The sequence below is a fragment of the Vanessa tameamea genome, chromosome 22 (genome assembly GCF_037043105.1).
Source record: "Vanessa tameamea isolate UH-Manoa-2023 chromosome 22, ilVanTame1 primary haplotype, whole genome shotgun sequence".
In the NCBI taxonomy this organism is placed as follows: Eukaryota; Metazoa; Arthropoda; class Insecta; order Lepidoptera; family Nymphalidae; genus Vanessa; species Vanessa tameamea.
The window spans coordinates 3753141-3897319 of record NC_087330.1 but is presented as its reverse complement, the minus strand read 5'-3'; the positions used below and the strand labels follow the sequence as shown (position 1 = coordinate 3897319).

The 144179-nt window shown below is 31.7% G+C and overlaps 1 protein-coding gene across 1 annotated transcript; it reads left to right on the top strand.

The window, feature by feature from the left end:
* Positions 1-42767: 42767 nt before the first annotated feature.
* On the top strand, positions 42768-114780 carry LOC113401472 (head-specific guanylate cyclase). Its single transcript, XM_064218520.1, has 14 exons — positions 42768-43014; positions 72174-72247; positions 74291-74373; positions 77876-78036; positions 78389-78600; positions 78689-78873; positions 83713-83891; positions 103035-103214; positions 106391-106529; positions 108994-109160; positions 109665-109808; positions 110224-110378; positions 112298-112439; positions 114615-114780. The coding sequence occupies exons 1-14, from the start codon at positions 42826-42828 to the stop codon at positions 114696-114698; spliced, it is 2094 nt and encodes a 697-aa protein (XP_064074590.1). The 5' UTR covers positions 42768-42825; the 3' UTR covers positions 114699-114780.
* The last annotated feature ends 29399 nt before the right edge of the window (positions 114781-144179 follow it).

Genomic DNA, 144179 nt, shown 5'->3' with positions numbered 1-144179 from the left:
TTTCGTTCCGTTTAAAGGAGAAAGTTAAGAGCTAATTTCAACACACTCCTCCAATGTCGCTTGGTGGACGTACAGGTTCCTACAATGTTTACTACCGAGCAACAATTGAAGATCATGTTAGTGAAGTTGTGATATCTCAGACTGGAACCCACGATCTTCGGTAAGGATTAACGTGTTCTGAGCACTGAATCATTCCTATATATAAGATTTAATCGTATGATAATAATATACACATTTGTTGATTTTGATGCAGAATACATAAATTAAAATTATATTTACTTTAGATTTGCTATTCAACGGGAAAATGCTGTTAGCATTCGAGCATTCCACGCGGTCATGATTTGTATAATTATTATGATATTTTCGGTACCGACATAATCTACAAGTAAACTAAATTTTGTATACATGTAGCATTTTACAAAAGTTCTCGTTTAAAAGATATACCAATATGTTGTGCGGTGCCATATCTAAATAAGTAGAGATCTATTTTTTTTGCTTTTCTTTTCCCATTGCCTAATAGATCCGTGTTTAAAATAGATAAGGGTTGTCACATTTTTATATAATGTTTACGCTTACGAGGACAGTACACTAGACATAATAGCCGAGTAATGTCTCAGGAAATATCAATACATAATATACATGCTATTTTAAGATTATCGTGCCTGATTCCAATCGTTAAGGCATCAAACATGTACCTATAACTTCTGTTAACTACTACTAACATATTAGTATGGAAGTATGGATTTAAAAAAATAATAATTTTATATTTTGATTATGTGTTAATTAATATCTTATTAGAGTTACTCTATGTTTTAATGTAACAGTGGAAACTTTGCTTGCTTATGTAACACTTATTTTGGTATCAAATGTTTGTGTGTGTATAATATGCTGTATGTTTCCCGAAAATAAAATAAAATATTCGATATCGATTATATTAATTATAAAATTTTAGGATACGTGTATCAAAATAGCTTACCAATAAGTAAATCAACCAGATTTCACAAGTGAGATATCCAGTGAGATGTGAATTCTTAAGGAATCACACAGCAGAATGTATTCGACGATTTTACACAAGATGATAATTTGTTGATTGATTTTTGTGTAGTATATATTTTTTTTCTTATAATAACAAATATAGGAAGCTGTACCGAAGTGCAGTACAAAATAAGATATTAAATAAAACAAAACTATCAAACCAACACACAAAACAGATACAAAACTTTTATATGCAAGTTTCGTTCTGAACAGTTAAGTACTTGATGGACAAACAAAATACTTTTGGAATGTATACACGCGAAACTATACCCTATAATTATATAATAAGGTTGAATTTCTAACCACTTCTCGAAATTCTAGTCTAATGTGACAATACAAATTGTAACTTGCAAAACGTTACTTCATAATGTTGTTACCGCATTACGTTACAAGCGATATGAGATTTTATGTTAACGGAATAAAGTTCAGTTTTCAATTGGCGATATTAACCATTTTTCTAAAGTTATATTGAATTGCAGCTCTCAGTACAAAATATAAGGGGTATTTTCTTTAATACTATCTTCCTGTCTTACTTTATAATGATAAGAAAAATATCGTTTCAAACCCAAAGTAAATCATTGTATAATTTAGATGAGGAGATGTAATTATTTTTAAAATAAATATTATTACCCGACCCATGATGCTTAGCATTTGAGAATGCAAACCGACCAAAAAAAGAAATTCAACTTTTATGAAATAGTTGGTGGACTGGCAAATGAGCCACCTGGGGGTAAGTGGTCGTCACCGTCCATAGACAATGGCACTGAAAGAAATATCGATCATTTCTTACATTGCCAATGCGTTACCTAGCTTGGAACCTGAGGTTTAAGAGACACTGGCTCACTCACCCTTCAAAGTAACACAACAAGACTAGATATTGTAGCTTAGCGGTAGCATATAATGATAAGTGGGTGGTACCTACTAGCTTAGACAGTTTGCACAAAACCCTACATAGTTTAATTATTAAGTTAAAAAAAACTTATTAATATACTTTAATATAAAATGAATCCAGTCTCAAATCATAAATTTCAATAATATGCGAGTATCACACAGGGTCGGACCGTAAGTTTAGGGAGCTCTGGGCTAAAACTACTTAGGGGCACACCTGAGACATAATATCTGAACGTAGACTTGAATTAAATTAATTGAATGGGTTTGATTAATTGCAGGACTCGCAGGGCTGCAAACCATACGATCTGTTTAATTTAATAAATCTAGTCTAGTCTTTTTTTGACTTTGACTTGACTTAGCTAGGGCCCCATTGAATCCACGGGGCCCTGGACTGAAGCCCAATAAGCTATATGGTAGATCCGGCCCCGGTATCACATCAAACAGATCAATAGTTTTTACATAAGTCAGTATAAAACAAATTAACAAAACTTACATTTTTCTAATATTAGTATGAGTATATGAAAAATAAAGTGAAAATGTTTGCAAAATGTGTTTAAGTATATAAAAAATTGAACGAAAAGTTCATTGCTCACAGACCAAATATCTTGCTCACTGAGTGGAATAACAACAGGTTTTCCATCTCCAGCGATATTCGTGACTCGCTTAAACGGTCTCAATAATATATTGATCGATATTATCGCGATATAAGATCATATATATCACGCGCTGTTAATTATAATTTTTATATTAATAAATTGTATATAAGTTTCAGCAAGCTTTGAAGATAATAAATAAAGAATTTTGTGTAACAACCTGCGTATTACCAACGACTGGGCTAAGGGTTCCTATCCTTTGCACATGCAACGGATTTTATCTGATAAATGCAGGTTTCCTCAACATTTTTTTTTACTATGAATTAAGTACGTCGAGAGTGTATTAAGTATATAAATATATTATTGCGTGTATAAATAAATTTATTTTGAGATAAATTTTGATGTTAATTCGTTTATTACAAGTACTTAAAAAATAAGCTGTAATGTTTTACATAATCTTAACAAAAGAAAACTCGTCATCCTCCTGCCCTTATCCCAACTCTACTTGGGGTCGGCGCAGCATGTCTTCTTCTTCCATACTTCTCTGTCGGACGTCATCTCACTAGTAACATTCTTTCTAACCATATCGTCTTTCACACAATCCATCCATCGTTTCTTGGGTCTTCCCCTACCTCTATATCCATCCACATCCATTTTCAAAACCTTTCTCACAACATAACAAAAGAAAACTAAAATTAAAAAAAAATGAAACTTACTATACTTGAAATTAGCCATTTCCAAGCTCAGTCAACAAAGTCGGTGACAAAGTATTTTATTACGTTTTTTTTTTGAGAAGTTTGACGAATTGACCTACTGATGGTAAGTGACGTCACGTACGTGAAGCTTTTCGTCTAATTGTCTATTGTAGATGGATCAAAGAAACCCTGGTCTTTTGACTTTATTAAAATTGTCGCTCATCAAAAGTCAAGTGTTCTTAGAGAACTCACGTAGAAATGCTCCAGACTTTGAATAAAAAATAAAACTAAAGGAAATTGTTTTTTCTTACAAAAATATGATGCACATTTTTATAACAACAATCGCAGAAAGATAATAATCTAAGTAAATGTTTAATTGTACACGAATTTTTAAAGTTATATTTTGATATATAATTGAAACTACCATTTAATTCGGTAATAAAGCACTCTGATATCATATCAAAGTTTGTGTGCTTTAATACAAAATCATTATTTTGTATTAAAGCACACAAACTTAGAGAGATAATATATGTTTATAATAATCTTCTATTTAGTCATCAAAACAAAAGACCTCCATTCGTGCAATAAAAGCTGCTCCTGTGGCAGAATTTAGAAATTCTTAAACTCTTAAGCGGCATAGGTACCATATATTAATAATTCAACATCACTTAAATATTGTCAATCAAAACGGCTGAAGTAATCGAAGTAAAATTCTATCTGCATTTTATTCTACCACGAGCTATAAGTATATAGTATTAATATATGAAACAGGAGAAGTGCTATCAGACTATATTCATTCAAATTCAGATGCAGATTGTATGTTGATAGGTTGATGAATGATGAGATTGAAATGACAGAACACCTTGGATCACTCGTGCAACGTGATGGTGATACTGGCAGGCACGTTACAAATCGGATCAATTCAGGCTGCGTGAAATGGCGACATGTTACTGCAACAACGAATGAACCATGGATGCCGCTCAAATTGAAGGGCAAAATCTACAAATCCGCAATTAGACATGTTGTCATTCATGGATTGCAATGAAATGAAGAAGAAAGATGAAAATAAATAGCATGTAGCAGAAATGAGGATGTTGAGATAAATGTGAGCAGTAACGAGACTGGATAGAATAAGAAACACTATGAACACTTACCAACCGGCATCAGAATCAACTCGAAGTCATAACTTCATAGATAAATTCTCATGATAACAAAGAACTTTTTCCAATGATGATTGTGTTTAAATATTTGCCAAATAAAATACCCATTAAGGGCTACCGTTTCTTGTGGCTCATCAATAAGAGCCACTAGCGATAAAAGTTTTATGGAATAGTATTTTAAGGCAGACCAATAAATTTTATATTGAATCGATAATAGCCAAATAAATAAAATATTTATTATTTTGTTCCATTTTGTGGCGAAAAAGGAGAAAGTAGGTTTCCGAAGGAAAAATTTGTACTCGCTCAAATTACACAAATAGTGAATTATCAGTGAATATCCGCAATAAAAAATTCGTGAAAAATGACATTTGACGTTTCTAGAAATCTTATTCTATTAGCGGCTCTCACGGTGAATCAAGCGCGATAGCCATTTGGTATTACGTATAAAATAATGAAAATCCACTTTTAATCTGAATAAATGATTTCATAAATATTATTCATGATGACTATGAAATAAATGATGAAGTATAAGAATTTGTTATTACAAATGAATAATACATAGCATGCTCGTATTTCCTTTGTGATAAATAATCTAAAACGAAAATATAATTTGGCAATAATACCTGTAATATATGAATAAAATTCTCTTTTCTTTTCAATTTCTTTGTCTGTAGAGTTTACCTGTCTATGTGTGCGCCATTTTATTTATAATACATAAAAAAACAAATGCTTCCAATTCTACTGATTTTTGACAGAGGGCCGCAATGGCTCTATAAAAATATAATTAGATTTGACTTTAAATTATTCACCGTCTTATACTCATTCTTTGTTTTCATTTCGTTAACACCTTCGACGTAATATTCTACGTAGGCCCGCATGGTCCCAGGGGTAACTGGTCGGGGCGATGGCCCCTACAGTGGTGGCAACGCCATCTGCAACTGTAGACGGGTCACTGGTTGGATTATTATCTGTGATGACTGGACCGGGTGGGGTTCACGCCACAGAGCGATCGAGCCTCGGCGATCGGCGAGCTGCGGCGGATCGCGCTCTGGTGTGTCCGTGTGATGGCTTCACTCGTCGCGCAGCGAGATCGAGTTCGCCGGTGGATCCCGGCGAGCGCCCGTCAACCTGCGACGAGGAAGTGGTCATTGCTGGGTGAGGTCGCGTGGAACGCCGACTGGTAAATATTTGTGTTTTTAATTAAATTCATGCTCGACAAATAAACCCGCATAACTAGAAAAATGTTTCAACCCGTTATTTTATATGCTTATGAATAAAAATGGGAAAACGCTAGTTCAAGGGAAAATGAATATCACACACACACAAGTACTTATTTATAAATACCATAATATAATCAATGATTAATAGAGCAAGGAGCAGCTTCGCTGGCTTTTCAGTGGCACCTTAAATATGTTCTTTTGTCGATCTGTCATTAAATTCACAGTAACTTTTTCGTTACTAAGCTAGTAAAGATGTTGTCAGAATGTCGTTGCTTCGGACTGTAAGGGTAGGGAACTTATAAGTAAATTTCCATTTTCGTATACCCTTGTGTACAATAATTTCGCCTAGATCTGACCAGAGACGGTTAGCAAAATCAGTAAAAAGGTTATTATAAATAGAGCACGAATTAGGTTTTGCCTAGACTACAATCGAGGACCGAGAGTCCCGGTTCTCGATCATTGATGTTCTTTTATCCTCCTCGTTTCTTCTTTGGAGAAGTAAAAGTCTAGTAGTTGACTGCAAAAAGGTCGTTAATAGCTTGTTCTTATGCGCTAAATTTAACCTTTCGATGATTTTAAGATAATTTTGTAAAATGAATTTTTCCTTAAAGTTTTAAAGCAAAAATCAGGTGCTACGCGATAACGTAGACCAGATATCGTATATCATCGTATCGTATACGTGATAATATAAATATTTGAAGCCTTTCTGTCTACACGTGTATAACGCGAATATAATCAGAGCTGTTAAATCGAAATTTAAAATGTAACCTAATTTAAAATAATGGACCACTTTAATTCAGTGAAAGCGTTTCCAATAAAAATTTGAAAGAAAAAGATCAAAGACCCAATAATAAGATTTTGTAAAAATAATAAGTATTTAATTTTCTTAATAATAATAAGTAGTCATATTTTTTTTATTATTTCTATTTATCTCACAATGTTCACTAATAATAATGAAAACAGCCAACAAAGTTGAACCGCACAAGGTCTCATTTTAAGATCAAAGACTAATGTAAAGTACACTTCTTTAGATATTTTGCCAATTTTCTTACCCCGATTTCAGATAGTTCGTGAATCTATCAAATAATATTTGCGATATGTAATGAAATAATTCTTCTTTTTTCTTTCTTTTTTGGAATAACTATAGTTTTTTTTATAATATCGGTAGACGGACGACCAAATGGGCCACCTGATGGTAAGTGGTCACCACCGCCCATAGACAATGGCGTTGTAAGAAATATTAATCATTCCTTACATCACCAATGCGCCCCCAACCTTGGGAACTAATATGTTACGTCCCTTGTGCCTGTTACACTGGCTCATTCACCCTTCAAACCGGAACACAACAATAGTGGCGGTAGAATATCTGATGAGTGGGTGGTACCTACCCAGACGGGCTTGCACAAAGCCCTACCACCAAGTAAGTATTCAAAATATTACTGAAAATGTTTACTGAAATAGACAGTGCTTATGCGTAGCATAAGCCTGAACAAAATCAAACCTATGTTACAAAATTATCATTTTTAGGGTTTCGTACCCAAAGGGTAGGGTACACCACTGTCCGTCTGCCCGTCCGTCAGTCACCAGGGTGTATCTCAAGAACCGTGATAGTAAGACACTTGAAATTTTCACAGATGATGTATTTCTATTGCCGCTATAACAAGAAATACTAAAAAACAAAATAAAATAAATAAATGAGGGGGCTCCCATCCAACAGACATGATTTTTTTCCGTTTTTATAGATAACGGTACGAAACCCTTCGTGTACGAGTACTACTCGCATTTGGTCGGGTTTTTATTTATAAATGTTTTCCATAATTTATCATTTGATCGTGATTCTATGTTTGTTTTTTCCTGTATGAAAGGTAAATGAGCCGGGATCATAATCTTGACGCCAGAGACACGACACGAGTGTATTGTTTGTTTGCGGAACTCGGAAACTTTTCTTGTTCAGATTCTTCAATACTGTTCTATTTTTATAATTAGTTAACTACCTATTATGTATTAAACAGCCGAAGAGTTTGTTTGTTTGAATAAGCTAATATCAAGAACTACTGATCCGATTCAAATAATTATTTCAGGGTTAGATAGTACATTTATCGAGGAAGGTTTTAAGCTATATAACATAACGCTAGGACTAGGAGCGGAATATATATAAAAATGTTACAAAAACGGGGAGATATTATTCTTTTTGAGAGTTTCTGTTGCGTGTAACATATTAAGTAAGAAATAAATAAATAATTAGACGATTACAAACAAGGCTTACACTGTGTATTGTATGTTTTAATCGATTATGTAATAATAATAATTTAATTTATGTTATTTTTTAATTGTATTGATAACATTGATATTAAATAAGGGGGTACTTTGACTTTTCTGTTCAATATTGTGAGTCATGTGATTTGTAGTGAGGCTTATATAAGTGATGGAAACACCGTAAAGAATACTCTTTACTCTTCCTGGAGCAGCAAGGTGCTAACATTTAAGGTACGATATAATTTTGTGATATATTATAATTGTTATTGCTTGTTAAATTATTGATGAATATATGAATTGTATTTTTTGCCATTATCAAGATACAAAGTTAGTATTAAGGTTATTGTTGTTAATGTAAATATTAATTGATACAGTATTACGATTACTACAGCTATTGTAATGGTTAAATAAATATTTGTGTTTCTTATATATTTTATTGTCTTATATATATTTATCTTTTATTGTCTTAAAACCTTAATATAAAATATGATAAAGTAATAAAGAAATATAAATTATCTTAAAATATCTTAAATTCTATAAGAAATCTAACACGTGCGCTGAGTAAACGGTTAAAGTTTCGCAAAAATCATGTAAAATAGAATTGTTCCCATTAAAATCGATAAACATTATATTATGTATATATATATATATATATTATATATATATCATATATATTATAAGATGATATATATATATATAATATATATTTATATATTATATATATATCATATATATTATAAGATGATATATATATATTATATATATATATATATATATTCTTTAAAAATATGTAAGGATATGTTGATTTTACTTCTAAATTAAAATCACCTACATAATAAGACGATAAAACCTAGTACTTTTATGTAACCTTCTTAAATTCCAATCTTACTGATAATATTGTAATGTATTCCTTAATGTACTTAGACTTTACAAATATTTTCAACTTCTACACGAACGAAGTCGCAAGCAAAAAGTAGTTTGTTAAAAGTATTTACATACTTTACATTCAAGCAGACGATTTGTAGTATAAGAATCCGCGTCGCTCGAGTGCGGGAGCCGAAAATCACCTAACACTTTTCTTTAATTTAAAAACATAAAAGAAAACAGATAAGAGTTAAATTTTCTTTTTTATAATAATGGGTTAACTTTTTCTTTTTTTTTATGTTAGAGGTGGCAAACGAGCAGGAGGCTCACCTGATGGAAAGTGACTACCACCGCCCATGGACATCTGCAACACCGGGGGGCTTGCAGGTGCGTTGCCGGCCTTGCAGGAATTATAACTACTTACTAGTAGTAAGTAGTTACTAGCACTCATAACATTGGCTTTGTAAGAAATATTAACCATTCCTCACGACGCCAATTGTTCACTCTGGGGAACTAAGATGTTATCTCCCTATAATAACACCGGCTCATTAAACCATTCAAACCAGACTGATCTTTGTTGTGTACAAGCAGTAATGTATTTTATTTATGGATGTCTGTAAATATCAAATACATTTCAAAATAGACTCCCTGAATAACATTATTACATAATAGAAAATAAACCTAAATTGCTTTCGTCTGTTAATAAGTTACCGTTTTTATATATTTTTTCCTTAATTCTTTCATTCAATTCACGATAGATATTTTATATGAGAAAAGGAACATTCTTTATCATTTCATGATCAATTGTTATCTTCCTTGGAGACTTTCTGTGACACTGGTATCGTCATCTTTATCTCCGGTATTATATCGAAATGATCGAGCGTTTTCATATTGTAATTATTAAAAATTCACCCTCTGGAAATAGAAAATAATGATAATCGTACTTTTTTTTTTTAATATTAGAGGTGGCAAACGAGCAGGAGGCTCACCTGATGGAAAGTGACTACCCATGGACATCTGCAACACCGGGGGGCTTGCAGGTGCGTTGCCGGCCTTTCAGGAAGGAGTACTCTCTTTTCTTGAAGGTTCCCAAGTCGTATCGGTTCGGAAAAACCGCCGGCGAAGGCTGGTTCCACAGAGTGGTTGTGCGAGGCAGAAAATGTCTTAAAAATCGCGCTGTTGTGGATTTTTAAGACATATGCGTACAAGTTATTTATATCTCTTATTTGTATATAATTAAGGCTTTAATGTTAATAATTCTTAATAGATGCATGTATCTTATAAGCACCGAAATAGTCGTTTAATGCATTTAATTGACATAAAACTATATATATAACATAACTGAATTCTCGTTAGAAAAATATTTTGTTAAAATTTTTAAATTAAATTTTAACTATTATAGATTTTATAATTATAGATTTAGTGTACTGGCTAGCTTAGACTATTGATCTCAAGATACAATGTTTATATCCCGAATCGATTAAGAAAGGAATTCTCAGTAGTTCGAAGATACGGAATATGCATTGTTGCGCTCCCGTATGGTACGTGATAGTACGTAAAGCTGTTGGTTTTGCACATCCGTTTATATCGGATCGCGATCCCATTATAAACGTAAGAGAATTGAGCATATGAAGCTTCAACAGCGCAATGGTTTACCGACCGCCTAGCGATGTAAAAAGTCACAGGATCGATCCTGACCTCTTAGGCTATTGTCGTCTTCACTCCTTACACAAGTGATAAGCTCGTCTCAATTAATTTGGAGCATTACTGCAATTCTTTTTTTTTAATTAAAAAGAGTAGGTATTTTGTTGTCTGTACATATTTATACAATATAATTATTTCCACCGTTGGCTAATAACTAATATTTTAAATGTATAAAGTAGATGGATGTGCAAATTAGTCAACTGATGATTAGTGATCACCTTACTACTCTACTAATAGACATAATAACATAAAAATAATAGCTATTTTTTTTTTGTATGAAATCTGTATGCGTGCGATCAAATGGACCACCTGATAAGTGGTCACCACCGCCCATAGACAATGGCGTTGTGAAAAATATTAACCATTCCTCATATCACCAATGCGCCACCAACCTTGGGAACTAAGATGTTAGGTCCCTTGTGCCTGTAGTTACATTGGCTCACTCACCTTACAAACCGGAACACAACAATACTGAGTATTGCTGTTTGGCGGTAGAATATTTTTTTATATAAAATATTAACTATCATTGCAAATATGTCACCAAAGCTGAAAATTAAGATGTTACATCTGTAATGATACTGGCTTGATATATTATATATGTCAAACCACACACGAACACAATAATACGAAGTATTTCTGTTTGGCGGTAGAATATTTGATGTGTAGGTAGTAAGGTGAGCTTACACAAATCCTTAGAATTAAATTAAAGGAAAACTTCATTATAGCAGGTTTCCTCTATCAATAATCAAGCTTTTTATATTTTATATAAATAACATAATCAATAGGAATATTATTAAGCTATTAACCAATAACTAAAACGATATCCATAAATTAAATTATCTGGAAGCATAAGCTTATAACGCCAAGTTTCCGACTCCGCAAAGTGAATAAATCCTGCCTGGGGCAAGGTTTCTAAAAAAATCCGCATTTATTTTTAACTTTCCCGATTTATAAATTTAAATCGTTTGTTATAAAAACATTAATAAATAAGGCTTATATTTTTATCTTTCAAGGCGTTCACACACCTAGCTATAATATATATTAATATAAATTAATACAAGACATATAATCATAAACACAAATTAAGCACATGAAATTCAGTCGTGCTTGCCTGGGTTTGAATCCGAAATCATCGGTGAAGATGCACGCGTTCTAACCACTGGGCCATCTCGGCTAATAATATGTTATAATTCTTTGTGTTTATAATTCATCTCGTGCTCGGCGGTGAAGGAAAACATCGTGAGAAAACCTGCATGTGTCTAATTTCAACGAAATTCTGCCACATATGTATTTCACCAACCCGCATTGGAGCAGCGTGGTGGAATATGGTCCAAACCTTCTCCTCAAAGGGAGAGGAGGCCTTAGCCTAGCAGTGGGAAATTTACAGGCTGCTAATATATTTAGTGTAATATAATCATATATTTTGTACACTAATATACGAGCGACCACACATGTAGCTATTATGTATATATCTTTTACATCACCAGTCTATACCGTAATTTATATTATAAATATATAATGATCTAGCAAGATTTGTTAAATTCATAATAACAGTATTTTGAAATAAGAACACCTTTATAGCGTGCTAATTCTAGACCAACGATCCGTTAAATGAAGGCAAAATGTGTGGTAGTCTGATATAATAAATGTTATATAGTACGATATGTTTATATAATATAGGTAGGTGGGTGTGTGACAGGCTTTAGGCAGTATATAATATATAAATTTAACTATATTTAATTGTGATAACTTTGTATTACAAATGTTTGCTTTACATTGAATGTAATTCTTGTTGTTGAGTTGCTTGTAAAAGCCTTCTTGAATGTATTTCATTATTATAGTTTGATTAATTAATAAAAGGTAAAAAATAAAAAAAAATAAGTAAAATAAGAAACTGGTAAGGGAGAACAAAATGCCAGGAGTTGCTGTTACATAACATCACTAGCGGCCCGTCCTAAATTCGTACGGGTTAAATTCATACAAAGTTAAGTACAGTGCTTCCAAAACATCAAGTCTTTTGTACGTGATTACCAAGACAAAATACTAATCGACCAAGACAAAATATTGACCAACCTTGAGCTCCTCGATAGGGAATCATTAGACCAGATTCTCCTCTGACCCATATAGTGTATTTAAATATTTAAAAAAGTCTTTGATGAATAATACTACTACTACTACTACTACTACTACTACTACTACTACTACTACTACTACTACTAATATATATCTTTAATGGAAGATTTGTTTTTCAATTTTTAAACATATTCATATATATATATATTCTGTATTATTACAGCGAATCATTGAAATCTGTTTACAAGTGACAAAAATATAAAGCAACAAATATATTAACAATCTCCATTTTGAGGTGGATTGAAAATAATAAAAATACTGTTTATTTAAAAATACCATAATGCAATTCAACAAAAAAAATGCATCGAAAGAAAAAGGCATTTATTTAATCCTCTAAGAAGCTTTGCGTTGGAGAATTGATTATAATTGAATTGTATTCCAACATATTAATGTTAAAATAAATTATAAAGACCGGACAATCTTTTTAGAAACAATAGTCAAAATATAAATATAAATCAGTGCAAGACGGTATATTTTAGTGCAGTTAATCTAAACAAAGCTAATAATCATATAATCAAATTTAAAGCGCTTTAAATTGCTATGTTGCTGCATGAATATTTTTTATTAAAAATAGACAATTCTAGGCCGTAATGAATTGAGAATAAGATTAGTTGTACTTGCCTTGTCGGTTCAAGCGTGCGCATCGAGTTTTCGCGACGTAGCAGTACCGCGTAGACTCCACTACGAGCGCTACGTGTCGTTACGTGTCTGTTCCGATAGACGTGAATATTTTACGTGTATTTAATCGTGTTGTGCGTGTGTTTTTGTTTATTATTTATAATTAAATTGAGACTACTTAAAAGGTTAGTGAAAAATTATTTGATATATTTTTATGTATCGTTGTAGTAGAAATCACTATTTTATAGGAACATTATTATTAATTTGTTTATTTGTTTTATCATGGAAGAAAATATAATTAAATTGGACGATAAATATTCAAAATAGTAAATACAATTTTAATTTCTCAAAGGCATTATATATGATTTTTGCTATTGTAAAATCGAAAACAAAATAATTTTCGTACAAAAATACCCATCGAATACTTCATTTAAGTAATTTATTTATAATTAATTTAAATATTATCGTTTCAAACGACCGTCCCAGTTATTATATTAAAATTTTAATGTGTTTCCATTTGTTGCCGTTTTCCTTTCTAAATCCTTAATATCTTTTTAATATTCATTAAAAACAGATTTCAGCTTCGGATTCCAAATTTAGGGAACTCGAGAAGCGCGATACTGAAAAGTGCGTTTTAAATCTTAATCATTCCTGATTTTTTTGTCATTAGTAATTGAAATAGATTATTTATTAATTATTGTATAATAAGCCTGGATGTGTATGTTTTATAAACTTTATTGTAGTTTGAACTTTTACATCATCAATCATAATTATTTCGGTTTATTTTAGTTTCTTACCCTATTAATTAATGCCTTATTACTTTTTTGATGTTTCATCAAATCAGTTACATAATATTATTTAACTATAAACTGAGTCACAACCAACAAGATATTATATTTGAAACTTTACTTAATCAACGAGCTATGTAATATATAAAACATTTCTATAGTTACAGTATTTAGTTGCGTTTATTGTGTAATAATCTTTGGGCTATTATTATTTTATCCACAATATACGATACAGTCGTAAATAACAATTGAATAACATTCTATTAAACGCTTATTAAATAATACTGCAATGATTGGTTATATGGCTATAAAAAAATATTGTCAATGTTAGTTTTAATTTATTTCGCTTTTATTTACATAGCGGAATGTATCCTAATTGTTTTGTACAGTATTATTTTGTATTCGGTTTATACCTTCAATAAACAGATTATTATTATATGGAATAAGCCTATGAGAGGAAACAGTAATTTTGTTCATGTAATCATATTTTTTTCTGATCAGTTAATATTTTAATGTTGCTTTTATGATTTTTAATGTTGATTTTATGATGAATATCGTGTCCAGGCGTGTTCAAATAAAAAAAAAAACTATTTTCTAAACTTAAATTATAATTTATAAACAAAAGGTTTATATGAGAAATCCTCTCCTTTCAAAGGTTAACATTTTATATATATAGTTGAAAAAATAGTTAATAATTTCATTTAATTCGAAAGACCTGGTGATACGTACTATATATCTACGTATTCTCGTCTAATTATATTCGTCTTTGTTTAACTACCAAACGACGATGCTTATTTATTAACTAGTGTTACTAACTAACTAGTGTTCTTAACACTAGAAAGACGGGCAGGGGTCTTTTGACCCATTTTGAAGTTTATCGTTCGATAATTTCGAAACTATTATTTTTGGTGCTCCGTCCTCCCGTGACTTTTAATGAAATAGTTTATATTTCAATGTACTGTTGATGTTATTGTTATATATTTAATGCTCCTTCTTATTCCATTGCAGCAGAGTGCTACATCATTATACGCCCAGTTTTTTCGAATTTGTATTCAATAGGAAATGCTGCTGGTATTCTTATCACTTGCATCCCTGACGGTCTTATAAATATATATATATATATATATATATATATGAATATAATTAACATTATAAGTTACGTTAGGTAGCTTTACAATAATTTAACACTGCAACATGAAGATTCAAGTGTGCTTTTTCGAGCTTACTTGAATAAAGAATATTTTGATTTTGATTTATTAATTTCAATATGACTCAACCCTAGAAATTACTCATTATTATTTTAATTCCAGTGTAATTTTGCGTGCTTAAAAAATTAAAACTGTTATTTTTATAGAACAATAAAAATGAATATATTTACTCTTATAATTCAAAAATTTTCTTAACGTTATTTAAAAGCTACCTTAATTATAGTAGATTATCATGACATTAGATATAATCATAAAAGTGAGTTGAAATATAATGCCTTCTTGTATACCGTGACCTTGATTTGCAAATGAGCTACAAATCACGCTAACTACATGGCTCACTCAAACGTATATATTTAACCTAAACTCTTTAAATATACATAAATCTTTATTTATATAAGTACATTCACCGGAGTCAAATCTTTATATAAATTAGGAAAAATTACAGTTTTTTTTTTAATAAAAATATACAGTTATTCTATTAGAGTACTATATTATGAAGATATCGAGCAAATTAATCTTTGAATTGAATAAAAAAAGAATAATTGTTCAAGTTCGATTATCATTTACTAAATTTTTAGCATCTGTGGGTCAAATTTTACAATTGAATTTTATGTAAGTTAACACACAAATTAAACAGATTAATTTGATATTACTGGTACTAGTGACAATGCAATGTATTAGAAACAGCAATATTTTTTTTCTAAAAAAACGTGTTTCTTAGATCAATCTTATAACTATCATTCTCATATCCATCTATCATATATATAATTCTTAAAATATTTCATTCATTTTAGTAAATCAATTATTGGCTTTATCGTTTAATTTTTTTTTTTGTACTTTGTGTTTATGCATGTGGCATTTCTTAGAGTTTTATGACTATGCGAAATTCTGTATAAATAGTTGAAGTAAATTTTACGATAAACAGCATTTTCAATCTTCGATTCTCTGTTGTATTAAAAGCCCAAAATTAGTTTTATCATAAACAATATAATTATTAAAACAACTCCACAAAACAAAGTGTACTTTCCTAATTAAAAAACGAATGGCTTCTAAGCGTTAAACCTCTTTTCACATTAAAGCACAAAGCGATGACGGAAGCGATTTTTATACGAACAGGCAGTATTTCTTTTGTTTTAAAAATTTTAAAACGAAATATTATTTTAAATTTTTCGTGAGTTATTTAATTATAATTGTTAAACCTCTTATATAAAAAGATCATAAGTATATGAATGGTGTAAAATATTGTTAATTAATAATTTGGAATTAATTATTATTAAATAGTTTTTAATGTAATAGTTAGGCGGACGAGCAAACGGGCCACGTGATGGTAAGTGGTCACCACCGCCTGTAAAAACGGGCGCTGTAAGAAATATTAGCCATTCCTTATATCGTCAAAGCGCCACCTACCTTGGAAATTAAGTTATCACATTGCAATTGAGATGTTAATAATTACTAATCGGATTAATTCGTATCGAGTTTTAAGTTAAGAACATAATATAGTTCTTTGATAAGGTCCCCTAATAACTAAAATTAGACTAATAATAATATAAACAATTACTTTAAGGTTCATTTATACATCCAATCTTTTATTTTTCCAAGTAATAAATAGATCCGAAAAGTATTACGAACTTTTATTCAACATAACCTATTAGTAGAATCAAATCATGCAATTGCTTTTCAAGCACTTCCACGATCCAAAGCGATTGCACTTAAATTTATCTACACGCTCAAATTGTTAACTACTACAAATACTCGCAAAATTATTAATCCGATAGGATTCTGCACGAATTTAATTACGATTCAATTGATGAATGAGAACGTCTATTCATATTTAAAGGATCCTCATAGACGGATGTATCTAAGAACAGGCCATGATAAGACATATCTAGATGTTTCCATGCTCAGTTCGCAGATATTTCTTTGTGAAGGCCGTTCTATGTAGGTACTACCCATTCATCAGATATATTCTACTGCAATATTTAGTATCATTGTGTTCCGGTTTGAATTGCGAATGAGCCAATATAACAACAGCACAAGGAGCATTGACAATGTAAAGAATGGTTAATATTTGTTATAGAGACCTTGCTATGGTGGTAACCATTCATTGCCTATTTGCCAGTTTACCTATTTCTCTCTCTCTCTCTCAGCCGAAGGACGTCCACTGCTGGACATAGGCCTCCCCCAAATATCGGCACAACGACCGGTCTTGTGCGACCCAGCGGCTTCCCGCAACCTTCACCAGGTCGTCAGATCACCTTGTGGGGGGCCTACCCATAAAATTATACCCATACAAATATAAAATTTTATAAAATATATACCTACTACTACTACTACTAAAGTCTTATAAAATATATTGCGGTCCTCCTCCTTGCTTTTTTGCATATGAAATAATCGTTTTTGTGCAAAAATGTCACGCGGTAAATGTTCCTTTGTCATTCATCACACAGTCGTTACATAATCGCTTCCTCCTCCGCTCGCGCTCGTGCATAGCAAACTTTATAATTATTAACAGCGTGCGTGACCTAGTCGCATGTCCACACTGACGGCGCAATGTATGGTGTATTCAAATAAAATGCCATTATACCGCTCTTAATTACGGACTATTGTTCGTTCTTAGAAGTATAAAAAAAAATTCAGACAACTACGAAACTATTGTTAGTTTATTACGTATTGCGGCACAGTGCGGAATTTCTTTCTTAGAACTTGTATGAATTGTGTTAAAATAATTGCCTTTTGAGACTTTTGAAAATGGAATTGGAACAGTCGGGACTTTCTTTGTACGTCAAAATAGACCAAAATGTTTATAACGCTAACTCGCGTAAGCGGCTTCGTCTGTGTGTAATGATATCGCGATTATATTAATTGAACTCACCCACTCAAACACATGTAAGCTGTTTGTGTGTTTGCCCTCACACATTCTATCTCCTTTTCTCACGCAAACTTGATATTTATCTATTTATTTAGTACATCCAACAAAAATAACAATATTTACATATATAAAACTGATGAAAAAATGTTAAATATGTGACATTTTTTTGAATGAAGTTCTTTTACGCGGCTTAAAGTAGAGTGAACTGGCAGAAATCGTAATTTAAGGAAAAAGCGTTATGTCGCCAGGAATTTTCCCTCTTCTTCTGTTTCTCTCTGTCTTATTCTTTCATAAAAAAAATTATATAATATTATTAAAACATATTTTTTATTTCACATGGAGTTTTTAATAACAACTTAAAAAAATCTGTCAAAACTTACGATTGAAATCGGTCCTTCGTGACGCATCCATTAAAACTTAATCCGTCATATATTGGGAACAAGTAGAACGCTCTATTAATAATATATTTTAGTATTATGAAGATAATATCCTTCTGGCAGATTTGGGCTTCTGCGGCCGTTCTCAGGGGACCCATCTGTGAAGGCCATCTCATTGTGCATAAGCGTATACGCAGACATACGCGACCTCTGTTCACCTTAACTCTCATATGTAGAGGCTGACACCGTCAGGAAGAGTTTAGATACAGGATTAAAGACTTTACGTAATTTCCAGAACGTAGTTGTGAAAGCAAATAAAATTTGGAGCTATTTAAATCTATAGACAGAAATTTCCCATATTTTTTACGAATCGACGAAGCGGCCTTATCGAAGGACTAGAGATATGCAGCCTTATAATCTAGTTATAAAACTTATAAGTCAATTAATGCAAATTATATAAATTTTACTAAATAACACACAACAAAAGACACGTCCTGTAGTGTATTATTTTTTAATATAATAAATTGAAACACAGAATTATGTTTCATTATTCAATACATACTTATATAAGTTGTCGATATAATGACCCATAAGAGTAGCTTAACAATCAGTTAAAGATGTTACGTTGTTGTATTTTTATGTACGTGTCAACGTGTTTACAAAATTTCGTGACTATCGGCTGAGTAGGTTGAACGTGAAAGATAACAAGCAAACTTACATTCGAATTCATAATATTAGTGAGAATTTGTCGTTAGTAAAAATAATATTACAATTCCACGACAACCAATAAACAAGTTAATCAATTAAAATGAATCATTGACCGCCTTTAAGTTTAATAGACGAAAACACGATTGTAAATCATTTAAAATGTTGCCAGACCACTTTAACGTATTTCGATTTTTCTATAATAAATTATGAAAATTACAACCACTAACATAAATAAACATTATACTTCAATCTTACTAGTAACCTTGTTTGTGATATTCAGACGCACTGCGGTAATGTTGGAACGCTTAATGTACGTTAACGGTTGAATTTAACGACTAACATAAAAATCGAAGCGTCCATGATAGCGAGAATCTTATTTAATTATAAACTAGCTGTCTTTTTTTATTTTAAATAGGTAAACAGACAGGAATAGTCTATTCTGGAACTAAATATGCTATGTCCATCGTGCCTGTATATACACTGGCTCACTCAACGTTGAAACTAGAACACAACAATACCAAATATTGTTGTTTGATGTTAGAATTTGGAATGAAAAGTACTTATCAAGACGGGTTGCAAAAAGTCCTAACAAGATATTTTTTTTAGATATTCGGTACGTCTTCCCCTTGATTAATATTTATGTTTTGATAACATTTTGGAGACCTTCAAATCTTATATGCAAAGTTTTTCATACTTTTGCAACAGCTAAAACCATACTGACAAGTATCTCTCTGACTACGTCGATCTAATACATCTGTCTACTTAACGCTTTATAATATTGCAGCAACTCAAAAGTTTACGAGAAGTACACTTGGTAATGATGAAAATAGATACAAAAAATTGTGGATTTAACAATACTGAGGATATATTATAAAAATGTAATTATATTCGATTGAAAAGAGAAACTGAGTTGCCGGTCATTCTCGAGACAACCTGCGGTAGTAGCTTTACATGCAATATAATTTAGTTAAATAACGATTCAAGATGTTTGTAAAAGCCTACGCGCATGTGATATTACGCACATATTCATTTATTTAACTTGTAATATATTTAACATACGTAAAATATAAAAAATGTGGCCGTCACGAGACGCCCGGCAAATGGTAACATCTAAATTGATGGTTGTTAAAATAATTTGTAGTCGAAGAAAACCAATGAATAAATACGGAGAAAAATAATTTAAAAAAAAAACGAGTTTCCTTAATAAAATAGATATATTTTTCTTATTAATAAATATAGTATGCTAGTAGTATACGCGTCAATGACGCGAGAGGCATGATGGCATATTAAGAGAGTGTAATGCTGTTTGTCATCGCAACATACGATTCAGTCAGTTTAACTTAAAAATTACGTGTATAGGCATTTTATAAAACAGACTCGTCAATCTAAAGAATCCAATATGCTTCAATTATATTAAAAAACATTACTACAATGACAACAACTTAATATTTAACTGCCCTACTTACTCCCTTTTAGAATTCCGTTTTATCGAAATTTAAATAAAAATATATATATATATTAATAAACTTCAATGTAGGTTATTTTATATTTGCATGTTTATAAATTATCGAAACCAAGAAATTAATGATTGGAATGTAAAATGAGGGCAAACAAGTGTACTGGGAACGGGAAACGACGGCGCTCCGGAAATATTGCATAGTTGGTAAACTTTCATTACCTCTGTTGACTCGGCTGTATAACCATGCTGATTTTTACGTTCAATTCAAGCCTTATACAATTATTTTATTATATAGTTAACACGAAGTTCTTTTATGAATACTTTATTTCACTACTCATTAACCACTTGGTGTAATGGCTACAAGGTCCTGTTTATGCCATAAGTTTGGCCAGTGAAGTCATTAGATTTTTCTAAGAAAAGTCTTCAGGAGAGTTTGTCTTCATTTGAAAAGTATGTATAGCTAGCTGATCCAATTCATAACGGTCGTTATTTGCCGTTCAATTGAATTATGAGTGTTCTAGAATGGAGTATCTGCGATTACGTAGACACAGTTTTTTTTTTTGGATGTGTTACATCTTCCCTCTCGCTCGGCGTCGGTGTTGAGTTGTCAGATGTTATACATCAAATGCGACATTACGAGCAGTATTTTACTTCTATGAGCAAATTTATTCCGTGAAAAGGTTAGTGAAGTGTATCTTCCAATGAGGACAAGTGCTTTTATTTTATTTCAGAAATCTGATAATACTATGAATCATTGTGATGTTTTCAATATGTTGCTTCTTTTGAGCCGCCTTTGGTATGATTATCAATTTTCAAGCTTCTCTGAGGAGCTGAGGATGCTTCTCTGTTCTTTAGCTTCTCTGGATATTTAGCGTACACAAACTTATGCATTGTAATATTACTATCACACGTACTGTTGAATTTTAATATTTCTAGCGTAGTTGGCTAATTTCCATTGAAAACCAAAATCGATCAGGATGACTTCATAAATTTTACAGATAATTAATTTTTTTCATCGATCATTCGATATTGTACCTGAAGAAAAATATAAACGTAATCTATGTCACTCTCAGAATTGAAATGAATTTAAAACACAATGTCAAATTGTAAGGCCGCAATTCGATTGAGTGCTTTTAAAAATCGGATCGGATCAGAAAGTAAGTGATTTTTGCCTCATTGTTCCAGCCTTTGTTCATAATAGATTTAGAATTATTTGAATTTTACGCTTCATTGCCTTCTTATTGAATTATTTTACAAGTTTGTATTGCATGTTGGACGTTGGTGCTAAAACATAAATAGTGTCAACAATGTATAAAAACATCAATACTGATTGACTTTTGATTAACAATACAAATCACTAATGCATTAAATTTCGCAGTATTTTCATTGAAACTACATAATCTTCATAAGATTTTAAATTAACATGGTTATTTTTATTACTAACAGTATTTAAAACGGGATATTTACCATGTTTTTTATTTTTATTTGGTGGAGCTCGATATTTCGACATTATCTACGAATGTCTTGTTCACGTGTACATGGTAAATATCCCGTTTTAAATACTGTTAGTTACATAATCTTCTTCCTATAATCAACTGGTTTAAAAAAATATATTCGTACATGAAAACGCTGTGTGCGTTTTTAGAATTTGAAAAGCGTGTCGCTCATTCATCATTCAAACAAAATCCAAACTAATATATATTATGAATTCCACTGAGACACCGTAAATGGTAGTGCCAGTATAATCTCGTCAAGAAGTTTTTCGTGAAAAAATTTTAAGGTGACACGTGAAAATTCCGATAAGCCTTTTTGTATGGTAAATGTCAACTTATTGTTAATAGCTATACTATTTAATATAATATTAGAATGACTAACTGACATACAACGCACAGTCGAAACCAATAGATCTAACAGGATGATGAAATGTACAGGAACTCCTCATGGAATTAAAATTTATAAATATGGAATTCAGTATTTAGGCGTGTCTTTTAATTATAATAAATCATAAATCAGCGAGAGTTATTATATTTTATTTGGAAATTCATCTCATAAGTGTGTTAAATAGAGGATGAAGGTTCCAATAAAAGTTTGTCATTTTGAAGTGAGAAATACGAAGATAGGTATTTTTATTTCTGTTTCTTAGGATATCACTGATCTAACAGCCTTTTTGAAAATACATAATCTTAGAGGGCGAAATTGGTGATGCACCATCTCATAAGGAGGTAAAGTTTTGTATGGAAGTTACTACATACATATCTTTGAAATTAGAAATATAAATATCGGTGTTGGGCTTCAGCTTATGTTTAAAAGACAAATATTACAGCGTTTTTGAAAATGAATCCGATAAGAGGGTGAAATTTGGGATGAGAGAGAATGTTGTAGTTGTAGAAACAGTTCCTCATTATTGATGATATGTATATTTAAATTAATCATTATGATGATTAAAAAAGATTTAACAGTGTTTATTAACATTCATCCCTTAATAGAACTAGATGGTGGTTGAAATAATGTAAACAAGTTTGTCTATGACATTCAAAATATGAAAATTAATGTATAGCTGATGCAGATTACCAAAAATTTTTGATACAAAAGAAAAATCGATGAGATTCTATATATCGTTTTCAATTTGTATCACTTTGATTGAGGTAGTAATTTTTTTCTGTATAAATAATAATGAAAAAATATTTTTTTGTTAGGAAATATAAAAAAAGTAATTCAAAATATCAATTTATGGGCAAATGTGAGAAAATAAGTTATTATTCTATTTTGAATAAGCATGCAGTTATTTTATTTTTACAAATAAGTTCTCAGTCATGTCGGTTTGGAAAAACGTTGGTTCCACAAATTGGTTGTGCAAGGTAGAAAATATGTTAAAAAAGGCTCTGTTGTTGTGATATTGTTATGCATTAACACTGTACTATTTGCATCTTTGATGTAATCATGGATTTATATTGTTACACTTTCTTATGTCAGAGAAATTAGAATCATTTGTTTCGTTTGATCGGTCAACGTTCAAAGAAAGGGATTAGTCCAAACGTAATTAAGCGTAGCTACGAAATAGTTTTTACGATGTCATCGGTCTTAAGGAAAACGGTGACGTTTTCCCCGTCTCGTATTAGTTTTGACGACAATTGGGTTAGGCAAGTGAGGCAATTTATTCTAGATTGCTGTCTGATGGAATGAATGCAGATTCACGTAACGGGAAAGGTTCGATTTTAGAAATTTTGCTACTAAATTTAAAAGCTTGTAATTTATAGTGTTTTATAAGCATAGCCTTTTATGTATGAATCAATTCAAGCTTCAAAATGTTACAATCTTTGCCAAAGGTGTTTTTAGGGGGAAGTTTGGGTTTTACTACACAAATCCTGTGGTTTAAAGGAACTGAATATGCCAGAATTTGACAAGATTTAAGTTGTTGATTTAAGTTTCGGTTACGTTTTTCATCACCATCGAACATGATATTTATTACCGACACAAATAAAGAACTTGAAAAATCATATTTATTTGAACTGGACATTATTAATCAAAACAGCTACAATCATTTTTTCTTTAATTTTTTTAAGCAATCTAGGTGAACTTCCTTATATATGTATTAGGTAGATCTTCGAAAAAACTTACTAGAAGTGTTAGAAGTATAAATCATATCAAGTATTGCCAATACGCTGCCAACCTCGATCCAACTAACTCATCCTAGAAATCGGGACAAAGCAATACAAAGTATCACCATTTCGTGGTAGAATAATTAATTGGTGAGTGGGTGGTGATGTCTACCCAAACGGACTTTAATATCACCAAAATTTGGCATTTTCTTTATTTTTAATTGGATGGAAATAGGTATTTATGTATTTCTTAATTGTATTTACATACATACATTTAAATTAGGTCAGGGGCAGGTCGGGCAGGCCATTTATGAATAAAAATTGACAAATAAATATATATAAATGGAAATATCCTTACGACATTGGAAAGTTTTTTTTTTAATTAATGTTATATCTGAACTTGGACAAGGAACAAATCCTGCTCATTACACTCTGGACTTGAGTTTCTTAAAGTGTCATTACCAAGTTATCTTGTCGCGAATTAAAAATATCTCACTTCGTTATTCTGAGACTAATTTACAAGTAATTTGTTATTTTCAAGTGGGAAAAAAGTTTGCAATCTCTATGACCTAATTTTGTAGGGGAAAATATATTACTTAATTAACTGGAAAATATATATGACTGTTTTTGTTTTGTTGACATATTTGAGTGTAGTAAATTTTGACATATTTTTTTTACGACGACAAATTTTGTATCTACTGAATGCTTTTAATTTAATTACTAAAATACTCGCTAAGTATCTCGCTAAAAAAAAAAAACGTCATGTACTGCGTCTCATCTAACTGTTTTATGTTTATAAGTCCCTAATAAATATAGATTTTGGTATGATATAAGTAGGTGAACAAGTAAATGGGACACCTGATGGTAAGTAGTTACTACCGCCCATAGACAATGGCGGTGTAACAAATATTAACCATTCCTTACATCGTCAATGCACCACCAACCTTCACAGATACAGAATGCATACTCAGCATGCATAAGATGCCAAAGATTAAAAAGTAAACGAAAAAGTCTATTAAAGTCTCACAACTGGGCAAACAACTCTGCCTTTTGGGACGAAAGTTTGGAGCTTACTCCAGCAGATTTTCGCCCACCACGTGCAAGTCTCCTTACGATGTTTTCTTCACCGCTGATACAAGATAAATTTTTGATACAAATTAAGCACACGTATTCAATGTTGCTTGCCCCGGGTTTGAATTGAGAACTATCGATTAAGATTGACATTTTGTAATGTGCTGCTCAGCATATGTTGGATTTGAACTCACTTCGCCGCGATGAGTCGTAGTTCTTTAACACATATAAAAACGAATATTCGAGTTACGTAATGTTATACATCATGTTTCTGTCAACGGAAATGGATTAATGTCAGTTGTCAAGAAAACTTTGTTTCCAGAATATAAAATGAGGTTAGTTTTACGTGAATGTTGTTTTTCGTTTCACATGTTCACATAAATCAATTTGACAAATTCTTATTGGCTGTATTTTTTCTTCTTTTTATATTTTTTATAAAAGCTTGTAGCCTGAACGTTCATTATTATAATTATAATACACTCTTTATTTTTTAGCAATAATGTCATTAAGAAATATTATTTCAGCCAATCAGCAAGCTTTTCTTAGAACGAGGATGATGAATTTATTTAATTTCAACAATAGATTCTTAAGGCTTAATTATAAGTCGATCAAGGTCGATTTTTCAGTACAACGCTTCTATAATGTTACGTTTCTGATACAATTTTTTTTCATTCTGAGTTGCATATTTTTAATAGTTACAAGAAAAGCAATTGCATCAATAGTATTTTACACATTATTTATTTGATTTCATACTGTTTCGTAATGATAATACTTTTAATATTTACTCAAGTCAAACTGTCTTCTATCAGTCCATATTAAAAGTCAATATTTTGATTTAAGGTATGGAGTAAATACTTGATGGTAGTGCATTGTGGTAACCAGTCTGGCTAGGTACCATCCACTCATCAGATATTCTACCTACACACAGCTATACTTAGTATGGTTGTGTTCAGATTTAGAGGATGAGTAAGCCAATGTATATATGGAATCCGTTATAACGAATAGATATCAAAATATATTGTTCGCAAATATTTTCTACAAACAATGTTTGCTCGTGTACGATTCACGTGAAATTTTAGTGCGAGCTTTCGAATTCTCTAATATGTATGACAAAAACATGATTTTTCTCACGTTAATAATAAAAATTCAAAGCGTGTGAAACTGCGAATCGCATCTATTCATATAGTATTATTATATACTAAAACAGTCTCTAAAACGCGCTGCATTTTCAAGTACAAATATTATATTAATAGTCAGATGGTGTAAGATTATAAATTGAGTACTATTTACGTATGGAACATATAAATATCGAATACGATACTGTTATATCATCATGTTATGTCAATTATAAACATTTTGATACAATTCCAAGTTTAAATCTTTTTGTTCCTAAACAAGACCAATTTAATACATATCCTATTTACTCTTGCACAATAAAATAAAAAAAAAAACAAATGAAAATCAAACAGAATAGTTATGTCTCTCAATTTATTACACCAATAAACGTATCGACAGGTGATTGCGCCGATAATAGTTTTATTGTCACGGTTTTTTTTTATCGGCCATGTTCATGACGCCACATTCTTTTAGTGGGCCCGATCCAATTTATAAAGATGAAGTAATTCGTGAAATTAAATAATACAAATTTTGTATTATTGTTATTTAATAAAAATACAATCGAAATCCCGATGTAAAGAGATCTAATCGCAAGCTTAACTAAGGAACAGTAGCTATAAAATAATTATTATTTAGTAATTCATCGGTATAAGAAAGATTGGCATATCCACAAAATAAAAACAAGGACGATAGCGAACTAGTACAGTATAATAATACTCTGCAACGTCATCTAAGGAAAAAATCGTTATAATTCTGGACGCACAGTGGCCATTACTTCAAGGAAAAATAATAATGGAATTTCCAGTTATGTGCATTAAATATTAATATATATATATGTGGGATTATTGTGAGTGAAACGTTTTAAAAAAAAGTAATATTTCTTTATTAACTTCGAAATCAAAATTAACACGTCTTACATCGCGTTCCATTCTATGACAGCTGTCAAGTGTCATCATACTTATAAAAAATAAATCCTCTAGTAAGGAGGTGTAAAATTAAAATAATTAACCTAAATAACTTAGTATACCACATATATTTAATATATGCTATCTTCGAATAAGACTTGGCTACGTAGCGAAAACACTTGTTTTTCATTTTCAACGACTCCGACTTTATAGTTATCTGCAAGAAAATATTAAATATGAATAATGAACGGAAAGTAGCAATAATTAATTTAAAAATGTACGACAATAGTACTTTAATTACCTTATGACGATGTGTCTATGTAAAGACTTGTGAGAGGCGGCCATATTGATTATTAAGAAATTGGAATGTCACCAGCGCACCACGTCAACGACAATTTATCTGTTATTAAATTAATAGAATATTGTTTTTATTTGCTTGTGTAATATTTTTTATTGGAAGATTGTAATCATTTGTTGTGGAAAAAGCATTAGTGTAACAGTTTTAATTAATTGCGCACACGTATGTACAATAACCATGATGAATTTTGATGAAGGCCGTCCTGTGTTTCCATATTCAAATATCTGATAAAATTAATATTTTGATGCTCGCTAATTTGTTGTCCATTATGGACTCAACGAGCAATTTGTAAATGTGATCTACTGAACGCATTACATTGAAGCAAATATAAACATTTGCACGTACCATCGAATGAGTTTTACATCCAAATATAGTTTTTCGATTGCATCATGCGCAATCACGTGTCTTAAATCAGAACAATAGATGACCTTTGAATGTTATCGATATAACTTTATATCTTTAATTTTAGCAGAGCAACATTATTTGGCTAATACATCAGTCATTTTTTGATTGCTTCTTCTGCTTGAGGTCTTGAGTTCAAGCTTCGAGTGAGGTGATAAAAGTTACTTATTATAATTCTCAGATAAATGTAAAAGTATCCTTTGATGGGCTAAGACCGAGGTTTCTTTATTGAGGAAAAGATTAGGAACATATTCCTACGAGTTGCTCCAATACATTCGACAGGATATACATTTAGCACTTCCATCTGACACATATATATTTCTTCACAAATTTTTGTTAGTTCTGAAGCATGAGGTGAATTATAACCACAAATTAGGTATATTAAAATTGCTGCTTGTCGGCCTTGAAGTCGATTCTAATAGGATTTTCAATTTCTAACGCAGTAGTTAGAACATGTGAATCTTAATTGAAGATTTGGCCCAGTAGCCATTTCGGTTTTTTAATAGACTAGGATTTGGAAGTTGGTAGTCTAGTCTCATGTCTCAGAAAAAAGAAAGTCATTGGACTTGTGCTCTCTCTTTTCAGTCTGATTTGTAATGGCGATTAAACATGATGGTGGTGATTAGAATTCTAAATATGATAATGCTGATAATAATAATAATATGGCCCTGACCGATTTCGACCACGGCGCCCAATCTCGAAGGAGACCAGCCAACAAAGCAGGACCTATTATATTGCACAAGTATGTGCACTCTTTATTCCCTCACTCTCATAATACGACCGAAAAGAGTTTAGGCGTAGGATCAACGGCCTTACATGTTGTTAGAGTTCAACACTACTAACTTCCAGACTGATAATTTTAACCAAACCCAATAACTTTTTATCCTGGGATTTGAACCCAGAACCTCGATATCTGATTTATATCTAGCCACTACAACGAAACAATCAAAGTCCTGCTGTGTATGTTATAAATTAAAATGTCAGTATATTAGTCAGTCGGGAAATCTAAAACAGGATAGGTATAAGGAACAAGAAAAGGTCTTGCAGTGCGCGTTGGACCATTAAGTGCGCGATGGAAACTCATTAGGCGGTACCGTAATCTGTTTCTTTCAATAGGTATATATCACAGGAAAAAATCAACTATCAAGTGTTTTTATCTGCATTGTACAATACGCCGGGCGTTAACTTGACGAAATTAGAATTGATTACTTAAAGACATGAAATGACTGAAATAAAATAGATTTAAAAAAACTATTCTTCAACATAGTCAAACGTAATACACCTTTCATGGTTAAAACGGATTATTTTTAAAATACTAGGATACACGCATTTATTGAAGAAGTTTAATATTCACTAAATACTGTCAATGAAGTTCCGATGCCAATTCCTTGACACAAGGCCTTTGTCGAATACTGAGATATTTACGGGACCTGTCACTGATATTATTAGTTTATATATTTCCGAGCAAAGTTGGCGTCAGGAAGGCGGCTGGCAATAAAAGTCTTATAAATACTTATTTGTGCTATTATTGTACGAAATAAGCGTAAACGAATGATGACTGATTCTGATTTATATGTAGGTAACATGTAGGTTATTTTTTATGTCATTGGTGGACTGGCATATGTCCTACCTGATAAGTAAGTGGACTCTCGGACTCGGACCACTCTATTAAGTCGGTGGCTTTGTACAAGCCTGTTTGGGTAGGTAGCACCCACTCATCAGGTATTCTGCCACCAAAAAGCAATACCTAGTATTTTTGAGTTTCAGTTTGAAGTGTAAATGAGCCAGTGAAACTACAGGTACATGTCACATAACATCTTAGTTTCCAAGGATTGTGGTGCATTGGCGATGTAAGGAATGGTAAAAATTTTTACAGCACCATGTATATGCGAAGTGGTTATTATTTAATATGCCCCACGTGCATGTATACCTACCATTTACATAAAAAAAACCACTAGCCACAATAATTGGTGCTGCATGAAATTTTAAATATTTCTTATAGAACCGCTACTAACCTTGGGAACTGACATGTTATGTCCTCTGTGCATCTAGGCACAGTGAGTTATTTACCCTTAAAACCAGAGCACAACAAGCAATACTGTTTTGCGGTAGAATATAGGATAAGTGGGTGGTACCGTCTGAGTAGGTATTTTGAAATCACATATACATAGATCAATATTACTGATACGTAATTAAAATTATGTACGCCCTCTTCTCTTTCATTTACGTAATATATGTACATACACAGTGACCAAATAATAAGTTAGATAAAATAAAACATTCCTGAATTTACTTCAAATATTAGAATGAAAGATATTTGTTCGATTTTCCCAGAGTATATTAAATACGTGACATTGCTGTGCGTCACGTAAATATGGTTACATACGTTATTACTAATATACAAACATATATACATATACATAATTATATAAGTATACAATTATTATACGAAATGGAAATATTTATTTGGCGAGAATAAACACGTTAATAAACATGGAGTTTTAGTCATTAGAAAATTAATTAATTAAATGTACAGAAACGTATATCGAGGACACGACTGTGTAGAACACACGTGAATCCGTGAACATCTCGGCAAATATTATCTTTCGGCGTATTATATGTATGTCATGATCATTCACGACCTCCGTGATCGAGTAGTGTGTACACCAGTTTTCATGGGTACGCCACTCCGAGGTTCCGGGTACGATTTGGCCGAGTCGATATAGGAAAAAGTTCATCAGTTTTCTATGTTGTCTTGGGTCTGGGTGTCACAAGTGCTTTGGCTACCTACATTGGGATCAGAGTAATGTATGTGATGTTGTCCAATATTATATTTATTTCTAAACGTCAAGATTTAAAACGCAACACGCCTATCTGGTGTAAATGGACACCCCCCTAACTGTTTAGATCACGAATTGAACCCTACCAAAAGCTCCTATTTTCCAAGGTTTACTGTCAATAAAAAAGCGGGGAAAGGAGATTTTGACCACAGACTCAGTATTTGGTATCTATTTCGCAGACAATTCTTGAAGGACGGACAGACGGACAGATGGACAACTAATTTATATTGATTAGGTCCCTTTTTTCCTTAAAAAAATAATTACTGTGTTATAACTTTATTCTTCACAGGCCTGTGATACGATAAGTATGAAATCAACGGTATACAGGACACGTCAACATTCCTGGTAAACGTTGAATCAATACAGGTATCGCCTAGAATTGTTGGGAAAAAAATCGATGTAATACGAATTTCACCATCGTTGATCCATTTGGACGCCTTATATCATTTCCGTTCCTGGCAGAGTTTCTTCTAACATATGGTGTTTTTATGATACCCATATAATTTAATATAACTTGAGAAGCCCTTTTCAAAAGTATAAGATCTCTATATACATCTGTTGGTTTTTTGGCTACGCCGACATTGCATTATTTACTTTAACACCTTATATATTAACTATAAATTTTCCACACTAATGTTTTATATACATCTTTTGAATAGATCTTGACATGAGATAACGATTGAAACTCAAACGAAGTTCGTAGCTTTTCAAAGTCAAAATTTATACGAAAGGGAAATGTCAGTGCTTGCCTGCCTGAGCTATGTCAGTGCGTGACATACCTCACCCGATCTAACGAATAGATAGACAATGTGTAGCTGGAACATCACACCATATCTACCGATATTGTTATCATCAGCATGTTGAACTTCCTCTCGCTATGGAATAAAATTTAAAGACGTATTCACTTCAAAAACACTGTGATGTCATAGACTAGAAACCTCACTTGAATTCAATCAATTACACTTTTATACAATTTCTACGTATTGTACTCGAGATAAAATTAATTGTATAATAGCTGTTAAAGGCGAAAAGTTTACATTGACGTCTAGTGACGTAAAGTTTTCTAGTTTGGTCTCCAATTACGGAACTCTCGGACATTTGGACAGTATAGTTTCAAATACATCAGTAAACCATTGCACCTGCGACCTTGACGTTTCCGACGGGTTGTTAGACATTGCGAACAAACATATGCACATTCCAATTTCAAAATCAATATTCGAAGAGGAACTATGAAGGACTTTCGAATTGTCGATTATGGTGAATAAATTAATAAAATACAAAGCTACTAATGTAATTTAATTAACTTTTCAAATAAAACTTTAATGTGTTTATATATACAAATGTGCTTTATCAAATAGTCGAATGTTTTATCTAAAGAAAGATGTGATGACTTGAGTTTGAAATTTAATGTTGTTTAGTGTGTTAAATTTAACAAGTGATAGTTTAGTAATAAACAAATTGACAAAGAATACATTTTTTAAGTATTAAAAAAATGCAATTTACTGTTTTTAAGCATGCAAAAAAGTCAAGCTTTTGAACTAAGTTTGAAGCTGTTAAGTATAACAATTGTGTTACGATAAAATCTATGAATCATTTTCATTCGGAATGTGTTTCCTTAATGCTAAGATTTCTATACTACTCGTATCTTAAGATCTGTAAGATGAATATGTATTATCATGTGACATAATATGGCGATATTTTATCTCAAGATAAAATATGATTGTATCTTCATCTAATGTGACGCGCTTCATTCTTGAAATAAGTAATGAAATCACATCACCCATCACTGAATTAAGCAGTGTTCTCAAAATCAGTCATGCTCTTAACATGATTTGATAAATAAGATATTATATTATCATGAGGTATTTAATATATCAGCGTCGCTTTTAATTCTTAGAATTAATTAATTATTTGCAGAAATTATTTGGAGTCGGAAATTCAAGACAATAAATAATATGTCTATTCTATAAAATAAATAAAAGTCTATTTCATAACTAAAATATGCTTAGCATATTTATCGGATTATTAATATCTGTATAAACCTAAACAAAGTCTACTCGAAATCCTAATATTGTATGATCATTTACACGGTCAGTACTCCGTCAGTCAGATGGTACCATCCCTAGCCCTGTAATAACACTGACTCACATATCCTTCAATATAAAAAAAAAAACACAGTTTGACATCAAAATATTTTATTAGTTTTGATTATCCAGACGAGCAAACAGTCCTACAATTTAAACTAAAATATAAACTTGGAATGATAGCTAAAGAAAACAGAACATTAATATTTTTTTACTAATTACTAAACTTTATAGCTCGATACATGTATTCTATATCCCGTTTAATATTTATAAAGACAGAAACGAAATCAAGTCTTTCCTTTATTTTCTTTGCGACAAACGTATCACTTTGAACGTTACATAATTAGAACAACCGAATAAACGGAAAACACAAACATAATACAGCCTTAAATAAACTTTCACACTATTAATAGTGAGAGTCTCAACTCAGTTAGAAATTAAATTTTAAAGCCCTTTCGTCGTGCGTGTAATAACATTTGCAACGACCAGCTGTGCGACTATGTAAGAATTCACTTTGTACCTCACTCGCGAAGTGTAACAACCGCCTTATGATGATACGCGACTTTGATCCTTATAATTATTCAAGTCTATATCGTATAGCACATCTGACATTTCGAGTTTCTTGTCACAGAATATAAAAATAATAAAATTAAAATTATAAAATGTTCACACATATGTGTGAATGGTCACACTATAATAACTAAGACATCCTATTGCCGAGAACACGTGAGTTTAATGGACGGTCGGGAGTTCGAGTTTGAACAAGGACCACGGAATCGCTCAAGTGTGAAGGAGATCATCGTGAGGGAACTTGCTTCTGCTAAATCTAAATATGTCACGTATGTGTCCGCATTGGAATACAGGTAGAATAAGGTCCTAACTGCATCTAAGCTGTCACTTTATTAATGATTAATTATATTAGTGTATCCCTTTTAATTTTTCAATCCATAGAAATATGTATCTATACGTATCTAAACGTAAATTGTGTTTATAAAATAAGCGACCCGCGGATTTTTATTCGTATCACGTAATATTCCTTGAACTTGTTTTTGTCGTTCTTAATATTGTTTTCTTTCAACGGACAATGAAAAATGATGATCTCTATTTTTCGTGTATCAAATATATTCTAGTTTATTGAAACGTTATTTTATAAAACACTAGTGATCCGCTGCATCACACGGGTGGAATTTATTAACACAGATAATGACATTTGCATTAAGCAAGAAAATATTAAATAGGTATAAGTTAATTCTAGTATATACATTTCTTTAAATTTACATTAAAGACTTAATTGTATACAAATAAAAACAAGTTACGATACAAATCATGAATGTAAGAGTGATAGAATCCTCTGAATATAAATTACCAGCTCTCCTACCACCGATATAACCAATAATAATTTATTTAAAAACCATAAAAGTATAACACCTAGGTTATACTTTTATGGTTTTTAATATTTGCCAAAAGTCACAAATATGAATAATAACTTTCAGAAACAGATCAAAATGTGTCCACGGCAATATTTTAGCTGCCAAAGTCATCATTTTATTGTTACAGCCTAAATAGTTTATTCGAATGTGAATGTTCGAAAAAAAAAAAAATTATATTAAATTCCCAATGTAATTAACGTATTTATCTGAATAAAGATTAACAATAAATTGCATAATAACTTGGCAAATAATTTATAGTGTTTTTACTAATATTTGATATAAAAAAAAAGTTTATTTTGGGTGTACTTTGGAAGATACACAGATTCTATTTTCTACTTTTACGTATTTTACGAATTTTCAAGATCTACGATCTCTTAATACATCGTGTTGATATATTTTCTGAGGTTAAGCGTGTGTTAGATTCATTTATAGAGACTTAACACATTACGTTAGAATACTTTAAGAAGAATTTCTATTTCTTTATAATATTTTAAGTTTATAAGACAATAAAAGATTATATGAAGCAGAAATATTTATTTAACCATTACAATAGCATTAGTAATCGTAATATTGTATTAATTAATATTTACATTAACACCAATTACCTTAAGACTTACTTTATATCTTGCAAATTGCAAAAACACAATTCATATATTAATCAATAATTTAACAAGCAATAACAATTATACTTTATCACAAAATTATATCATACCTTAAATGTTAACGCCTTGTTGATCCACGAAAAAGTAACGCGTTTTTTGTACGGATCACTTATATAAGCCTCACTACAAATCACATGATTCACAATAATGAACAGAAAAGTCAAACTACCATCTTATTTAATATAAATTTTATAAATCCAATTGAAAAATAATTTAAATGGAATTATTATTATTACAGAATTCATTGAAACATACAATAAATAATGAAACCTTTTTTTGTAATCATCTAATTATTTAATAATTTCTTACTTAATCTGTAACGTGCATACGATACTTACAAGGCTAATAGTTTTTGGTTCTAAAACACCTTTTTAATTCAACAATGTTGTACAAATTAAACGTCAGACCTTCCTTTTATAACGTTCTTATTAGTGGAAACCGGAGATAACGACAGGGGCCAACAGGGACATTTTTTTTTCTATTTATAGATTAAGACATTTATTTGAGAATGATAAGCAAAATAGTTTCTTTTCATTTAAAAATTATTCTTTGTCTATTCATATAATGGGATGCTGTATTCGAGGTAGGTACTGAACGTTGTTTTTATAGGAAACAACAGATATTTACGAAATAACAATTTTAAAATCTTTTAACATTAAATCGAGATACTTGGCTCAGAATTTTAAGATTATCATATAAACAATCCAACGAGGTCGCCAGTGAATAAAATTGGCTTGGTAAACTTTTGAAGATAAATCTTCAGTAATATCTGTACATCCATAATTATTTTAAAATATTTGAAGGATAATGGTGTAGCGAAGAGAACTATATTGAAATGGTTTTCTATGTACGTCTTGTTTTTTTTCTTGCATCCTCCTGCAAATCGTTCATTATTCAGGAAGTCAGAAAAACTTTTTTTTTTTTATAGTTATAAGGTAAATAACAATTAATATTATTTAATTAATATAATATTGTTTTATTTTAAATGATTCTCTGTTTTCTTTATATTATATCGTATTTTGTTATAATTAATCACTACGTTTGTTTTTTAAATAAAATAACGAAATAAAAAAAAAAATGACTTAGAATCTAAAGAATAATACCATATCATTTTTAAATAAATTTTCATAAATTTTAAAATAATTAAATTATAAATTAGAATATGATTTCGAATATAACATATAAGAGAAATATAGTATATTTCGATTATAATAGATAGGAATATTTTTTAAATTTAATTATCCTCTATTTTATTTTATTCTTTCATTTTATGTAGCTTGTTAAAATCGGTAATACTTCATAGTCATTTCTTTCGAGAAAAATCCGCCCACTCGAGAATTATAATCCTATCTGTATATCTATATATATTACATCGAATATTATTTTTTCACTCATACTATATCAGTCTACGTCATTTATTCAATTAGAACGTTCGTATAAAATATAATATCTAATAACAGAATGCAAGCCAAAACTGCTTGTAAAGCGCATGAAACAGTAAAGTTTCTTTAAATAAATTCTTTGTTTTTTTTACTGTTCTATGACTTATAGGTAACAGCATACAGAAAGTATTTAAAGTCACTGTGCTTTTTTTATTTGAAACATGCGTGTTTACTTACGATGTTTTCCTTTTCCACCTAAAATCCACCATAACACCATTGTGTCATTCTTCAGTTCGTACAACCACACTGTGAATTCAGCTTTCGATGGCAGTTTTTTTTCCGAACGAATACGACTTGTGAACCTTTAAGAATAGAACGTACTCTTTTCGCAAAGGCAACGCAACAGACAGTTTGTCCACAATACCTTAAAAAAAAAACAAATTAATCATATAAAAACTGCATCGACTGTCAGGTTTGAACCTCTGACCTTCGGCTTCAACCCAATAGGCCATCTCGGCTCGTCGTTAAAAGTTGTAACCGATATACTATTATAGTAATATTTCGTCCGACATTATGTCAATGTAATCAAAATTAATTTTATTTCATCATATATATTTTATGTATATTATTGTTAATATTCAGGAGCTTATTAAAGACACTGTATCAAATTTCAATTCATAATTGATGAATTAATTTATTAATAACCACGAGATTATTATTTATGAAATGGAATGAGTGAATATATTAATAATTCAAAGGCTGGATAATTTTGAACATAATAAGGAAGGAAGTATTACCAACAACTTAAACAGTACCCAGTCAGTCTGTGAAGCGGAAAAGGTACCTTTAATGGAAACGTTTATTTACTTGGTGGTAGGGCTTTGTGCAAGCCCATCTGGGTAGGCACCACCCACTCACCAGATATTCTACCTACAAACAGCAGTACTCAGTATTGTTCTGTTTCGGTTTGAAGGGTGACTGAGCCAGTGTAACTACAGGCATAAGGGAGATAACATCTTAGTTTCCAAGGTTGGTGGCAAATTGGATATGTAAGGAATGGTTAATATTTCTTACAGCGCCAGGGTCTATGGTAACCACTTACCATCAGGTGGCCCATTTGCTCGTCCGCCAATCTATATCATAAAAAATAGATAGTTACTAATCGCCATAGAGACTGTGATTAGGAAGTGATAGTTGTTAGGAGTGGCACTCAAGCGGTCATGTGGGTATTGGTGGTATTAGTTATGGTCGTCACAATACAGAGTGAGTTCACATTCTGAATTGATATCATCACCATAAACATAAACATAATCAGCCTGTAAATTTCCCACTGCTGGGCTAAGGCCTCCTCTACCGTTGAGGAGAAGGTATGGAGCATATTCCACCACGCTGCTCCAATGCGGGTTGATAGAATACACATGTGGCAGAATTTCGTTGAAATTAGACACATGCAGGTTTCCTCACGATGTTTTCCTTCACCGCCGAGCACGAGATGAATTATAAACAAATTAAGCACATGTAAATACAGTGGTGCCTGCCTGGGTTTGAACCCGTAATCATCGGTTAAGATGCACGCGTTCTAACCACTGGGCCATCTCGGGCTCATCATCACCATAAGCATGTTTTTTCAAATTTACAAGGAGGTGTGTTGGTAGCATGACTAGCATGACTAGGGATGATAGGAATGTGTTTTTATTATTATAGCAGTCTACTTAACTATAATTCTGTTTTATTTACATAATATCCTATACCACGTATACGGCACAGAGCAAATTAATGTCCAAGGAGTTTTCACACTGTGTGATGAATTAAAAAATTAAAAGATCAAAGTTGTAATTAAACGTTTTCAGTTCAATCGGGGAACTGTAACTGTAGCTCTTAATGTTGTTAAAAGTAGCTAATTAGTATTTAGTCCTGAGATAATTTTTAATCGATAATAACTACCTATATTAGAAATAATTGGTATTATTCGAAGTACAAGACGCCCCACTTAACAAACAAACAAAGTTCATCTCTTTATGAAAACTATATGCTGACTTTTTCAGGGTTCTGCAGAACAACTCTGTCCCTAAACAAAAATACATTTTTCGTGTACTGGTGTAAAGAGTGAGTGAGCCAGTGAAGTCAGAAGCACGAATGACTTGTAATAATGCAATAATTTTGATTGCACTATACTTACATTCATGATTTTGTCTGATGACTGTTACATTAACATACATTAACAGCCTGTAAATTATTTTCTCCTCTCCCTTTGAGGAGAAGATTTTGGAGCATATTCCAATACGCTGCTCCAATGCGGGTTGATAGAATACACATGTGGCAGAATTTCGTTGATATTAGACACATGCAGGTTTCCTCACGATGTTTTCCTTCACCGTCGAGCACGAGATGAATTATAAACACAAATTAAGCACATGAAATTTCAGTGGTGCTTGCTTGGTTTGAGCCCGAAATCATCGGTTAAGAAGTACGCGTTCTAACCACTGGGCCATCTCGGCTCTGATAACTGTTGGTCATTATAAATACTCTTATACTAAGCCAGAAATTAATTTATTCTAGTACGCTTTTATCGTCAACTGTACACTTAGACACGCTCACTCATTAATATGCATAATCACTCACCGCTAATGAATGCACTCAGCGAAGGTTGAATCACAGACCACCATGACTGTGTATGCCACAATTTGCTGCTTCATGGCCGTATTTGGAATAAATTACACGAAGTACGAAATCGGATTCGAAATTTAAAAATAGCATTTTATGAAACATTTAGAGCAGATCTATTTTTTAAATGAAATATCAGTTGCAAGCGTCAACGAAGTCGAAGTTTTAAAAAAGTAATCACAGTAATCGTTATAAAGCGGCAGAAAAAATTTCCTACTAAAAAAAATACAGTGGAAATTGTAAAGTATACTGAAGCCAGTTAAATTAAATCATTAGGTTGATACCTATTCGATAATATAAAGTATCTTAACGTTCCGTTTTAAATCGTCGCGCCTTTTAACATGAGCACGATCACCTTACCGTTCCGTAAGTTAACCAAATTCATACATTAGTACTTTAAGGTCGCGGTGACGGTGCCCTGACCGAACGCATGTTAAAATGCGCCAGTCTTCAATTTGATCTTAGTGACCTGATTGAAAGTTCATAAGCAGCACACCTAGACAAATTATTTATGAATTATTTAAAGATTGATGTAACTTTTGAAAATAGAATTAATACGTACATATATTATATTTTTCAACCACGGCTTCTAATACTAGTCGTCTTATATTTTTGCCGTATCTGTTTTATTGATGTACTTTAGAAATATTGAAGTCGTAAATAATAAAAGCGTCTATCTGTTCGTTGGAACGGCTTTAGTGCTCTAAATTATTTACTACTTCTACGTGGGTAGGAATCCTGCATTCCTTTGTCAATACAATGTCGTAATAAGTTTTCTTTATGGAACCACAGTACTGCGTATTGGATATAAATTGAAATATCTATCTTTTGATTCCGATTTCTGTCCATTCGAAACCGTAAAGGTATGCACTATTTATATTTCTGTTACAGTTCTGACGTTATCGTGACGGTCATCAGTTTTAAAATGTCCTAGATATTGATACAATCCTAGTATTAACAATTTTTGATTAATCAATTATCGTTGTAAAAAAAAATGTTCTGTTTAATTTATTTACCTGATAACCAGTCTTATTTAACAATCACTATACCTTTGCCTTGCATACCGTGAAAAAAAGAAACTACGATTACATAACAAGTGTCACAAATCTTTGAGTAAATCGGAGTTGATAATAGATTTTTGAACTAAGTAAATCTTCTCGGGGTCAAATGGTATTTCGAATATTGAAGGTTACGTAAAAGTCTAATTATTAAGATTGCCGTCGCTGTTAGTTACTATAACTCCACGCATCCAGATCCCTGAATTCATATCTTAAAGTTAACACGAATCCAGATTTCTGTAAATTTAGAACAATAATAAACAAAATACGTACACTCCTGACGTGGCCTCTACTCTGATTCCAATAGTAGTGTTTTCAATACTACGTATATTATACGCAAAGGAACGTAAGAACTATAAATATACCGAGATATCCGAATGATTAGAAGCGTGCATCTTAAGCGATGATGTAGGTTCAAACCCAGGCAAGCACCACTGAATTTTCATATGCTGTATTTGTGTTTTTAATTCATCTTGTGTTTGGTGGTGAAGGAAAACATCACGAGGAAACCTGTATGTGTCTAATTACGATGGAACTCTTACTAATATCCATTGTGCATTGGAGCAGCGTGATTAACTATAATCCATTTCCTCAAAGGGAAAAGGGCCAAATCAAGGGGGTACTAAAATAACAAATGATATCTAACACCTCCTCCCCCCCTAATTTCACACGGATAAAGCCGCAGGCGGACACTATTTCATTACATAATAATTTACAATGCAAAGCGAAACATTAGTGTTCAGTTATAAAAGTTCAAATCCCAAGCAGGGAGGTATTTGACATTAATTATTAATATTACTCATTTCAAAAGTATGTTCCTAATAGACAAGATGTTATCAAGGCGTTTATTGATCTAATATATATTTAATATGTTATAAGCCGTTAGATCAATTGGCGTCTGACCTTCGTATCTAGAACGTACGATGAATTAATAAGCTCAATCATATCACCCTAGGTTGGGTTATAATTACTTTATAATCGTACTAGTATTAGAAATGCGAATGTTTGGATGGATGAATGTTTATTAATCACGTCAGAACGGCTGAATGAATCTGAATCAAATGAGGTAAAGAGATTGATTGTAGTCTGGAATAGTGCAATTAGTACAACATGTTTAATTTATTAACTTCTGTGTCTATAACTTACAATTCGACTTTTTACTTACAGAAAATGTATCGTCGAAAAGTTTTCATCGATTCGGATAACCAACGTTCTGAAATTCAATTCTTACTGTTAATAGCGTGATATATCTTTTTTTCCTGATCGCTTCACGTGAAATGCCAAAGACGTTAGATTTAAAGTTTTAGTAGACAAAAGTTTTTTTTATTGTTATACTAGTACTATTTATAATCTCGAAGCTCAAGATCGAAATGTTATCCGCATAGTTTAGTTATAGTTGTGTCATAATACGTTAACCATATATTTATAATGATATATATCATTTTCAAACTTATAACAAAGAGTTCCTGACTCCGCCGCAAAGTTAGTACATCCTTCCTGTGACAAGGATTTCGTTTCTCTACTAAAATTTCGTAAATATTTTTTCTAACGCAACGAACTATTTGATCCTTTTGTTATCGAGTAGTGTAATTTAATTTTGAATGTATCTGCAACACCAAACTGTATCCGCCGATTTTGTTATCATCAGCTTTTTGGATTGCCTCCCACTATGGAATAAATTTTAACGTGGCATTTACGTCAATTAAACAAAACATATCTCTTTACTTCGAGCCATTAGGTAAATTATTAATTTTAAAATATAAAAGAACCTATAGCGTTTGTCATTGCCTGCCCTGTGATTGGTTGAAACATCGCGGAGAAAATGTAGGATAAACAAACAAAAACAAATTTAATTAAATTCTATTAATATTTGCATAATAAATTTATCGTCATAATAAGGAAAAAAAAAAACATTATTTTTACGGAATTGAAATTGAAAATTTGAAATTCAATTTAATCGTTTAAGCATTTAATAAATTTCAATTTAAAAAGCATTAGCGTTAAGCAAATTATCTCAAAAGTGTTAATCCCATCACAATTTCCGTTAACTCGTTCGTGTAGCAAACATTTTATGTTTGTAACATGTAAATATTTACTCGCTTGCTTTTAACCCTATTAGAATTGATAATTCCGGGAATTAATACTACTATGTCGAAATGAAATTTATATAATTGAATTTCATAATTCACTAACATATTGTAGTTTTGTTTTGCTAAATAATAATGTTTTTGAACTCTTTTTTAATTTAGTTATGAATACGATTTAAAAAACTTTTTTGAAATATTGATAAATGTTATAATTGTTTAGTAACCATTCACAATAAACATATTTGTATAATATGACCAAATATTTTTTAATACTATGGAAGTTGAGGTATTTATATTAATTTTATTTTTAATAACTGATTGATGAACACGTCAAAATTAGGTTGGCGTTTATTTATGCTACTAAAAAAAAATTACCCGCGACTGATATAATAATGTATGTTTAGTGCTTTACCTAAATAAGCTATGATTGAAACCTGAACAAAATAAAAGTTCATACAAACATTAAATAGTGAAAAATAATTTAATTAATAATATATTTCTCTGTTTCAGAGTCAAACGCAAATCTACAGTGATACTATATACTATACTAAAACAGATACTATGACTTGATCATAAAATAAGGTTGATCATGTCGTGTCCATTCCGCCGAGCGTCCTCACAACACCAATTTGCAAATGGAGGCGGTTCCGGTAAAAAGGAGTTTCGGTCTCGGCAGTCGTCAGTTCACCTTCCTGGTCCGGAAGAGGAGGTGGGGGATAGTAATACCCTCACACTGAAACATCTGAGCGAGGCGTTGAAACTCTTGACAGCACCGTCGGTAAGTGCTCCGTTTGTTGAAATAATATTATTCGATACTTTCATAGGTTCGAGTTTGAAGATAGATAGACACTGTTGTGTGTGTCTATATATATATTAATAATGTATATTTTAACTATATTATTATCTAACCAGCTGAGGAAATTCAGTTGTAGTCTGTATATATAAGGAATCTGTTAATATTGCACTTTTGTTGTGGCATTTTCTCAGAAATAGTTTACTTGGTAATAGCGGTTTGTGCCTGGATAAGTACTTCCTATTCATCAGATATTCTATCGCCTAGTAGTCATATTCAATTGTGTTTTGTTCCGGTATGGAGGACGAGTAAGTCACTGTTACTACAGGCACAAGGGCCATAACATCTTACTACCAAAAGTTAGTGGCGCAATGGTGTAAATCACCCAATGATTAATATATTTAATATTTCTGACAGCGCCAATTTCTATGGGTGCTGGTGAGCACATACATTAGCGTACCTATATCATAAAAAGTAACAATTTGAGGAATAAAATATTTTATATTTAAAAATATATAATAATTAAAATTTATAAATATATAATATAAATAAAAAAGAAGCACTTTAATTCTCCGTTGAATAAATATCAAGGAAAATAAATAAATTAAATGTTTTAAATCTGTACGTACACCATGCCAATAAAATCTGCTTTTATTTCTTCTAAAAAAAATAATAATCTTTATCTAATGTTGCGGCCAACCATCCATTGCTCAACTTTAAACATTATGCAATAATGCCGAAATGGACGAATAAGGCTTCATTTAAAATTCTACTTTATTTTTCGTATTTACGGTTCATTTTTGTTTAACGAAATTATTCAGAACAAACTGCAGTACGAACTTTACCATTAAATCATTACACGTAATATCTTCAAATTCCGCTTTTCAGACAAGTTAAAGCAAAATTTAATACATTGTTTTTTAAAAATATTCACTTCGTAGGCAACTATGCTATGCAATATTACACAATATATTACATTTCTTAAAATATTTTCAAACATAGATGGTAGTGTATATTGTACGTGTTAAATTTAAATTTAGAACTACGCTCTAGCATTAAAGAAATTTTTTGTTAAAATAAAAAAAAAAATACATTTTAAACCCCAAAGATATTTATAAGTCTAGGATGTAGTCCAAAGAAGTTTAGTAAAATTCACAACTGTAGAAAAAAAGAATCACGTGCACCATCATTATATATCATTGTGCTGATAGAAGAATGTGTCAGCGAGTGTAGTCACAGATAATAACATCTTAGATCTTTTGTATTATAAAGTTTTTTCTTGCATTTTACAGAAGAGTGCAAGAAAAAACTTTATTTATAAAAATATCCATACCCATCCTTCCATAGATAGACGGAACCAAATTCAATCGAGTGTTTTATCAATTCATCTATCTACTTTCCTGTTCTAAATAAAATTTTACGAAGAATATTAAAAGTTGAATACAATATTTTTTTCATTTATCATATCTTATGAGGACTTACTTATTCGTAAGTTCGTATTGACTAGAAGCATTATATTTCAAAAGTAAATTTCTAATTATATTTCATAGCAATGGATAAATGGATCGATGATAAGTAAAAATCACCGGGCAGAGGGAACTCGTATTATTTTAAAAATATCGTTAAATTCTTCGGTCATCTATCTTTTATAGTGACTGACTATTAACAGTCGAAACTACCAAGTCTATAAAACTCAAATTTGGAACATGTTATGGATGATTTATTTTATATTATAAAAATCCATTCAAGAAGATTTTTTGTTTTTTTTTTCGATTGATTTGAATTTATGTCGATTATTTTTATACATACACTGGCTTACTCAAATATTCTACTGAAATACAGCAATACACCATCGATAACATTACTAATCTTATATGTTATATTCAGTCAATATTTACCTATATTATGTACAGAGATGAATATGCTCCATACCTTCTCCTCAACGGGAGAGGAGGCCTTAGCCCAGCAGTGGGAAATTTACAGGCTGATTATGTTTTTTTATGTTTATGTACAGAGTCAAATGTACAAATTTAGATTTGATTAGATCGTTACAGAATTCGCTACGGTGCAACTTTTACGACCAACCTTTTTTTTTATGATATTGGCACGCGGACGGACAAATGGGCCTCCGGGAAGTGGTCACCACCGCCCATAGACATTGGCGCTGTAAGAAATATCAACCTTTCCTTACATCGCCAATACGCCATCAACCTTGGGAACTAAACTGTTATATCCCTCATTCACCCTTCAAACCGAAATACAAATATATTAAGTATTGTTGTTTGGCGAAAGAATGTTTGATACCCTCCCAACAATTGATGATAAACTCGCAGAGAACAGCTAGTATTACCATAAAAAATTTAACCTTGACATCTTAACATAGTATTGGAGCTAGAAGCTATAAATATATATCTATAAATGGATTATATCTTACAGTCTTATGTTTACATAAACGTTATTACTTATTCATGACGACTTCTGAGGACGTGGAATACATTCCCATCGGCGACGAATGCGTAGTATTTATGTTTTCTTATAATTAAATAGTTGGCGATCTATGGGTGCATACATTTCTTTTTATTTTTAATAATAAGGTAGAGGCACTATTTTCATTGACATTGCATAATATGGGATCTAAGATGTTGCCCAATGTTTCTGTAACTATGCATAATAATCCACACTTCAAACTTAAACGGAGAGTCTACCATTTTGCGATAAAATAACTGAGCGGAAAGAACCTACATAGAGGAACTTATACAAGGCTCCGTAATAAGTATAAATCTTTTATGCATATAATAAAATTGGAGTGTCTGTTTGTAATATTAAAATAACCGCTTTTTAATAAATGCATATGTATGTATACACGGTACATATACCAAAATAACATTTTTAAATTTTCGTCTGTCTGTCTGTTTGTTCCGGCTAATCTCTGGAACGGCTGGACCTATTTTGACTACTTTCACTGGCAGTTAGCTGATGTAATAAGGAGTAACTTAGGCTACTTTTATTTTAGAATTATTTGTAAAATAATAATAAATTCACGCTTTTTTATTAAATTCAAACGCGCACGAAGTCGCGGGCACAGCTAGTCTACAAATAAAATAAGAATCATAATAAACCATTTATATTTCAATAATATAACAAAGCTTTATCAAACTTAAAAAAATACAACAGCGTCGACATCGCATTAAAGGAAAAATTTACGACGTCTATGTATAGGATTGTCTAAAAAACCTTTTGCAGAGTGAAGAGGCAATTTGAAGAGATTGCAAGATAAAGTGAAACAGAGGCAATGTTTTGCTTTTGGGATATGAACATTATTCTTTCAAACTGATCGGCTTAACAGTGGAAAATTCATGAAATCTGTATAGTTCAGGGATTAGCTGTAGTGGAGAAATACAATCTGCATCAGCCACGCAGATACAGTTCTGTTTTATTTATTTTATGTAGCAATTTAGTTTGAAATTATACTTATTTTGGCGTGTTTTGATGAGAGTTCACGCGCACAGTGTAGTTTTCAGGAAACATGATGAAATTGATCGGCTGAGCGTCTTCATACCTTATATTTTACAATACTTATAATAGTTGGTATTAATCCATACTTTCATACTAATATACTAATTTTTCTAATATATACTCATAACATTATAAATGCGAAAGTAACTCTGTCTGTCTGTCTGTCTCGCTTTCACGCAAAACTACTGGACCGATTTAATTTGGTTTAATTTGGTACACAAATAGTCTAGAGACTGAGAAAGGACATAAGTTACTTTTTATTTGGAAAAAAGTGCTGTAAAGGGTTGAAAAAGGGGATGAAAGGTTGTAAGTTGATGAAAGTATTGTCATTTTTAGAACTAGAAGCGTAAAACTTATATTCTAGTTTGTACACTTATAAAGTAACATATCATGACACCCACTAATGAGCGAATTTTGGAAATTCTACTTCTATTTTACCAATAGGGGTTGAACGTTTTTATGGAAGTCCGTAACTTTTTAAGTTAGAAACGTGAAGCTTTATTTTTGGGATACTGATTAAAAATGAGTAAATACGTACTTAAGTGTTCTAGATATTCTACCTCTAAGGGGTTTAATAGGGGTTGACATTTCTTATATAGATTAGTCTGGAAGTCAGTCATTTTTGAAGTTAGAAGCACTAAATTTTATTTTTGTGCCACTGATTAAAAATTAGTTGATACGTATTTAAGTGATTCTGGATATTATACGCCTTTGGGGAGAAATAGAGTTTGACATTTCGTATACAGGTAGTCTGGAAGTCCGTCATTTTGAAGTTAGAAGCTCGAAATTTTATTTTTGGGCTACCGATTAATAATGTGTTGATTCGCATTTTAGCGTTTCTGAATATTCTACCCTAAGGGCTGAAATACACATCAATGTGGTATACAAAGAGGTTTTACATTAACGTAATATTTTAAGTTAATTTGTAAACAAATTCATATTCTACGCGAGCGAAGCCGCGGGTAACAGCTAGTTATTATATAAGATAGGAAATCTGATAATTATGGTTAAGTTTAATTATTCATCTTTCAAGATAAACGTAAAATCTTTATTCAATAAAAAACGCGACGCTTGCCAAAAATTGACAATTGTCAAAAATCTGCGACCAGTTCGGAAAGAACTCTTCCTGGCAGACACCGGGATAGACATTCAACGAGGAAAAAAAACACTTAACAATTACGTTATGGTTATCTGAGTAACTTGGATTATAGTTACATGTTTTTTTTTATGAAACTGTCTATTTGCTTATTTCTCATTTTCAAGGAGTTACTATCAGCACATAACGTTCGTTAAAATGTTTAAGCCCTTGAATACAGAAAAGTGAATCAGGTATAAGTTTTTCTGTTGTCATAGTGACCTAACTTTATAACCAGTTTTTTTATGTTACACGCACGGGCCCTTGAATCACAAAATATCCTTAACGCATGATTCGCAACTTGTCTATAAAGACGAACAATATTTTCTAACATTAGTCATGTCAAGTCATGTCATGTCATTGTCAAAAATAACATACATTATTCTGTCACGATATAGTTTCTATTATAAATACAAACAGAAAAGGATATATTATTTGCTCCAGTGATGCTATAAAATAGGTATAACGTAAACGGATATACGCAACTTTTACGATGCTATAAAAATATAAGGAGCTACCAAATAACATTTCATTTTTTAATGTGTAGAACAATGAAAATATGGTATAAAAAATTATTTTATTTTCATAAAGGCATACATATGAGTCTAAAGAATGTTATTTGAATTGATTTGATTGGTTATTTTTAAAGCTTAGTGAACGTGTTGACGCAAATAGTAGACGGTTGTTACCAAACACGGTTTATGGAAATCTATGCATGGTTGATATACTGCATGTATGAAAGGCTGAAACAGCATATCATATCTATGTTTTTTTCGATAGCTCTCAATGGTATAAAAATGATCGTCATTGATAATTTTTATTTGATATCATTAGGATTCGGTAAATTATCACAGCTGGTTGAAGCATAACGGTTGATATTAACACTATTTAAAAATGATATATAAACAATTTTCTCGCACTGTTATAGTCATATTTAAATATAACACTTGAAACATTTTTAAAAGATACTAGTAGTTAAGGCTTATAACACAACATAGACTAATTATAAATGTATAAAGGCGTTGAGGAAGCGCGTAGTTCTTATTTCTTGATTTCATCTGAACAAAAGAGCGCCGATAAAGTGTTTTTTCAATTATTTTAAGCAGAACATACATTCCGAAGCATCAAAGCTTTACATACAATGATCCTATAATATAGAGATACAGAAGTGCTCATAAATAGTAATCGATTTTAAATAATGTAATGGTTAGAGAAACGAAAATCGTCACCTGGTTCTATTTTTTTAACAAACAACGGGTATCCATACTAAGATGACAAAGTTGTAAAACTCAGGATCTATTGCTTTTTTTATTGCGATTTCCGTTTAATGGCGATGGTTAAGGGGCATGCAACTTCATACTTTATGGCTTTTATTTATGCCAAATAGACACAGAAATCATTTCACCAATGTCATCTGGAAATAACTTCAGCTATAACTCTAAGGCATTCCTTAGAGTGTCGGAGCCGTCATAAGCGTTAACCGATCTGGAAACTTATGTACAATTACTTCCATGAAGTGAGAACAACGCGACACATTATACTACTATTATGTAAATAAGGTCAAAATTGTTACATACACATTATAAATAACAAGACTGCCGTTGGTTTAGTGGCTAGCTGACAAGCCAGCAGATTTCGAAGTCCTAGATTTAAACACTGGCGTCAAATCAAATGGTGTTCGGTTTCTGTATCAAAAATATCTGTAGCAGCACGAAGTTTTTTAAGCTGGCGGTCTAACCACTCTTGCGCCTTGAAAAGCAGGTAAAACTGTTAACCCTGCGCCAGAAATCTCCCCGGTCGTGTCATATTGCCGTCCCACCGGATTATGAGTCAAATTTACCAAATGTTGAAATCAAGAGGTATTTAATATTACATAATTAATATTCTCTTTTAACATCGCACTCAAATTACTTTCACACGATAATCCTTTAATATTCTATATATAGTGTCTTCCTGAAACATTTAAAATTATATATTTTAGGTAATATTATTATTGTTTTTGTTTATCTATTTAAAATAGGTAGCCTAACCAGCAAATGCACCTGATTTTAATTGCACCCCACCGCCATAGACATTGGATCTGTAAGAAATATTAAACATCCCATAGTAAATGTGTCACACTGATTCACTCACATCAAACTGGGACATAAAAAAACCAAGTATTGCTTCTTCGAGGTAGAAATATGTGATGAGGGGGTAGTATCTAAGAATTTATCTAAAAATATTTCATATGAAATATTTTTTTACTTAATGCAAGTATACTATAAAATTGGAATCTAAAATGTTTCCAATACTAAATATTTTTGATTTTCAACGAAAGCTAACTGGGATACTTAATAAGCTAACGGTAACACGAGGTGTACTTACTAACTTTTGATTGCTTCGAAACTTACATGACGCAATGTTTCAGTAAAATTCCTTTGTCGTTGTAATTGATTTAAGATGTGTTTAATAATTAGTATGGAAATATTTGTTAGTAATATAAACTATCGTGACAAAGCTAAATAAGCAAATGTGTACATTAATCGCGTGTGTTGAAATGGTTGATTTGTGTATATAAATAAAACATTATTTAAAAGATTGAAATACTAAAAATTGTAGTGGTAAATACTTTATGCCAGCCCGTCTAAGCATAGTCGCCTTGAGTGCACCGGCATTCCAGCCAAGTGAGCCTCAGGAAATGTATACTGGTTCATCGTGGTAAAACAGGGAAGAAAGGGGAAGAAAACTTTCCCCAGCTGCAGTACATGCTGCAGCAGCCCCAACGGTCACTTAGGTACCTCATGTACCTAAACCGAAGCTCACACACAGGCCACACCTCGCATGTTCACAGTGATCTCCGTTATGCAACTGGAGGTGAAAGAAAAGGGCGTCCCGTACGTCCATGTCCTGGAGCCTGCCATGAGGGGTGTAAAGTTTCAAGGCCTTGGAATCCTCGGTATACTTAAAGTCCGTCGCTATACGATGGGTTCCAGGGAGCTGGAACTTTCGAGGTCGCAGTCGGCCCAAGCAGAAAAGCTAGCCGACAATACCAGGGTGGGGAGAGTATCTAATTGAGGATAAATATTTCTCCAGCAAGATTTATCTTGGCTCTGTCACAGCTGTGGTACACAAACATTCGCTGTGACTGACAACTGACTTTGGTAATTTCAATGCCAAATTACTGCACATGGACAGGCAAATGGGCCACCTGATGGTAGACGGTCTCTATTATCCACAGCCGTAAGAAATTTTAACCATTCCTTATATCACAAATGCCCCTTCAACCGACCAACAGAGGTGTTATGTCCATTGTGCTTTTAGTTACATGACATCACTCTCCTGAAAGGACTGGATCGCAACAACGCTAATTGTGTAGTGGTACCCAGCCATAATATGGACTTGCACAAAAGCAAGTAAATATCATCCATTTTATTTTAAAAATTATTGTTCTTATTTGATTACTTAAAAATTGTAAAAGTAAGTACCTGTATTATATTGCAACTTGTTATAAACACGGTATAAAATTTCAATCAAAATATAAAACAAAATTGTGTACTGCTTCCTAGTATTTTTAGGGCGTGTGTGTAATTTTGTAACACCAAAGAGTAATCCCAACATTTGTTTAATATACGACCCTCTTTAACCGTCGCTAATGGCGCTTCCTGTACGTATGTACGTCAATCCATCATCCTTTCAACTCGAACACTTTAAACAATGTAGTTTACTTACAAAATACACCAAGGCTCTTTCTATAAATAACTGCTTTGAGGAAATACAAAGACTATCACAACAGCGATCTTGACTATGCATGCAAGACTTGTTAAAAGAATATTTTTTTTAATAATACAAATTAAATGATTATTTAATATATAAGAATTACTAGCTGTTACCCGCGGCTTTGCTCGCGTAGAATATGAATTTATTTACAAATTCACTTAAAATATTACGTTAATGTAAGACCTCTTTGTATACCATATTGGTGTGTATTTCAACCCTTAGGATAGAATATTCAGAAACGCTTAAATGCGAATCAACTCATTTTTAATCGGTAGCCCAAAAATAAAATTTCGAGCTTCTAGCTTGAAAATGACGGACGGACGGACTAACATGTATACGAAATATCAAACTCTATTTCTCCCCTTAGGCGTAAAATATCCAGAAACAATTAAATACGTATCAACTAATTTTTAATCAGTGGCACAAAAATAAAATTTCATGCTTCTAACTTCCAAAATGACGGACTTCCAGACTATGCTATATACGAAATGATTACCCAATTTCTCTCTTTAGGGTAGAATATCAAGAAACGCTTAAATACGTATCTACACATTTTTAATCAGTAGTCTAAAAATAAAATTTTAGGCATCTAACTTTAAAAATGACGAACTTCCATAAAAACTTTCATCCCTTATTTCACCCCCTCAGAGGTAGAATATCAAGAAACACTTATATACTACTCATTTTTAATCACTATCCCAATAAAAGCTTCATGTTTTTAAGTTAAAAATTGACGGACTTCCAGGCTAATCTATAGAAGAAATGTCAACCCCTATTAAACCCCTTAGAGGTAGAATATCTAGAACACTTAAATACGTATTTAATCATTTTTAATCAGTATCCCAAAAACAAAATTTCATATTTTTAACTTAAAAAAATGACGGACTTCCATATAAACTTTCATCCCTTATTTCACCCCTTTAGAGGTAGGATTTCCAAAATTTGCTCCTTTCGTGGGTGTCATGATATGTTAGTTTATAAGTGTACAGACTAAAATATAAGTTTTACGCTTCTAGTTCTAAAAATGACAATACTTTCAATAACTTACAACCTTTCATCCCCCTTTTCAACCCTTTACAGCATTTTTTTCCAAATAAAAACTCTAGACTTTTTGTGTACCAAATTTCGTTTAAATCGGTCCAGTAGTTTTGGCGTGAAAGCGAGACAGACAGACAGAGTTACTTTCGTCAAAGTTATTCCGAATTAATTAAAAGAAACAAAAATCATTTGTGGCTGATTCTCATAACAAAATAATGATTTTGCAGTATCAAGCAAAGATTCTGGAAAGTTATGAAATACACATAATTGGTCAGAAGTTTACTAAAATCGGCTAGCTGTACAAAACATTATCAAAAAGAGTTAAAATTACAAGAACGTCTATATCATAACAGCACCTGAATTTGATCGAACTACTTTCAAAGAGAATGCTTCGGTGCGGTTCGGTGTTATTAATTATATAAAAATCGAACCAATTGCTAAAAACTCAACGTTGACCGAAAACTGAACGAATTCACCGAAAATGCTTAGCACAAATATATATATTTATGGTTTTGCCCCTGTAAAATCATAATCTGTTCGGAATTTCGTCTAGACATTTTGAGCGTTCGTTGACATGACTAATTATCTTAGTCGATTTAACACTTTAATGTATTCGTAAAATTAATGTAATTACAGGCACGAATGACACCCTATATAGGATCGTAATAATAAATAAGCATTTTTAAAGGACTTTTAAAGAAATAAAATTTTGTATTTAGCATTTTTAATGTAGAACCATTTAAGCCTTTTCAGACATCGCTGGAATAAAAGGCTTTTATCTACGGTGAAAAAGCGCGAGTTGCTTTTAATATTTACACCTATCCTAACAAATACGTATGCAGTTTTTCGTTTCGAGGGTATTGTGTTACAAAATTCAATAGTCTTTCTATTGTGAACTATCTATACAGAGTTACAGAGAGGTGATATTTAATAGGATTTAAATCTTACAGATAGTACTGCTGGAATAGCAGAATATACATATGTAAAGTTTAATCTTTTGACATTCAATAATAGGTTTTATTGATACAAAGGACATAATATAATATGGTCATAATTATATTATGCGTATGTGGGAGGGATGTTTATTTATGAGGCGAAATAATTATTTTATATTATGTTTATTGGATAAGAATTTAAGGCTTATTTTTTTAAAATTAGATTTACTATTTTATATTCGACTTAGATATTTTAATTTAGTTTTAGTAAAATCCATACTTCCATACTTATATACTTATTATATTTAAAATTATAAATGCGAAAGTAACTCTGTCTGTCTGTCTGTCTGTCTAGCTTTCACGGCAAAACATCTGGACCGATTTAAATGAAATTTGGTACACAAATAGTTTAGAGCCTGAGAAAGGACATAGGCTACTTTTTATTTGGAAACAAGTGCTGTAAAGAGTTGAAAAGGGGGATGAAAGGTTGTAAGTTGTTGAAAGTATTGTCATTTTTAGAACTAGACGCATAAGACTTATATTTTAGGCTGTACATTTATAAACTAACATATCATGACACCAACTAAGGAGCGAATTTTGGAATTTCTACCCCTAAAAAGGTGAAATAGGGGTTGAACGTTCAAAGTTTTTATCGAAGTCGTCATTTTTTAAGCAAAAAATATGAAACGTTATTTTTGGGAAACTGATTAAAAATGACTAAATACGTACTTAAGTGTTTCTAGATATTCTACCTCTAAGGGATTTAATAGGGGTTGACATTTCTTATATAGGTTAGTCTGGAAGTCCGACATTTTTTTAAGTTAGAAGTTTGAAACTTTATTTATGGGCTACTGATTAAAAATGAGTAGATACGTATTTAAGCGTTTCTGGATATTTTACGCCTAAGGGGAGAAATAGGGGTTGACATTTCGTATAGAAGTTTGGAAGTCTGGAAGTCCGATAAAAATAACGGATAAGTTAGAAGCATGAAATTTTATTTTTGGGCTACCGATTAAAAATGAGTTGATTCGCATTTAAGCATTTCTGGATATTCTATCCAAAGGGCAAAAATACACACCAATGTAGTATACAAAGAGGTCTTACATTAACGTAATATTTTAAGTTAATTTGTATATATTCACATTCTACGCGAGCAAAGCCGCGGGTAACAGCTAGTATTGTAATATTTTTACATTCATACATTCGACTTTACAATGAAAGGAAAATTGTACAGGAAAGTAGGCGGATGGCCAAATTGACCACAACGTCTATAATCAATAGTAATTACTTTTGGTGGCCTATTGCCAATCTGCCTGACTCTATATGGCATAAAAAATAGCATAAAATTGAGCATATTAATGCCCCACTGCTGGGCTAAGGTCTCATCTCCTTTTGAGGAAAAGGTTTGATGATTATTCTACCGAGCAGCTCCGATACTGTTAGTATAATTTGGACATCAAAATGGCATATTCTCGTAAACAAACCCTCTAGTACTAACCAGAGGGTTTGTTTAGTTCAACTCTCAAATAATTACATTTTCAATTCACCGGGGAAACATAGAGCATTCTAGCCAAAATGATACGCGATCAAGATTTCTACATTATTTATCAAATACATTTTTTTATCATAAAAAATATATGTTAAAGTTTTCTTTTGGATGGATAATGAAAAATGATAATAAAATTAAAATATTTGTATCGAGTAAGATCTTGACTTTTTTTAAAGACACTTTATTAAATTGAAGGTAAAGGTACTATCAGTTTAGAATGTGGATTTATACCAAGATGAAGCAACTATATAATCAGCACTTTCTTTTTTACTCCAATTTACATAATCTATAATAATTTTGTACATGCGAAAATAACTCTATCTGTCTGTCCGTTCGTCCGTTCGTCTGTCTGTATGCCTGTATGTCTGTCTGATCGTCTGTCTGTTAGTTTGCTCTTTCACAATCAAATCAAACACTGAACCGAATTTGATGAAATTTGGTATAATGCAAGCTTGAACTCCAAGGAAGGACATAGGTTACTTTTTATGCCTAACCTGAAGACCAATCCCTACTAAGCAAACATAGCCGTGAACAATAAATAGCATATATTCATGGTATAATAAATGATATACCAATAAAATAACTCATCCAAAGACATTTTACAGACTGGTCTTACTAATTGCCTCATTCGTTTACTTTAAATCCAATAAAGTACCTACTTAGGCGAGGACGCTGAAGTGCAGTGTACTAGCACTTGCCGTTCGACGTGGCTAGTTCATTTATTATCGGCTAATGACTTTCTTCTGTCCACGAAGACGATCAGCGTCACTCGTGTCTCCCGATTAGCAATGCGCACCAAATAGATGTAGGTACTTTGGTATTGAAGAACTAGAGGCCAGATTACCGATTAAGAAATCAAAATACCCTGACCTAAGAAGGACTGGCGGGAGAACCTCTTTTTTTTGTTATTATTTACAAAACTCAAGTCATGTTATTTTTACATAATCAAACAAACTAATTTGATTTTTATATATACAAATCATTTTAAAATATATAATGATACGGAGAAATTTATGGGGATTAAAAGTGTTCTATCTGGTAATCAATATTACAAACGATCTCTGGTCCGAAATACGGTTCTGTGAAAACGCCATGTCGTGGACGGAGGTACAAAAGCATACCTTCAATCGTGCTACGGACATGTGCTTCCGAGTTGGCGCCGGTCTGAACGCGTCTTTTTTGGCAATCCTACTCATTAGGCTTCGTCTCGAACTCCTGGAAGACTGGTTTAGTGCATCCGATCCCTAAAATGGGCAACCGCTCAGACGGTGATCTTCTAATTTACCTTACTCATACATGAGCAGAAGCAGTTGAGTGTTACTTTCGAAGATTCCTTCCTATGGGATTCCCGAGAAATTATGCAATTGGATCACCAGCTTTTTGGGAGATCAGAGCATCAAGGTCGTTGTCGACGGTGCATGCTATGACTTAAAATTCGTCAATTCTGATGTTCCACAAGGCTGCGTTCTACCGCCTACTCTGTTTCTTCTGCATATCAATGACTTATTGCAAATCAGGAACGTTCACTGCTATGAAGACGACAGTACCGCACCTTATACACCGGCCGTGCTAATATTTCTCGGGAAAACTTCGTCGAAAACCGGAACAAACTTATGTCTTGGTAAAAAAAAATATCTTGGAATTTGACTTGGGTAAACAAAAGCTCGATGTGCTCAGCAAGGCAAGAACGAATTTCACGTTGGCCCATCGGCTAAGACTATACAAGGTGCAAATTCGGCCTCACATAGACTACTGCTCTCACCTCTGGGCGGGTGCTCACCAGTACTAGTTCCTTCTATTTGACGGTATCCAACGCAGAGCAGCTCAAATTATCGACGATCAAGCCCTTTCCGATCTGCTTGATCCTTTGGCTTTGCGTAGAGATGTTGGATCACTCTGCATCTTCAACCGATTTTTTCACGGGGAATGTTCCGAGGATTGTTTGGATTCATTCCGGCTGCTGAATTTCATCTTCGGACATCTCGTCAAAATTCCAAATATCACCCGCACCACTTAGATGTCCGAAAATCCACAACAGCGCGATTTTTAAAACATTTTCTGCCTCGCACAATCACTCTGTGAAAGCTTTCATCGGCGGTTTTTCCGAACCGATACGACTTGGGAACCTACAAGAAAAGAGCGTACTCATTCCTTAAAGGCCGGCAACGCACTTGGAAGCCCCCTGGTGTTGCAGATGTCCATGGGCGGTGGTATAAACTTGCCATTAGTTGAGCCTCCTGCTCGTTTGCATAAAATATCGTATATCATAAAAATGTCGCGGTGGTAGTGCCACATGTGGGGGAAAGGGGTAACGCAGCAAGATTAAATAAAATTAATATTAAAAACTATCTGAGTACCTTTTATCAATCAATCAATTAGTATTAACTCAAGTAAAAATTGATGAAAATACATATGTGTGTAGTATACAGATTTTCACATTTATGATATTAGTGGGATAAAACAAAATCCTACTAATAATGATAAAATCTCATGGGTATGAAACTTGATGTGTACTATTAAATAAAGGAACATAAAGCAAAATTTGATGATTCTGATCGTAATAAAAGTTTTACAGCTCTAGTTTCGCTAGCCTTTTCAGCCAGAGAATCCATTTCGAAGAAACTATTCATAACTGTAGAGCTATACTGTAATAATCTCGTAACTTACCTCCGAAAACGAGCGTACTACAACATGGGCTATCAACGTAAGTCGGTTGTTAACATTTCTCGAGTGTGGAAGTTCTTCTAGAATCGCAGTGCTGGTCTGTTTAAGCTAAGTAAAGACTACGCGTATCTTATTGGCTGAGTCAGAGCTTTTACAAAATTAGTTATTATCTTATGTAATTTTAATTTTATTTGCTGTCGAAACACTTGGCCCTTGTAGTAATGGTGCAAAAAGCTTCATCAAAAGTATAACACCTCGCCTTATTGCCGCCACTGGTGACAGGAGGGCTGAGATGCTGCTAGCATTCTTGCCACCATTCCACGCGGTCAAGATTTATATAGTAACTAATTTTAATTCATATTTGTATATGTAAGCCCTTAATGTTATCAATTCTTATTTTATATTATTTATATAAATATATTTCCTCATTAAAGATATATTTCTCATCGTATTAGATGACCTGGTCGATACCTGGATTGTAATAATCATTACATAGGATAAAACAAAGTCGATTACCGATGTCTGTCCCTATGTTAGTCCCTATGTTAGTATGCTTAGATCTTTAAAATTACACAACGGGTTGTAATGCGGTTTTTTTCAATAGATATATTGATATAAGATTTATTAGAAACACTGATAACTTTAGAGGTTTACAAAGTAATATCGTAAATAAAGACATTTTTTACGCTTACATTGCAAATGCTGGCTCATCCCTAGGAGATAGATCAAAATAAAGTACTACAGTATTGTATACCTTAAAATATTTTTCAAAAAGTCCGTGATGTGTCTATCTCTTAGGGATAGCTCACAACAACCATTTTTTATCCTTTACTTTTTACGAGAAATAATGGTTTATTTTCGAATATATCACAGATTTAAGAGGCAGAGTCATAGCGGTTTGTATTGTCTAACGACTGAAAAACTGTGAACGTTGTAAGACATTCTGTAGTATATTTAGTGTCAGCATTGCACCCGTGCGAAGCCAGGGCGGGTCGCTAGTTGTTATATAACTAAAAATATACTAATACTAATACGAGTATGCTTGTCAACCAAAACATTATTTAGTTACTTACACAATAGGGGTTTAAAATGGGCTTATTCGGAATTATTACTACTTATTATAAAACAAAGTCTGTCTGTCTATATGCTATCAGCTTAAAAATATCCTACGGATTTTCATACAGTTTTTAGTAACTGAGGAAATAATTAAGTATCAGTTTGAGTTTACTATCATTAAGGTTTTTTATGAATTGGATGATACTTTTTATAGATGTCGGAAAAAAACATTCCAACTTAAAGCTTTAGTGGCAAATCATATCTTAGCTCCCAAGGTTGGTGGCGCATTGGCGATAAAAGGCATAGTAAATATTCGTTACAGCGGCATTGTCTTCGGATGGTAGTGAACATTATAATAAAAAAAAAAAATTGTATATTTTATTCCTCCTTCATTCATCTGATTAACCTCTAAGACTGATAAAGTACTGACTGGTAAAGTATGCTTTTTGACATTAAGTCCCAAATTTTTTCCAACTTTTATATCGTACATCAATTATTATATAATTTTGCTTAGTAAATAGTAATCTACTTTATATTATAAAATCAATTAATATTGATAATTATGAAGTATAACTCATATTTACAAAGCATACAGAGAAATAATATTTGATACAGTGAAAATTTTCGTCAAAACTTTTCATTCTCCGTTGAAAGGAAAAAGTTTTAAGAACTAAAAAGACTGGTTCATGTAAGCCTTACGTAAAACGAATAAAAATCCGCATCATGTGTGACACTCTGATGGATTTTGCTGAAGCCTTTGTCGAAATACAATCGAACATTGACGAGAGCGAATCAATTGGGAATCGTAAATTGTGTGGATTTTTAGATATATTTTTAACGCTTTTACAATGAATCCCTTCAAGTAATAAAGATTGTATTATAACTTTTTTTTTTTAATTTTCTTTTGTCAATTATTATAAGTGTAAGTAATAATGTGAACGATCTTATTGTCTGTTTTTGTTTGAATTGTATTGGAGTTAAACTCTGCAGGGTTTCCCTAAGAAATATTAAAACGAACCATATTTACGAAAATCGAACGTCTTATAAAAATAAATTAATTTAACCACTAATATATTGTAATACTTAAACGAACACCAATGTCTATATTGATAATCAATGAACAAAAAGTATCAGCTTCTTGGAAGGTTATGCGGCTTTATGCACCACGCTTCTCCAATGCGGATTGGTGTATACAATTATGTTCAGAATGTTCCATTTTTTAACATTCAATAACATCACAAAACAGCGCCCCATCTAACATAAAACCCCAGTTATCAACAATTAATTCTAGAAACTATTAATCATCACTAATTGCTTCAGCGTTTAGCATATCTTCCTTGAGCAATATCGACTGGAATTAAATTGCTTACAAAATAAAGCAATAACGAATGATGACTGCTATAATTCTACTTCTGATAGTAGATTTGTTATCAAATATGAACTACTAAAAATTAACCTATTTTTATATCTAGCTTAATCTTGTAAAATGAAATGACTTGAATACAAATTATTTTTGATGCCAGTATAATACAAAGCCTTTTTATAATTCAATTAAGCTTAAAGCCTGTGCTAGGTGTGTGTATGACGGTGACCGGGGCCAGGGCTCTCGAGCTGCCGAAAGCCCAAGCGGAGCAGACCGATATATGGGGATGGCCCGCGTCACCTGCCCCCTCACGGCAGCGAAGAAGCTGGCCGCTGCCGGCCGCCTCCTTCTCGGGTGGAGTTCGGCCAAGGTGTCCGTCGTGGACCAGCGCCCTATGCGCTGCTACAAGTGTATGGGCCTTGGCCATACGAGGGCGCTCTGCCCGTCGAAGGCGGAGAGGTGTGGCCTGTGCCACCGCTGTGGCGCGGACGGTCACAAGTCGGCGGTATGCACGGCCAAAATGCGCTGCGCGGTCTGCGCGGAGGCCGGCAAGCCCTCCGGGCATCTGATGGGGGCGAGAGACTGCAACCCCCCCATCACGAAGGGTAAGGCGGTTCTAGAAGTCAAGGCCGCTCCGCGCGAGGAAATCCGCCAGGCTACGGAGGAAGCTCGATCGACACAAGAAGGCCAGAACAACTGAGCTTCCTCCAAACGAACGTCAACCACTCCGCCGGAGCGCAGGACCTTTTGCTGCAGTCCATGGCGGAGACCTGGCGGTGGCCTGTGAGCCCTGCTTCGTCCCTCCCCTACCTCACTGGCTGGGGGACTCGAACGGCACCGTGGCGGTCCTCACGAGGAGCGGAACGGGGTCCCCTTCTCCTCTTCGAGAAGGTCCTCGCAGCCCGTCTCATTCAGCCCCTCGAGGAGGTCGGTCTGGGTCTCTCAGAGGCTCAGTACGGGTTCAGGGCGGGCCGGTCAACGTTCGATGCCCTGGACGCCCTGAGGACTCGGACGACGGAAGCGGTGGCCCGGGGGCAAGTCGTCCTGGCGGTGTCGCTCGGCGTGGCGAACGCCTTCAACAGTCTCCCTTTCGAGACGATACGGGAGGCACTCCGATACCATGGGGTGCCGACCTATCTCAGGAGGCTGCGAGAGGCGTACCTCCAGGACAGGGAGGTCCTCTGGGCGGGGGTCAATGGGAGGTTGGTCCGGCGTCGGGTAGGCTGCGGCGTTCCACAGAACAGAACATGCGACTTTTTACATCGCCTAGGCAGCCCGTAAACCATTGCGCTATTGACGTAATATTGTTATTAATTGTCTACTAATTGATCATAATACTATAACTATAATACATCGTATCATAATAAATTTAATTGAAAATAAACAATAAAGTCAAAATTGTTCACTGGAAAGAATACTCAGATTTTAACTTAAAATCATGAATTCAAATCTGAGGAATACTACAGAGTTTTTAGGTGGTTAATTTGTGTATTAAATTTCCCTCGTATTTAAAACGAACTCAGAAACTTTTGTGCAAGTTCAGATGGATTTAGTCACGTGTGTATTCATAGTCGAACTGGTGTAGTATGTTGGAATGTTCTCCTTCAAAAATAGACTTTTCTTTCCAGTCCAATAAGAGATGAAATTGTATACACAATTTAAACACTTGTAAACTTAGTGGTGTTGCTTGGAAATATCAGCCTAGATGTGCAACCATTTCGTATTACTTCATTTTAGGGTCTTTTACCGTCTGTCCATCAGTCAGAGCCATATTTTTCGAAAACTATATAAAAACGTTTGAAATTAAGTACTTATATAATAATTCCTTGGTATCAAAGATGTAAAGCGTAAAAAATATATATTTTTAAGTTCTTGCTGCAACTTAAGAGATTAAAAAAATACATATATACATCTCAAGAGAATCACAATGATATTAAATTAAAGAGCTCGTTATGTTATACGTTACGTCGTACTTTGTATATTTATATTTTTTTATATTTGTACTATGCAGTATATTTTAGCATATTTATACAACCGCATAATTTTAACAATAACGTAAGACTTTACTTGCAATGCTTATAGAAAAACAAAAAAATAAGTGGGTCAACAAAAGAGAGACTGAGCCCTCAAAAGCAAAGATATATTGTAAGAAAAAAAATATAATATTTTTATAGGAGAACTTTTTCGTTCCGATCACCATACGGACATTGAAGGCTCTTGCGATTGTCAGATTCGCTTATTATTGGTTCCTATTGGATCTCACAACTAGAAGTTAAAACGTATCTACACAATTGCATTTTTCTATTCATGTTAAGCAACTACTAAGTAATATACATATTTATTTACAATAAGATATTCTCATCGGTGTGTACAACTTGCCTATTCTATGTTACGAATAATCACTATGCAATTGTATACTAATTGTCATTAACTATTTGCTTATATTAACAGCTTTGTCAACTATATTCTAGCATCAATTCTAATCAATGTGCTTGAACAGCCCCATTCCAATCAACGCTATTAACGTTGAATTACAATTAATTTGTCAAAGCTATCAATGTTGAGTGTCCCAAATTCTATTATATATCGAAATGGGTCGAGATGACCTATGACGTAAATTCAAATCCGGGGAAAAAATTGTGTCAAGCTTTAAAACTTGTACTTATAAAATCAAAATCATAAAAAAAAATCATGGTGGTAGGGCTTTGTACAAGCCCATCTTAGTAGGTACCATCCAATAATTAGATATTCTACCACAAAAAAGCAGTATTCAGTATTGTTGTGTTCCGGTTTGAAGGGTGAGTGAGTCAGTGTAACAACAGGCACAAGGGACACAACATATGAGGTCCCAAAGTAGGCAGTTCTTTTATTATTTGACGATTGGAACTATTGCAGTTACTTCTAATAAAAGAAAACATATTTGTCTACTTATGATAAAATCTTGACGTTCCGTATCCGAATTGGAATCTTAGATATATTTTTCACTATAAGTTCTACAAATGTTTATTTATTTATTACAATTAGGTAATATATAAAAACACAGTACTATTCGCTTTTTTTTTTTATACGAAACTTATTATGAACACCTTGAAATGGGTAGTTTGTGAAATTGAACGAAACGAGTGATTTTCACATCGGAGGTTTTACATTAATTATCTTCGTTAATCATATTGGAGGTAATAACTAGAATATAATGGATTACCGTGATTTTACCGTGATATTCATTGCCGCTATTCGAACAATAACAGCATATAGGCTTTAATTTGTCACGCAATCGTCAAATGCGTGACAATTATTTTTGATCAATGTAATCGTCATTCAATTGATCATTGTTGTTTAAAATGAAGAATATATTTTCACAATAATATAAATCTTAACTTGCGATGCATACGGAAAACAAATAAAAATCTAGTTAGTTCTTTCAAATACATATAAGTTTTCTAAAATTTAAATTTTGAATGTTACATATTATAACATTTGTTTAGATAATATCCTATATTCATTTTCAAGTCTATTGTTTCTGCATATTCTACCCCTAAAGGGGTGAAATAAGGGTTAAAAGTTAATATGGAAGTCCGATATTTTTTGAGGTAGAAACATAAAGCTTTACTTTTGAGATACTGATTAAAAATTAGTACATACATATTTAAGCGTTTCTAGATAATCTACCACTAAGGGGGTGAAATAAGAGATGAAAGTTTTTATGGAAGTCTGTCATTTTATTAAATCAATAACATGAAACTTTTTTTTGGGATACTGATTAAAAATTAGTAGATACGTATTTAAGCGTTTCTGGATATTTTACGCCTAAGTTGAGAAATAGGGGTTGACATTTCGTATACAGGTTAGTCTGGAAGTCCGTTATTTTTAAAGTTAGAAGCATGAAATTTTATTTTTTGGCGACTGATTAAAAATTATTTGATATGTATTTAAACGTTTCTGGATATTTTACGCCTAAGGAGGGAAATAGGTGTGACATTTCGTATATAAGATAGTCTGGGAGACCGTCATTTTTGAAGTTAGAAGCATGAAACATTATTTTTGGTCTATGCGAGCGAAGCCGCGGGTAACAGCTAGTAAAATATAATGCATTACAACCTGTAATTTATAATATAATATCATAAGTAGATACTGGACTCTTGAAATGCGTCGTAAATTGTCACAAAGTATATTTATTTAGCAGAGGAATCCCTTCTATTGAAATAGTTGAAGATCCAATTTCAGCCGTAAAATAAAATACTCAAGTCTTTTATGTTCCTGATAAAAGAAACAAGCATTTGTTTCAAAACTTTCACATTCCAAACATCTCCCTTTGAAAAGTTACCTTAACAACCAATAAACGTCGTGAAAACGATCAAAACCAGCTAACTATTCTATTCTGACCCAAAAAGACTCTCAGAATATATCACTGATTGCATACATTGTTAATTATAAAGCTGTTGTTATATCATGATCACTAATAAGTATAATAGTCATGTAAATTTTAAAGGTATTATAGAAATTATATTTTTAATAAGTTATGTTAAAAAAAAGAAAACGCAATGTGACACTGGACTAAGATTTACTTCCTGTAGAGCAGCTGTTCTATAAGATAACCCAGGCTCATCGCAAGACACGATCGAGGAATATCAATGACTAGTGAATTTATTACAATTTATTAACAATGAAAATGGTATGATATAAATGTATAATGTAATTAAAGTTAGTATTGTTATAGACATTGAATAATTATTATAAAAATTATACACACGTAATACGTATAATTATTTTCCAAAAGTGAAATACGAAGTGAGTTATTTCAGAATAATACTGCAGCTATAATTATAATTATATGAACCCAGTTGGCCCAGGGGTAGAACGGAACTTAACCAATTGCGGGTTCAAACCCAGGCAAGCATCACTGTATTTCCATGTGGTTAATTTTTGTTTATAATTCATCTCGTGCTCGGCATGTGTCTAATTTCAAGGAAATTCTGCCATATGTGTATCCACCAACGCATTGGAGCAGCATACGAAAGTGGGATAAGCTCCTAAACTTCTCGTCAAAGGGAGAGGAGAACTTAGCCCAGCTGAGGGAAATTTACAGGCTGTTACTGTACTGCAGTTATGAAAAAGAAGCAAGAAATCAACAACAAGTATAATATTGTAGTTTGGTATTATAATATTTGATAACTTTCTTTCAAAGTTGTGAATTTTCTCAAAATTGTAATTCACTTCATTCTTATAAACAAACTTTTATTTCAAATACGAAGTTTCAAATAAACAATATTACTCGAGCTTTTCGATTGTCTTTGTTCCGTTTCGCTTGTTCAATTATGAATAATTATCAAAACATCTTTTATTTCGTCTGTTATTTATATACTTAAATATTATATTATTATTACTACTGGCTTTTGCCTGTGACTTCGTTCGTGTTGAAGTTGAAAATATTTATAAATTGTAAGTACATCGAGAAGCTGTTTTATTGTGTTTGTACATCACACTATCATAAGCAAGAGTGGAACTCAGATAATACTACTGGGTCTTCTAATTTTACTATGTAGGTAACATTTATAGGTAATAATTAATGAATAATTTGTTAAGGGGTTATTTAAAAAAAAAGTTTATTTTCTTTTTTTTTTCGGTGCAAATACGGATTTTCGCGTTTTTCCCCACGTGAAAATAGGTATGTTTGACTCACCAGCAACCGACTCCCGGGATACCCTCTAAAAAACCACCAGTACCTTTCCCTGCAACGGGCATCACGGGATTACACGTGCATGACACCATTTGGGTTGGCCTGCCGGTGCGTTTTTCCAATCTAGAGGGTTTACACGGATTTATTACGGAATACAGAGAGCCTGCCTAAAAAGGGTGCACCGTACAGCTCGATTGTTGATACAGCTTCAAAGTTTGTTTAAAAAAATACATGGTTTTACTATAGTTCGCTTTTTTTTTAATTTTATTTAATATGTTTGTATTATTTAAATAAAAACTTCTATCGTAAATATACTTTGCGTATTAATTGGACTATGATAGTATTGGTTTGCATCTTTGATTGCGCAGCGCTTGTGCAGCAACTAGTATTTATGATTGGCCTATGTGGTAAAAATTTAGTTCTGAAGGTTGATGCTATGAATAACCTTTAAATTCATAGTTTTATGTGATAATACATAACACTATGAATACAGTGGGTATTAATAGTCTCTGGCTTAAAAAGATTAAACATGTCATAGTCATATAAAGTGGTTTTGTGTACATACAATTTTTATTCATAGAATAATTTTATGCGTTAACTAACGTAACGTCGTCCATAAAAAATTTAATATGCAAATTCTTTTGCACTTTATAACAAAACTTAATCGAGATAAAAATGAGTGTTTTGTATCAAAGTAAAATGTCGAAATTCCATCAGTATTTTCATAAAAGCCTTCGTCGGCTTAACGATATCGTCATTTCGTTTAATATTCACGAAAAATTTATTTTTTTTAATTTCGATACAGTGTGTGCTTAATTAAAGTGCCTATGGTAGAAGATTGACTTAAAATAATAATAATAATAAACAAAATACATACATTATAAACGCGACCAGTTACACTGTTTTGTTTCGGTGTTGTGACTGTATTAAGGAAGTATGAATTTTATGTGTTATGTGTTAAATGTATGAAACCTTTTTTCACGTAAAAATTCTAATTATAGACACAAAAGATCATTTTAAGAGCAGACGTATTCAAAATCACCTGAATCACCAATACAGCATTGCACCAATTAGTTATTTATTATGACAATGAACTCTATTGCGTTAAAAATTTGCAGATACGTATTATATTATGTTTATGACGATTTTATGTTACAAAACGCAGCTCGCTAAGCAGCGATCTCTGAATTAACGACTATTAAAATAGTCTAAGTCTGGTAGAGTCTAGTGACTCAAGTCTTATAGTCATATTCCTTCAAAAATCTTTTTTTTCTATTAGTTAATGTATCATTCAATTAAAATATCAGTAAAGAGTCGTAACTATATATATATTTTTAAGTATATTTAAATAAATATAATATAATAATTGTACTATATTTTCATAATATTGCGACCGGTATTTAATTATCCCTTGAGAATGATCGACGTGGGCGAAATCGTTTAGGAGGACATCATCATCATTGATCTTAATTTTGAGACTTATTTTATTGAAATATTACTTAATACAATACAGTCTATATTAAATTTTATCGTTATATATATTTTTCACCACTGCTCACTAAGATTGTCATCGTAAGAAATCTTGATGAATATATACATGGCCAATGCGCTACCAACTTCGGGAAAAAATATTAAAATAAATAATGAAACTAATAAATGGAAAAAATACATTTTCAGTAAAATCTATATGAAAACTTTAATTTTCCAAATGCCCCAGGAAACCGCGTCGCACTTGGCATTTCTCATTACGACATAAGACACATATTTGCCTACGTCGTGTAATCGTAGATCTTATTATATTCGTTTGTCGGTATATAAAAATATCCTTAATTTACAAAATATTATACTGCCCTCATCAAATTCTTATTTAATATTTTCCTTCCAATTATAACAAACGTACCAAAAAACATAAGCCGAGAAAGATAAAAGAACGCCCTTTATTTCATACATCATTGCTACCTAAAACATATTTTAATAAGCTTAAAATTCTAAAATATCCTTTGTAGAATGTAATGACATTGTTGGAAAGTAATACTGTGTAATTAAGGCTTTATATACTGTCATATTCCATAATATTTTATAAGAAATATTCTCGTCGTTGTAGCGGTGGAAATTGATCAAAAGCAGAATTTTTAATACGAAAATAATTTTTGAAGTAACCTGTATTCGAAGTCAATTTTTACTGGGTGAAAAGGTTTTGTGCAAGCGTGTCTGGGTAGATACTACACACTTTCACAAATTCTACCTCAAAACAATAATAGTCAATACTGTTGTGTTTCGGTCTGAAGGGTGAGTGAGCCAACTACGGGCACAAGAGACATAACATATGAGTTCTCAAGATTGGTGGCGTATTGGTGTTGTAAGAAATAGTTAATACTTCTTATGGCGCCTTTGTCCATAGGTAGATGCCGCCTACTTATTTTGTAATAAAAATGCCAATACTCCTTAAATGGACCACAGAGTTACAAAGTTTCTGATGAATTTTTGGAGCATATTTTATCACTGCTCCAATGTGGAATGTCTTGGTATTCCACCCAGCACACGCTGTTTCTTACGCCATCGAGCACGAGATGAATGAATTCTTTGAACTAAATAAAAATACCCCCCAGCCAAGGACTACAGGAAAACTGACGAAATAAAATATAATTTCTCCGAACATCATGATAAGACGTTTTGAAGATCCATATATGAAAAACTAGTACAATATTGTTGTATATACTATACTATCTACAATATGTATCAGCACGTGACGATGACATTAGTTTTATTTCAGTAGGATTATCGCTGGACATACGTAGAACACAGGTTATGTAGAAATACGAACATGGTACTTCCAAGACGACGCAATTTGTTGGAATTAGCATTCAATAAGACTGTCGTCAAATTTAAATAAATTGTTAAAGAACGCTTGTGTGCAAAAATGTATTAGACAATTAGTAAATTTATGGTTGATAACACATTGGAAATGAAACGATCGCCTACTAGTAATTTCTTTCTTGATATTGAATATTTCTAAATAATCACAAATTTACAAATAAAAAATAACCCGCTGGGTTTGTTCTTTTCCATGCCGGTGGTGGTAGTGAGCCACTAGTTTAATTTGACAATCGGTAAGTAAGAGGAATGCTTCGATATTTAATAAAAGAATTTGATTTGATTTGAGCCTGCGAATTCACAATGATACAAACACTATCAAACAAAAGTTCCTTATCTAGAGAGCATCTTAAATGTGATACCAGGCTATGGAAATTTTTTCTATGACTTTGTTAAAATAAAAATAATATTATTAATATAATCAATGCAAAAATTTAGATAGATTTATGTTTGTTACCCAATCTCACTAGAAAAGCTGAACGAAAATTAATGGAATTTAAATCTGTTAATTAAATGGTAAAAAGACATAAAAATAGGACTCAAACCAATTTTGATATTATTCGTATTTCTTACAACCTACTTATATTGACTAATAAATAAACGTTATAAAATAAATATATCGTATTAACACTTCGTTGTTAAGCGCACTCCTCATTTTCTTTAGCAATAAATTGCATCCTTGCGAAGCGGGTCGTTTATATTATTATACAAAAACCTCCGAAACACGCTGCATGTGGTATAAGTTTTATGAATGAGGTCGAAAGATTCTTCAGTAAGATATTACAAAGATCTGTCTCCTCGTTTATTAGAATAGATAGGTACATACTATATATGTACTTTACTGAGGAGACAAAAAAATCACTCCATTAGTCATTTGACACTCCGAAATGCGTATAGCAACGTTGTTCCGTCTTTCGCAATACGATCCGTTGGTTCGATCACTTAAGGTTTCCTATTACGCACAATATACTTCGACCTTAATAAATTAAACGTAACATGATTTGTCATTTAGTGGAAAACAAATATATAATAGGAGTTACGTCATTTTTCTTTCAAATTTCGAATTTCCCTCATCATATTTAGCTAACGTCAACGTTTCGCCCACACTTCACTGGCATCTGTCAAAACTACAAAAATAATATCAGCGTACGTGTTACCATTTCTTTTGATTGAAATCAGTAATCTTGTGTATTACAAGTTGGAACCAACTTTTCTACCAATCACTGTTTTACGTTGGTGTACTTTCGTACGAGCGATGGTCGATGTATTAATTCCCAATAATCACGAAGAATATGCTTCCATTAAATTTCATTTTTATATGATTTATATTTATATTCATAAATGAAGTTATATGTTCTAGTCCAAAGCATTTGATTTCAAAATTTGGATTATTTTTCAAAGTACTTTATTGCCGATAAAACTCTGAGCAAACCCATCTTTGTAACCATCACTATCAGATAAGTGAAAGGCTGAGTAAGCCAGTGTAATTATTTATAGGTAAACAAGGTCCTTAACGGCGTAAGGTATTGTTTATATTTAAAGTGCCAGTGATTATGGGCTGATGACCACTTACATGGTCCATATTTGCACGTTAACCTACTTCGATGATTTCGGGTTCAAACCCAGGCAGGCACCACTGAATTTTCATGTGCTTAATTTGTGTTTATAATTCATCTCGTGCTCGGCGGTGAAGGAAAACATCGTGAGGAAACCTGCATGTGTCTAATTTCAACGAAATTCTGCCACATGTGTATTCCACCAACCCGCATTGGAGCAGCGTGGTGGAATATGCTCCATACCTTCTCCTCAACGGGAGAGGAGGCCTTAGCCCAGCAGTGGGAAATTTACAGGCTGATTATGTTTTTATTTTATGTAACCTACTTCGTATCAATAAAAAATATGCGATAGATTTCGAACCTCCCAAAGATTCGACTTCAATATCAGTAATAATTTTATATCTTGCGTAAAATCTATATAAAGTTTGGCGAAGACGTTGCCTTTCCATAATTCAGTTTGAACTATCCACAGGCGTATGTCGTATCTGGGTCGAGCACTGTACGGCTTCCATGACCTTACTACATTCGTCATATATAATACTGTACATCGATATATAATCTATATATTTAAATATTTTATTTCTAGAGATGAATATATTATGTTATTCGTGTAATTCATCTTCCGAACTTTGTATTGAACGTTATTTATTCCGTATAACTGTTAAAAAAAAACATCTGTTCATGAATTCCATATAACATATGCTTAATTCTCAATATCATAATAACAGATCTGATTCTGATATGCAAGATATAATTACAATTTAAATACTATACTATATCCACTCAAGTAATTATTACATAAAATACATTAGCAATATTATTTTTATAATCTGATGATTATAACAATTCCAATGTCAAAAGGCCTATCTAGTGCTATTTACAAGTACGCCTTTCTTAATGAAAAAAATAATTTTATCTTAACTCAAAATATCTATTGCTCGATTACATTGAAAACCATTTAGTATTTGTGCAATATCACATTTCATTTATAAAAACGACACTAAAAAAAAATCCAAATTGATCATAAAATATAAACATTTTACCGCGCAATTACCTAATCGCGTTAACCAACTCATCTAAGCTTCATTTACGTTTTAAGTAAACATTTCTCTCAGTTATGCCCTTCAGACGTCAATTAAAATATAAATCAGACGAATCTATTTTCAAACCAATTTAGCTATCGGTCTCAAATTCGACGTCCCTCCGATAGCTGTCAATTTCACAAATATTTTCGGCCCAAAAAAAAACCTTTTTAAAAATAGATTATCTGTTTTGGCATGTCATGGTGATATATGTTGTTTTTATGGCGCCATTAAGAATCGGTTGGCGTTTTGCCCTTACGATATCAAAAAAAATATTTTTGATCATAAGAATTCTTAACTATTTTATTTTATTTTTCGATCTATATTTTACAACTATATCAAAATCTTACTAGAATGACACGCAGGTTTTAATGTTTTTAAAATTATTTTTGAAATTACTTACCAAAGAATCTATTTAGAAATTTGTAACATTATTTTTATTTTACCATAAGAATATAAAATTAAAAAGAAGATATAATAAATGTTCAAATAAAGCGTCAATAGGGTAATAGTTAACGACTTAGAAGTCACAGATATGATCCTGGCCTCTCAATTCCTAGCACAAGCTTAAGTCATATCTATACGATCCAAGCAGCGTCTCCGATCCGTGCCGAAGACGATCATCGCAGTGGTTTTATTGGTCCTACCCACTTCCATACATTATAAATCCCAATACATTATATAGTAGAAATCAAAGATAATTACACATTTATAATTTTAGTAGGTTTATTAGCACTAGTATTCAGCCAGTGGTCGAAATTCGATCACTAAAGCAAGTTTTGAGTCTATTTGTACACAGATGATGTGCGAAGCCTCTTATTGCAAAATAACTTTGTCATTTTCAAACTTAACGAACTAATTTCCAAACGAATTCTTCGATGTTAACAAATTAAAGTGAAGCGTTTATGTGCAATACATAAAACAAGTTCTTTTCTTACAGAATGATTGCCTCCACGCCGCAGTGACGTCATTAACGAAGAACCAGGCAGAACATTACGACAAATACGATTGCCTGTAAGTACTAATAAAATTGTAATTTCTTTTGCACCATTAACTTCGCCCTCGATTAACTTTTACCGTTCTGATTATATTGGATTAACAGAATAATTTAGGTCTGTTTTTTTTTAAAGGAATGTAATTTAGATGGTTGAATTTTTATTCATATTTTGTAACAATTTTTTATGAGTAATTTCTTTTGACAATTCTACTGTAACTGCCAATCTCGCTGATGGGTACTGCCTTATTGTTAGGACGGTTTTTTTTATAAAAAGTGAAACGGGGTACCTATGGTCAATTTCTTTAAAAAAAAACTTCATTGTTTTTTTTTTAAGAACAAACTCGAAAAACACGATTGTAATATGTCAGTGATTTTAAAACATTGACTTTAGTAATTTAATTAAGGGACCTGTTCAACAAAATATCGTATCGTCATATTTATGGGATCCGAACAGTTACAACATTTCAAGCGTAAGATACGAAGTGAGTTCTTAAAGTATGCAGATCATGGTCTTCGTTGTTCTTGATTTATTGATAGGCTTAATTTAATAAAATCGATGCATGCTCTTGTATTCGTTTTTGCTATTTATAAACAGAGACAATGGTTATTTGTTCTATTAACTTGTGTTTTTCTTTAAATATAATATTCTTTCAGATCTTTTTGAACCACAACTGTTTTAAAGTGTTTCATTTTTAATATAATATAAATGTCTTGATTCTTTATTTGGTTAGATTATATATATTGGATTTCTCGACTATAAATTATTAATAATATCATGTATGTCATAATAAATTAATAGCTTTTGGCTGACTTGACTGGCCTACCTGACGACAATGAGACGCCATGAGATCACCTATGCTGGCTTGGCTTCCTGCCACCAAAGGCGCTTACTTGCTCCAATAAAAGATGCGCTTAGCAATAATTCCTTTGAAAATTATGATTCATTCATTCATTTGGGCTGGGAATAAATCATACAAAACAAAATAATGAGATTATTAAAAGAGAAAAATTTAAAAATAAATATTTTCTCAAAACTATATTTGTTGCTTGCAACATCGAAAACAAAAGAATACTTACAAAGACAAAAGGAACTGTTTATATCTCCATTTGAGAACTTACGGAGCAGGCTTCGATATATTCACATGTCACTGAAATTAGGTAAATAGAAGTTCACATACTCGTCTTATAACTGGGTTTTATGAATACTAATGATGTATATATTTGTATTTATGCGACAGCTTGTTAATTTCATAAAAATATGCTCCAGTAAATTTATATGATGTTTTAAGTATTGTAAACACTGAATGTTGTGGCAATATATTTTTTTAAATTGAGGTAGCATTCGTTTTTAAATTTGCATTTGTAACTTATATCAAAAAGCTTTAGAATTATCTCTTTAATGAATGTAATTAGATGATGCTCATTGCAGTTTCGAATCTTTAATCCTTAACGAGATCAACAAAATTAGTTACCAGTTTATAACAAAAATGCATTAATGTGTTAATTAATTGAAGATAAGGCAAAAGCAAAAAATATTTTGTTAATATGAGTAATTAAATATTATATCTGAGTGAAATGATACCGGGTTTTATTTTAAATATCTCGTAAAAGAAATTGGCGAAATTATAATGGTTGCGAGTGCTATTCCACTCTTGCCATAATATTTTCGTATTTGTTATACATGGTGTTTGATATACAATCATTTTGTAAAATACAATACACTTCTTATGAGCCGAGATGGCCCAGTGATTAGAACGCGTGCATTTTAACAGATGATTGCAGGTTTAATCCCAGGCAAGCACTGAATTTTGATGTGCTTAATTTGTGTTTATAATTCATTTCGTGCTCGGCGGTGAAGGAAAACATCGTGAGGACACCTGCATGTGTCTAATCTCAACGAAATTCTGCCAAATGTGTGTCCAGTAACATTTAAGCAGCATGGTAAGAAATGCCTTCTCCTCAGAAGGAGAGGAGGCCTTAGCCCAGCAGAAGGAAATTTACAGGTTGTTACTGTTACTTCTTATATGTTAAAAATAGTAATTATATGTTTATATCTTTAGTCGGCGATTACCAGATGACGTCAAATCCTGTAGAAATTACGCATATTTACAAGAAATATACGACGCTGTCCGAGCTACTGATAGTAAGTACTAAATAATTTTGCAATTATTATGTAATTAGGTATTTATTTATTTGATTAGAATTAAATTGCACCTTTTGTGTTTTATTTTTTTTATATAATTTCATATTTAGTATTTTTATTTCTATTTGTAAGTTACATATATACATATACAGCTGCATAATTATTGCTGCTATTTGAAATTGCCACAATTGCCAAAAACTATATATCAAACTCCCATATACGAATTCTTGAAATGTTTATAAAAAAATGAGCCGAGATGGCCCAGTGGTTAGAACGCGTGCATCTTAACCGATGATTTCGGGTTCAAACCCAGGCAGGCACCACTGAATTTTTATGTGCTTAATTTGTGTATATAATTCATCTCGTGCTCGGCGGTGAAGGAAAACATCGTGAGGAAACCTGCATGTGTCTAATTTCAACGAAATTCTGCCACATGTGTATTCCACCAACCCGCATTGGAGCAGCGTGGTGGAATATGCTCCAAACCTTCTCCTCAAAGGGAGAGGAGGCCTTAGCCCAGCAGTGGGAATTTACAGGCTGATTATATATTATAAAAAAATATATAATTTAAATTTCAGTCAAAATGTATTCATTAATCTAAAGAAAAATTATAGTCGATCTTATGTTTTATATTTAAAATAAAATCTGAAGAAATTCACGTTGTAATGATATCTGTCTATTGTACTCTTTTTTTATCGCCCTGTATATATTGTAATGTATAAAAAAAGTATGTTTATTTTGTATTTTATTACTCGTATGAAATATCGACAATGATAATGTAACTATATTTACAGACCTAACACACACTCTTCTATTAAAAAAAAATTGTTTATTATAATATGACCTTTCACTCTTCCAAGATTTCCATTATTGAGTCTTGTTTTTCATTCGCGAATCTCATCTGAATTTTTGGCATGAATTTCAAGTAAAACTTTTTGTCTCTACGTAAAAGGTTGATTTTCAAAAGAACAATGAAAACATCTCGTAAACAACTAAGTGATAACCTTTGATTAAATTGTTACACATAAATTTATTTATGAATCGTAAAATAATTGCTTGAATCTTTGATTATTTATCGTCGAAAAAATAGTGGCCAAGTACACGCACACTAGTATGACGTTTTTCGAGAGTCACGCACACTAAGATAATAAAGTTAGCTCGTTTATTTCAGTCATTTTGTAGTGCGACGATCTATCTAGATATTTGAATAATTTCATTTTAAGCAAGGAAAACTGTTACATATTCAATAAAGGTCATACAAATTTTTGTATACCTTGTGTTTCACCCCTAATTGTAATATCATGAACATTAAACTCATCAATATTCCAAGTTGCTGAAAATATTTTTATATTGTTACTTTATTTTGTCTTCTCATACTTATGAGTGATATTATTCTTGTCGGTAAAAAATGTTCAAGTAAGATTGATGACTTCGTAAATTAATTCAATTTTTTCAAACGTCACGAACAGAGTAAGTTAGTCCTTTGTTCCATTTTTGAAATATGATGACTTTGACGTGGTTTCAAATGTTTTTGCGGCGTTCATGTTGTGACAACCCATAAAATAATAATGAATATAGCCTGAACGCAAACGCATTCGCGCTCGTATCCTTAATATTGTACCGTAGCGCTTTAATATTAATATACACGTAACCGAAGTCATGTGCTAATGCGTATAGCGTCAGATCCAATGAATAATCTAATCTATCAGACCTCGTGGTAGTTAAGTTGAGTATGTCATCTTAAGTGAACTAAAGCTATGCACATTCGAATATGTAGGTACATTTTTTACGCTGATTTTACGAGAAACTGGTGTGAATTCACACCATCGTTGCAAGAGTTTGAAGCCCATTTATTTTAGAAATCATTTAGTCTGAAAGACATCTGAAAAAGACATTTTTAATTAGCAGGTTCATTGTCCTTTTCCATCAAGTGGGCTTCTTTGACTGTCAAAGGATTGACACTGTTTTAGTGTTTTGTTCTTAAATACTCTAGAACCTTCGTTAATGCCTCCTACTAGTAGCCGTGTCCAAACTTTATCGGACACTTAAAGAAATTAGTAACTATTCGAACAATTCGTTGGAACTTGCGTACTGTCAACCTTTTAAAGAACCGCTCCATTGTGATATTATTAAAAAAAATACGACACAGCAAATAATAAACATTGTTGTCCTAATCTCGGCTTAACACAAGTCGTTCTTTATATAATCGTCTAATAAACACGATTTTCACTTGGTGGTACTGCTTTGTGCAAGCCCGTCTGGGTAGGTACCACCCACTCATCAGATATTCTACCTCGAAACAGCAGAGTATTGTTGTGTTCCGGTTTGAAGGGTGAGTGAGGCAGTATAACTGTAGAAAAAAAACAGACAATGAACTTACAAACAACATAAACTTTTGATTTTTTTTATGTTAGAGGTGGGAAACGAGTAGAAGGAAAATGTGTTGTATTCAATATATGTATTTATATTATAAACATATTAATTATATAATGTTTGTATTAATTTTGTACCATTGAACAATAATGAATGTGAATGCCATCATTTGTAAGTAATTTAGTTTAATTTTTTAGTATCAAAGTAAAATAGATATCACATTTTTATTCACAACTAGTTGTCACCCGCGGTTTTGCTCGCGTTTTTGAGGTTGGTCGTCATGTAAAACAGTCGTAGACTTAGCCTTCCTTGGAGTTCAAGCTTGCATTATTCAAAATATCTTAAAATTAGGTTCAGTGTTTTCAGATATTTGGAGAGAATTACTATCGAATGTATAATATTCGTTTAAGCTTTCTGAAAACGCGTCAAAAAATATTGGCTTACTGTTGGACACTAAGTGCAATCGCACTAGTAAAGTAGAATGACATTTGGCGAAATCAAGCGTAGCTGTGGTGCACACCAAGACAATAAAGTTGGCACCTTTATTTTAGTTCTTTTATAGTACAACACTCTATAGATATCTTAACATATAAATAATCTTAGAATTATACTTTATTGCATATATAAATAGATGGTATTCATATCTGTTTCCAAATTAAATTAACATTGTATAAAATAATATATTTATTAAACATTGCGAATCGTTTAAACATTCATACTTGCAAAGTACATACTCAAAGAACACATTCGTGGAAATTGTATTAACACAGTACTTATAATTTTCACACGATATATGCTTTCTCTTATTCGTGCTACTGATATTTTCTTGGAAAATACTATAAACAATGTATTACTTTTCATTTCATGGGCTTATGCTACTATGATGTGACAAATCTTTTTGAATAAAATTTAACTTTACTGCAAAATTTTTATTAGAATTTCAATTTTCCTTACTTTTTAGTTTTTATAATTTTATGATTTCATTGGGATAATAATAATTAAATGTATGTCTTTCAACGGTTCGACGTTATATGCCAGAGATATATCTTATTCTTTAAATTAGAAACTATGATAATCAAATTCGTATTTAACATTGTCTAGTTTTTTAATAAATTTATATCTCTTTCAGGTGTAAGCACTAAAGACTTTATGGCAAAATTAGGAGAATATTTAATTTTAACAGCATTTTCACATAACTGTCGATTGGAGCGAGCGTTTAAATGTCTGGGAACCGATTTGACCGAATTTCTAACTACCCTTGACAGTGTACATGACGTTTTACATGATCAGGTAAGTAGTTGTTTTTAACGTCTTAACATTATTTTTAATTAAAATATTATTATTTTAATTATTTGTTATTAAAATATGCAACAGCATTGGTTTTTCTAACTTTGCCCTACTAATAAGCATTAGAGCTAATGTTATCTCCATGCTGCCATACTATTCTAAAACGTGATGCCTCTTAGGTCTATATGCAGCGTAAAAATTACAACTATGATTCTAAACTTGAAATATTTTTGGTATCAATCCTACTCAATTCATACGCTTGATTGGAAATAAGTTCAAGTAAAAGATTAAGAAACGAAAACACATGATAACATATATAAATTCAATAAACTAATGTTTAACACAATTCCAACAGGACGATATTCTCAAAGATGAATCAACAGAAAACGAAGCGGCTTTCGTTTGTACAACTTCGCACGCTGGCAGAATACAATTACATCTAACAACAGAGAGTGAACCCGTCGCATACTTGCTTGTTGGTTGTTTGAAAGCGATAGCAATGCGACTATACGATACCCAGACTGACATAAGACTGATCAGCTATTCCAACGATCCTAGAAGATTTAGGTGAGTTTAGTTAAATTAAAGATGAAAAAGAAAAAAATTGCGTTTAAAAAAAAAAAAGACAATATACGAGGAATTTTATTTCTTACAGATATGATATAAGTGCACTACCATTACATCAGAAATTAAAAGAAGACAACTGCGAAGCTGCCAGCGACGCAGTGAGCCTGGCGACATCAAACAAAGTAAATGATTTAAGGATCGGAGTTGCTAGTTTCTGCAAAGCATTTCCTTGGCACTTCATCACTGACAAGCGATTGGAGCTCGTTCAACTTGGTACGTAATTTACGATTAAAAGTTCTTTAATTTCTTCGGAAATGTTCTTGGAAATACTCTAAGTTGCCAGACATGTGTTCAAGTGTTCGATTACTTTAAGAAAAGTTTCAATTAGAACGATTATTATAACTATAAATATTATTACATAACATACATACATACTTTATTAACTAATAGCATGTGATGAGACGAGATAGCACAGTAGCTAGAACATAAATCCTTCTCTTTAGGAGGATAGATGGTTTTTGACCAGCTGCGAGATATCACTGGCCGATACTTTACTGATCTTATAAAAAAAGGTGAGACCGAATATAATTAAACTTAAAATAAATATATATAAGTATAAGATGAACTCACTAAACATAACATATTTATAAATCTATACATAATTGTATTAATATCACTATTTTTTTATCTTATTTAACTATTTATTCGCGATAACTACGTATTAATTAGTATTACAGTAGTTATTCTGCATATAAACATAGTGTTCTGTCGTACTGAAAAATATAATTAATACTATATATTCAAAGACAATTTTCGCATTTTTTAATGATTTGATATATTCCTCAAAGTAGTATCTAAATTTCCCCAAGCAATTTCATATATTTATGACTGCTGGCTGAATTCAAAGATACGATGCTGCAGTATTACATAAAGTCTGGAGAATATTCCAAATTGGACGAAATGCGCTACTTTATGAACAAGAAGTTTGTATTTTCAGCTCACCGACGCTTTCTTAAAACTTGTTTTTATTAAGTATCCTGTAAACAATTTTTTAGAAGGAGATCATGAAAAAGTTTTACTGCGTCAAAATTAAAAATTTGCGTCATTAGCAGGAGATAATTAAAAATATTTTAATTAAGTTGTACTTAAAGTAACTCTTTATGATAAGTAATGAGTGTATTTTTAATTTATGAGTTGTTATGCGTATATTTTATAAACATATAGATATAGATTCATTTAATAGTTTACTAATTGTAAGATAATGCAGCATCTTAAAAATGTTGTACCCTATTACAATTACCACATGTTTAACGAACACACTACCTGCGTTGAAACAGAAATAACCTGGTGAAATATGCCAAGCATCCCAAAAGTTGAGAAACTTTAGTCCAGCAGTGGAAAATTCATATACTGTCTATTTGTGTTATATGACTTATATAAAACATAAATAGAAAAATACCTACACAATTGTCTACTAAATATTCATTAACCCATCACTCTTAATATATATACTAGCGTCATGTGATTGTATACATCATATACGTAGAATTGTTATTCCTAAAGATCTTGAAAGAGACAGATTATATATTGGAAACAAAATATGGGATATTTTCATTTCACACAATTGAAAGGGTTACAAGAAGATTCCATATTTACCCTTCCATCGTCCAAGCGAACGAAATCGCGGACACAATGGCTCTTTCTTACTAAAATACGTAACTTTTATCAGTCTTTCAACAGCGTATATTAACTTTCATTTTCACACTAAACCAAGATTTACTAATTATATTTCAACATACTTTACGTAACTGTAGCTTTCTTCCTGGTTGCATTTTTGCTCCGATATTTCTTCGATATCAATTTTCATGTTGAGTTTATAAAATTGTTTCGATACTGGTAGAGTTAAATCAATTCAGTCAGGATATAACTGGAAATTCTATTTTTGATGCCTCCGACGCTGTTCTTGTTTGACCTAGTCTCGCTTCTATTTTGTTGTTACATAACCTTTCTTAGTCAATGCAGTAGAAATAAAGAATTGTATCTCCTTTTGCTGTTTTAATGAAAAAAAGAATTTCGTTTTAATTTTGAAGTGTATTTTATTCGGGCGTGCTAAAAGTCAAACTTCAAGGTCAATTTTGAATACAATATTCCAAAATTATTATGCAATGTTCGAGTGCAACTTTTGATGATGGGAAAAGTTTGCAAGTAAGTGTAGTTTCTTCTGATTTAATTTATTCACCGATGAGAGAAAATTGTCAAATAAATAAAGAAATTTATTATTAGAGGTCACCTCTGCTGGTAGTTATTGACATTGTCAACTATAAGGCTATTCGACAAATTGTATCCAATTTGTTCAAAGCTATTTCGTCTACTGTGTCCGTAAAAACATTGGTCCACGTATCTTTTTTATTGACTTTTAATGCTGTACGGTTCTAACACAACTTGACCGACTTAAATTTATAATACCAAATCCCCAAATACTTGGGGACAAAAAATGATAAAAATAAAACAAGGTACAAATAAATTTATAAACATTTTTGAATATAAAATTATTTACAGCAGTTTTGAAAAATATTGAGATATGAAAATTCGCAATCATATAGTTTTGTGAAACGTTGAACGGAAACTGTCTGATAAAAATGGAGGTACGAAAATATTAAACTTATGATTGAAACGAATGAATGCCAGGCCTTAGTGATGAAGTTGAAATTGGATAGTAAAATCAAATAGTCAATTTTACTATTAATGATAAAATATCGAATTTGTTGCATCGGCTATGGCTGAGATTATAATAAAGGCTATATTTTTTTATCTTTTAAATATATTGTAATACTGGACTTAATGAGAGTCAAATACTGGAAGGTAAATGTAAAGGAAGCAGACAAAAAAATACTGTAAGGTAACCAATAACCGTTTAACAAACAGCTCAATTGTTGTTTTATTTTTGTATGATCTTCATCAACTTCAAAGACTACCATGCACCAAGCGTCTTATTTTGTCAATTTTATCTAAGAAAAAAAAAACCGAATAGTTTTCCAAGTGAGCATACTTTAAAAATTTGTCTGAATTATGTCATAGTGATTTTGTGTCCAGATTGTTTTGAAAGTGAGCTGACAAAGCCATACATATTTAGAATACTATTAATCGCTAGAGTTTATATGGTGACTGTCAAAATTCATGACTAGCGAGCAGCGAGTTAAAAAGTATAAATATAATTCTTGTAACGTTAAGGAAGAGAGGAAGGAAACAAATGATATACGAATTTAAAGATTCTTAAATTGAAGTCCCTCAAAGAAATTGATGACGATAAATATAAGATAAAAAATTTTATCACCACTTATCTCAAACGATTCAGCTACTTTTACAACCTAATGATTTAACGATCCGTATAAATATGTCTTGTCAGATTTACGAGCCTATTTACGATTCACAATAATTATATCGATATTCATGAATATAGAAACCAGCGGTCCAGAACTATCGATAGTTGACCTCGAAAACTATTCAGGATATCGTTAGTGCTATCGATAGTATTCTTTTGATCAATCGATACTGGAATTACTGGGGGAGCTATAGATACTATCGCTAACACCTTAACTATCGATAGTCCATAGATAGCCTATCGATAGTGGACTATTGATACGCATCACTAACAGAAGCAAATATATTTCATTTTTCATTGAAATTAAATGTTTAGAAGCATCTGTATGTATTATCATAAAGTATAAAAAATACTCACTTTTATATGAAGCATAACGATTAAGGATTATCTACAATGTCATAAATTATTATACATATGTCAATATAAACAGCTAGCTTTTTATACATATAGAATATTAATACCAGTAATACAAAACATTGTACACAGAGCAACTAATAATTAATTACAACTGAGCTAAATTTAATGGTGAAAGAGCTGAGATGGACCACCAGTAACAACATGTAAATTTAAACTGAAAAAATAAACTTCAATCTGAGCAAACATTACACAGAATTTCAAGTGTTTAGTGTTTATTACTCATACCGTGTACGGTGTTGAAAAAAATGAAGAAGGTGTCTGGTGAAAATGTGCCTCATGTTCATCCAGCAACTAGCATTGGAACATTTTGATATCATAAGATCCAAGGTGAAGATGTTTTAATTTACCAGTGATACACACACACACATACATAATACACACTGTTAATTTACTGCCTAACTTAATAAGGACTTGTACATCAAACGTCTCTAAACATATTTGAAGTATAAATGTCCAATATCTTTCAATTTCCTCAAACGATGACACAATTTATCTCTCAGATATAATTTAGTAAAGATTCTTGAATGAGACTTTGGGGAGATATTATTCAATCAAATCGGCAGCTTTCCGCATTTCTATAGCCCGAATGAAGACAAAAGAAATTTATTGATTATTCCGTTACCGTTTCCAAAATACTAACAAGAATTAATACTAAGAAGAAATTTATATGCGTGATAGTATTATTAAGCTAATTTATTAATAATATAAGAAAACCTAAAAATAACAACATTATCATAAAATGACCCATCACTCGTATCTTTTTTATATTTTATGTTAAAAATAAAAAATATTGTGCTTGTCTGAATTTGAACACGCAATCTTCGCTTAAGATTCACTTCTATTCTACACTTATTTTTTATCTACTGGGCTATATTTTATTTAAGAACTCCAATATCTATCTGGTAAATTATGTCTGCCATTATTTCACCATTTTATTAAGCCATAGATTGCCTACTCGTGCCGCTGGCTCACTTACATTTAATATTAATATTTGGCGATATAATCAACTCGGTTATATCTGGACAGATATAACCGACTATGTACATACTAGCAAGTGCTACCAACAGGTATAAAAACATACCCAATGTTTGCGATTCAAGATGATTTACATGAAATAAAAATGTATTTGTCTAAAAATTACGCATAGAACTCGAAAAATCATTTCAGTGTATTGATATGTATATACTTATACTAGTATATTATTGCTACGAGTATTGCGTGTATTGTTCAAATATTATCAACGAAGGTGCCCAATAAATACCAATGTTTCATATTATAGACATAAAATAATCATTTTCTCATTTCTCCTTTAGGCGGCGGATTTATGCGACTTTTCGGAACGTATCTCTCCTTACATGGTTCGTCTCTTGGCACTTACTTCAGACTTCTGAGGCCGAGGGGTGTACCGCTGGATTTCCGTGAGGTCCTTCAAAGATTGAATACCCCGTTTACATTCAGCTTGAAGATACCTGGTTCAACTTCTCTCGCAGAGGTAAGTCCAAAATATTTATTTCACCAATTCAAAGAAATATCGTTTATAAAACAAATTCGTTAGACTAAACATTGGGTTTCTTAAGTTTTATTACAATACTGGCTAAATCAACATGCCTTTTTCAATTGGTTAAAAAACTTTTATCTGATACAATTTGTTCTTAATTATTACTAACAATAAAACTATACCAACTGTGACGGCAATCGGTGCTGCAGCTCCATCTAGAATTATATTAGGCGCGTTCCAACTGATTGGATATTAAAAAAACGTTCTTCATGACAAAATGCATATAATATATAAATACCTTTTTTTGTATCTGACTATGATCTGATTTCTAACAGATATAACAACCTATTTTTTATATATATTGCTGTAATACCTATAACTATGATTTATGAAATTCACAATTTTCTTCTTGAATTAGAATTTGCCATTTCAGTACAATACACATTCATCAATAGAGTTCTAAAAGCAGTCAGAAAATCTTGATAACATTAAGTTTTTATAGTAGTTTTAAGATGAAAACAAGGCGGTAAAATAAATTTTAAGCTGTCGTCGTTCCATAAAAATAAAAGTTTACGGTTGCGGCTTCAATCACATATTTTAGGGGATTGTTCGATACTGATAGTCTTTTACTTTCAACGTACTTGCAAAATTTTATGATGATAAGTTGAATAGTTACTATATTGATACTTGATAAATTGATAACTAAAAACTAAACAAAATCACTTTCTCATATAGATTATTGTTTTCATAATAGTTTCCATTTTAAAATTGTATCCCTACAAAGCTCATTTTTTTCTAGAAAAACATTTTTTGAAATCAATTTCGAATTATGTGTGCTTATAGTGTTAGGGTCCAGTTAACGAATCTTCACAGCTAGTATTTATTTAAAGCATCGCCGTTATTGGCCACAAACAGGAAAATGCCCAAATGCTCCAAAAAAAATGGCTAGCATGTTACGAGGAGATTCCTATCTCCTACGTCTACGAGTCCAATAGGATTATTTTTATCCATTTATTATTTCATCAGGAAGACCTCTCCTCCTGTTAATTGATTTACTTCACGAGCAATTACTTTTCTAAAATTGAAACTTTATCTTTCGTGAGGTTTACTATTTACCAGCCGTTCCTGTTCTCACTATTATTACCCAGAACAAGCTTTTGATAATATTACATCAAGAATATAATAAGACTGCTTTACACACTGATCTATCACAAATGGAGCACAAGTCAAATGGTGCAATTTTAACTTTTCCAATACAATAGGGAACAACAACTACTTTCTTATGGAGCTTACCTATAAATAAATACATGCTTAGATCACTATTTCGTAGAAATTTAGGAGAGATATTGACTGTTGGGTTAGGAGCAAATATTCTGAAATGATAAAAAATATATTATTCGGTTGTAAATCCAGAAATCTATAAATGATCTTACAGTAAGTAACATTAACGATCAAAAGGAAAACGCATAAACACAATAAACATTTCTTAAAACCTTTGTGAAGAGTCACAAATCCATTTGTACCTCGCGGCTGTTTGATAGATTTGTTATTTTTACGAATTTGTTGAATGTAAAAATATCTACTGAATTCATTTTTCTTTTTATAATCAAATTATTGGTATGTTATGTTTTTTTATTTTTTTAAAAGTTTCACTATCGTTATCTATTTCTATCTAAATATCTTTTTAATCAAATTATTTGGTTGTGATTCGAACAACAGAGTTCGTTTCATTTCATTCTAAGAAATAGTAAGCATTTTCTGGTATTGAAAAACGAAATGGATACGAGAATCGTAAAGGCCTTTGATGTGCTGCCAACTATTGGACCTACGGAAGATTAACCTTTGGGACAATGGTTGGGCAATGGTTGGACCTACTAGCTTGCACGCTAGCATTTGCTACCTCCAAAGCATAAGGAAGATTTTATTACGTTCTTCAAATAGAAAAAAATACCCACTCATAAGGCACATTTACTTAGTTAGCTAAACTAATTAATTAATAAAATTGTAATCAATTTGAACATTCTCGCAAAAGCAATTATAATGATTTAGTTGGAAATCGCATTAAAATTGAGGTCTTTGGCCCCAAAATGGGTTGTGATTAACAAACCGATATCTAAGCGATTAGGATAATAAATGATGCAGGGTAATATAGACTGGATCAGCGCCAACTAGGGCTGCTACGATCTATTAATTATTTTAGCAGGTAATTTAAGTAGGCTAGGGAGTACTTACCTCAATTATTGAGCATTTCTAACATCGCAGATATGCCATCTACATTGGGAGCTAAGATATTATGCCCCTTTTTACACGGCTTTCTCACCCTTCAAATCTGTACAAAACAACACTAAATATTGCTGTTTGGGTTATGATATGCCAAGTCATTTATTTTATATTCGTATTTAAATTTAAAATACAATAAAATGATTGACATACGAGTATATATATTTGTAATTGTTTTCTAAAGTTTTTTTAGCTAATATAGTCCATGAAATATAATGCAGTAGAATAATATTAATCACATAGACGTGAATACCCTGTGAACAGAAGTTATTACCGGATCAGAGCTAACGTTAAAATATACGTACACATTAATTCATATCGGGAAAGTCGATAATTGTATTCCGTGCTTTCAACATATATTGTACATAATAATTGATTACCCTATTCATCTCGTTCATTTCGCTGTTGTTTAGATAAATTAATTCATTGGAAATCACTAATAGAATTACCACTCTTACTAATGGACTTGTCTGTACCAGCTGTCTGTACCAATTTCGTACTGGTAAAATTCATACAACTTAAATCTCCAGCCACCATATTTGTCAACATTTTTTGCTAAAGTTGAAATTTCCAAAAATATTTTGTTTAAAACATTTCACAAACATCATCATCATCCTCCCTCATTTCAATTTTACTTGGGGTCGGCGCAGCATGACTTCTTCTTCCATACTTCTTTGTCGGACGTCATCTCACAAGTAACATTCTTTGTAACCATATGGTTTTTCACAAATATTACTCAAACAAGCCTTACAATAGTAATATTATGATGAGTATTATCTGACATCTCACCCTGGCATACCCATAATAAAACAAGCAACATTAATATTATATACTCTCGGAGATTGAGATACCGTTTGAACTCTTGTACCGTGCGCTCATTGGTCAAATCAAATAGCGCGCGCTTCCCTGGCATCCTGTTACACACTTCCGTCCCTTTGCACAATTTTGGTCCCACAAATTGCAGGAAAGCGAGGGGAAAAATGTTACACATCAATAAACCTTTGTTTTAAATTTCGCTTCATGTACTTAGTAGTTAGGCTGCACTTTAACTGTTGGTCAGGATAAACTATTTTATTAAAATTATAAATAGATATATGTAAAAATAGAATACATTCATCAAAATTTGTACGATCACTTCAAAGTATAAGGTCATGAGACTTGCTAGCCTGCTACACAATTAAATTCTGCCATATATTATATCTATCCGCATTGGATCAACAAAGTGGAATAAGCTCCATGTCTTCTCTTCAAGAGGTGAGGAAGCCAAAGCCTAACAGTGGATCACACATTGTGGTGCGTAATATTACATTTCTTTACTTTTAAGAATTCTTTGTTGTAAATGATTAGATATTTTTTTATGATAAATTACCGATAAGACGGTCTGATAAAATAAATAATTTCTTACACAAAACAAGTCAACAATGAAAAGAATTCATCTACTTAATAATACAAGCGTATAAATTCAACAAACATCTGAATTCAAAGTACCCCGCATGGAAATGTCAGTGTTAATATTACATCAAAGAAAATGTAATCTCGTATAAAGATCGCCGTAATTCCCTAATGTTTATCTGTTTTGACCCAAACAAAGGTTACGGAGTACTTGAAATAGAATTATTTTCAAAGATCAAGTGAAATTTCATGAACTTGGGGAAATAGTCCAAGGGTAAAATCGGGTTATTTTTATCTTTACATATCATAAAATCTTTATTATATTCAACAAAATAATAATAAAGAGAACATTTACTCCTTTACTTACGCCAAACTGCAGTACTTCAGTATTGTTGTTTTCAAGTTTGAAGGGTGAGTGAGCCAGTGTAACTACAGGCTCAAGGGAGTTATCTTATCTTAGTTCCCAAGGTTGGTGGTGCTTTGGCGATATAAATAATGGTTGATATTTCTTACAGCGCCATTGTCTTTAGGGGATGGTGACCACTCACCTTCAGCTGCCCCATTTGCTCGACCCCCTACCTATATCATAATAAAAAATTTTTTAATTGAACATTCCATACAAATTATATAGAAATATAAAAGATATTATACTATTATGTAATTCTACTAGATATTCCTTAACCATCATCAATTCCAACGCCAAAAATCCAAACTATTTGATAACATTGTTTTGGTACGATGTTATACAAATATTAAACTTGCTAGTAGCATCTATCAATATGGAGGTTTCCATCATTCGGTTAATATAAATACAGCCGTTATCAATAAGTTTGAATATGGAATAGCTCTCGAGTAATAGTATAGCTTGAAATATTGTTGTCTTCACTATAATTTTCAATTCACTACATATTGACTTAGTCTCTGAAATTGGGGACCAACCTTGTTTACTAATAAATGACAGCTTTATACAATTAGTGTGTTCATGGATTAAAACATTTATACCGTCGAAGTAAAACGCCTACAGGAATTTCTTTATCATATTGAAAATTTAAGACAATTACAAAATTAGACAAAACAAAATCTGCTGAGTTTCTTTTAAACGTTGATTTATGAACACGTTTGACCTTAAAATTTTACTCCCAATTAAGTTTTACTTCAAAAACGATTAGGTATATTTTAATTTACGTCTAGCAAAGCTGAAGGCTTACATCTTCTGCATAATGTAAACGACCTTCGATATTTGTAACAACATTTTTCAATAGCAACATGGCTGTCAATTTCCACAATATTGTATTTCTAGTGTCAGCATATTTAATAGGGATGAATCATGAGTTTGTACGAGGCATAAAGAATGTAATGAGGTTTTATTTAACAAAATTTCGTCAGTGAGTTTATACACAAATTGACTGAGTTGGGCTGACAAAATTAACGACCACGTAGTTTACTTAAAACAAATACCTTAAATTAATTTAATAAAAAGCTACAATTTCGTAATTTCAAATTTGAAAATTGTTCACAGACATAACGTAAATTAAATTGTAATTATTTTTCTTCTACAAAAACATATCTTAAGCTTAACGTAATTAAGTTTATTAATCCAAACCAAATGTAACATGTCTCTCGTATTTCTGACCGGTGTTGTATTGATGTTTCTAATTCTCCGTTTCTCTGGTCGTGTCAGATTGTTCTCCAATTGGACTACGAGATTTAGCAAATAGAGAGTAAACCAATGTTTGCGCATTTATGACACACAAAAATTAAGTACTAGAATTTCTATTTATTTTTTCTTGCAAGCAAATTTAAATTATATTTTATTGAATCAAAATATTTACATATACCCATTTATTTCAATGAACATTGGTCTTCTATTGTCCACGTACCTTTGTGGTATCAATAGTCCCCAAAACACTTCCACACAAGAGCCTTTGTAAACCACTTCAAATGTTTCTCAAACATTACGTTAGACTTGCGTTCGCTTTGTCATAGTGTTCGCAAGTAAATTAGATCCATTTATTTATTTAAGTGTGGAATGGATATGGATGATGAGAATCTTAAATAAATTGGATTTAGAACAGGCTTATTTAGGACAATGATAATAGTATAACATAAATAACATAAATAGTAATAACAAAGAGGCATTCCATTTTGTACAAAATGAACGAGTAATACAAGAGGAATATAATAAAAAAGCATAAAAAAAACTAAAGAATAAAAAAATACAATAATAGGAAAAAAAAAAACAAACAAAATCGAACAAAAAAAGTATGAAATATTTATGTTAACAAATCAAATCAAATATTTTTTTATATAAATAGACTGATAAAAGCTTTTGAATCTTTGCGTTGTAGTGTTGAATTAAATTTAAAGCTACCACCGGTTCGGAAAGTAGATTCTACCGAGAAGAACCGGCAAGAAACTCAGTAGTTACTCATTTCAACCATTTTAATGAAAGAGACAACGAACGCTGATTTTCAACGGTAACCCTATGTGTCAGTGATGGAACGTGAAGAAGTATTAATATTATGACGTCATCATTAACCCAAGAATATAAATGAACATTCAATTTTAAATCACGATATAAAATAATAATATTACACATGCGTTCATACACATCACAACAACTGTTTTTATATTCAGTATTTGTCTTGAGTTATCTTTACGTGTCTTTGGGGTATCTTTATATCTTTAAATCGAGTTTGGTATTTTTATGAGTGGGTTCTTAGTTCCAAACAGCATTGCAAGCAAAATTTTAGGCTTACAAGTTTTGTGTGTCTAACCACTAATAAATAATGATCCGATGTTTATAACGATTGACATTGACAATTAATTACAATTAGGAAAGCTTTGGATAATTTTTCACACATATAAACATACTTAAATGAATAATTTAAATTGTTTGTATTTTCATATCAATTTAAAATCACCGAAAACATCCAATTTATTATAATAAGTGGTTGTTAATTAAGGAGAATCATGAAATTAATATCATTATATTAAATAAGGAGAGATTAGATTATTACATTTAATACGCAGATAATATTATATTCATGTTTTCAAAATATTATCTAAGAAAATTACACCAGTGCTCAATAAATGTATCAATTTATTAAAATTTTAGCTACACAAGATAACAGCAATACCAAGATTATTATATTATCCTTTCAGGGATAAACTACTTCACTTGGGAAACTAACATAAGTTATTCTATAATGTATATATGTTTTATGCGTTCTACAAGAATGTTTACTTGAAAGTACATAGTGGTAAATTTCCTAGATCAATTATTGATATATCGCACAATACTACAAATTAAAACAAACTACAACTATTTCTTAAAAATTACAACACACTTTTGTATCAAAATAGATGATTTATGACTTAATGGTCTTAAGGCATTTGCAACCACCAAATAATCTTCAAATTCGTTCAAGTGTAAAATCCAATATTTTTAGATGCGCTGTTTTTGTTTTTTTTTTTTTGTATAATTTTATTTGTTTTTCCCAGACTTTCGAGTCATTTCGGGTTACTGTTTTATTAATATTGTCTATTTATTTTCTCAGAGTTATGATACATTTCTGTTTTATAATTGGTTCTTCTTTCCCCTGCCCTTGTCCCAAACTATTTCGGAACAATTTATAAAATGTATTCATAATCACGACATTATTGAACTCCTTATGTATAAAGCTCTTTTGTATCTGTGCCGCAGGTATAGATTCCGCGTCAGCGATAGTTACGCTAATGAAGATCTAATTAATAGTTTCAAACCTTAGTTTTTGTCAGCTCCTTGAATATTGCAGTATCAGCGTAACTGTTTCCTTTTTATTAATGACCTATGAATTGTGTTCTGTAGTAAAATATTTTTCTGTAGCCAGTTAATTCTACTGGCTAAATCTACTGGGCAAAGGTTTCTTCTCTTGAGAAGAAGTTTAGAAGCTTAGGTTATCACACTACTTCAATGTGTGTTGTGTGTGGAAATGGTGTAAAGCTGTGAAGCCGAGATGCCCTAGTGACCGCGTGCATCTTAACCGACGATTGCGGGTTCAAGCACGGGCAAGTACCACTGAATTGTTATGTGCTTAATTTGTGTTTATAATACATCTTATGCTCGGTGAAAAAAATATCTTGACGATGTGTATCCGTATCGTTGTACCTTCTTCTCAGGTTCAGCTTCTCTGTACTTCTCCAGGAAGAGAAGTGGTACATTAACAGGCTGTTTAGTGATACTTTACTTTTATATTTGTTGTCCCAACGAATTGTCAGAGTGAGATAACAGAAAATGAACTTGTGTTTCCGCGCAAACTTTTCCATTGTGTCCTACAGATTTGGCAATTCTCCCCCGAGAAGCGACCGTTACCGAAATAGGTCAAAAGGTTTCATCATTATATTTTTTAAAAACACTTATTTTTCCTTCAATTTTTCCGGATAACTAGACATATATCAATGTTATTTTTAACGTTGTGTCATATCTTTGTATTTATGTTTCTGTATTTCGAAAAAAAAAATCCTGTTTCATATATTTATGATATACTAGCTGCCCTTTGCAACTTCATCTGCATTAAGTATTATTACTTCAATCCGTGAGTGATTAGCATCTTACCCCCGTATAAAATTTCTTAAATTGACCTAAAACAAAATGCTTAGCGCTTTCTTAAATGATTAGCTCGTTCAACGAAAGTCCTCTTTATGTATTAGCTATTTAATAAATAGATGAATGTATGAAATTTGATATCAGCATATGTTCCAAATTCAAAAAATACTTTAGTAAACATCTACAGAAATGATACAGTATCAAAAAGTGGTTTCTTGTAGAGGAGATTCAACAGATTTCTTGTTATTAGATAAAATACTATATACCGAAGTGTGCGATCGAAATTAGCTCGTTATTGGGGATTTGTTAGGAAGAGCAAACAATCCCCTTGTTTGTTGGACCTTTAACTATGTTTGACCAAGATTGGGCCACGAGGCGAGAGGAATGGAACACTTGAAAATACATTTTCAGTCGTTCTATTATAATATAACATAACATTATTATATTATTTATCGAAATAAAAATATAGTCTTGAATAAACCAAATAAAGATAGATAAAAGAGGTTTTGTTTTAATTACATTTAAAGAAATCGAATATCGAACGTTTTTTATCCTAAAGAAAACCATCATTATTTTGAAGAATTTTTCATAAATTAATGATTTCATTGAAGCCAATGGCGAAGCAACAAGAATTTTAGAGTTACAGTCACATATCGACTTATTCTTAAGCATTTAAAAAAAGAACAAGATAATCAGATGAAAATCGATGATTAAACTTAGTAACGGTTTTCTTTTTGCAAACTCATAAAGCCGATTTAAAAAAGTAAGATAGTGCACATTCCTATAAATATTATACGAATTCGAATCAGGAAACAAAATATTCGATTTTACTACTAACAATAAATCCTAACTAATATTATAAATACGAAAGTGTATTTATTTCTCAACCATACTTCATGGAGTTTTGCATTAAAATTTGCTGAGGCCTATATGGTGCCTAAAACTTCCACCCATTGCCCCCACACACAGTCAGCGCCGCTGGAGGAGGCCAGTTTTATTCTTCGTATAAAAAGCTTAAGTGTTAGAATGAACGTTACATTACGTTTCCAATTTTGAATATTATTCCCAATTGCAAGGCCCTTTGTTCCTCATTAGCCTATATATCGATTTTTTAATAAGGAAGACTAACAAGGAATTGGTCCATTTGATGGTAATCTGATTAACCTTCATTTAATGTAGTAATCAGATATTGTTACATCTTCCATTGTCAATGTACTGCCAACCGGTTCTAATATCTGAGATCATGGAAGTTTGGTTTTAAAGACGCTATTCATTTTTCTAAAAGTAACCAAGTTATATAATATTTTTCAATCATTTAATTTTGGTAGGCAAAATGGTAAAGGGGCGGTTACTACTTACCAACAGGTAAGTGGTAATCACCGCACCATATATATTGCTAAATATTTGCCCATTGTGTCTGTAGTAATACTGGCTAATTCACTCTTGGACCAGAATCACAACAATGCTCTGTTTGGCGGCAGAATATGAGTCGGCGATACCAACTCAAACTGGCTGATAAATATTTATTATTAGATGTTATAGAACTTTGTCACTTTCTTATATTTTTTTATTTATTCTTCAATAGTTGCATTTACTCAACGTAGTTCCTGTTTATTATTCTGTAAACGGCTTCTACGCTGTGACCTCTAGTCGTTGCTAGTTAGGTATGCTGTGCGAGTTTTATCTAACCTGCTTTCAAGACTTGACATTTATCTTCATGTATTGGAAGTTTGGTATTTTAATATAAGTAAATAAGATAAATATCGATCTTGTACTAACACGAATCCTACTTTGTAAATTACGGATAAAGATTTTTTTTATACTAATATGCTAAGGTATAAATTCGATGAATCTCCATATTTGAAAAACCGTTTGTGTAAGATGTAATATTTTTTTGAACTATTTGTTTAAGATATAGGTAGGTTAATAAGTAAGTGGGTCATCTCATAGTAAGTGATCACCACAGTTCATTAACATTTGCGCCGTAATAGTAACCATGTATTGTATTGCCAAAACGCCACCAACCATCGAACTTAAGTTGTTACTTAAACAAAATTACAAGGTAGGGTTTATGCAAGCCGTTCTGGGTAGGCACCACCCATTCATCATGTATTCTACCGCTAAGAAGCAATACTTTGTATTACTTTTTCGGTTTGAAGGATGATCGAGCCAGTATAAGTACAGGCCATAATAACTTAGTTCCCAAGGTCGGTGGCGCATTGGAAATGTAAGGAATGATTAATTTCTTACGGCGGCAATATTTATGGGCGACGCTGACCACATACCCATTTTCCAGACCCGTCTATTTATTTCATAAAAGCCAACCTAACCTAACCTTTGTAATAAAGCCGCAGGAAGACGAAGAAAGCGTACTTTGGGTAGGTAGGATCTATAATAGTATTATAAATATGAAAGTAGCCCCATCTGTCTGTCTATCACTCTTTCACTACCTATTACTGCCGAATACCGAATTTGATGAAATTTGATATGTAGCAAGTTTGTATACCTTTTGATACCTAACACCCGAAACTAGTATTTTATATATTTAGGAAATCTCTTCTTTCTCCACTTTACTAGCATCCGTGCTTCCTGCCACGTTTAATTTTGGACTTCAGGGAAAGAGGTAATTAGAATTTTAAGGCGAAATCAGCCTAGATTGATGTCTATTATCGCTTGCCATCAGGCTGCTACCAAAAAGTATGATACAAGTATAATTTTTATAAGGTGTTAAGGAACAAAACCGAGTAATATATCTTTACGTCCAGTACTTAATTTACATACTAGTAATAATTTCATATGGTAACCCATTCATCTTACTTCTAACAGGACAGCTCACGATGTTTTGTGAAAGTTTTTCATACGCGTGATAATAAATAAGAAACTATAAATATACCTGTTACGTGCAAGTTATGGCGTCCAGGGACGACATGAATCATTACAGACTAAGTAATATAAGGGAATCCACGCTTCAGTGCGTTGGATTATGTGCGGACAAAAACTGGGATGACTGTTTGCCTATCCTTTATTGTGAGTAGTTTATCAGCTAAGGTCTCTCTCCTCTTTAAGGAGGTGGTTGAGAACTTTTCCACCTGCTGAACTACTGATTGGTATTATAAATATAAAATATGCCGAGTTTATAGTACAACATATATATTATTTTTTGAGTTTTTTTAATATAACAATATGTTTGAATGCTTTCTTATTGTAATTAAAATTTTATTGTAAATTTATTTTTCGGGTCTATTTTATTATCATTAATTTATACATAATACTAGTTGAACCCACGGCTTTACCCGCACAATATTATTGTTATATTATATTATTTATATCTCCATTTATGTCTATATAGCACACAAACCGTCATCACCGATTTTACTCCCTCGAGGGGTGAATTAAATATCTCCTTGCTAAATTTCACCTATAATGGTTTAATAGTGAATAGTTACGACAGTGTTCCTTCTCCACTTGTAATATTAGTATAGTTATATGTAGATGACCAAAATTAGTCATGTAAATTGTCATTATTATTTCTACGATTTTAAATAAACTTGGTTTAAAAATACTCGGCCGATTGTCTAATAATACATTATTATTAGTAACTATTAAAAGTTTTATTTATTTTGAAACGCCAACTCATTATTTAATTGTATAATTTAATAAAGAAAATGTACAATAAAATATGCGATTAATCATACACTTTGCCAAAGACTCAATCAAAAGATAATAAACGGGGCGTTAAAATAAAAAAAAATCACCTAAAATTGTATAAATAATATAATTCTATCTCTGATTAGTTGGATTTTTAAGCTTTTCTCAGGCTCTAAAGTACCGTTGAAGACAAACCTGATTTAGCAATTGATAATAGTAATATAATAAATTATACGAAACACCATAAACTGTACAACGTTATATCAGATGCAATGAATACCGAAAACAAAATAACTTATTTTATTAGTCGCTGAAATTCAATATCATTGAAATTCAATTCATATTGAATTTAATTTTCGCCAATAATATAGAGAAACTCAATAAAAACTTTGTGCGATACCTTTTACGTTATATACAATTCAACTTTCAGCTTTATTGAAACGAAATTGATACTTTGAAATAATCAACGCAGTACTAGTTTTAATATCTTATGTATTTATACCAAAGTCAATTGATATTTATTTCCGCAGTTTATAAACCAACATCAATATTTGGTATCGTTGTGTTCCGGTTTGAAGGGTAAGCCAGTGTAACTCCAGGCACAAGGGACATCAGTTCTTAAAGTTGGTGGCGTATTGGTTATGTAAAAAATAGTTATCAAATGGCGCCAAAGTCTATGAGCAGTGATGACCACTGATTGGGTATTCCATTTGAACTTCCGCCTATCCGTCCGTGTTGCTGTGCTCAAGGATTGTAGAACGTCTTCGAGACATAATTTAGAACCGACCATTGGTTTCGAATAGTGGGTAAATATATTAAACACTTTTACTGACTATAAGCGATCATTTAATATCGTAATTGGAATTCAAATACATGTAATTGTATTTTAGGTCATTACTCTAATCGACAGATAGTTTTAAAAAATATATTTTTAAATATCGAACTATTTCAATTTTAAATACCAACGAAACTATAATCAATGTTTGGCATACGAAATGTTCGCAATTTTATACGGCAACGAGAATGATGGCTGCGTTGTCGTCGGCTGCGGCCGAATAGCTGACTGACGTAAATGTCAGAAACGTACGTACAGAAATTTGTAGCCGTCAGTTTTCCAACATCCACTTCCAATGGCTAGTGAAATCGCTAAATGGTGCGAATTTTAGGTGATTTTTTTTATTTTTTTATTTCAACGCTCCGTTTATTGCCTTTTGTTTGAGTCTTTGGCGAAATGTGTCATTGATCGCATGATTTTTTCTACATTTCATTTGTTTTATTATACAATTAAATAATAAAAAATACAAATTTGTATTGTTTTCAAATCGTTTATTAAATTTGGCGTTTCAGAATAAATAAAACTTTTTTTGTTATATTAAAATAATACTAATTTCCACTCACACCTTAGCCCGCGTGTGAATGTGTGTGTGTGCGTGTGGGAAGGAGGGATGTGTGGGACTCGGACAAAATCCAAAATTTCATTATGATGGATTGTTTATTAAAGACGTGTGTACTCATTAAAGCTTTGCATTAAACACGACAAAGGACTCATCCCTTAATATTAAAATAAATTGTAAAAGATTATCTTGCACACATAAATTAAGTTCATTTTCTTCTACCTATTCAGGTAAAATATGAAATTCTTTTGAGAAACATTTTTACAAAGTTGGATTTTAAAATGCTAAATATAAAATCGAGTTACTCAGTAATAGTACTTTAATGGCGTTACTTAGTTATTCGTCTATCTTTATCTATCTTTTGATAATATGGATCACTCAATTTTATTTAAGAAAAGTATAAACATATTTTATATTATTAAATAACATCTTATATATTAGTAGCATAGAGGATTCTTGATTATAATTTACTAAATTGTTACAATTTTACAAATAATTAATTTTAGAGAGCGGAAAAAAGTTACTGGTCGGTTAGACAGCAGTACTACGGCTGTATAAGAAAAAAAAAAAATGAAAAACGTGAACGAAATTAAAGTAAATTGTTTTCAACAAACTCGAATTCTAACTGAACTAACGTATACTATTAGAGATTAAAAATTTCATTGATGATTAATTTCAATGATATTCTGCTACATGCCAACCCGCATTGGGGCAGCGTGGTGGAATAAGTTCCAGAACTCCAGCTCAAAGAGAAAGAAGGCACATTAACTGAGTTGCTTTTATGTCAAAATAAGACAATTGTTTACATTTTTAAAAGAAACATTTAGTAGTATTAGTATTAATTTAATATAATAAAAAATTAAATAAATATATAAAATATAATTTATAGGATCACGAGTTATAGTTCTTAATATTTTACGTCGGAAAGGCTCCATGATGACGTCATTACAATATTACAGTATTTTGTATAAATACGTACATATACTATGGGACAGAATTTGATTGACTTTTGAGTATTATTAAATATTTCGCTGACCGGTCGACTGAATAGCCGAAATAAGTCCGCTACGTGATATCCGCGTCCTATTTCGTAGTATTCAAAACGATAAAATGTCAAGCCTTTATCTGTTTGTAACGTAACTGAAACTGGAATATTTAGTAACAAAAATAATTTTGAACACTAACAGATTTTTCAGTTAAAAAATAAAGAATTTATTTAAGATAATTTCGAAGCTGTAAATTTTCATACAAAAAGCGATACCGATTTTTTTTCTCTGTAAATTATACTCCAATTTTCATATTTTTTGGTTACCTACCAAAAATATAATAAATAACATGTATGGCGCACGACAGTTATTAGCTAAAACTAGATAAAAATGTATTGAATTAACTGAGACTAAAATTTGTATAATTTCATAAAGGTTAGGGAGAAAACATTATAAACATTATTCAAAAAGGAATTTGCCGTATTTGCCTCCACGACTTGCAACTCTCTCTGTCGCACGATACGAGTCGCAAGCGGTATGAAAGAGATAGCATTATTCAAAACTAGTATTTTACTAAAATTGTTTTCTTTTTTCTAGGTTACACAAATTCTAATTCCGAAATATGAATTATACAGAATCGAATCAATAAAAAAATCAGTAGTTATTCTATATTACTAACTAAAGTAAATATATTCATTGTACTTGGTGAAAGGGCTTTATGTAAGCCCGTCTAAGTAAAAACCGTTTCTCCTATGTTCTATCGTCAAGCAGCAATGATACGTTGTTTTTTCAGTTTAAATAAACCAGTGTAACTACAGGCCCAACAGACGTAACATCTTATGTCAGAAGGGATGTGGCACATTGGGGACTTAAGGGTTTTTTTTAAGGTATTGGTTGGCGGACGATCAAATGATCCACCTGATGGTAAGTGGTTACCCATAGACAATGGTGCTGTAAGAAATATTAACCATTCTTTACATTGCCAATGCGCCACCAACCCTGGGAAATAAGATGTTATGTCCCTTGTGCCTGTAATTACACCCCTTCAAACCGAATTACAACAATACTGAGTACTGCTGTTTGGTGGTAGAATATCTGATGAGTGGGTGGTACCTACCTACTGGGCTTGCACAAAGCCCTACCACGCGTCAAATTGGATGAGATGGTTAATATTTCTCAGATTGCCAATGTTTTTGAGTGATGTGACCACGTGACGACTGTGTATCTATTCTTAAATATATTTACAATATATTATGAAGTGATACGAATGTCTTGAATATTATTTATATTCTCACAATCCGCTTCTATCATGTCGACCGAAAATAATACCTTATATAAACCCTAAAATCACAGCTCGTGCGAATATAATGTCGAAATTACATTCTCTCGACTGATTCGCGAAAGATCTTCGTAAACGGATTGTAGGAGATTAAATTGTTATTTTGTGGTAAGCTTTAATTGTACTCTTGGTATTATTCGATTTGTATTTTAACAAGTTTTCGTTTATTTTACTAAAATTAAATCGATTGTGCTGAAATGTTGATTACATAAAATCTTAGGTTCAAATTTATACTACGGCTTTGTTTATGTACAATGGTGACCCATTTTCCTGTCCGCATACTAATCAATAATAAACAATTACCAAAATTAGTAATTCGTAGAATATTAAAATAATTAATTTATGAGTAAGAACCTAACCAACGTCTATTTCGATGTTAACTTATGATAAAAATCTGTTATAGGTACGTGCACTTCGCCTTATTGCCTCCACTGGTGACAAGAGGGCCGGTTCATTTTATGCCCACAGGATCGAAATTGCGATTCAGCGGGGAATGCTGCTAGCATTCTTGCCACCATTCCACGCGGTCATGATTTGTACAGTAATTATTTGTAAATAATGAAGGCCAATATGTTAATAATTCTCAATTATTTTTTTTCCTTATTAATATAAATATAATTAAAAAAGAGTCTACCAGAAATATTCTACTCAAGTAATTACATGTTTGTTCTAAACATTTTTAATTCTTCAACCAGCACTGAAAAAAGAATTTTAGAGTAATTTAAAAATGCTCAAACTATTTCCGCTGAAAACACAATGGCTACAGTGCGAGTTAAAAATTGTGAGGCCAAGTCTTCGTGCACACGACAACATATTAAGGCCACGTGGCGTGAATAACATTTGCATATTTGGCAATTTAAAAGTAAAAAACACTTTGACTAAATAAGAGGATACAAACCTACGTACAGAATAGAGATGTATTAGAACTATATACTAGTCGTCGCACGCGGTTTCGCTCGCGTTTTAGGGGTTGGTTGTCCGGTATTATTCATACAATATCTTTATAAATTATATCCTATGTGTTATTCTAATGTATAATCTATATTTTTATAAAGTTTCATTAAAATACATATTGTAATTTTTGAAAGACTAAAAAACATCCATACATACAAACTGTCGCCTTTATAATATTAGTAAGGATGATACCTGCTCGTATGTTTATATACCTTTTACCTGTATTTTAATGACAAAATAATTAATGTTTTAAGTTATTTATTTTCAATACATTTATGAAGTGATAACTTCTTATGGGAGGTCAAACCGTTTCGTTACGTAACGCGTTACGGCGCCAGTCTGTCTGGCTTTCCTTACTCTTACGCATACGGCAACGATTAGTTTTTAGTTACCACTTCTGCAGGGCGTCCCGAGATGCACACGTATTTTTTAATAAACAGCTGATCATTCTAAGTGCCTATAATTGACAAGCATCATATATGTTAATAGCGTAACTCGATTTATGTCCCAGTGGGGCTATAGCCGCATATAAAAAATCGATTATGGTCTCATTTTAAAGAGCTCCAGCCGTAGATGTGCAGAAAATTAAAAAGGATTATTGATGGCATTTTACTAAATTGTTACGAATTAACAAAGTATTTCTTTTGAAAAAATTACTGGCCGGTTAGATAGCGGCGCTATGGATGGCGCGATAAAAAACAAATGAAAAACTTAAACAAAATTAAAGAAAATTGTTGTCGACAAACTCCATTACTAACTGAACTAAATTATACTATCTATTTGATATTAAAAATTTCCATAAAAGAAGTTTTATCATTTTGACGCCAAATGTAGATCAGTGACTTGAAGTTTACAATGAAATGAAATCAAAACAGAACCTGTCATAGGTTTCGAAATTCCTAAAAAATCTTTTGAATAAACGCGAAGTTTCACAGAAGACCCATTAGTTATAATTTATTAACCATTTATTTATCAATTATTATGTTTTTTCTCACTCACTCTTCAAACCTAATTCTATTTCGCGGTAGAAATACTAATGTGTGAGTATTGGCTAGTCACACTAATTATCACAAAGTTCCTTAATATGCAAACAAAAAAAAAACACTCACGCTAACGCCACTCAATACTAATTACATTTTAAGCAGCGCCATTAAATAATGGAAATACGGCATTCAAATTATAATTTAAAACTTAGGCTAAGCAAACGTGACATCAAAAGGATTACAAGTCGCTTTTAAAAGTCACGTATGCAGGTTCATTTTCAAGATTACTATGAATTCTAATCGTATACTTTAAATATACTTAATAATTACATTGGGAGTATATTATAATTGGATTTTAAAGATTTACGGCGTAATTTTAAAAGTTGGTGAAAATGCTCAGAGAGTTCTCGAGGAATAATTTTAATGAAAACTAAATATACATTATTACATATTTGAATTATTACCTTTATTTTTATCCGGGACTCGAAACCTTTGATATTAAAAAAACAGACCTATGTTAGGGGACCATATCTCGAAAACAAAGACCAAAATCGGGCATGTTCATTTCAACAATTTAAACACCACACCTAATACATACTATAATAATAATAATACGCTTATAATTGTATCTATGTTTAGGAGCCAAAAAATGTTAAAAGTATAATTTTTCAATTTGCCCCTCTAAGCGTAATTTTGTGTTAGGCTGCTCCCTCGCTGTAAGCATTTCTGTATTGCAACAGTTCAGATACAATTCGCAACCTGAAGTGATACGATTTGTAACATAACATCAGTGACAGATAAAAATTGAGCATTAAAGTGCACAATCTTACAAATTTTGTCGATTTTGAATTAAGTTATGACAACGATATCTTTCGCTTTTTATTACGTTAATAACATTATTGAATTAATATGAAATTTTCCGATATTTTAAAAACAATTATCTCGACTGCAGGCGTTCTGAGCATCGAATCAGAGATTGCTATAATGGTAAGTGCTGCCGAACCGTGACCTTAGGTGATATAGGTTGCATACTGCAACGGTTTAGGTTATGTAGGTTTATATACGGGTTACAAATATTCTCAAAGGGAGAGGAGGCCCTAGCAGAACATATTACAGGCTGTTATAGTAGTAGTATAGTAGGTTTTTATAAGATAATAGGTACTACAATACATGAAATATCTAATTTATATTCTGTCCGACCGACCACCGACCACCAACTCATGACGTGATCTCCGAGTATAGTCCGAATGACTTGAAATATAGCATAGTTACTCCATTCGTAACAATTGGAAATTTCAACTGCAAGGGGGAAGTATCCCCCATTTCTTTTTTAACTTCGTATGAATTTTATCATAACGTAGTCAGGACGGGCAGCGAAAAATAAAGGCTGATTAATCGTCAACATTTGTTAAAATTCAAAACATCTATAATACTTTTGTAAGTCCATTTACATTTTAAGTATATAAACAATTCCTTTTAAGCATATCATTTAATATTATTTGTGTCAGCGATTCCCATTCTTACATCCACGGTGACATCAGTTCGATAACGCGTAACCATTTTTTTTCCACAGGGTCTCGAGATAAAAGGGCAGATGGTTTTCTGTTCGGAGTCTGACTCGCTACTTTTTGTTGGTTCGCCTTTCCTTGATGGGCTCGAAGGTCTGACAGGACGAGGGCTATTTATATCCGACATCCCATTACACGACGCTACCAGGGACGTCATCTTAGTCAGTGAACAGACGAGAGCTCAGGTTTGTATTTTAAGAGCGCTATTTGCGAATTGTCATAATGTAACGTCTGTCTCGTCGTTTTTTAGTACTTAAGGAGTTTTGAACTAAGGAGAATAACTATTTTTTAGTACAATTTTTTTTTCTGTAGTATATGTTATATTTTATTAGTTATATGATTTTTTTTGTTGGTTTAATATTTATCAGAGCCCAAAGAGGTCTTCGGTAGATCCCGGGTCAAGCCACTTCAACAGTTATTGTGTTCCGTATTGGAAAATGTTGGCACAGAAAGTACTTAAATCTAGATTTTCTCTCAATATATTCGAATCGCTATCTAATTGGATTATGGGTTAGAGTAAGTGACCTGTGTGCGCACATATCAATAAGAGTACACGACCTCTGTGTGTGTATAATATGCATGGTAACATTATACACTAAACTAAAGAAACATTGAAGAATACCAATGAAAATGAATTAGCAACCTTTACACTGAAAGTAACTTAAAAGATCTGCTGAAACACAAATCGTATTCGATTTTCTTCATTCTTAAAAAGATTTTGAAAGTAAATTAATTTAATTACACATTTGTCGTTTTAGCGGCGCTATAATTTTGGCAGATAGGATCCTAAATTTTTCTTACATATTGTAAGATGATTTTATCACTATGAATAGCACCTGCTACACGATCTAATTGGCGAAGCTGCCTAATCATAGGCGTTAACATAAACACTACATTACCTATGATAATAAAAACTCATTGGTTTAGTGGTAATTGCTATTGGCTGGTATTGTTTTAGCTTAGAACTAGAGACTATACCGCCTCCTTGATCTAGTTGCTAATTTGTAATGCTATAAATCCAGGTCCACGGTTCAAGCACGGATTGGGTTAAAAGTCCAAAATTTATTGACCTGTTCCATCGACAAATTCTCAGTAGCAGCAATGCAAGTATTTACAACATTGTTGCAGAATAAAATAATACAGCCTATAGTATTTATTAGTAATTGTAAAGATATTAAATTGATATCAGTTAAAAAAAAGAAAATTGTCGTGAAAAACACAGTTGGAATGAAGTGGCTTAATGAACAACGTTTGAGAATAATTAATGTCATTAAAATGAATAAAACAATAACAAAAAACAAGTTTGAATAATATTCAATAAAACCGTATAAGATCAAAAAGAGACAAGGATAAAGAGAAAGAGAGGGAAACGTCGCCGGATGGGGCACAACGCTTTTTACTTACTTGAAGATTTATGCCAGTTCACTCTAATATAAGCCGCGTAAAAGAACTGCGTTCCAAAAGGCAGTGTGTTATTATACCTAATATTAAATTAGTATTATTATTATTTCTTTCTGATCACGATTTGTGCAGTAGTTATTTAAAATTTTTATTTCTATATAATGATAGTTATGTAATTATTATGTTAACAAATAAAACAAAAATATATTGTATCTATTTGCAGCTTGTTCGAAATTTAAACTTAATGAAACAGAAATTTAAATGCGCGAGTACATCCCGTTTTATCATATTTATCATGCAAAGCTCCGGGCTTACACGTACAATAATTGGCTTGTTAAAACATTTAATTTTATATGAGAATATTAAAAATACATTTATGTTAGACAAATTAACATCTAAACGTTATTTTCATTTAAATAACGTCATAATTGTTAATATTTCTGTTCAAAGAATCGTGTGTGATATCTGTTCAATATTAATGTCAGTCAGCATGTATTAAATAAAAATTAAAAACTTTTTCAAATGTATAAGTTTTTTGTACATATATTAGTTTAGTAGTTTTACCAGTGAGACTTTATAAAAATATTGTCAAATCGTTTATCAATACAGATTATAAACAGGTCTCCCTTTTTTGTTTTTCGGATTTTTTAAATTATATAATTTGATATTTTACATATCAAAATGAGCTGTATTCCAACTATTGAAGATTTTGTTGGGTCCGAATAAGTTCTACATACTAAAAACTGTAAAAAATTTTTTTTTACAGTATTCATTGAAAAACAAACAGTGTATGTGTGTATGTTTTCAGAGATCAACGTAGATTAATTATACTTACATAATAATTACGTGTGCTTCTGTACACAGTAATTAAATTCTGATACTTTAATTGCCTCTTTGGTTCAATGGTTAGTTTAATTCAAACCTTGATTCAAATTATGATGAAGACTTTCAACAAGTTATTGAGTTTTAATATCAAAAAGCTGTTACTTTAATTTATGTGTCAAATAGTAAATATTTAAAATACAGAAGAGAGACCGATTTTTTTTTTATTTTTATTAATAAGTAAATTGATTTCTAAATTAATGATAGTTATATCCCACAATCGAATACTCGGAATGAGAACCCTAATAAGAACTTTCCGACGTTAACTGCTTTCAATAATTGCTTTAAAATAAAGCGTTCTGTAAAATACAATTTTCAATATGAGCCTGTATTTTACTATTGAAAAATACGACCTTTTCCTTCCGTGTAATATCGATGTAAGTGCTGATACTTGACTTATTAAAGCCGCAGTAAAAACATTTTATGCGAGTTTCAAATACTTTAATTGTATATATAATAAAATAATGTAAATAAATAACATTATTATGTGTATACATAATATTATTAAGTGAAATTAATATTTTTAAGTGATTTTTGTAAATTAATTGTCTCTTACGATAGTTTTTTTTCTTTGTTTTTAAAGGATTTTCAAATTTCACGAATTTCACTGCATTTGAATAAGCGTTTACATAATTCGTATGATATTATTTAATGTTATTATTCCCTCTTGTATATTTTGTTTGGTCTGGAATACCACATTGATTCCCTCGTGGACTCCTCGTGGACGTAAATTTTATTGAGTTTAGTGTAATATTTATTACATTCAGTGAATATTTTTTTTATAAAATATTTATAGGTACCGTGAAAATTCACCAATAAGCACCACCAATAACCAATAACCAATAAGCAGTGAGTTCAATTTGATGATCGATGCCAAATATATATTTTATATAACTCATAAAGCTATTCGTCATAGTTTTGGTATTTTTTTTAATTTATGTCGACCAAACCCTTAAGCATTCGATTCATAAATAAATATATATTTAATTTACATTGGTTATAGTTCCACGAAACTATATTTCGGCAAAAATGTTCAAAATATCTATTGTCAATGTCAGACTTATAACTTTTTTCACAGGACGGACTGAGGAAGAGAATGGACAAATTGAAAAATTCAATAATGGAAACCAGTAAATCTGTTGACAAAGAACGGGAGAAAAATGTCAGCTTACTGCATTTAATATTTCCACCGCACATCGCGAAACGTCTGTGGCTCGGTGAGTTTGCATCATTTTGAGTGTTCTGAATTTTAACTTTTAAACTGACTTAAAGTTAAACTAATTTACGTAATATGAATATGAAAATATTTTTTATGTTAAAGAGAATCATACAGAGTTACTAAAATGGGTCCTTAGTTTTGATATTTGCAAAAACCATAACGAAATATTTTTTTTAATGCTTACCATCCTTAAGCATGGTTGTTTTTTTGTGTGCTAGTTCACTTATAAATTTAATATAGGAACATTTTGTTCTCATATTAACTTACTTATATGACAAATATAAGGTTAATGTCATGTATGTATCATTATTAAATATTATCAAAACATAAAGTATTACATAGATAATATTATTTTATTAAAACTATCAGATACATAAAAAATCGAAATTAGAAAGGGGGTTAGGCTACCTTAACGGTATAGCCGAAGAGAAGAAACTTTAAGAGTGTCTGTGATTTTATTAAGATAGAGATAGAAGATCTTACAATTCACTTAGATCATAGAATTTGAAAAAATACTATAATAATTATAGGTAATTAGGAAATTTTCAAGTAACAGTTTTTCAAGCAGTTTTTTAATTCGTGTATATGTTATCTGTATAGTCTAATAATCACTACAAATGCCAGTAATTACAAAAAAAACGTTTACCATAAATTTTGGACGTTATATAAATAAAAAAAATAAAATTCATATTAGGTTACTAAATTTATTGATGAATGGAAATGATATGATCGCCTCCAGGTTGTTTCAAATAACGAATATATATCTTTAGTTAAATATGTCATTTAAAAAAAACCCACTGAGTCCTTTCGCCGGTTCTTCTCAGGTCCGAGGTTTTTGTTTCCGTACCGGTGGTAGATTTTTGAATACAGATTTTTGACTTTGAATATAGAAGTATATATATATTTTTTTTAATTAAAAAGTGCAACTGCTAGTACAGAAAATATATGCTCAATAATTCGATCAACAACAAAAGATAGTCGTACCATTTTTTTTTAATTCGCTTCAAAAACGCTGTTATGACTTTCGCATGACGTAGTGAGGTACGTGGAATTCACCTGTAGCGATTATAAAGGACTACCCAAATTCACATTCTCCGAAATTCTTTAAAAGATTTGTAATATCTTTACGGTTTGAAAGTCACAAAGTTTTTGAAGATTCTGTAGTTCATCTTGCTCTTTTGGTGCAAATTTGCAGATATTATTACAAAATTGATTGCAGTTATATTTTAAATCAATATAACATAAACTAAATTGGCCTAGAGATTTGAAAACGTTATGTCACCGCTGAATTTGTACCTGGCTAATTTTAGTCTATTATTAACCTCGTGCTCGGCGATGAACGAAAACATCATAAGAAAACTTTGTGTCAGATTAATATCGACCCTATGTGTCGCCAACCCCATTACAGCAGAGTTGCGGAATAGACTCCACCTTCTCATAATAGGAGAAGATCTTGTAGTAAAAGTAACAGTGCCCAGTGATATTTTTACTCTACGATAAGATATTATTATTATTACTTTCAAATATACTGTTCTTATATCTTATAGCCTTTTAGTTTATAAAGTAAAATTTAAACAGACGTGAGAGTATGAGCTTCATAAAACAATTTCCTGAGCTATCAAAAGTGTATTGTTACCAGCGAATAGTTATTACGTGTTTTAAAGACTTTTATTAAGGAGTTAACTCTCGGCAGAGATTGACTTTTATGAAATAATTATAAATGTATTAATTATTTAAGTTGAACAATGATTAATTCGAAAATTGCGTTCACAATGTAGAAAAAAATCATTGTTTTATCAATTACGCGTTATTGTTTTACCGAAAACTGCTAATATAAAATTTAATATTTGGTAAACTGTAGTAAAGCATTTTTTCAGATTAAGTTCTTTTTCTTTTTTTAATATGCGTTGATCTCAGATAAGGCGTTAAAAGTACACGGTTTCGTTAAGTTACTAAGTAAGTTGCTAGTACACTTCAAAGTGAAAAGTGAATAATTATAGCGTATTGACACTTTCAAGTCAATTGGGATTTAATATATGTTATAATTCCCATATATATGTAAAGAAGTATTAACCACTTTTCTCGTTTTCGCTTCACGTTTTAGGGGTTGATCGAAAGGTGTTAGGCATAATTAATTAGACTATATCTTACAATGAAAGAGTACCAAAAAGACAGACATACCGAGTTATTTTTGCGTTTATTATATTAATATAGATTTCTTCCATCACCAATGAGCTTAAGGGCCATGAGAACTAAGATGTTATGACCCTTATGTCTGTAATATTGGCTTACCCTTCAATTCAGAACATAGCATTACCAACCAAATAACTTCTTCTTCTTCTTCGAGTGCCACTCCGACTAGCGAAGGTTGGCAGTCAGCTTTGAATACTCCTTCTTGTTACCAAATAACAAAAGTATAAAATTAGTTAATATCACTGGTTTTAACAACTTTTTAACCATAGGTGAGAACATTGAAGCCAAGAGCCACGACGACGTCACGATGCTGTTCAGTGATATCGTGGGGTTCACCTCTATTTGTGCCACAGCCACGCCTATGATGGTGATAGCCATGCTTGAAGACTTATACAGCGTATTTGACGTGTTTTGCGGGGAACTCGATGTTTATAAGGTAATAGAGTATTAATATTTTGTGTTCGAAATACTACCCAATATAAGTACTGAGGCTGAAAAGTTTTGGACGTTTCACGATCGTGTTCTGTTCGTGAATTTTAAGCAGTGCTTGAGCGTCACTCCTGGACACCCTAAAAATGCCGCCATATTATCGAAATTTTGCATAAATTGGATAAAGTTTTCATACACAATTTTTAAATAAATAACGCATTGTGAGTCATTTTTGGTAGAAAATATATTATTTATTTTTTTAATTAAAATATGAAAAACAATTTCGATAACATGAAAATTGTTTTCCTAATTTAGCCCCGAGCCGCGAGTGCCCAGCGCTGTTTTCGTGTTAGTTCTCACTTATTAGCTCTACAGATTGTTAAATACCTATTGAAAATACATAAAGGGAAGTATTATTATGTGTGCAGATTTTTCAAGGGAAATTTTGTTGGGAAGAATGATTGCTTATAATTTTAGATTCATTTTGCTAATCGTTTCAAATAAACTTTAGGTAGAAACAATTGGCGACGCGTATTGTGTTGCCAGTGGACTGCACAGAAAAATAGAAACTCACGCACCACAAATCGCTTGGATGGCATTACGCATGGTCGAGACATGCGCTCAACACCTTACACACGAAGGAAATCCTATAAAGGTATACCTTGATCTACTAAATTAAACTTTCCATTCAAATTATTTGTTAAACAATTAATTTATCTTGTGAGCCAGAGTAAGTACTGAGTTATGTTTATTATACTATCATGGGCGGAGTTAACTGATTTCGATCAGACGACCCATTTACCAGTCCGCCTACCATGAAAAGAATTGGTTTTAAATTCAGCAATAAACAGATCAACCAGCTTGGCAACCTTTTTGCTAATAAGTAAACTGTGTTTGTATTTTTGAAGAAAACAGATGACGTTTGTATATAAATAAGGACGCGCTATAAAGTTTTGCTTCTTAGAGTTTGGTAGTTAACTATAAAATACACGCATAAATATACATTTCTCTCTCTTTCACAACCTAAAAATTGTAACCTTAAAAGATCTTAAGATTGTTCTTATAAACAGATGCGTATCGGATTACACACTGGAACAGTTTTGGCTGGTGTGGTCGGAAAAACGATGTTGAAGTACTGCCTCTTCGGTCACAACGTCACGCTGGCTAATAAGTTCGAGTCGGGATCGGAGCCTTTGAAAATCAACGTCAGTCCAACTACTTACAAGTAAGTTTTGAATAATTGTTAAAATAATTTCATATGAGCTTACGGTGTTTATGTATGGGACATAGGCATGCTCTTAAAAAGATGGCTCGTGTAGATTTTTTAACGATGTTCACCTTCACCTCTGAGCCGATGATGAGATGAGGTAAATTTTACACACAAGCCAAGTACATGAAAACACAGAGATTACCTGGGTTTGGATTCGTAATCTTCTAGGTAGGATGCATAAATTTCAGTCACTAGTCCACCTGGGCTTGGACACATGAAAGAGTAATAAACTACTTTTTATATACGAAATAACCGCGCGAACTGGTTAAAACTAGTTAAAAGAATTTCGACCAGGTATTGTTCTATTATATCTTCAAATTTGTACAAAAACTAGATGTACTCCGCGACTTTTCTTTTTGTCTAGTTGTTTTCTATGCCAAGTCTCTATAATCGGTAAAGTAATTTAGTCACCTTAACAAATACACAGACGGACAAACTTTACTCTATCACATTAGTTTGAAAACATATCAAAAACATATAAACGAATATTTTATAAGTGTGACTTGAATTCTTACATTTCAGACTATAAATCATCCTCTATATTGTTCATTAGTTTTAAGTGTCTCAGATTTACAGCCTATTGTTCTATTTGCTCTCAATAGGAGCTTAAGCCGTTTCAATACTCAATTAATTCGCATCATTGATTTTAATATCGAAACCCATTCCTGCCGCCGTTAAACTTTATTGTACGAATTAATTGATTGCCCATATCCCGAATCAATAATAGTAATAAAGTGGCAAGGTTTGTTTTATACTATGTTACCGACAGTTTAATGTATTTCCAAAATGTTTCCATTGTTTCTGTGAAATACTTAAATTGTATGCACTGATTTCAAATTATTTCCCACAAATAAAGGCATATTTTTTTGGCTAGCAGTTTAAATAAGTATTTATTTTGTATACGAACATGAGAGTTTAAATAATTCAATTTATTTACATTATAAAAATTATTAACATTTACAACTAAAAATAAAAAAAAAATGTTGTTGTATAAATCATGACCGCGTAGAATCTAAACGATTTTAAATCTAATCATGATAAATTTTTTTTAACTATAACTAAATAAAACAAAGAAATAAGTTACCATTATAACTTTACTAAAAAGTGATTTATCAAGCTACTTTATTGCATCGAAATTAGTCTAGTAACGATATATATATGTACAATTTTTACAAGATACGATCCTAATTTTTCCTTATACATACAAACATGTACGCACATTTATAGTATTTGATCCCTGATTATCATTTAATATAAATATATTAATAGAAATATTTTTGACATTGTCAATGTTCTACAATAACATTCAAAACTCACGTCCCCTGTATTTACTAACTCACCCTCCGAACTGATAAAAAAAACAATGAAATGTCTTGTTAATAATTGAAAAGTCAGTTAATATTTGACGATACCAACTCAGATGTGCTTAAAACAAATCCAAGGCTCAATGGCTAAGAAACATTTCGTTGACGTGTTCTTAATTCGTTTCTATAAAACATCTTGTGATAAGCGTTGAAGGAAAACATGCATCAGTGAAATATAACCCGTATTCAAGCAACGTGGTTAACTCTGCGTCAATGAAAGTATGTCTTTGTTGGGACTTATAAAATATGTCACATTATTTTATAAGTGTATTGATACTATCTAGTTCGTAGCATAGTGATTCCAATTAAATTAAGATCACAATGAAATTGTTATAATTGAAAGTAGCATAAAATCGATAGCATTCTCTGATAAAATATTGTGTTCCTCATTAAAGTCTTACTACAATAATTAATTTTCATAATTTTGACAGTTCCTCTTCTATCGTGAAATGTCTTTTGAAATGAGAAGAGCAAAAATTTTGTAAAAAAAAAACGTAATCTTGCACACAGGTGGCTAATAAAGTTTCCGGGATTCGATATGGAGCCGCGTGATCGATCCTGTCTGCCGAATTCGTTTCCCAAGGACATACCTGGAACGTGTTACTTTCTACACAAGTACACGCACCCCGGGACAGATCCTGAAGCGACACAGGTGAGCAATTAGATCGACTCTATCGAACATGTTATGTGCCTTAACTATAGTTTGAGAGAGAGTTTGTTATGTTTGGATGGTCGACATTATATGATTTATAAGCATGTGAGATATTTGTACTATTCAAAAAACGAATTAAATTTAGTTTACAAGATTATATCGCCAGTATCAACAAGTCTACAGAGAATTCCAGCTTCATCGGTTGTGTAGAACTGGCTTTAAATTAATTTATATTATTTAACGCACACATACTTATAGTTAAATAGATTAAAATAAGTATATAAACATAACATACTCGTGGACTATAATTGAGATTGTCACATCTAAAGCTTCGTATACGCTGTGTGGTCGGCTTTATTTAATTCATAACCACAGGTGAGTCATTGGTATTATTCGCTTTGACATGGGTTGGTCCGGAATTATGGGTAACCTTCATTAACTAATTGCGACCAGTTATAATAATACCTAACATAGTAAGATGATGTAACGTAATTATTTCGGTGAATAATCTTCAATGAAAAATACGTCCGTAGAATCGTATAAACGATAACTTAAATTTTAACAAATTTAACATAATCGACACAGATACAAAATCTTATTATTTGATATCGTATCGTTAATACCGCTTTAAAGCGCTTCATATCAAATGGGTGACCAATATTATTTCCTATAGAAATATCGCGCAGGTGACTCATATATTCTGCGGACAGTGTGATGTGGGTTGGACCGCCATAGTTATTACCTTAGACTTCATTAGTAAATTGCGGTGAATTTAGTGTTATAACATATATGTTATAACATATACATATATATATTACGTAAGAGTTTTTAACTTAAGTTTAATTGTGATGAATAATGATATATAATAAAATGGTTGAATACATTTTAAAAAGCTTGAATATTATTCAATTATAAATTTGTCACTTAATCTCTTTTCAAAATTTCATTTTCATCGGTGTAGAACAGCTGATGATTAAATCAAATCTTATATATAATATTTAATTAATAATGTTTGTATTTTATGGGAATTTATGTAAATAAGTAGCATTAGGTACCTAGTGTTGCCAATTTTAAATATCCGCTTATAAATCAGAACCATATGTATTCCTGACGTGAATGGCCTTAGCGCGTTTGAGGTAGCAAAGAATTCATATTTAAGAATATTATTTTTATTATATTTACTGTAGTAGGTTTCAGTATAACTATATTTATTTTTTATACTCATGTTAGTTCACGGAATCATAATAGTTTGCTTTCCGTTGAAAAGATAATTTAGTAGATATCTAACTGTGCCTTACAAAAATGTATTTAATGTATAAATTTCAAAATTATGAAAATAGTTCAAAAACATTGAAAACACTTTAATGAATTAGCGTTTTCTTTTCATCTATTTGTCTTAGTGACAAACAATAAACGATATTATAATGTAAACTTACAATAAATGTTACAATTGTGTTATTAATCTTATTTAAAAAAAAAAAAGTTTTTTTTTTTAATTACTATTGCGCCATTATTATTACTTCGACTTAGAAGGCAGACTGACAAATGGGTCAATGGTATGTGATCACTACCGCGTAAACATTGGCTCTGCAATAATATTAATCCTCAACGCGCCAACAACCTTAAGAACTAAAATGTCATGTCCCTTGTGGCTGCGCAGCCCACTCTATCATCAAATTGGAATACAATATTAATATAGAATATTTTATAAGTGGGTGGAACCTACCCAACAAAGCTTACCCAGAGTCCAATAGATATGTGAACGTTACGTTATATAGGGTTAACGTTATGTTAAATCCATTGATTATTTTTGTAGCGTATCACAAGTCGTGACATACATATGTCAGCAACGCAATATTTCAGATGCCGGTCTTAAAATATGAGTATATTTTTTCTAATGTCATACATTTAGCCAGACAATTCGTCGACGTTATGGTAAGTGGTCTCCTTAGACTTTGGTACTGGTAATAAGAAAAATACCACCAATCTCGGTGACTAAGGTGATATGGACCCTTGTTTCTGTAGTAACACTGGCCCTTCAACCCGGAACACAAAAATAATAAGTGTTGCCGTTTGGTTGTAGAATAAATGATGAGTTACAAGGGCGTGGTGGTTTGGGCGTGTCTAAAGGCCTTCTTCTACATGTTCTAAAATTGAGTTTATTTCTTTTAACAGGTCAAACACATAGAAGACGCTTTAAAAGATTTTAGCATTGGAAAGGGAAAATCTTCTGAAGTGGAACGTGAAGAATCAACATAGTCATATAAATTGTATGATAAAGACACATTCCAGTATAAATATATGTATACCTGATGAATTGTAAATACGTCTTTCGTATGCTCTGATATTAAGTACATTAAACTTAAATATTAAAATCTATAAATAGCATTTATTATGTTATCTACATAAAAATATGATCTCATTATAATATTATCATAAATTTATTTTATTATATTTTGAAATATTTTATTTGATATATTTCAAAACGACTGTAAATATTTACCAAAATTCAATTCCAATTTTAATACGAGTTTATGTCGCTCGTGCTATCTCGCGTTTCTGAACCTACCTTAAGATTTTTATCAGAAAACTTTTAAGTTATTTAGACGAAAAGGTCATGTAGGATAATTCTTATCATTACTATAAGTTTTACTTTGACAAGAGAGGATAGTTTCTTCATGTTTTAGTTAAATTCTAAATTATTGCTGGTCTTAAACGCCATAGTTTGCCACAAAATGCCTGAACGATCATCTCAGCGACTACTTTTGGGAGCTTCTATAAAGATGTCTAAAGACTATGTAGCCATATATATAGAGAGATCATTTAGATCGAAATACGTATCTGTGTTAACAATTTTATGATAAACTGCTACGGTTCATATAATTTTTACGTTCAGTTCTAAACGGTATAATAAACTTAACAATATCTGTTCTGAAATGCAAAATAAGACCTTATTGTATTATACATAACACTAAAATTTATTCGACATTTCCTTCAATATAATACCTTTTAAATTTTTGTTCATAATTCTCTAGAACGTAATTAATCATTATGTAAATTTAAAATCAATCATTTAGACACATAATTCAAATGCATTAATTATAGCAATTATTTAAATATACATAATCACTTATATATTGTATATTTCGATTGTAAACAAGTCGTGTCCTAGATTAGCATTTCATTTATATTATACAAAATGAATTGAAGAAGTGTAATTTGAGATATCTTTAGTGTATATAAAATTTAATTATTATTGTCACGATTTAAGACGAAGCGATTTCCACAAGACACTAAATGTAGTAAAAAGCATAACATATAGGCAAAATATTATATATTTAATAGTTGAATGATTTTGAATAAACGTGAGCGGTCTATGTTCTGAGCTTGCAGACGTTATCAGCAGTTTGCACCACGTCAACGGACGTCAGCACTCTGATTGACATTATGAAATAGCCAACAAAATTGCGAGACGTCGTCTGTATATAAATTAATAATAAATAATTTAAATTCCGTGTATATTTTTATTTGTCAGTTGTATAGTTAAGATTAATATATGTTTTGTTATATTATTTATAATAGATTGTAAAATATTCATAGACATTATTTTAAATTTAGAACATCGATTTAATGCTTAAAATTACACGTAATGATATAAAATAGGAACGTACACGCGTTACAGCTTACGTCATTTGTTTAATATATGTGGCATAAAGTTCAATGAACTTTAGTTTTTTTTAATTCGAATATATGTAGAATGTAGTTTAGTATGAAAATTATAAAACCATAAAAGCCAGACTTCTGAAATAGGGTCAGTCGTACCTGCATTATGTAAGTGGAGAGCAAATTGTTCTTATACTATTCTTCATACTAGGTCGTATAAAACTAATTTTATAGTCTTTTACTGTATTATACGACGTAATTTAAATGTCAATACACATAACAAAATTATTACTACGCTTTAAGACTCTCAGTGACCACCTAAACTTTAACTAGTGATCGTAACATGTACACAAATAAATACTTTAATAGCACACATACAAACGTAATTCAGTAGAAATATATCTATGAGAGATATGTAAATATCGATATTTGACATCGTTACGGATAATTTCATAGTAACGGACGTTGCACACACATGCATTTTTGCTTCGTGTGCATTACACACCTACACGAAGAGGCAATGAAGTTTAGTATACGCGCTATGCACACACGAAGCGACAAGTAGAGAACGGCAGAGAGGTGTTATGACGGCATAGAAGAGCATCAACGTCGTTTGACGTTTCAGTAAATGGATTAAGTCTCACCCCCAAGGAGCGCCAGTAGTTATTCAAAACCAAAAAATCCAAAAAGTTTATATCTATAATGAGAACTACCAAACATCATGTAAATATTTTTAATCTATATAATGAAAAACTAAATAGATATAGTGATATTTAGTTAACGTATAAAGCTTTACTTATAAGGAAATGTAAATAAATTTGAATCTGGGATAATTACGACTTATTTAACGGTATAATGCATTTACCGATAATATATAATAAGTAAGGTAATACCGGCTATGCTGAACGGCTGTATAATATTGTAGTATATAGATATTTAGTATTTACCACCTAATAGTCTACCTATATTCATTCAATTAAGTTATTTTTCATATTGTAATAATATGAAATTCGTCTAAGATAATAATGTTTTACATAATTTTTAAACTAATTCCAAAAATGCCATTACATGCTAATGTATACCACAATACGCGTCAGACACGAATTGCGAATAACTGCTGCAGATTTTGTACGAAATCATTTCCCATCTCACTCGACCGACATACAGCGATACGGCATTTTAATACCTGTATCCGTTAAATGTTATGATTATTATAGTTACGTATAACCCATTCCGTCATTTCAAGTTCGTTATCTGTGATGAGTTTCGAGTTTCTTGTTACAGAATAGCGTAATTTTAGAACTCTGTAAGAACGAGCTTGAAACTAATCGCATAACATGATCGTGAAAATCTAAATGTGATAAGTCACATTCTCTATAATAATTATGACATTCAAAGACTAAACCGTAAATCGATTTAACATTTCACGAGTGAGATACGAAGAGAGTTCTTACTGAATAGATTTAATACTCAGCCACTGCAAAAAATAGTCAATTGTACATATATATAATAGATTTCGTTTTGAAATTATGTAACACACGATTCACTTTAAAATAATATTTTCATTTAAGTAGTATTGTTAAATTATACCAACGAAATTAAGTAAACTAAGGCTTATTAACCACTAAAGAGTATACGCGATCTGCAATTTAACTTTGTCTCATCCTTGTGTATCACTTATGATTCATGGCTAACTATTGCGACGGCGATTTGGATAGGATCTATTAATAACCTCAATAGCATTATTTTAGCAAACTACAGCAAATAATTAAAAAAAAAAAACCCTCGTTTTTCTCTTACAAGCTTTATAAGCAATGTAGTAATATTTGCTGAGTGTTATTGATATGTAAAATTAAAATTTCTTATGAAAAGAAAGACAAAAAAAAAAAACAAAAATAAACCGCAGATTTAATGTTTATTTATTAATAATCTTTCAACGTTTTAAAGTTACATTAACTTTCCTCTCTCTAAGAGCCATAACTCACCTACGTGACAGACCGTACGCTGCAAAAACGCTCGAGATATTTAACGCGCGTTTTTAATACGCGACGAGACGCAGCGTTAAACACTATGTAGAAAATCACACCGTGCACGCCAAAACGCGGCAGTTCGCGCGCAACATGCTTCGCTAATTGGTTATGGCAGTTAAGGCTGCCTGAAAGAGATTAAGGTCACTATCTTATTGAAAGGACAGTTTAATTGACTTACATTATATTGTCATGAAGTTCATTAAATTTTGCACAGTATAGTGACACAAGTATGTTTTCAACGATTTCAAGGACACAATAACTTTGATGTACTAAAAATATTAATATCCATTTTGATATTCAGAATTCACAATGTATTGGTATAGTAAGTGTATATATGTGTTTCTATGTGAGTGTTAATTATTGTATTGTAGTGTTATTTTACTAGTAATAGTATGTATTGCAGTAATTAGCACATTGACGTTAGTGGTTTTGTTGTTTGTTGTAATGCACACAGCGCTCGTAAAGTTCAGAAGTTTTAATACAAAACTATTCAATTCCACGAAAACGCTCTTTACTGCGAATGTCATGAAAATGCTTTGTTTAATAGCCTAGTATAGTACGATGTAGCGTACGGTTTAATGGTTAGTGGGCCTTAATCATATTTGAAAAAGTATTGTAATTAAATTAAGAAGTTTCATATATATATATTGTAATAATGGAAAAGCGTACGTTCTAAACTAGTTAAAGCTTACAGAATATTCATAGTTTAATGTATGATTCATAATCACGTTCAGTCGTACATGTCTTTGCGGATTAAACTTAGCATTTAAATGTACACAAATACCTTATTATAGGAGTAGCGATTTAGTTAATAAACAATAGTAAACTCTATGGGCATTGAAATAAGAAACAAACAAGCGAATCAGCAATTGAAATAATTTTATTAATAAAATATAGAGTAACTAAATATAACTAGAATTTTTTCACCTCAAGTAGCTTCACACAAGTAGTATTAACATAAACGAAAGATATACCTGTTATTCACAAGTGTCACTTGTGTTTTTTTTTTCAGAGCACTCGAATCCATATGCGCAGGTTTATATCTAATTTAAAAATAAAAAAAATATAATGTTGCTTCTAAATTTGAAATACATCATAAAATTTGACATTTGCGTGAAGCAAGCTTGATTATTAGCGTGAAAAATTGTAAAAACAATTTAGACTGAGAGTAAGGACATTGATAATGATTATATGAGCATTGTATTACGACTGACGAACGAGAAAAAGTCTAATTTAAGGTGTAGATAATTTTAGCGTCTATTAAATGTATAGTAACGTATCTTTAGCGACATTTGCTAAAATTTAATTTAGAGAAAATCAAAATATATTTTCTTTCTTCTATTTTACTTGAACGATAATTTAGATCATAATAATATACTTTAGGCATAAAATAAGAGTAACTTAAGTAATGCTATGCTTCGAAATTATCGTCACATATCCCATATAATTTTTAGTGAAACATCTAGTCACTTAGACGTAAACTTTATATTGTTAACAACTGCACTTATATAGTAAGCAATAAGGACCATTTTTGTTTAACGGACAATTTTTTAAACTGTACTCTTAAATATGTAACTTTGAAATAATTATAAATAAATTTAAGTTTAATTCCACTGGCTTCGAAGTGTACAACAGTATATGAGCTATCAATAATGATTGATATTAACGAATTAAATTTAAAATAAATCACACTATTTTACTCACTGACATTTGGCGAAGCGCAACGCAGAGCATACCTGCGCAAGTTTTTTGGAACTTACTCCGACTTACGCGCGTATAATTAAGAAAACGCCTGTGGCTGTTCAACATTACACTTCTTAACCGATGGACACTCAAATAACCTTTAATAGATGTCTTAAAATAAATTTACCACACCTTAATAGCATCTAGTCATTTTAATAATGTCAAGGTACATATTTAAACTAAATATTATAGAATATATAATCACTGCTTTGTAAATAGAATCGTAGTCGAATATATTTTCTCGATTGTCATATTAAATCTTAAAGATAATACCTAAGCTTTAAATCTTAAATACCTTAATGATATATAAGCGTTTAAAAATGTATATCTTTTAGAAATACTAAGCTGAAGACTTCCAGAACTTCATTATATCGCATTTGTTAAAACATCGTCTGTTTTCAATAAACCATTAATATTATATAATTTTATTGAATTGTTTTGTTATTTAATTATAATGCAATGTTGAAATTAAATATTCATTTATTAATATTATATAAATAAATTAGAATGAATCTCATTTGTGTTCGATGAAGCATATATTTTGTGAGAAATGTTTATGATTTTTGTGTATCCTAATATCGGCCTTCCCTTTAGATTTAGAACTATTCATGAAAGTATATACTAGAAAAATCACTATTTACTGTAAGTCTTTTCTTTTCCACGCTGTATTGCGTTTCATTTCTGATAGGATCTTGCCATAAGGAAAGTGTAACTGTGACTGCACTGTTAGAAAAAAAAAACTGAAATAAAAGATTTCTATCATATATAATGCGTTTTATTTTAAATTAAATTAAAAGAATATTTGATGTTTTGACTAAAATTACTTAAATTTAACACTCTGCCTTAGAGGTAAAATACGAACCTTGATAAGTAGCTAAATCAAAATCTTTATTCAATATAGAATAATACATTTCCTTATTGATTGTCAAATATCTATCACCGGTCCAGAAGAGCTAGAACTGGCGGAGCAATTCAGCGAGATTATTGTCTTCCGTAAGATTTGTTTTACAGTCAATATGTTTTCTAATATTATTTCAAATGATCTACGAGCGATCAGTTTATTATCATTGTGTCTTTTCATTAAAATAATCATTAGTATCAATATCATTTTGTACATTGATAATATTCCAATTAAGAAACAACACTCTAAACAAATTTATAGTATGATTTTATATTACACTTTAAATTTACGATAAACACATATCAAGAGATATAAGTAGAATATTTTCCCAATTTTCATTTTGCAAATCGAATAAAATTGATATAACAGAAACGCTTTAAAAGGGTTGAAACCAGATGTCCTTCCTCGTATATCGGTCTCTTAGCAGCCGTAAAATTTTCCAGCTATTAAGTTTTATCTGCGTTCAACCTCAGCGAACCTTTTCCTTTAATGCGTTTGAGAATCTTACTTGAAATTAATTTAATAAAAAGGAAGAAAATGTATATCCGTTTAATATAAATTTCTTGACATTTTCAGTAATTAGTTACTTGCTATGGTATAAATAAATCAAAATATCAACAAATATGTATATATATATATATATATATATATATATATATATATATATATATACAGTGAATAAAATACTATATTTACATATATACCTCACTAAATTGTTTAAATATACAGCTTGGCGTTGTAGCTACATAATAACACTTGATATATAAAAGATCAAATAATTTATAACGGTAAGTGACGGCTGATGATATTTGGACGTGGCGGAGGCGAGGAGAGGTGTTTTCGTTGCATAACATAATTTCCGTTTAGTATAAATTTTGACTTGGAGAAGCTATTGAGTTTCAATTGCCAGCTTATGTCAAGATCTATTCATTTCATATAATTTAATAATGGGCTGAAATATTTATAGTAAAAAGCAAAGCAAAATTAAAGTAAAAAGATCAAATAAATAATGCATTGTTGTTGCACTCGTTAAAAGTCACAATAGCAAAATTTGTCTTAGATTAAAGGTTGTTCAAAAATATTGGGAAATATCTGTATTGATTTAATGTGAACCAGAAATCTTGATATCCTATATCCCATTTTTTTCATACTTTCTTAAACTGTTTTTCCGATTGAAATTTATTTATTATTTTATTCATAGGTACACAAATAGAATACAGTTAGAACATACATTAGAATTACGGAGTAACACTTTGAGCTAGATAACATAAACATACGGGAGATATGCATCAGCACAGACACCCAAAGGATGTGTCTTTTCCTTTGTATTTTAGTCTTTCAATATAAACGTGTAATGACATTATACGTGCAACGGTATAAATCAACATCTTTTCCGTTAAAGCAATCTTTTAATAAATAAATTTTGTTAACGTAATTTCGTACCCCATAAAGTTAACCTCCCGGAAAGTATTCGCGAATTTCAATCTCATTTCGTATACATCCATTTGCATTCTAAACGTTTAATAACCCTTAAACAGCTTACCATCGTAAAAGCCGAATGAGAGCTCGAATTTATGGTTCACCACAACATATCATTTTATAGATCATTCGACTAAGATTCAATATACAAAACTCAGTCGTGTTACGTGAAACGATTTAACACTAGAAAGACGGGCAGGGGTCTTTTGACCCATTTTGAAGTTTATCGTTCGATAATTTCGAAAATATTTGTTTTGGTGCTAAGTCTGGGCTAAGACTGGCGGGAGGGATGCCGCGGGGCCGCTCCTGGTACGTTCCTGATCGGCGTCAGGGCGGACCATGTGAGTGGCCTCGTTGGCTAGGAGGGAGTGGGAGGGCCCGCTACTCGAGCCTCCCAGGTGTTTTACACCGGCGGTCAGCGGCGGAGCCTACCATCTTATTCGCCGCAGGGCCTCAGCTTCGTTGACGCCCAGCCTTCAGTGGCGGACTCGGGGGAGTTCGCCACATTCCCACTTAGAGGATGAGGGGGAAGGCGCGCTTTCCGTGAATATTCAGCCACCTTACGGCGGCTGCCGCTGGTGGGGTCGCGGTTGCATGCCCTTGGCGATCCCGTGGGCTCACCATTCGGCGGCATGGTGGAAACCCGAGGATGGTTTTAGTGGGTAGGACAGGGCATTAGCATTAGCGTGCCCTGGCACGGGGTATTAGGCCCCGGTCGAGTCCCACATTACCCGTCCCGGTCCCCCGACCGGGCGGCATGCGTAAATGCATTTCCTCCTCGTTAAACAAAAAAAAAATAAGGTTAGGTTAGCCAAGTCAATTAAATTAAATATACATCTATCATCAATATTTTTCTATTTACAAATAATTAGAATGATGTCTGTAAGGTTGGAACTGTTTATTTTTACTATTTGCATTAAAATACCATTAATTGGTTCTATACATAACGGTACACTGTAGACGTAAACAAAATGAAACAGGAATGTATGTATGTTATATAATCTAAATTCAATGTGGACGAAGTCTCGGGCTTCGACTTTTATAGTATAATATTAATTGGAATAATAATTTGTATGAATATTAAAATTAATAAATACCTGTCGATTGAATATGATATCGTTTAAAATAGCGCAATCGTTTAATACGCATTTATAATTGATTTTTGGTGCTATGATTTTGAATTAACTAGCAACAAATTTATCGATATCGTTAACGCGTTGAACCTCTATATATATTAACTAAACTACATATAAATCCCATTAACTAATTGGACAACTTACGTTTTTTATTATTCAGCACACGTTGGGCCAGTTTACTGCACCATTGCATTGGCCATTGGGTGAATATTGACGGTTAGCGAATGCGTGTCAGGCTGTTCAGCCGATTGTAATCGATTTATTCGAGCACAGTTGTAATTTAATTCTAATCTCAGCGTTCTTCAAGAGCGTTCATACATTGCTCTCTCAGTCTATTAGAAGTTATGTATTCAGAGATATTTCAATCAGTCAATAATTTATTATAACATTTTTGAGGCTGTACGCTCTACTCAGTTTTAGTTTTATAACAATAAAAATAACCTCACAAATAATTTTAGTAGTATATATATATTATACTTGTCTGTTCATGACCAAAAGATATGATTAATACTAGAAGACATAGGACTTGAACATTTTAGCGCACAAAGTAATCGTGTGGACTAAGTGATAGAACCAAAAAAATATTTTTTAGAAATTGTATCGTCCATACTATTAATACTAGGTACAAGAATTAACTTTTTACTTCAATTACCCGATTACACAGAGCTAGTAACTCTTTTTTGGGGCAATGTATACGTTTCAAAACAGGATCCCAGAAAACGTTCAAAAATATTATTAGTATTATTAGCAAAATTTAAAGGAGTGGTTAAAGAGCATTACTGTGCTGTACTGTACAGTAAATAATATTACAAAAATAATGAGTTAGTTGATTGAACGACTTCGTCTTTCCTAATGGGACTACTGGTCTTAACAATAGCATTGCTTTTTGAAGTCAAAATTCGACTCGGGGTGTAGTCGAGACGGGTAGAAACATTATAAAAATCGTGCCTATACTTTACAGAAATGTCGAGAAAAAAGGGGTACTCTTTAATTTTTTTCATTTTAACACTTAATTGAATAGTTTTCTTCTCTTCTTCTTGTTTTTGGTAAAATAATATACTATGGTTAAAACCTCTTTCTTTAGTATATCCATTTGGTCTTAGCAGGCGTTCAATATCTTTATTTATTTACGCTACGTTTTCGTACCGTATGCATTTAAAATTAAAATATTGATGTCTTTTCTGATAAATGGATTAATCCCTTAGTAAATGAATTTTAATAATAATAATAATAATAATAAAGCCCTTTTTATTTCCTTAACATACATAGAAAAGTAAAAAAGTTCTGTTAAGGCCCCTAGCGGGTATAGGCCTCCTCCAACAGTTTCCAGGTTTTCCTTACCTATGCTTTCTTCATCCAGTCTATTCCAGCAATTTTTTTAATTTCATCTACCCATCTTTCCTTAGGGCGCCCTCTGGCTCTCATGCCACTAGGACCGGACCAGCTTGTGACCAATTTTGTCCACCCTTCCATCAGTCGATCTTGCTAGGTGACCAGCCCATTTCCATTTCAGTCGTTTCATATGTTCGAGAGCATCTATCACTTTGTTTTTTTTGCGTATCTCTTCTGATTTCTGTTTATCCTTCAATCTTACATTCAGAATACTCTATATTATGAATTTTAATAAGCATCATGAAATATACGTGATATCAAGCCATCTTGCAATTATGCCAACTTATAACGGTTTACTGCACAATTACTTTCGTTTTATGTAATTTGCGCGATCATGGAGCCATTAACGTGGCTGACACGAAATTGCTCGATTAATGCCAGAAAAATCAAATTTAGTGACAAGCGTATGATATTACAGAAGCTAATATGCCTTAGTGGAAAATTAAGAAGGAAATAAAAAGGGATATGATTATAGGGGTACGACGCATAGTTTTGATCTTTTGACCTTGAATATTTTTAAATAGGACGTAGGACATGGGATCGGTGGGAATTTTTGATATTTTAAGTGTAATTATAATGTAAGCTTGCCACTGTTTTGTCGTCTACTTGATCGCAACTTGATTTAAGAGCTCAATTTAACTAAATTCATCTAATTTTTGGGAATAAAGGAAAGATTCGTCATTTTTCGAATATTCTGTCAAACGTGCTACCAACTCGCTCTGGACCAGCTTGAACCAGATCCTTATAAAACGACTTTGCACATGACTTGGACATTTAAATATTTATTTTGATGGAATATTGTTTTCTCAAGATTAATTCCACTTAAACGATAAAGCAAGAATGATTTACTTGTTAGAAAGTCTAATTTGTCATCTGAATAAAGTATAATTTGTCGCTGGAACGAAAACCATCTTGTTTAGGAAAGAACTTGTTTTATCGCTCACGATCTGCATTTGATGCAAATTTTTTTTTTATTTCTTTTCTGTTAAATATTTTTTTCAGGAACATTTTTAAACAATATAAATATAAGGTTACTAAGCTTATTACTTTTGGCATAAAATTTGTATTCATTCTTCAAAAACGGATTGGGCAATTGCGAAACAAGTATGGCTAATTGTAATGTTAGAGTTAGAGGCCGATCGAGATGTTTCATAAAAGATCCACATCTACACAACAATGTCATGAATATCTTAAAACAAACCAATTCTTTTCTATTACTATTTATGTTATTTAAGATATGATTAAAATTAGAAGTAACGAAAAGCTTGTTACAGCAATTTTCAAACTTCGGTAAATTCCTTCTTTCCTGTGATATGCGAACAGATTACACACATCAGCTGTAAATTAACCTCATTTGAAAAAAAGCAATTATAAGGTATATAATTAGAAAAATTAATAAAGATCCAGAATATATTATTTAACTTCAATTTGTTGTCGAGAAACTACTCGTTCATCGAGATCGATGTTAAAATGAGGCCATGACTCGGCTATTTACTTGGTAATTAGAAAACTCTTATAGCTAAGAAAATTTGCTTGATTCCTGGTACCTTTCTCATAGCTAGTATATATAAAAAATCTTCGAGATAGTGTTTGTTAATTTTAAAACAGTATAAACAATTTCAATAGTGTTAAATTACATGAGTATTGACTGAGTTTCTTCTCGGTGTAAGTACGTATTAAAGCCTACTTGAATTGATTATGTTTTTTACGATTTTTACGATAAATGGTTTTACAACTTAGATTACAAATTTCGTACCCTGGCTATTAATGGTTTGCATTGAGTTAGGCCTTCAATATTCATCAAAAAGAAAACCCTTTAGATCAAATGCGTTTAAGTATTTATTTGTCGCTCGGATACCGAAATCAACTTTTAAGTTATATCCCAAATATAATTATATATCATTCCTTCTTTCCATCCGTGTCCACCCGTTTAATATATAATCTAGTCATGATTAAAAATTACGCAAAAATAATTAAACAGGCTTAGATTTTTTTTTTTGGAAATTTGTTATTTTATCATTAAACAATACTAATAATAAAATCGATCACAGCTAGAATTGTACTAAAATACTCTTTTTTTTAAGAAAATGTCGTGTCGTTTATACAACACAACACACACACATTTACAATTCATTGTTTTGAGTAGGTACAACTATTATACATCAAAGCACTTTTGTCAAATTTAGTTTTTGTCGAAGAAATATAAGGACTTATTGTGTTGTTGTTTTAATATTAAAGTATCATGTAAATGAGCTCGATATCGGGTTTCGAAACGGGACAATTACTGTCATAGATATCAGAGTAATTGCAAAGAAACCATAAAATAATAATCCCGTTTATTATTAAATCCATTATTACAATCTTATCAACCCTATATACGTTTACCTATTAATCCATGGTATTAAATTAATTAGGACGTATCCCTAATACCGTTGAAATAGCGGTACTTTGAATATTAACAAGATTGATTTCCCAGATAGGTCTGGAATATACTCCGAGCTTAATGTACGAGCGTGAATTATCTATGATTTGCAGCTGATTGCCTGATTGTGGTTCATAAGACAATCAAGTTGGATTAGCGATAAGGTAATGAGGTTTATTTATGGAATTAAGCACTGGTCTACCACGCTGCACTAATGAGTGTTGGTGAATGATGGATACATATGTTGTAGAATTTCATTGATGTTTTCCTTAACCACCGAACGCGATATGAATTATATACACAAATTATTGGTGCTTACCCGGATCAGTGCCCATAATCTTTAATTAGATGTACGCATTCTAGCTGGTATATCGTGGCTTAAAATTTCCATAATAATTCGATATTCAAAAATACCGCAAAGCGTAATCAATGTAGCTATATTAACAAACAAACTATCTGCCTGTGTCATTAAATACCTTATGAAATTGAGAACCAAATTTGCCCGATCACGTGTGAAGAGTCGATTGGAATGGCAATCCGACTCGACTGGAGAGAGTTCAGGAACACGTCAAACATATTTGCTTTTCTATGCTCGAGAGTATAATCACAACATTACCAAACATGAGCATTTTTTGTCAGTACAACTTGATAGCTATATTTTATTTACCATAATTTGTTGCTTTATTTGATGGACACTAAGTGATCGATTATAGTACATAAGCTTTGGTGCATAAACGGCCTCTTGAGGAAAAGGCGTAGAACTAATTCCATCAGGCCGTTCCAATGGTATAACCATGCTACATATACGACGCGTTGGTATACACATAGTCATCGGACGCAGGCAGGTTTCGGATAGATACTTATCTTCTTTCCAAAAAAAAATTAACCACCTGAAAGTTCAGTAGTCTTTGCCTGAGTTTAAGCCCTGAAATCAGCCATTAAAATTCTACTCAATAATTAGTTAAATTGTTCTCATTTAAGTGTAATAATAGATATTTTTTATATAAATATAACCCTACATCAAAATGTAAAGTGTTCCCTGTTCTATATTTCAAACTATACACATTTCAAATTAAGTTAAGAGTATCTTGACCATTTAGGTGTTAAATCATAACAAACTAACAAACTCTTTCATTTTATAGTGTTATATTAGATAATAAAGATACGGTTAATCAGACTGCAACGTGCGGAAGCCTTGGCAACAACATTTAATCAGATAACAAACAAACGATATTTAACACGGCTCTTTGTGCAAAAAGCAATATCTAAAACGTATGCAAAATGTATAAGGATAAAATAGCAAAGTAAACTAAACTCTATGTTATTGCATTACGTTCTGAATTAGCTTGTGAGGCAGAACGTACAAGATTAAGTGATAAGCTTACGGATAATGCCATACGACGTGGAAGTATAGTGTAACGGTAAAATTCTTTAGAAATACTTCATTTACGAGGACACCTTAAACTTTGTAGGATTACCTACTTTTTCTATACATTTCCGTATTGAAAAGAACTTTTATTTACAAATGGAATAAGATTCCTCCTGTTATTCCTGTGAAATGAGATTATTTAAATAGTGAACCTTGAACTTTATTTAAATTGAATACTATATATACTTTTTTATATTCAAGATGTAAATAATGTTACTAATTTTTAACATACCTGATGTTCGATTTCATTCGATGTAAAATGTGTTCTAATTTTAATAAATTAGAACACATTTTACATCGCAAGAAATTACGTTATAATTAACGTACCCGGAATTAAAACAATGTCAACATTCCATACGCAAACATATATATAATCAATCAATGAAACAGTTAAAAGGCAGAATTATTTAATTATAGTGTTTTGTATATATATAGTATCTCAATATAAAATTGAACTTATAATTTTAATAAAGAAAAAACTATTATAGTAACAACAATATTTCAAGAGTAACGTACAATATTTAAATTCCTCTCCTCAGCTTACTTCTTTATTTAAAATAATAAAAAGGAATACTCTCAGAATCAAACGTTAAGCCTGTCAATTCATACATATCTTGATGCGAAAACATTTCAATAGAGATATTTTCGTCTGATTCAATAGACCGTTTCGAAACATAATAAAGGCCAAAGGTTGTTTCAGAGTAAATACATTACGGTTTCATGCTTTAAGGATTGTGGTTACTTTTTCGTTATTAATACAATTTATCGACTGATTAATTCCTTTTTGAATTATAGCATGTATTTTTTCAAAATATATAGAATTGTATAATATATAATAACACAATACAGTGTATAATAATGAACTTTGGGACTTGCATCTTCACTGCAAATGATTTTAACATACTCGGCGCTACCTAACGTTGTTTTTAAATCTTCAAACTTAAAAGTAAAATTTAACTTTACTCTACTTTAGTGTCATTGAAGTTAGTCAATCATAAACAACTTTCCGTTTCACTAACGGTTGGTAGAACACACAATATCATCAAAAATCCACTACGATATATTAGTTAGTGAGGTGTTAATATACATGCTTAATTAGCATACGTAATTTTCTGCTGCGGTAAACACGCTTACACGTCAAATGTGACACGAAAAACTCATTGTGTGATATTTTAATAAATTTTGAACAGTAAAAAAAAAAATTAATGACTGTATAAAAGATCGCATGCTTCAGGAATGAATAAAAATAAATAAACATTAATTTTAAACGAAAATTGTTAAAAAAGAGAAAGATATTACTAAGATTCATTCGGCGGCAACTCTCAGGTCTGACGAGTGTCTATCCGAACCGGTAATAGAAGCAATAGACAAGTTGTTGTGTTGCATCATGCATGTTGCATGTTTCTGTATTGAATATAGATTTTGATTTATTTATAATCAAAGTATGTACCTTTAGATCAATTAATAGCTAGATCACAGATCCTTTTATATAATATTTATTTTAATTAGATCCACCAACAACTTAAGTGCATAATATACAATAATACAAATATTGATAAACGTGGTATTAAATTTCTTCTACAGCGTCAGATGTTTGGGACAATTGAAAGCGTTGAATAAATCAATTAAACCATGCAAATTTTCTGATGAAGGTTTATACCATTAATATTATGTAGGTTACGTATCCGCTTCGAAAGACCTTCACAAATGACTTCACATATCAGATCTATCTACATATTTTTTTGTTTAGATCTTAAGGTTACTATCTCAGCCATTATCAAAATTAAAATTGGAGACTTAAAACTAAAATAGTAAACTCTTATCTTTCATTAAAACATTAAACCCGTATCGTAAGTAAGCAGGAAATTGTTACTTGTTACTTCCCACTGCTGGGCTTTTTCTTCTTCTAAAACAATATATTGGGGTTGGTGGATTTACATGTGGCAGAATTTCACCCGAAACATAGTTTCTTCATAATGCTTACATTCACCGTCGAGCACGAATTACACACACACACACAAATTACAAATTGTGTACATTAAAAATCAGTAGTTTATTGAAAAATCTTTAGTAGTGCAAATGTTATATAAAATACAAGGTAATGAAATTCACGTTTGTCACATCAATAGTCAAAATTCAAAACGGATGGAACTACGAAATGCAGTGACATATATTATAATATTATAACGAAACCTTCGAAAAGCTGCTTTAATCGTTTTGTCAGTTAAGCATTACAAAACAAACGTCTCCACAATTACTAAATATTTTATATTTGTTGACTATACATTTTTTTAATAAATTCCAATACACGTAGCTCTTGTTTTCCATGTAACTTTTCATTTCAAAAGGTTCAGACCTTTTTTGTCCAGTCCCTATTTTTATGGTTTCCATCAATATACCTTTCAATGGCAACAGTCGTAAAGAGGTTTATGAGGAAATATAGACAACTGTCCTAATACGTTGCCTCAGGGAATTCCATAATCCGGAAAGCGATGATAAACACAATATATTTTAGATAAACGGTAACCTTAAAAAAAGCCTTAGTAATACATTTACGGTAGGCGAACGGCCTCTCGGGTCACCTAAATTGTGAGTGGGCACCACTGTTCTAAGATATTGGCGACGTATGAAATTTTATTAATTTCTTACATATCCAATGTGCTACCAACCTTGGGATCTCACATTTTATGTCCCGTGTGCCTATCTAACTGGCTCACTCACCCAAACCAAAACACAATAATTCTAATTATTACTTATTGGTGGTAGAATATATAGTGAGTGGGTGGTACTTATCCAGGTGAAAGCCCTGCCAACAGTCAATAAACCTGTATTTAACTGGAGACAGTCTCTGATAAGCTCCCACCATCTGATATGTGTATAAATGCATAATACTTAATTAAAAATATCTAATTATGGAACGCCATTAAATGTATTTTGATTTCTAGAGAGCATAGAATACAGAACTAAGATCGAAAGATACATATTAAAATGGCAATATTACGTCAAATCACACTCACTGATCGAAGGCTTGACTTCCTCACCGTGAGCCTTTATGTCGTTAAGCTATTGGAGTATTTACAGTACTCGGTGTCGGCAAATCGGTATTGTGCTAACACTTGCATACTCCAGAGTCATGACAAATATTTGTTAAGTTCATAGGGTAGTAACAGAATTGGGTGCTAGCGTTTTATTTCTACGGTCTCATGAATTATCGTAAATAGATTTTTAATTTATTAATATTTTATTCCATAGGTCGTAGCATCAATGGCGCAATTGGTTTTGGGCCGACTAGCGATGCAAAAAGTCATAGTATCGATCCTAAACCATTGGGCTATGGTCGTCCCCACTCCTAACACAAGTGATGAGCTTAAAAGGAGGGGTAAATAGGAATATTAGTAATTCCTTAATTAATTAGGGGCATTGCTACTATTCTTTTATAAAAAAATAATATGTATGCTCAAATAGCAAATATTAGCAAATCTTCTTCCTAATTATTGTAAGAGAAATTAGTCCCGGGACATAAACCGCTTGATAAAGGTCACCGCATACGAATGACCTAGTTTTATATAAAATGGAAGACACGCCTATCATTATCTTGGGAACTTAGCGTAGGACAAAGGGGTTTTCATTTTATAAAAGAAAAGCTGTTGGTTTTACTTTGCATTATGTGCACTTTCATTTAGTAAATTTTACTTATCCTGTTGGGATATATCAAATTTGTTCAATATAATACAGTAATATAATAACTAGTGGTCACCTGCGTGTTTACTCGCGTTTTAGGGTTTGTTCGGCAAGTTTCAGGTATAAAAAGTCTAGTCTATATCTTTCCTTGGATTTCAAGCTCGCTTCATACCAAATTTCATCAAAATCGGTTCGTGAAAGACCAACATACATAAAAAAGTGGCTCAATTTAAAATCTTATAGGAATAATAATAATATGTATTTATTTTGTGCGTAAGGGTCAGAATGGGATTTAATGTGTTTTTTTTCTCAAGGATAAGTGGTTTTTATATTATTTTTTTCTTATATTTTCTTTTCATTCATTTCATTTATTTTAATTTTCGTGTGTACGCGTGTGTGTTTATGTTCATTCAATAGTCAGGGGCCATCTGAAAATCAGTGTTGTGCATTAGCACAGCATATACTGAGATGAACACTTGCTACCTACACTGTATGCCTTGAATTTAATTATTTTCTTGTGTACAATCGTTGTAATGTATGTGTATGTGTATGTGTAGCAAAAGTAAATGATTTAAATGGTTTATGGTTTAATTTAAAAATAAAAGCTGCATATGTGTGAGATATTTAAAATCCACCTTAATTGAAATTAGATGCGATTGTCACTAATCTGTGTACTGATCTTATGACGTAAAGAATTTGATTTTAAATTTCCCTTGAGATATAATGAGAATGTACAATAGGTTTGTTGCGGCATTTCATTTTTGTAAAACCATAGACTCTTATTTGACTGAAAATCTTCTAGGATTTTTCCTTCGTTTAGAATATATATTTATATTTTGAGTTTGTTTAATTATAAATGACTATACCTTGTTTCGTTGGAAAACGCGGACGTCCAAATCCAACTTAAGCAGATTAATTATTATCTTTCTTTGATTTAATAAACGATGTTGAAACAAATCGAGATTTTACGAAGATTCAGATCGAAAAATATTTAATAATATTGTAAATATTCCTATATATACCTATATATATATATTTTAAAAGCCGTATTTAATTTCACTACCAAAACATACATTATTATTTATAATATACCCATTTATGGTTTCAAACGTAGTATGAAATGGTAAAACTTAATTAATTTCACCGTAAAAATATTCAACGAATGAAAATTGTATTAATTCAATAACGTGACTGGATAAACGAACTGGTGTGAACCGTGTTCCCAGACGTATTAAGTTTAATTATAACAAAACAATCACTCTAATTAAACGGAATTGTCGACGTATTAATTGTACCAATGTATTTATCCGAACAGAATATACTTTTGAGCGACATCGAAATGTTCATGATATCATTATTTTTATTACATACATTTTTATGCTATAGGGATTTTTTTTTATATATGCAAACGAACAGGAAGCTCAACCGATGGAATGTGAAAGCAATATTTGGTATTGTTGAGCCCGTGAAACTTCAGGCACAAGGGACATAACAACTTAGTTACCAGATTTTTGACGCATTGGCAATCTAAGAAACGGTTATTATTTCTTACAGCGCAAATAACTACGGACAGTGGTGTTTGAAAAAATACCAAGAAACAAGCTTGGATTGCTAATTTAGTAAGGACAGGATTGATAAGTTAGTTATTTCTAATTTTAACACGTTCGTGACCAGCTTCAATCGTGTATTTAAATGAAATACTATTTACATATGATCAATAGTGTATTTTATACTATAGTCATTGCACAACAAAATAAAGAAAAGATATCATTACAAAATGCGGGTTCTTCAGACAGCTGTAAAAATGCGATCTAGTTGTTAAAAGGCATTTTGTACAAGACTACCTAAATATAGAAGAGAAATCTTGTGACATATACATAAATAGGCAGGTGTACTATCTAGAAAATATAATATTAATATAACGGAGAACAGTGTCTATGGCGTCTAATGGTGACAATAGAAGTTTTGGTTGGTTGGTAATCAACAATTTAACTTTTACTAAACATAATAATATGGTAAGCAAAATTTAAAAAACAGATTTGCTTTCAGATTTTTAATCTATGTGTATATAATTTTTGTTAATTTGCAATTTATTCCTTCAGGTAGATTTAAAGACCGAGTTACAATAAAAATTGGACGCGGAGCCGCCTTATCTCTTGTAGCGATATTTCAGCCGTTGATGTGAGTTTGGTAAGAAAAAAAAAAACGTGAAAATAAAAAAAAACAGCAATTATGTACATTAAACATGTATAATAAAAAAAAGAAATATATGTACAAATCATAAATAATATTATATATAGATACACCTGTACATTCTAAAATACACACATAGCAACATTTGTATGTTATATGTATTTTAATTAATAATTAGCACCTTTCAAACGTTTCGTAAATTTATAAAACATCAAACGACGGGATGGTACAACAAGCTAATATTTTATAATAGGATCAAATTAGCGCTGAATATACGCCTGTTGAATTAATTTGTTTCGCTTAATTGGTATATGTGCGTTTGATATATTTGTTAAACATTTTTTTTCCAGTGAAATAAACGAAGTTCTTGTATTATTTATCGTTACGATTCGTGATTTTTGATTTTTGAAGTGATAACTTCTTATGGGATGATAAACCGCTTCGTTACGTAACGCGTTACGGCGCCAGTCTGTCTGGCTTCCCTTTCTCTTATACAATCTTAGTTAGAATTCTTAAATTTTTACATTAAAATTTTGTGTATGTACTTACTCAAGAGTACATATAAATTATACATTATAATCAATAAAATATTTTATTAATAAATAAGCTTTCCTTACATTATCATATTAATATACATAAAATTTAAGTAATGACCCAAGATTTTCTCCAGTTAAACTATTACAATTTTAAATAGTTCATCACTTCTGTCGCGTGTCCCGATATGATCACGTTTTTTTTTTTCAATTTAAGGTGAAGATTTGTACTATAAAACAATCAATATTTTTCTTTTAATGCATTTATGAAAATTATTCTGAAAAAATCAACTTCATAAACGATAACTCAGGATTCTATATTGCACAATGATATAATTATTTAAATTACGCTATCAAAATATGAAAGTCTCGAATATAACAAATAAAACCACAGGAAACAAATAATAATTCTAAAACAACGGTAATAAATTACAGATTACAATAAATCATTCGTTAATGTCAAGTAACTCAATGGAAGCCGAAGAATCACTATTTACATCCAAACTAAGTCCGCTGTGGCATTAATGTCAATATTCAAACAAAGCTTCGAGTTCAGAGCCTGTAATCGCATTATGATCGGCTAAAGCGACAGAATCGCTGTAATCGTGTTAGATCAATATAACATTCAAATACTAAAGTTGAACGACATATTTTGCTTTTTATCATAAAGCTTCTTGGTGGTAGGGCTTTGTGTAAGCCCACCTGGGTAGGTACCACCCACTCATCAGATATGCTACCGTCAAACAACATTACTCAGTATTGGTGTGTTCCGGTTTAAAGGGTGAGTGAGCCAGTGTAATTACAGGCACAAGGAACATATTAATTCCCAAGGTTGGTGGCGCATTGGCGGTATAAGGAATGATTAATAATTCTTTCATCACCATTTTCAATAGGCGGTAGTCACCAGTCATGAGCGGCCTCGTCCGCCAATCTATGCAATAAAAAAAGGGTCTATATACAACTTTTTTGAAGAACAAATATAAAAAGATAAATTCTTATTATTTTTTTAAAGAAAGTTTTAAGTAATTACATGGTCATCGATGAATACTGAAGTGAAACATCGTGAGAAAACCTGCATGTGTCTAATTTTAATAAATTTCTGCTACATGTGTATCCACTAACCCATATTGGAGCAGCGTGGTGGAATAAGCTCCTAATCTTCTTCTCGATTATGCTAATTTATTTTATATATAAATTTTTAAATATCTAAGGTAAGGTCAATGATAAAATATTATCGTGATTTCATTTTTGTTTTAATATAATTAACTGATTAAGATTAATTGGATAAAAAGTATAACATAACATAATTGTCGTCCTTTTATAAACTCATTAAGGTATTAAAATATAATTAACACGATAGGCCAATATGGGACCAATTTTTTTATGTATGTATAAAATAATAATTAATATGTCAAAATAAAAATAATATGTCTCTTAAAAAATACTAAAAAAAAATATATATATTAATTATACCTAACAATATTTTAACATTAGTGTGCTATAAATAAACACTAGAGTGAGTGCAATAAGCCCTGAAGAAAATATCCTTTCGCAAAAATTGTACAATAATTATATTTAAAAATTAAGTCAAACCTTAGTAAATTCGATTGATTCTAATAATCTAAAAACATCCGAAACTGACCAATAGCGAAAGAGTTGTTTCACTACCCACTATTCAATACAACACTAACCATTAGTAAAGACCCACATAAACTGCTGAATGAAAACAAACGTCGAACAAAGGAAATAGGAACTAACACGGTTAAACTTAGAACAGAGAAAACCATGGAAAATGTGTTTAAGTAATAATTATAACAAAAAATAAAATAAATGAGGAATGTAGCGTGGTTTAGTTGTAGTATTTAATATTTGATCTAAAATATAATTATTTAGTATATCAAAAATATATTAGTGGATGCCGATAAACATGAGCTTAATAATAGTTATTTGGTTTTGTTGTAAATTCGGTATACGGATACCGAATTTGTCTGTTGAGCAATTGTAAAACAAAATTGAAAATAAATGGCTTGGTCATAATGTTACATTTAGAAATAAGTAAACCTTTCTTGACGTAAATTATTGTAATTGCAGCCCTAACACATCATGAAGATTCTGAAATTACGAAACCTGGCCTTACGACGACGAAATTCAAATTGAAAGATAATATTGTCATCATCGACGGGCTTCACACTGAGACATCGGCTTTTCCTCTACAGAGCCTAGGCTCCAATATACTATTCTCGTCTGTGGGCTAGCTCGTTCCCCCGTTCGATTTTGACTAACGCCGGGCAATTCTAACTATAGCCGACCCAATACTAAGAGACTATTTAAATAATTGAAGCCTCTGGAGATACGTAGACTTTGTCTGTTCTACCGTCTTTACAATGATAAATGCCCCACGAAATTATGTGACTTGGTGTCGCCCTCTCAGATTTTTGCCATCAGACCATACGCCCCTGGAGTGAATTTCATCTACACCAAGTTGATGTTTTGCATTCCACCAATTACGAAGCGTACGAGCGTCATGATCACAGACGTGACCGTTGTGGTATCCTGATGTTTCCTTGGTGCATAATAAGATAGTTTTCAAACATCGGTTATTCAGTTTCCTTCTAGGCTGGCAACGTATCAACAACTCCACTTATGTTGCAGTTGTCTGTTGGCGACGGTGATCACTTGTCCTCAGGTGGACCTTCTGCTTATTTAACTTTTTTTAACTAATAAAAATTAAATAAATCTCAAATCATTTGTTTGCCCTCGTTTCGAGTCGCTGCAATTTGTCATTAGAACTTTACAAAATTAAGAATTTAATGAACTTTTATAACGGGTCTTCTCTCTGTCTCCAGTTTCCATTGAGATTTTTTTTGTAACTGAATTTTCTAGGACCACACGAGTTTTTGTGGTATTGTTGTAAATTTTAGGACTTAACACAAAAACCCCTCAGTTGTCCCTAACATCAGAGGGGTTGAGATCGTTTTACACTTAATCTTTTTTTTTATGGCATTGGTTGGCGGACTAGCATATGGGCCACAAGATGGTAAGTGGTCACCACCGAACACACCGACAAAGGCGCTATAAGAAATATTAACCATTCCTCAAATCACCTATGCGCCATCAACCTTGGGAACTAAGATATTATGTCCCTTGTGCCTGTGATTACACTGGCTCACTCGTTAGAAAATGTAGAAAACCCATGTGACGACTGTGCCATTTCCATCTTCTATTTTCTAAGGTCGAACTCTCTGAGCGTAATCCTTTACCAGTTTCCTAACTTGCAATGGCTGTTCCGAGGTATGTAGTACATTCATTATAACTGTCGTTCAACGGTCGAGTTATAAACAATGCATACAGATTAAACAATGAAATATGATATAACTCATGATAATATAACTTCAAACGTTTCCGTTTACTTTTGTTAGTTTAGTTATATATGTATATATAAGAATTATTTATATTAGGGAGTTAAATAAATATGTAAAAACAGTATATATAAATCGAGTGGAATTAATTACAGCATGAAATAGAGTTGAGGATGCCAGCCGTTTTCTGCCTGATCTTTATTCCACTTAGAAGCAATTCAGATTTCCTTGCCAAAAAGTACACCAACCTTCCTGTCTGCAGTGAAGGTAATAAGATGAGATGTCCATATTTTTCGTTCTAATTGTTTTGATTAAAGATTATTAGAATTTTCCACTGCGATTGTAGAAATAATGTATAAGAATTATATTTCCTAAACAAATAAATAATAAGGTGTTTACACATTTTAGTGTAAATATATTAGCGAATATGGTAAAAAAACTATTCTATTATATTAATGAGGAAAAATGATGATTCTGAGATCTCTTATTAACATATATTAACAGCAAAAAATACAGGCAAGAAACGTGGAACCTTTTTTAAAGCCACAAATTAGTATTTAAATTTTGCCTAAACTACAATTTTTTTTTATTTATTATCTAAATAAGGAGGCCAATATTTCAAAGCTGCATTTGTTTCAAGTTAAAAAAAGTACTTATAAAAGCAATTTTCTTAAAAAAAAATTGTTTAATATCGATCAACTAGTTTTGATTTTATTAACATATTTGTTCTTTCTATAAAACTAAACTTCTGTCTCTATATCAATGCATACAGGAAATTTTCTGAACAGTACGTTTTTTTTCCTTACAAAATATTTAATACTTCTTAAGCTTTTTGAATTAAAAAGAAAATGTACACATACGAGCAATTATGAACATTAATTAATCTATCTATTTTTAAGCTTTTCTTCGTAGTAGGAACGAGCAATGAATAATTACAGTCTAGATATTTCTTTCCACAAAGTCGTTGAAGCTTTTACGTAAAGGCTTGCTAGACTCATTCTAATGAAAATTGAACCTCGGCCCGTAGAGCAGAAAATTACATTTTATGGTTTTTAAATATTCAAGTCTTTAAATAAAGTTATAATACGTTGTCTTTTATGGTACATAATTATAATTTTTGAATTGATAATTTAACAAGAGTATTAATATACTGTAATTTTTCATTGTACCATTTCAATCGGTGCTAATTTTATGCTCTAATTTGAGCTTTATCTGGGTTGAACAACTTTGACACAGTAAACATAGATAACATCCTACATCCCATAGTAGATGCCGTGTCAGCTACACCTTGGGTGGATATAATTAGATCCTTTACCTATCTGCCTAATTCAAATTAATTTAATTAAAAAAGATACAACGCAAACAGTTGTTCTAGCAAAAGCCCCTTTTCTGATGATAATTGCGTTTATTTAGTATGTTTATTATCAATAGAGCTACATCTAAGAGCTGATCAAGTGAATATATTTCGAAGCGCATCTACCAATTAGACGCTTGAACTTAAACACAAATCGGTAATCAAGATCAACGACAAAATAATTGTCAAGGAGAATTGCGACACGCAGCCCGCCACCCAAAGTTTGCCAAATCAATTATACATGCAGCTTACACACTGTCTCTAATTAAGATGAGAAAAGGGAACAGATTACGTTAATACCATAAAGTATATTTATTACTATATTCAATGACTTAAATTTAAGCAATAAACTCTCATTATTAATAATATCGAAAATTTATAGTTAGTGAATTCGTAAATGAGATTGTTCGGTTCTAACTACAGTTAGTTGAGGTAAAGTAATGCCTCAAGCTTCAGTTGGATCCAAACCACTGAACAAGGTGAAGTTAATTTTCAAGTTAACATGAGAACACTTCTGTCAAACTTATTTCTTGTTATGGAGTATATCTCGTGGAACGTTTCTATACCTCTTAACAAGTAACGAATTAATTCTTGCCTAAAATAGACCAAAAATGTTGTAAATTATTTTTATTAGATTGTGGTTGGAATTGCATCTGACACGTGCAGGTTTTCTCAGGACGTTTTACTGACCTTGAAAACGAAATTAGAACCACTAATTATACATATGAAAACTTAAAAGTCTTTACTAAATTTTGAACTCGCAAACTTCGATTAAATGGATAATAAATTGATATTATTGTGCCAGTATTTCGGTTTCCGGGATAATCAGAGTAAGGGGAAGTGAGTATCTCATTTGGTGCCCATTAAACAAAACGCTTAGTTAAACTTGGCCCTGGCGAAATTCGCCAACAAAATATCATAATCATCTTCATCGCTTAACCAGTGTCATATTAAACTTTCGTTGTCATTTGAATAAAAAGTTGATTTAGAATTTATTTGAATAAACATATTTGCATCATATTATTTTTTATTGAACTGTTTTGTTCACTTTGGAATAAGGTTAACCCATTCGTAATACTTAAATGTGATGTATGGATGTATGTATGTTCGTTAAAAAATCTTTAACTAGAAATTGAGCCGAGATGGCCCAGTGGTTAGAACGCGTGCATCTTAACCGATGATTTCGGGTTCAAACCCAGGCAGGCACCACTGAATTTACATGTGCTTAATTTGTTTATAATTCATCTCGTGCTGGCGGTGAAGGAAAACATCGTGAGGAAACCTGCATGTGTCTAATTTCAACGAAATTCTGCCACATGTGTATTCCACCAACCCGCATTGGAGCAGCGTGGTGGAATATGCTCCATACCTTCTCCTCAATGGGAGAGGAGGCCTTAGCCCAGCAGTGGGAAATTTACAGGCTGATTATGTTATATTATGTTTATGTATGTAGAAATTGTGACGTTTTATTACGAGGAAGAAGCATACATAAACTAGTTACGAATGTCACCCGAAAAAACATGGTCAATTATTGTTTTGTTAGGCATGCATTGCCCTACGATTTTACAACAGGATTCCAGAAAACGTTCAAAATTATTCAATTGCGAAATTCAAATAATGTTAAGGAACGTTTGTGTGTTATAGGACATTATAAAACTAATACCTTCTTAGGACATTTTAAATAGAAATCAAGAATTTAAAAAAGGAAAAGTCCCACTGATGTTTATATTGCAGGTTCTTCTCAGGTCTATGTTGTTACATTTCGAACCGGTGGTAGATTTTCTTCTAGGCAACTATAACGTAAGTGTTATGCTTGTATATTGAATATAGATTTTTGACTTTGACTAATAGTCTACCCATCAATTATTAGGAAATATTCAACAAAAAATGTTATTAATATTCAACGTTTAACTAAACAAATTATTATCTGTTTGTTATTCAGTGTGTTCTAAAAAAAACATTGTTTGCAAAACGCCAATCGCGAAATTTCAGTGGTTCGATCTTATCGTCATTTCGTAGGATTACTGTGAGCTTCGTGATTGGATTGTGATCGTGCGTTGCTTCTATTTATTTTTTCTCGGATGTTGTATGGAATTACGATTTAACCTTTTTGGCGACCTGAACTATTTTGAACTATTATCTAACAACTTGCTTGACTTTTATCTATATATATATAAAACATTTATTTATAAACAGCTGTGCTGCGTTTTAATGATTTCTAATGACGCTTTGAGACTAAAACCAACTCGTAAACCTCCCGTCACGGTTTAAATAATGGAATGTAGCTATCTTATATTGTCATGTAGTTCATCTCAATAGAATCTCCATTCTAAACGTAGGTAGTTTTAAATTAAATTTAACCTTATTAAATTAAGTTTCAAAGTTATAGTAAGAGCCAATTTGAATATTTTTTTTCGCAACTTTTCTACAATAAGTACAAGCATATTTCCAATAAGGTTAGATTACAATTTATCTCGCGAGCTTGAAAACAGTCGAAAGATTTTATTAATAACAAAAATATGAAACATAAAATAAATACTCAGACAGTGTAATTATAGAGACAATGTTATTTCAGCAGGTTCCTTCAGTACCGGTAGGGTTTAGGGTTATCGCTAAATTTAATTGGATCTATAAATGTAAAAGTAAATATCTATATGACTGGCTATTGCTCTTACACGGCCACGCCACTGAACTAAAATTTGTGAACGTGAAGTAAGCTTGATCTTCGAGGCAGGACATATAATTGTTATTTGTTCATTAATTTTAGGAAGATCGATGAAGAAATTAACCGCGCGACAGAATTTTTCTTCAACCATAGACACTGACATTGCAAGAACAACTTCCGATGAATGATTAAGGTTTAGCGGTTGAATCTCAATCACAAGTAGAGCTATTTTGTAAAATAACACAATCTCAATATCAGAAAGCAATATGCAACATTGACAGAGTTTAAATTTAAAGGATAAAAAAGGCATAAAGTAGGGTCTTTAAGTCGATTTTAATTTTTTTTTATTTTACCACAGGTGATTCACCTGATGGAAAGTGACTACCAACCACCATAGACATCTTCAACACCGGACCTTGCAGGCGCGTTGCCAACCTTTAAGAAATGTTTACGCTCTTTTCTTGAAGGTTCTCAAGTCGTATCGGTTCGAAAAATGCAGGCGAACATCATTTCAGGAATGTGATAGGAAGTGAATTTTTGCCGAATAGCACAAAATATTTTAATGACGAGATGGAAATTCCAATATCTAAAATAATAAAATTTGACTCATATTTATCAAAACCATAACCATAATAATTGATAAATACATTTTACCAAATTAGTGCACCCGTTTGCAAATTATTGGCATTTCTCACCATTTTATGATATTACAAACATTCCAAACGTATTGTCTGAAATTCCTATTGTTATAGAATAAGGATTCAAAGGTTTCAATTCAAATAACTTTGCCGGTAAGTAAAGGATAATATTCGAGAACAATTCTAACAAATCTTGTCGATTACGCTGAGTAACATTATTCCAGGAATCCGTATAAATACAGCGGTATTTAATTGCCGTTGTATATTATAATTAAAAAAATATTTATCGATATTCCTAATGGAATATAGATGATAAGAAATCGTGGAGTTATATTTCATTGTATAGCTAATTTCCATGCAAGATAAATAATAATTAAATAGTATTTAATTACCTACGTAATTTAATCGTCGGAAAAGAGCTTCTTGAATATTCTTCTTGGGTCTAAAATCCAAAGAGGTAGGAAATAATTATTTGGATTTGTATTTTGGTCATTAATACGGAATGTCAATTGACAACAAAAAGCAAGTGTGAAATTGGCGTGCTTCGACAGACTTTAAACCAGCTGTCGTTCGAGTCGATAAAAAGAGATTGCATGTCCTGCATTCGGTTACATTGCCAGTTATATATTGGGTCTGCACAGCGAGCGTTCGGATATTGAACAATATTTCGTTATTTGTGTTTAATAAAGCAGTTTCAACAGATTAAATATTCCCGTCATTAGTAGGAAAGATCATAAGTCGGCTATTCCTCATTATCGGTATACTATACTCACAAAACGCTTGAACGTCGCAGGCGTTTTACAAAATTGGAACGGAAGATATAATAAAGGTTGAAGTGTTGACACAAAACGTGCGCCCATCAAAAGTAGGGATTAATATGCACAACTATTCAATTTACCATATCTTGAAACAATTCTTAATCTTCTATTCTACATATTGTTTATCGAACAACATATATTACTCATAACTTTAATCAAACATATTATAAGATTCGAAAGGGTAACTATGTTGTGCCCTATCTGAATATCAATATCAAGATTCACTCAATATTTTTTGAGTATTTCAAACATTTTGTAGGTTTTTACGGTTACATAATTTATATATTTATATAACATTGTATTG

Bases quoted from the DNA above. Each gene is read 5' to 3' on its own strand.
- LOC113401472 (XM_064218520.1), top strand. From the start codon at position 42,826: ATGTCGTGTCCATTCCGCCGAGCGTCCTCACAACACCAATTTGCAAAT. The intron at 78,601-78,688 runs GTGAGTTTAGTT...TATTTCTTACAG, and splicing joins AACGATCCTAGAAGATTTAG to ATATGATATAAGTGCACTAC. The intron at 110,379-112,297 runs GTAAGTTTTGAA...TCTTGCACACAG, and splicing joins GTCAGTCCAACTACTTACAA to GTGGCTAATAAAGTTTCCGG.